Below are 144,179 nucleotides of genomic sequence, written 5' to 3' on the forward strand. Positions count from 1 at the left end.
TTGGGGCACCATCTAGGGTCCCTATGGATACACAGACAGCTACATATTATAGTATCAACAGGAGAAGGATGAATAAATGTCAAGTATTTCATTTTCTTGACCATTTCCATTTAAGCCATATACTGTATACAGTACGTCATAACGAATAGGGAAAATTGTTTGGGGACTGCCCCTTAGGTCGAACTCCCGTTGGGTCGACTGAGGTCAGGGTTAGGTTTAGGCATAGTTTTACTGAGGTTATGGTTAGGGTTAAGATTAGGTTCAGGGTTAGGTTTAGGCATAGTTTTACTGCGGTTAGGGTTAAGCAGGGGTCCCCAAACCTTTTCCAGTGAGGGCCACATAACTTTTCCCTTCTCTGATGGGGGGCCAGGGTCAGTTTGTAACAGAAAAAGTGTGACGATCGCAGGGGTGCCTATCGCAGAGGTTCAACGCGTCTGGTGACTGTAGGCCTACTCGCCGACAGACTCACAGCATTAAAGACATCTTTCTTCTCGGGACACACCTCCTCCACAACAACATTCAAACATTTCTTGACAAACTCTCCCTCAGTGAAAGGTTTACAGCCGCTTGCGATCAGCTGAGCAACACAGAAAATGGCCCGAACTGACGATTGGTTCAGCTGAGTTTGGCGTACAAATGTAGTCCACTTTTTAGCTTTGAGAGTTTGTCTGCTCGCATTTGGCCTTGCAAGCTTTCATACTTGTCTTTGTGACGGGATTCATAATGTCGGCGCAGATTGTATTCTTTAGAAAAAATAATCGTGTCCACTGCGGGTTAAATACCCTGCATTCTGAATACATTTTTCTCTTAGTCTTACCCAACCTTTTTGCCATTATTCCGTTCTGGGGGGCTCACGTTCACGTTCTATGACTGGGGCAAAGTGAGGTTGTAGTAGCAACATTCTTTTTTTTTTTTTTGCGTCATTGTTCAGGGGGCCGGGTCAAATGTGGAGGCGGGCCGTGTCCGGCCCCCGGGCCTTAGTTTGGGGACCCCTGGGGTTAAGGTTAGGTTTTGGTGGCCGGAACAAAGGGAGTTCGACCTAATGACATGTTACCTGCATATACTGCATCTACCAAGCTCACAATGCAAGGTTATAGATCTGCCATTTTGGGGTCAGATCGATTACGTACCTGACCTGGCGGAGACCTGTGCTCCGAGGAGCACTTTTTCTAGTTTGTGATATTATACACAGTCTGTGTGGGAAGAGAGGCTTCTTTGAAACCTAAGGTCCTGGTTAGATGAACACACACACACACACACACACACACACACACACACACACACACACACACACACACACACACACACACACACACACACACACACACACACACACACACACACACACACACACACACACACACACAATTCCTTACCAATAAAATACAGCAGTCCATCTAGTGCAACTACAGCAGGAGCAGTGTCGGAATTGTAAATGTCTGCCTCAACAACAGACTCTGTGAGCTGCCAGGTTTTGGTTTTCGGGTCGTAACGATCCAGTGAGTGTGTCGTGCCCTCCATGCCACCTACTGCAAACACACAGCCATCCAGCATCACCAGGTCTATGGTCCATGCGGGGTTGTGCAGGAGGGGACAAAATCATTAGAAGAACCGATGAACTTGGACATTATGCACAAAGCAGCCTCTACTTGGGTAACCATGGCAACACCACTGTGCAGTTTAATTTAAACTCAACGTGAGTGACAAATTGTAACATAGCACCTATTTTATTATTAGGCATTCTCATGATCATTTTTTTTTTTTGAGCGGTGGTCACACCGTCTCCATAGCATGGCCGTGTGTGTAGGTATGTATGTTTGTATGTGGGTGGGTGGGTCTGTCTGTATGTAGCCTCAAGCCTGTGGTGTAGTACCTTTTATGACCACACATGTTAAGGGAGGGGCGCTGTTTTCAGGCCAGGCCAGGCACACACACACACACGCACGCACACACACACACAGGGGGGGGGGGGGGGGGGGAGATAAACCACCGCTCAGTTCACACGGGTGTGATTTTTTCTAAAATTTTTATCCCACAATTTTGTAACCCATTTTTTCACCCAGTGCCAATTGCCTATGTAATCCTGGGCTCTGCTCTCCCTCTGCCGTGCCTGGGGAGACAACGGACTGACCTCATGCTTCCTTCTATGCATGAGGAGTCCAAGTTGCTTCTTTTCACCTGACAGTGGAGATTTCCCTGGTTTGGACGTAGCGTGTGGAAGGAACACGTTATTCCAACCAGTTCCTTTCCCCTCCATCAGGCGCCCCGGCTGGCCATTATTGAGACTAGGATTACGTGCATGTTTTTGTGAGGGTATCAACCCTAGGAGACACGGGGAGAACATGCAAACTCCACACAGAAAGGCCCCATCTCCAACCCCACCTAGGGTGTGGGCGCTGATGACGCGGAGGGAGGAACACGCCACCAGTGCCCACAGCGTCCCCCGGCGGGAATCGAACCCAGGCCTTTCTAGCTGTGAGGCGAAGCGCTAACCACTGCGCCACCGTGCCCCCATGATCAATTATTTTAAGCAATATTACACGAGAGGGTGTGCTTTACCGTGATTATTGGCACGCCAGTGATGCGCTCAGGAACGAGGCAGAGCAGAGTTGCCCAAGCACCACTGAAACGAGCCGGTCTACAAGCTTACGTGCGACTTTGAGCCTGTAGATCAGCCTTTTTATTCTTACTCAATTAATCATTTACAATTTTTGTAGAGGATTTTGTTCTTATGTCATATGCACAATATAGGGACGCCATGGTTAATGTGATTAAATTGAATGCCATAGCTTGAAAAACTTACTGAAGTTGCAGCGTCCCTCATTCATTGGAGCCATCGTCACCCATCTGTTATTAGACAGGTCAAAGCTCCACATGTCGCTGTTGTATGTTTCCTCAAGGTCCCATGCATACATTCTCTGGAATTCAATTGGAATCTGCTGGTATCCTCCGGCCAAATACAGAGCAGATCCTATGGCAGAAGAGGAGCACAATTAAAACGAGTTATACCTTGTTTGTTAAAGAAAAAAAAATTCGTTCACTAATTAAAATCCTGGTGAAAATGGCCTTTTCATTTTATTTTTAAGTTTCAGTCTAAACGGTAGCCTGTTTAAGTTTAAAACGAGTAATGCACCATCTTGGCCGTCACCTTGAGTTAGATAAAGGACGTTGCAGCATATACCTAATGCGAGTGGAGGAACATCAGCTATGGGTTAATCAATCAGGTGAATTAAATCAACATTCATTTTTATATTCGTAAGAGTCAATCTACGTCATCTACGTATGCGTTTATAGGAAGCTGTACAAAAATTTACTTTTAAGACTTTTGATATACTACACTCACAAAAAAAGGGCATCTAATTATAAATGTCCTCCTATTCAGTCGGGCCCGATTATCTTGTAGTGTATTGCCAGCTTTAAGTGTGAAAAACACATAATAGTCTTTGCTTGCATCCCTCTTCTATTCTTTTATATGGAATCCATATAAAAGAATAGAAGTGGGATGTAACCTAAGTCAGCCTGACAACGGCCAAAATGATTATTTTATCATTATTTTACGCTTTGTGGTCATCTTTTAATTAAAAGAAACACATTTTTTTTATAAAATATTTTCGAAACATTTATTTTAGCATTCGTTTTTCTGGACTTTTACATAGGTGATGTCACCTGTGATATCACTTCCTGTACTGACTGAAGGACGGACGGACAAGCTGCGACATTTCTCATGGTATACTGCAACCTTTGGTTGCAATAATCTGTAGCTACTAGCTACGGTACAAAGCTACCGCGGTGACGAAAAACACTCCATTTCCCGAAATGCAGTGCGAGATCATGTGACCGGGAAGTCCTGTCTACCTCATTCACATCAGTGTAATGCTGCTGCACAAATGTACATTTTTCTCCTAATCGAACTTTTAAATCACCTTCATGTTTAAAACACGGCCTTCTCTACCGGCCGTTACAAAAGCACTGAGGACCGCACTCGTTAAAAAACCGTCCTGACTGAAAGAAAATACTATCGTGAAAATAAACAGGACATACTCGGATTGCATTTACTCAGATTACTTTTTTGCCAGCCCTTCAAAAGACACTAAAATGGCGGGTCGCCATGGGCACCTGCCGATTAAATGTTGAATAATCCTGAGCATCCTATGTGTTAACCTGCAAGCCGGAGTTGCTTATTTTTTACTCTGGATGGCGCTGGTCGCTAGCTTATGGGTCAGTCTTTGCTGTGTGTCATTCTCTGTCTCACTCTCCCCATTTCCTGTATTTTTTTCACTGTACTAAATAAGCCAGAAAAGCACCAAAAAAATAATGTTTCGTGCCATTTTGCTTTTTATTTGAAAAAAATGTTTTGCTACTACTCCAACCATCAAACATATAATTTTGCGAATGTCTGTCTGAGTGAGTGTCTGAGTGAGTGTCTGTCTGTCACAGCGTTTCTCCTGTGGCTGGAGCAATTGATCTGAAATCGCATCACCAATAGCATATGAACACACCTGACATAACTGTGAAGCCCGTTTGTCACTTTCACAAATCATATGCTGTATATTAGCATTTTTATGGTGTATCTATATCTATTTAGCCTACAGTACCTTTTGTGACCACACATGTTAAGGGAGGGGCACTGTTGTTCAGGCCATGCACAATCACACACAAACCCACACACACACACACACACACACACACACACGGGGGGGGGGGGGGGGGGGAGTGTGTGTGTGTGTGCAGGCGGGCGGGCGGGCGGGGGGGGGGGGTTCTGGCCCAGTTACAGATCCCATAACCCACACACTGCACATCATTTCGGAGCTCATATCTTTGAACGGGTAAGGGCTAGTTTTGTCAAAACCTAATGATTTCCTTTCAAAGTTTACTGGAGGGGCCTGTTTTGTATCAATTCAAAAGGCAAAACAGAATAGTATCCACTAATGAATGACTCTGATGTTATGCCTCACCTGACATCATCAAAGCATGGCCGTGTAGTTTCAAGGGCATACGTCCTATATTTGTCCATTGATTGGTCAGGGGATCAAAGATGTTCATCGTGCGAATGTCCTCTGCTCCCACTGTCAATATCACTTCAGCAAGTGCAGAAGAAGGAACAGGTGAGCCAGAGAGAATTTAAGAGTTCAAGGAAAAAACAAATGCATTAAAAAAAATAAAAAATAAAAGAAAATTAAACCTGCCTACCAACACCAATGTCACTGGTAGGCAGATTTCGCAACTGTCCACTGCAGGGTTTCCTGCAGGAAAAAAGCTTGGCCAGGGGGGACTTGGCCGAGCGCGCCAAAAAATGTTTTAGTTAATTAATTATGGCTAAAACTAAATGAAAATGTATTCAGAAGACCAAAACTAAATCGTGTTGTCAAAAGCAACACTGAGCAGCAAGCATGTAGTGTATGTGTGAAGCACTGAGGCAGGGTACCTGGGCGTCTGCGTGGCCGTGCTGGGTTACTGTAGGGCACAGGATCCTGGGCGCTGGCCTCAGAGATGAACCTTTTGCAGCCCTGGTATTCTTTCACCACATCCAGAGACTCAACCACAGTGTGTCGGTAGGAGGGGGTGATGAGGGGCAGACGGATATGCTCTAGAACCTTAAAGAACAATTTACAACTTAAATCTAAGTGCTTAACATTGTAGTTCGGCTTTATTTTTTAAGTAAGTGAGGTGTGGGAGGTGGATTATGGGGTGTGTGTGTGTGTGTGTGTGGGGGGGGGGGGGGGGGGTATTTTAGCTTCAAAATATACTTTTAGTACAGTATAAAAAAGTACTAAAATTTCCAGAAAATAGCAGATCTACAAACTCATAGCACGTCACATTGTAGATCGGCTGTACAGTATGTGATTACTGTGTGTTTTATATTAATACTAAAATCTGCAAAGTAACAATTAAATAAAGCTGTCAAATGCTGTTATTGTAGTGGAGTAGAAGTTACAAAAATGTAATGTAAAGTCAAGGTACCTCAAAACTGTACTGTGCATTGTAAGCACTTGTATAGTACTTGGGTAAATGTACTTTGTTACTTTGCAGCACCGGCTAGATATCACCAGGTGCAGTAATTGCTAGAGTGCAGAGGGACATGTGTTGATATTAATGTTCTCAACTCAAAATGGTGAGACTAAGAAATGACTGACCTTTTCAAAGACCTGCAGACGCGTGGGACACTTGTTCAACCACAACATGGCAGCCTCAAACACCATGTCCTCCTTGGGCACATTGAGATGGTCACTGCGAAGAATCTCTGTCAGTCTTTCCTCAGAGAGAGACAGGAACTCTTCCTATTGGTAGGAAATAAAGACAGTGGATACGTCTACACCAGGGGTCTTCAACAGGGGGTCCGGGACCCCTAGGGGGTCCTCAGAGTTACTACAGGGGTCCTCCAAATCTTTGAGTGATAGAAACCTTTTTTCTCCTTTTTTTTATATTAACCACTCGAACCCTAGCGTCCATATTCTGAGAACTTTAGCCAAAAATAGCAGATCTACAGCTCACAACGCCTCGTGCTGTGACTGCGAGGCGTTGTGAGCTTGTAGATCGGCTATTTTCGGCAAAGAGGTCTGGTGTAGAGGGGAAACAGGGCAGACTAAGTACGGAGTAAAAGGTCAAGTTTATTAAGTATTGGCGGTTCAAGTGGTTGAATATCTGAAAACACAAACTGACATGAATCCAAAATACACTGATAATTGTGCTGTCAAACAATGAAACTATATGGAATCTCGAAAAGGTTCTGGGGGTCCCTGCTTCATTTCTCTCTCAGCTAAGGGGTCCTTGGCCTGAAAACATTGAAGACCCCTGGTCTACAAGTCTACGGACAAGCAATACTGAGGTAACCTTTTCTCCTTTGAAGTGCTCATTGGTAGATTGTTGGCTTAGTGAAACGGATACGTGACTGTAGCACCCATTTAGGCCTAACCTATAGTTAGGCCCAAATCAGAAATTAGCCTACAAAAACAAATATGTTGATACATACTGTACATGTACTGTAAGCCCCTCCCACTAAAATGTGTACCCGGCCTGAATGGGTTAATAATATTGTATATCCAATCCAATCACTGACTGAGCAATGATGACTGATTGAAACTTTCTACCTACTGTATGTCTGGATCAGTGCTGGTGGGGACAGTTTGAGCAATAGTAATAAAACATAGTGTAGTTATAGGACAAAAAAAAGACAAAGACTAACAAACAAAATCAATCACTGACCTGCTGGTAGATGTCACTGAAGTGTTCCAGAATGTAATCCAGACTGTGTTTCTCCCACATTTGACACGAGTATGTCTGAGCAACGCAGTACATCCCTACACAGTTATTTATGTCTATGTTGCGCCCCATGTATTGACAACAGGCATCTCGAACATCTGTGACCGCAAACATGTGTGTTGCTGCCATCAGGGCCTAGACCAAATAAATAGCAACAATGTTATGTAGGGTTAACATAAGAGACAGTGAATGAGGTTTATTATGATGATAATACATACCTATGATGATGATAATACATTACCTGCACATTGTCCGTGGAGATGGACACCTTTGAAGTGTAGGCATAGCTCACCAACATGCCAAGTATCTGAGGTTCCACTCCACTGATGGTCACCCTTTCCTGTGTGGACTCCATCATGCCAGCTGTAAACATTGCCTGGGGCGTCAGAAAAGACAGTTTTAAACTTGCCACAGTGACAACTGATGAAGTGTTTAAAAAACTGAGCGCCCTACCTCAACACAAGGCCACTGGCCTTGATAAAATTCCAGCTAGATTTCTCAGAGATTCAGCCGCCACCATTGCACCGATCATTACCCACATAATTAACCTTTCCATCGAACAGGGTCATGTCCCACAGGACTTCAAACTAGCAAAAGTAACCCCCCTGCATAAAAAAGGTAGCAAACTAGACCCTGGAAACTACCGTCCCGTTTCCATTCTTAGCTCCATATCCAAAGTCATGGAGAAAATAGTCTACGAACAGATAGCAAGATATCTCGATGAGAATAATCTGATTTACGAGTTCCAATCTGGATTCAGAAAATCTCATTCCACTGACACATGCCTTCTGTATTTGACTGACCAAATCAAACGCGAAGCGGATGACGGCAAATATAGCGGCATGGTCATGATGGACCTCCAGAAGGCATTTGACACCGTAAATCATTCTATTCTGATTGAGAAACTAAAAGCCATCGGTCTTGACAGCGCAGCAGTGAGTTGGATGCAATCTTACCTGGTGGGGAGGGAACAGGTGGTGGAGATTAACGGTACCCTGTCCCCCCCCCTCCCAGTAAGCTGTGGTGTTCCTCAAGGTAGCATACTGGGACCTCTGTTGTTCCTAATATATGTGAACGACATGGCATCTGCTTGTGACTGCAACCTGTTCCTGTTCGCGGATGACTCGGCTCTCCTAGTCTCGGGCAAGGACCACTTGCAGGTTGAAAAGACACTTAACTCTGAACTAAGTAAGATCTGCACATGGCTTAATGACAACAAATTATCAATTCATCTGGGAAAAACTGAGTCCATCCTCTTTGGATCAAATCATAACCTCAAAAAAGTCGATAACTTCACAATCAAAGTGGGTGACAAGGTCATAACACGAAAAAACGAAATCTCTTACTTAGGATGTATCCTTGAAGCTAATCTTTCCAGTGAAAAGATGACTTCTAAAGTAATAAATAAAATCAACCAACGGACTCGTTTCCTACAGAGGATCGCCCCAATGGTCAATTTCAACACACTGAAGACCATAGCTGGTGCAATAATCCAGCCCCTCTTTGACTACGGAGTCCACGTATGGTATCGTGACGCCCCACAAGCCCTAAAAACTAAACTCCAAACAGCCCAAAATAAACTAATTAGGGTCCTACTTCACCTTCCCTATCAGACTCACCTCACCGCTACTCACCAGTTAAGAGTGGGGTGGCTCAGAGTAGATGACAGAGTACAGCAACTTGCAATGGGCCTGGTGTACAAGATACACTACACCACTATGATACCCAAGTACCTGTCAAAATACTTTATAAACATTAAGGATGTCCATAATTACAACACCAGAGGCAGCGCCACAGATCACTTTCAACCCAGAGTCAAAACCAACAAAGGGTCAAACTCCTTTTTCTGCTATACCACCAAAATGTGGAAAGCCTTACCGAAGGTCATAAAGGAGTGTGGATCACTAGAATCCTTTAAAATTGCCCTGAAGAATCACTTACAGGCAGCAGCCATTCGCAACTGGTAAAAAACTAACCTAGCCCAACCCTACCCTCCCCTGCCCCTTCTTTGTATATACTGTTTATTTAGACTTACTGTTTTCTTTTTTGTTTTTCTTTACATATCTACTGCATAGTACTGTGTTCTATTTGTCTGTCATTCAATGTTATATGAGATACTTCAATGGTTTCCAGTGGAAATAAGCTTAGTCTTTTCATGGATCTCCTTTTAGTAGACCTTGTACCAGTGAACTGTACCGTCATGAAACTGTACCTTTTCCTATGCAAACTTCTAATAAAGTCTTCAATCAAAAATCAATCAATCAAGCCTGTGCAGGTTGAAAAGGTAAATTGGTTGGCCTGGTCTGTTCATGGATTAGGCCTTTTGTTTGGTTCATGTGAAAGCCAATACATAACTGAAGGTTCCAACAGCAGGTCAATAAATGTGTGCTTTTACCTCAAAGTAAGGGCTGAAGGAGGCCAGTACATAACGATGGCAGGGGAACTCCTGTCCCCCACAGCACAGGATCACATCACACAAGGCACCGTTCTGACGCAGCCTGTTTAGGCCCTCTAAGACCTTGTTGGGATGGTTGGAATTCTCAAACATCTCAACCTCCAGTGAAGATAGAGGTAGACTGGTGGCGACGTCGTGAAGTGCAACGGCCATGTCTCCCTTTGCTAGACCAGCCTATACAACAGTGAGAGGGATGTAATAAATGTTCAGCAAAATAAAAAGGTTTGTACCTACTTCGGGGTGCGGGCGTGTGAAGCCTCTTAGCCCAGCACCCACCAGTCAAGGTGAATTTGTTAATGTAATAAATCCTCATAGACGCAGTAATGATTTTTTGCTAATTATCTTTAATGAACAGAAAACTCATGGAGAGAAATTATAGCGTGAGACAGGAATCATCACATGGATACAATCACTTTGTGAGACAGTATTAGCACTGCAGGTCAAATAACCATGTAGCTCGTCCAAGCAACAAGCTGAAAACGTCTTGTCAAACTCTAAATCTACATTACATTTCAAATTGTGATTTACAATCAGACAAACAACTATGCAAATGTGAATTTGCTGATCTGATGATGGCTTGAAAACTGTTCTTGTATACCTTGTGAAATGTCATCATAAAATAAATACATTTCCCTTGAAAGGCTGACAGACATCCACTGTGTATTCTGTACTGCTGGATGTGTCAACAGTCAACACACAATGCACTTTTTCAGGCCGTGACCCCCCTCCCAAAATAATCATATGTGAACTGGGGACCCCCCAGCCTGACAAGCACATGTAATTGTAGGCATTACATTTAGTTTGACTTTGTTCCAAATAAAATAGATAATTACATATTGTGAAAATAGCCAATAGATCGGCTATTACAAAAATTTTCGCCTTTTGCGCATTTCCGAACGCAAACGGAGCGATTTCAGGGCGACCTTCATTCCGGCGACTCTACTGGTATTCATTAGATTCTAATGGTCTTATTATTGGTTTATTTTATTCATATTATAGGTATAAAAGAGGTCTTAAAAGTCCTTAAATGTTAACTTTAGAAATGTGCAGATATAATACTCAGTATACACTTATACTGTATGTTTGTTTAATGTTGAGTGAGAAAACAATGTTGCACATTAAGCTAATCATTGGGGACCCCATTTTGGGAACCACTGCTGCATAGTACATCATTACAGGGTACACTGTAAATAGTACACATAAATAGTGAAGATCACTGGCACATCATACACATTCATTCACACAGTAAGACTTAAACTTACAGTGTCCAATCTCCTTCGCTTGGCAGCCGTTTGTGATTCATCACAGGCAGCAGCCTGGATGTTCTCAGCCATGGTGAGGTATGGCGGAGTGGGTCGTGTCTGGACACAGAGAGGACACAACATTTGATTCATCGATGAAATAACTATGTGCTTCTTAATCTAAGGCTAACACAACATTACTGTTACACATGGATAGCGGGTTACACAGTGAAATCCTCAGTGACAGCAGAGGGTGAGGCCACTCTATAAGGGGCTAAAGTGATGCTGTCGCTTCGTTTAACAGCACTTTACTAATATGTTAGATTAATGTTAATGTGTATTTTCAGGCAAAATAAATTAACTCTTAGGACCACCTAGGGGCCCGGACCTCCTGTTGAAGACCCATGCTCTAAGTAAACTCTAATTTCTGTGCATTGTTTGTGGCATTAAATAAAACATCAGCCACAAATCCCAGAATCTTCTCCCTCCTGGCTACAAACTCCACGTAGCTCAACACATTGCAATACGAGGCAGTGTGAGCCTGTAGATCACAATGTTGGCATGCCACTGGTGTAGTATAAACGCAAGTATAAAAGGGCCTACATTTTTTATTGATTTGTTGATATATCATGTATTTTAATATAAAAGAGGTGCTTTTGCATTATTCGAGAAAAAGAATATGTAATCGATAGAATAATCACAAAGAAAATAATCAATAGTTGCAGACATAAAATGAACTCAAGCAGACATTGAGTCTTTTCTAAACGTATGTCTACATTTGCCTTTGTCCCACCGTTCCTACCAGATCACCCATCACTCCATCCAGGCAAAACACAACTCGATTATTATCCTTTACTTCATAGTTGTCTCTTTAATAGGTCTGGTACAAAGCGTTAGAACTAACCTTACCTCCCTCTGGCTCTGACCCTTCAATATACTTTTATTTTTGCATCATGTTTTTTCCCCCCTCAGGACAGTTTTTTTCCCTGCATAGTACTTGTTCTATCTGTCTGTCATTCAATGTTATGGGACCGTACCCCAGGTCCCCCAGGTTCTATGTTCCCCACTTTCTTACCGCCTATTCATGGGTTGCATTTGTAGTCCTACACCAGCCATTTTGAGGACCAACACAGGTGTTTTGATTAACGTAGAACATTGGTTCTATGCCAATCAGACACATTGAACACCTGTGTTGTTGGTCCTCAATATGGCCGGTTTAGGACTACAAATGCAACCCATGAAAACCTACACCTAACCCTAACCCTAACCTCACTAAAACTTGCTGTGAGGTGGGGAACATAGAGAGGGGAACATAATTTAGAACCTGGGGAACATAGGGTGGACCCCTTGTAGCCTCCAACAAACGTAAATGTATGAAAAACAAACCTCGCTGACTGATTGCACACACAAATTAGGAAGGACAGGGAATGCGTCCAACCAATTGTCCACAACAGAAGGCCACACACAAACTACAATGAAATTAGAGCGTAAACAAATGCAAATAAAATAAACTTTTTTAAGACGTTTCAAGTTTTGACAAACAAACCTGCCGCTTCTCAACCTGAAGGAGACGGTGTATGTAACCACAAAGTGTGTCCGACTCGAGTCCTCTTTATAAACAGTTCCGGGCAAAGGCGTCCACGCGGTTCTAACAAAACAAATTAAATTTGATTTGACTACAATGATCAATGATAGGTCCACACTCCACTGTCTAAAAAGCATAAAACTCTTGACTTGATTTGACCTTCATGCAGTACCACTTTTCAACCAGTAGATGTCCTACCTGTCCACAGGATATAGTACAAACTTTGTACATTTCTGAAGATACACATTTTAAAAGAATAGACTACTACTACTACTACTACTACTACTACTACTACTACTACTACTACTGCTACTACTACTAATAATAATAATAATAATAAGTACTATAATGAAATAAATAAACATGGCAATGAAATATATGTATATATTATTGTATTGTGTTTATTTCTTTGTCATTTTTATGTGATTTTAATAATTTAATTGTGAGATGAATTATTTATCTATTTCAATATTAAAATAAAATCAATGGACAGCATCGTGCAGAAATAGGAAAAAGAAGAAAAATAAAATAAATAAACTTAAGACTTAACCATGATGCATTGCGGTTGACTGTCTCGGTCGGTTTCCGGTGTGACACACACGCTCGAGCGTTGCTCTCTTTATCATTTCATGTAGTTTGGTTTGTTTGTCTGACTGTTTTGCATTGAATATCTGGATTAATTGAGGTCCAGAGTTTATTTATTTTTGTTTCACTGACGGAGGAGAGAAACAAACCGCCGCCAAAATGCCGCGAATTATGATTAAAGGAGGCGTTTGGCGCAACACGGAGGTACGTGTTTACATGGTTAGCTACGAAGCTAACCAGCAACAACTAAAGTCAACGGGGTTTTAGCTAGCAATGTAGCCGCCACTACTCCCACAACAAACTAACTGTATTTAGCCTACTTGGCTAACAGCCTTTTGGCTGCTAAATGACGCATCACGTGTATTTTACGTTTATATGTTGTATTAACAATGCTTTAAATACAAATGCTATTATTGCAATTTGCAAAGTGCCATGGAAAACCAGTAACGCCAGAGTTGGCTACTGGAGCCTGTATGCATCTTGTACGCCAGCAGTACAATGAATGAATTCAAGCAGCTTTAACACTTGTATTAATCAACATGTGGTCCGGGGACCCCCAGGGATCCCCAGCTGAATGAATTACCTGTATAAGTAAATATATTGTTTTGTATTAGTTGATGTTGATGACATGTGTTAGTGTTACCAGTAAGACTCCCTAATCGGGAGATAAGCGACCGTAGGTCACTTATCTCCACAAATAGGGCAAAAATTTGTTTTTCCAAAATCTTCCTGAGCCATGTTGATGACATGAGTGTAGACATACTGTGTAGTGATTTTCGTGATTTTAGGGCAACATCTGTAGGAGCAGTGTCCAAAAATGTGTTTTTAAAAATCGGCCTGAAGGTGGCGCTATATGGGACAGATGCATGTTGATGGGATGAGTGTAGACATATTGTGTAGCAAGTTGCGTGATTTTAGGGCCAAAACTGTAGGAGTAGTGGGCAAAAATGTGTTGTAAAAATTGGCCTGAAGGTGGCGCTAGAAGAGGGCCATGTGAGAAATGAGGGGTCTCCGCGTTGCCTTGGCGGACGAATAGGTACCGGCCCCGGCTCTCCCGGACGCTCCTAGGCCGAGTTACGGCATTTTATGTGAGCTGCAGTGGAGGGGGTCCTCCACTGGGGGCGTCACCACTTTTGCATCCGTTCTGGAGCACCAGGAGTGGGTGGTCCCCAGGAATTCCCCGTGAGCAGCCCCGTTGGGGTGGTCATTTGGTAATTTTTGCACATGTGCTAATTTTTTACACTTGGGGGTCCCCGAGGGAGCTGGGGGTCCCTGGAGCTCCGGGGGTCCTTGGAGGTTGTAGTTTGGCAGGTGAGGAGTTAGCCATAAATTATAACTCCGGAGAGGATGCTAATATGCGGAGGTTATGTCTCTCCTGGAGTTATAAGCCAGAGTCATATGGCTCTCGCTGGTTGAGCCCCAACGTCCATACTACGCTCAAAACATGTACATATCAATAAGTTGCTCACCGATCCGTCGAAACAGCTTTATATCTACCGGATCGCACACTCGTTGGCATGTGTTAGTCCATATGTTTCTAATAAATTAATGTTTACTAAAACTTCACCGAGTCTCATCGCTTTCCTTGTTTTTGAACTGCTTGGGTAAAAATGGCCGAACATATCACGCGAGATGAGTAAAAGCCTGGCTACGCGAGGCTACATATCACGTGACGTTGATCGCCGTTGCGATTCGCTCATACTAGGACATGACGTTTTTGTATGCGGAAGTATTCCAACGTTCTGTAGTTCTGAAGCGTTCTGAAGGCGACGAGGAAACGTGAGTCTCGGAGAAGTTTTAGTAAACATTAATTTATTAGAAACATATGGACTAACACATGCCAACGAGTGTGCGATCCGGTAGATATAAAGCTGTTTCGACGGATCGGTGAGCAACTTATTGATATGTACATGTTTTGAGCGTAGTATGGACGTTGGAGCTCAACCAGCGAGAGCCATATGACTCTGGCTTATAACTCCAGGAGAGACATAACCTCCGCATATTAGCATCCTCTCCGGAGTTATAATTTATGGCTAGTGAGGAGTGTGTGTGCAAAATCTGGCATGGATCGGGGCAACGGTTGCGGAGATATGAGCAGGGCAAAAGTGTGACGTGTGAGGTGTGACACACTGACGGACAGACACCTGGTGGAGCTTTCTGTAGTAAATGCGACCTACGGTCGCAATTAGTGTTGGTGAATTGAATACATAGCCATAGGACCACAATGGAAATAACTTGAAGTCCCCATGATTGTTTTGTCCTTTTACCTTTACTAGCCCTTACCCGTTCAAGGATATGAGCTCCGAAATGATGTGCAGTGTGTGGGTTATGGGATGTGTGCACTGTGCACACAGTATATGAGGGATGGAAAGTAACTTTAACTGGTGCTTGCATGATAATATGTAGGAGCATCAATGTAAGAAATACCCGTTTCGTTTAATGGCTACAGAGATACTGTGTTTCTCCCCACACACACACACACACACACACACACACACACACACACACACACACACACACACACACACACACACACACACACACACACACACACACACACACACACACACACACACACAGAGAGAGCTGGTTAAACATGTTGCCTCATGCTAGATGCAGAATAGATATGCCTCATGCTAGATGCAGAATAGATAGTAGATACACCATAAAAATGCTAATATAAAGCATATGATTTGTGAAAGTGACAAACGGGCTTCACAGTTATGTCAGGTGTGTTCATATGCTAATGGTGATGCGATTTCAGATCAATTGCTCCAGCCACTGAGGAGAAACGCTGTTTCAGACAGACACTCAGACATTCGGAAAATTATATGTTAGTTGTTAGATGTCAGACTGTACCACGTGCTGCTTACATTTTTTGAACTAAGGATTCAATCAATCAATCAGTCAAATGTAACTAGAGAACTTTCAAGAACGTCTTTAGATTAAGTGTTTCACTGTTACTGCATCTCTATGCCTACAGCAGATAGATAGAGATAGATATCAACAGTAAAAAATGGCAGTTAATAGGTCGCGATTACATCTAAGTTGACAATTAATTGTCATAAATAAATGCCATTAACGATTTAATTTTGTTTTTGTTTTCGGTATTGGACATGGGGAACATGAATAAAAAGTACATTTATGTATTGCCTTTTATGATTCATAATCAAAAATGTCCAAAAGAATCTTAAATCTACAAAGAAATAACTTCTATATTTATATTTAATAATTTTATACTTGCATTTTTTAATGGCTGATCTACAAGCTTACATCTTATAAGCTTGGAGATCTGCCATTTCAGCTTTTTTATATATGAAATTGTATGAACATTTTTCAACAATGATTATGACCATTATGGCAAAATACTTGTGATTACTGACCAACGTGTGACTAATGATTGTCTTTTTCTCTGCTTAGCTACTTAGCTGATGGTTTGATTATCTACCTATTATTTTAACTACACATTTCTGTCTTATTTAACCAGGATGAGATCTTGAAGGCGGCTGTGATGAAATATGGCAAAAACCAATGGTCTCGTATTGCCTCTCTGCTTCACCGCAAGTCTGCCAAACAATGTAAAGCCAGATGGTAAGGTTCCACAAGAGTGTGTGTGTGTGTGTGTGTGTGTGTGTGTGTGTGTGTGTGTGTGTGTGTGTGTGTGTGTGTGTGTGTGTGTGTGTGTGTGTGTGTGTGTGTGTGTGTGTGTGTGTGTGTGTGTGTTGTTTTTTACCAGCCTTAACTTGGCGTATAGAGCTAACCAAGTACTGTGAGCTGAAGGTTGGTGTGGCGCTCCACTTCAGCAATTAATCCATCTCTCAGGGGTCTTCCACTGATGTAAAAAGTGCAGTGTAGTGAAAATACACATAGCTGTTTCTGAAAATCTTTTTAAAGTGAAAGTGGTTGACTGTGGGTTTGAAATATATTTAACCATTGAAAGTATTGACAAGACCTTGTGACTACATACAGTAACTACATTGTAACACAGGTTATTGGACATGGTTTCCACTTGACGGTAACAATATCTAAGGACCACCAATTTTCATCCCATTTATAATTGACCTCCCATCAGCTCTCAGTACTTAGCCGTGCCTCTCATGTGCCGAGTTGGCAGTGCCAACCCAGGACCTTGTGTTTGAAAGGCGACAGTGCCCCAGTTACAATACTGAGCTACCCGGACAATGAGTGCATCTCTCCACTCCGACATGTCTCCTTTCCGACATGTCTCCAGTCCATTCCGACACTAACCCTATCTCTAACCCTAACCCTAAACCTTAGGCCCATGGGAGTGTCGCCACTCCGACAATAAGAAGTCAATTTCGGAGTGGCGACATGTCGGAATGGAGAGAGCCTCCCCCGGACAATTATAATAGTTAAACATAAACACACATTTTCAGTCATGGATCTTACTTTGCTTTATTCCATATTCCAAGGGCTAAAAACAGCAGATCTACAAGCTCACAACGGCTCGCAGCCCGAGGCATTGTGAGCTTGTAGATCGGCTATTTTCGGCAAAAAGGTTTGGTGTAAAGGGGGAAAAGAGCACAATGGTGCAGAGTGAAAGGTCAAATGTATTAAGTATTGATGGTTCAACAATTAAACTATATGGAAACTATGAAAAAGGTAGTGGAGGTCCCTGCTTCATTTCTCTCTCAACTAAGGGGTCCGTGGCCTGAAAACGTTGACCCCTGCCATATTCCATATGTTTCTGATTCATGTTTGGTGTGTGTGTGTGTGTGTGTGTGTGTGTGTGTGTGTGTGTGTGTGTGTGTAGGTATGAATGGCTGGATCCCAGCATCAAGAAGACGGAGTGGTCCAGGGAGGAGGAGGAGAAGCTGCTCCACCTGGCCAAGCTGATGCCCACGCAGTGGAGGACCATCGCTCCCATCATAGGACGCACGGCCGCACAGTGCCTGGAGCACTACGAGTTCCTGCTGTACGCTTTCTGTCCTACTTATCCATTTACATAACACCACTAGGGATGTTAATCGACGCATTATTGGCAAATCGACGCGTCGCGGCCGAAAATCGACGCGTCGATCGACTTTTTTCACTTTTGTTTTTGCTAAGCAGCAGCTGAGAGGAGAGCACAACGGCGCATTACTTAAAGCAACACAACGTATGCAGCTGCACCCATCAGAACTTGCATCAAAGCCCTATATAATAGCATGGAGTCTGTTCTTTAGAGACTAGAAGCGGAGTTACAACGTCCATGGAACGTAGTGGGGGCGCTCAGGCTAGTGCACCCCAGGCTAGTGTATCAAATGTGGAGCAGTGTCTGACTCGCTCTCTCCCCGACCGAGTCAACGGGTGTGTCGCATTAACGTGTATTTTGCGATCATCGCACACGACGGCGACGCTGCCATTAACAAGCGAGCTTTCGTGTCAAGCATGCATGCAGAGGCAGGAGGTAAACAAAAGCATCCAGTCCATAGAGTTGATACAGTCAGGCAAGTCAGCGCGCACTGCTATGACGCGCACATCAGCCCGGTCCAGCAGTGTTTCTCAACCAGTAGTCCGCGGACCTGACTAGCGCCGCATGCATGCGAATGCACAACACATGCAGGCATGCACTCGTCTCCGACACAGACACACGCACACGCGCACACGCACACACGCACACACACACGGTCCTCTCACATATGGAAAACATTAACGCTTATAACGTTTTTGAACGATTAAAACCTTTTTTGGGGGAAAAACTTTTGAAAAATAAAAAAATATATATATTTTTCGACTCGTACTTTTTGAGTCGCGGTGAGCGTGCGTCGATCGACGCGTCGATTTCCGATTTTTTTTCACATCCCTAAACACCACATGTAGGGCTGTCACCATTGCCACATTTAAGTTTGACCATTACTTTGTCATACAAGAAATTTAGTTTTTTGGGGGGCATTGAACATTGTAACAACATATGACTAAAATGTAATTTCAGTTTGGCCTTTTGGGCTTCTTCATCACAAATGGCACAGGGAAGATATGTCAAATAACTTGAATGTAGAAAGAAATGTGCTGAAAAATAAACTTATATGCTTATAAAAAATTATAAATGTATATTTGGAAAATGTTTGAAAATGTATAACATTTTTCAACATGGAGACTATCATGATGATCGTGCAAAATAATAGCGATTATCTCAAATAATTGCGATTTGGCAATGTTGTAATAATTGTAACAAGCCTAGCCGCTTCTGTTTACATTTAAATCTTTTCTGTCTAGATTTTGTTATCTCGTTAGTTTTAGTTAACTGTAATAACCGTCCATTTATGTGTTTGCCATGGCATGCTGAATATTGTTTCTGGGTTGGTTTTGGGTGCATTGCATATAGTATGACATTTGTATTATGTCTGTATTATTTATGTGTGTGTGTGTGTGTGTGTGTGTGTGTGTCCAGAGACAAGGCTGCCCAGAAGGACAACGAGGAGGAAGCTGGAGATGACCCCAGGAAGTTAAAACCTGGAGAGATTGACCCCAACCCTGAAACCAAGCCCGCCAGACCCGACCCTGTTGACATGGACGAAGGTACTTGAACATAGGGCTGGGCCATGTGTTTTGAATCAATATCACAATCATTTTAAACCTTTAATAATTAGACAGTCACCCTTCATGGGTGAGGGTAACGCCAGAGGGGTACCTGTGTAAATTACTATAGCTATCAAAACAAGCCCCTGAATTGGTATTTTGAGTCAACGAACAGCACTGGTGCATTGGTGATTCAATGTTTGGGGGGTCGCTTATCTAGAGACGTCACGCGCACGTCGCTCAACACCTACTATACAGGTCTATTTATATGCGTACACGCACGTTTCTTTGTTAAAACACCCTGTTGTGCCACCAAAGCGTTGGCGAGGTGTGAACTTGGGGGGTTTTGGCATCAATACATGTCTGTTTGCGTGAGAGGCGTAACCCCTGCTCAGAAAAGACATGGGGCGGCGGGGGAGAAGGACCCCGGACTAATTCAACACTGACAAACAGTGTCCTATTTACTCCCACTTCCGAGGTGACATCTGGCCGAGTGGGAGGTCCTGCTCAATCGTCCCATGAAGTAGCACAAATTAAAGTTCATTTGTATTCCACAGAAGTCAGTCTTCTATGGAAGCATGTTGCGCATCAACATGCTATAGGCTACTTTCAGACATTGGAGCATTTGAAGTGGTCAAACTAGCAATATGTTCAGAAGCGTCTTCCATAATACCATAATAGTCTGGAATATTTCATGTGTGTGTGTGAACTACAGATGAGCTGGAGATGCTGTCGGAGGCCAGGGCCAGACTAGCCAACACTCAGGGCAAGAAGGCAAAGAGGAAGGCCAGGGAGAAACAGCTGGAGGAGGCCAGGTACTGTTGTCTGCACGCTTATTGTTTCTAGGATATCACTCACTCTCACAGACACACACACACACACACACACACACTAGGGCATTTACGAATAGTGATTTTTAGTATTCGAATTATTCGACCTCAAAGTATTCGAATAGTCGAATATTCGACAGCACTGGCCAAACTGTCAAATAATAAGTAAGAAAGAGGCGAACATTGTGAAAATAGCCGATCTACATGCTCACAACGCCTCGCAACGTTGTGAGTATGTAGATCTGCTATTTTCACAATATTTATCTGTGGAACCGAGTCACACTAAATGGAATACCTACAATTCCAAGTGCTTGTCAGGGTGGGGGTCCCCAGTTCAAATATGTTTTTTGGGGGGGTCACGGCCTAAAAAGGTTTGAGAACCCCTGGTATAGAGCATTAACAAATTCATCCACCAGGGACATTGACAACTCATTTTTATGACTTCCTATCTAGCCAAGCTTTATAAACTATCTTTTTTTAAAGATAAAACCATGAAAAAAATTTAAATAAGCAAATATTCGACTTCGGTGAACAACGTCGAATAGTGACTTTGATATTTGAATATTCTAATATTTGGTGAATGCCCTAACACACACACACACACACACACACACACACACACACACACACACACAGGTTTGTATCTTTGAAATGTTTTTTTTTTAATGATAAAACAACAATTTTTCGGCTGAGGACCAGGAGGAATATGGTCCTCAAAATGTCCATTTCTGAAATTCTTCTATACTTGTGGGATAATTTGGTCCTCCTAAGTATAGTAACGTACACAGACACACAGTCAATAAAGAGACACTCCTGAATCCTCCTTCCTCCCTTCCTCTCATGCCCTTTGTCTCTCTCTCTCTCTCTTGTCTCTCTCTACCTCTCTCTACCAGGCGGTTGGCAGCGCTGCAGAAGCGCAGGGAGTTGCGTGCGGCAGGAATAGACATCCAGAAGAAGAGGAAGAAGAAGCGAGGTGTGGATTACAACGCCGAAATCCCCTTTGAGAAGAAGCCGTCTCAGGTAACGGGCTGGTCCTACAGAGGCACATTGAGAGAGAGGGAGCAACAGTTAAATCATCAAACTAATCAAAAAATGGCCCTTGCCTTGGGTTAATCTACATTATAGATTAACCCAGTCATCAAACCTTTTCATGAACGCCCCAAAATTATATTATGTTTTGTGCCAGGGACCCCTCAGAAGAGAAGATTTGTGTTAAAAGAAAGTCAAAATGTTCCAGTCCTTTCAAGATAAAAAAAAGGTTAAAAAAATAGCAGATGTACAAGCTGTGAGCTTCTATTTTTGAATAGCAAACGTATAAAATGGTTAAACTTATTGTAATGCTATGTTAATTACTTTTACCACTTATAGAACCACTGATCTATATGCACCATTTATCTCTAATTGCTGCAGGGTTTCTATGACACCAGCATGGAGCAGTACAACCCTCTGGAGCCAAACTTCAAACGCCTCAGACAGCAGCACTTAGACGGAGAGCTGCGCAAGTGAGTAACACACACACACACACACACTGTCAATAACGTTAAGACATTTTACACTGTAGGTGCTCGTTTAGCGCAGTGGTGCTGCGGAGGTTGTGGGTTCCCTTCAGCGGGGAGTGTTGGGCGGCAGGAGTAGGACAAAGGCTGGTGAATCTGTAGAATACAACAGCGGTGATGCACAACTGTGTTGAATGTCAAAGAACCCCCGGTTTGATAAACACAAAGGCAATGGAACCCCATTTAATAAATATTTTACCGTGGCCATACACGACATGCGCAGAATAGGGACATCTGTAAAACTGTGATTGTCAAATCACAGTTTTATCGATGTAAAGCAGTGATCGCTGTAGAATGATCGACGTTCATTTACAAAAAAACACCAAAAGTTAAAATATGGAGATGGGCGGTTTCTGCCCAACAGCAGCGATATGCTAATGTGTGTGTGTGTGTGTGTGTGTGTGTGTGTGTGGGGCCCAGTGAGCGCGAGGAGAGGGACAGGAAGAAGGACAAGCAGAAGATCAAGAAGAAGAAGGAGAGTGACCTGCCGTCGGCCATCCTGCAGACCAGCGGCGTGGCCGAGTTCACCAAGAAACGCTCCAAGCTGGTGCTGCCCGCTCCTCAGGTCGGTGCCTCTTTAACCATGAAGACCTGATAAAACAGTTTCTGAAAAACTTATGTTTCTAATGTCAAGAACCCTAGAATTATATGTATTTGACCGTGGACATCTCAAAATATTTAGTTTTGGGTCTGGCTCCAAGCGCTTGGTGGGCGCTTTTTGCAGAAACCAAAAAGTGGAAAAGCCACTCTGCGTCTCTCAATCATGACCTTTTACAGATTAATGATTTTTAAAAGTGTGTGTTTTGGCATTATTTGAACATATCGTATTTAGGCTTTGCAACAAAAAAAAAAGCACAGGGCAGCCATGACAAATACCTTAAATATCGTCACTGTCGGGTTGAAATATGTTTGTATCGTATGTCCAAAATGGTTTTCAGGATTCAAATTCAAAAGTACCAAAAAGTAGTAGATCCGCAAACGACCGGCCTATTTACCGTGGTACGCTAGCGGGTGTTTTGACTCTTATAAAGTTTTAATGTATTTAAATTGTTTCTTCATAGATCACCGACGCAGAGCTGGAGGAAGTGGTGAAACTGGGCGTGGCCAGCGAGGTGGCCCGCCAGGCGGCCGAGGAGAACGACCTGACTGACTCCGCCTCCTCCGCGCTGCTGTCAGAGTACAGCGTCACCAACTCCATGGGAACGGGCCTGCGCACGCCCCGCACCCCCGCCGCCCAGGACAAGATACTGCAGGTATGACCCTACACCAAGCCCCTGGAACAAAATGGACATGGTGGCCGTTTGAGGTACTGCAGTTGGGGCTTCTATTCATGAACCTCATGAATGCGCATCTAGGCTTCTTTGTACTGATGCGCGTTCATACCGAAAGTGCTCGTTCATGAATTAGAGCCCCAGCGCGTCCATGAACACAAACTATGACTCAAAATGCGTCACAGAAGCCAAATAGAAGCCCCACTACGTCACCTTTCAGGGGCGTCTCAAACACGGAAGTACGCTTCATGCGCTGGGTGAGCAACTCAATGCAAGTGGACGGGCAGGGATATCCGGTGTCCTCTCTATTCTTATTATAACTCTATGCCCTACACACACACACACACTACTGTATAGCAAGGGTTCCCAAACATTTCAGTCCATGACTCCTCAATCAAAATGTTGTGGAAAATAGACGATCTACAAGCACACAACGCCTTGCACTGCGAGGCGTTGTGTGCTTGTAGATGTTTTTTTCTTAGGAAATATTTTTTGGGTTTTGAAATTAATTCATGTCGCACATACTACTACTACTTAAAAATGTGCCACTTCCATACAGTAAGTAGTCTTTTTCTATTGTAGCAAGTTTTTATGGCTGCTCCACGTCTATTGGTTGGACGCTCTGTGCACTAGCACTGAAGTTCAGATTTTCAGAAACGAGACGCCATCCCTTGCCATAGCCTTTTCCTTGTAACTCGATGGCCATTCAGAACTTACCTACTAGATATTGCTGCTGCTGTGAATTCAGGGTTATGAGGAGTTTAACCTAAGCCAGTGGTTCTCATTCTTCTCAGGCCATGAAAATACTCCTATTTAAACTGACCCACAGGTTGAGAGCCAACTGACCTAAGCTCTGTGTGTGTGTTTGCAGGAAGCTCAGAACCTGATGGCTCTGACCAACATAGACACCCCCCTGAAGGGTGGTCTCAACACCCCCCTGCACCAGAGCGACTTCAGTGGAGTCACACCTACACGGCAGCAGGTCCAGACGCCCAACACGGTCCTCACCACCCCCTTCAGGTGGGTGCCAACCAAAGGGTTCAAGGTCAACCCATTAAAAGGCTTGAGGCCGATTCTACAAAATGTCTTCCAAATCCTAATGGTTTTCTGGAAAACATATGTTTCTATATCAGTGGTGCTCAAACCTTTTAACTCTTACAGTGCCAATCCCGAAATAGTTCGGCTTTTGGGATCGGGGCCAGAGTGCCGATCCGGAACTAGTTCGTCTTTTTTTTTTTTTTTTTTTTAAAGCCATCATCTGTTTACACGGCCCGCGAGAGCGGCGCGCCCCCGATATTTACCATCCACTCCAATGCAATCCAGGATCTTTAGAGCTAATTTTCTCTGTTTTTTCTCCCATGCATGAGGTGTGCAAGGTTTAATCATGACTAAATTGCCGAAAATAGGGCTTCTAAAATGCTTGGTAGCCAATAGCTAACTTCAAGCTAACTTCATCCTCTTCCTGTACATGCACAAAGGAAAGTGTTCAGGCAAGTCATGGCTGCAGGGCTTGTGCATATACCAGCACTGTCTAAGTAGAATTCTCTGGTCATTGGGCGCCCTCTAGTGGTGAAAAGGTGGCACTCAAAGAGTTAATATCAAGGACCCCCTAGAATGATATGTATTTGTACTCTTACATGGATTATTAGATTATTATTGATGTTATTTAATGGACAAGCTCCAGTGAACTCATAATGCAGTAAGGGGTCTCTTTGCAGAGCGTGACACCATCACGCAAACAAGCATACAGTGTCTTAGTTCTTCTCTTCTTCACTAGTCCCTCTCTAACAAATTGTCCACATCTTTAGTCATAGTTTTAGTCATCATAGCTTAGTTTTTATTTTGTTTTGTTTAGTTTTCATCAATGAAAAAAGGTAGTCGATGAACATTTTTCGTCATAGTTTTAGCCGCAGAAATTAACTCATTTACTGCCACCATAAATCGACTTTGAGGGTTCCCTGCCACGATTTGCATCCATTTGCAGCATGCAGGCTTTATTTTTGCTACACTGCCTGTCTTTGGGCATTGCACATAGGAGTAAGCGACTTGTTATTGCGCTGAATTATTGTTATATAGTCCTGGAAATTGGCTTAAATATTCTGGAAAAGTTTTGGAAATTCATTGGTAAAAATGTTTGGGAACCCTGTATAATGTACATTGATATGTTGTCTTGACTCTCTATGATGTAATCTCATGCAGGACCCCCACGGCAGGGCAGGGGGCTGAGGGCATGACCCCCCAAGCCCCAGGAGGGGGGATGACCCCACGTGGCGCCGCCACCCCCGGCTTGACCCCGGTCCGCACGCCACTGCGGGACAAGCTGAATATCAACACAGAGGAGCAACTAACGGACCCGGCATACGCCAAACACCTGGTAACATGTCACACACATCTGTTGCCCTGCATTTAAACCCTTTATACTGGCAAACTGGACATGTAGTCAGGGAATATTAATAAAAACCTGGGAATAAATTCCTTACCAAACGATTTCTTCACCTATGTGTTCATAAAGATGTCTAGTAACATATCTAACAAAGATTGAAATTCAACATCCCTAGGAAAATCTTTGACAGCTAGGGTAATTCTGGGTCTGGGATTTTCCTAGGGAGGTTGAATTTCAATCTTTGTTAGATATGTTACTAGACACCTTTACGAACACATTGGTGAAGAAATTGTTTGGTAAGGAATTTATTCCCAGATTTGACAGGTATTCTGCAAATTTACCCTGACTAATGTGTTGTCTCTGTACTTGGAGTGCTCTATTTTCCCTCTACACTAAATGCAATGCCAATAACAAATAGCAGTTCTAATACTGGTAACATTACCCACACATCTGTTGCCCTGCATTTAAACCTCTATACTGGCAAACTGGACTTGTGTTGCCTCTGTACTTGGAGTGCTCTATTTTCCCTCCAATGGCAATAACAAATAGCATCTCTACAAGCTCACAATGCGTCACGTTGCGACTGGGTGTCGCTCTCCATTCCGACATGTCGCCACTCCGAAATTGACTTCTTATTGTCGGAGTGGCGACACTTCCATAGAGATTAAGTTTAGGGTAAGGGTTAGAGATAGGGTTAGTGTCGGAATGGAGACATGTCGGAAAGGAGACATGTCGGAGTGGCGGGGTGTAACCATTGCGACTCGTGAGCTTGTAGAGCTGCAATGTTTGGCGAATGTTCTCCCCCAGAATGGATTATTTTTATTGCATTTTGACTTTTGGTTTTCCATTTCAGTCAGTTTTGATTCGTTTTTAAGCAGGTTTTCTAGTTTATAGTAAATTTCTTTCAAAATGCCTTGGTTGAGGGCCCTTCACAGAGAGGATGTGTAGAGAATAAAAGGTCCTTAACCTTTTCTCTCTGGTCTGTCTGTCTGTCTGTCTGTCTGTCTGTCCCTGTCTGTCGGTCCCGCAGCAGAGAGAGAGCATGCTGCAGCTCAAGCAGGGCCTGCTGTCGCTGCCGCTCCCCAAGAACGACTTTGAGATCGTGCTTCCCGAAAACGCGGAAAGAGAGCTGGAGGAGACGGAGACGGAGTCTGGCTTCATAGAGGACGCCTCCGAAGTGGAATTACGCAAGCAGGTAGAGAAAGAGCGCACTAAGAAAAAGTCGCACAGGGCAGATATGACAAATAACCTAAATATACAAAGAAATGGCTTGTACTCTCAAAAAACATGAATAGTGGAAATAAATAGCAGATCTACATGGTTTTTAAATGTTTTTATGTATGTAATGTTTTTCAAAATGGAAATGATTGACGATGATAAAGAAATATTGTGATTATCCCGAATAAATTAGGTTAGACAATTGGTTAGTTATAATTGTGACAGATCTACCTGTCAGTATCAAAAGGAAGTGTGTGTGTGTGTGTGTGTGTGTGTGTGTGTGTGTGTGTGTGTGTGTGTGTGTGTGTGTGTGTGTGTGTGTGTGTGTGTGTGTGTGTGTGTGTGTGTGTGTGTGTGTGTGTGTGTGTGTGTGTGTGTCTAGCTATACTTACGGGGACTAAACGCATGTTCACAGACCTGCAGGGGACCTCTGACAGTGTGGGGGCAAAATAGTAGGTCCCCACAACGGTTAGGTTTAGGGATAGAGGTTAGGGTAAGGCCACAGGACTTGCATAAAAATGAATGGAAGTCTATGTAATGTCCTTACAAGTGATGTAAATATATAGTGTGTGTATGTGTTCTCAGGGTGTGCGTGATGCAGAGAAAGAGAAGGAACTGAAGCTGCGACACACTGCTGTTCAGAGGAACCTGCCCAGACCTACTGAGGTACTGTAGGTGACACACACACACACACACACACACACACACACACACTTACTTCAGCATTATGCCCCATTGTGCCAGCGACTTGTTAAAATAGGACATGGATATATACCTGACCTGCATAATGTATAAGCAGCTATTTTCAGAGCACGGCACCCACACACAACCAAGCATAAAATGACTTGTCTTTTAGTTCTACTGGATCTCTTCTCCACTAGTCCCCTCCATAAGATTTTAGTTTAGTTTCTATTTGTGTATGAAATTGTCAAATTTAGTCATAGTTTTAGTCATCATAGCTTAAGCTTTTTAGTTTCCGTCAGTCAAAAGAGGTCGACAATTATTATTTTTTGGACGATTGCATCTTTTTAAATAAAACATTGATTATATATATGACCTCATGCACACCGGCTCTGAATTTGCCATGTGACAAGTGGCTGCGGCAGTTTTGACTGCGTTTTCTTCTTGATCAAACCCAGTTCGATTTGTGCATCTTTTCGCATGCGGTAAAAACTCATTGGCAAATGGAAGAGAAAAAAAACGCAACGTGCCTGTGTGCAAAGGCCCGTGGATAGGGCTTCACACTTGCTCAGGCCATAAAAACACATGTATTAAAGGAGTAGTTCACCCACAAAAGATTTATTTTTCTATTGATTACTCACCTCCATGGAGACTTGAGTTCAATAATATTTTTTTGTATTTGTCGCATTCCTAAGACAAAAGAAAATATTATAGTAAATGTACCCCCATTGATTCTGTATAGGGACGCAAATGCATCTCCATCCGGGTCCCCATCCAGAATCAATGGGGGAAAATGTACTATAATCCATTTTTTGTCTTAGGAATGTGACAGGAATTTATTGAACTCAAGTCTCCATGAGGTGAGTAATCAATAGAAAAGAGTGCTAGTGTTTGGGGGGAGGAGGGGGGGGGGTCAAAATTAGAATTTTTACCCGATTCTATAAGTGTCTTTTGAATCCTTCTAAGGTTTTTTGAAAAACCTATGTTTCTATGTCTGGCTAGCCATTGTCAAAGAAAAGGTCCTTTTCACTTAACTGGAGCTCAGTTAGTCTGTTCTTGAGGGACTACTATGTCAGTGGTTCTCAAACTTTTTCACGTGAAGGACCCCCAAAATGATATGTATTCGTCCACGGACCCCCATCTCAAAATATTTAGTTCCAGGGACCACCCCCAGAAGCAAAATTTGAGTTACAAACATTCACTTTAAAAATACATATATTCAAAGATTTGCCACACATTTTCACGACTTTTTTCAAAAATAGCAGATCTACAAGCTCGCAGCGCGGCACTCGGTGCCGCGCTGTGAGCTTGTATATCTGCTATTTTTCAATAGCTAAAGCATTCAATAATTATTTAGCTTTAGTCCATGAAATGGTGTGTGTTCATCTCCAGGTGAATGAGTCCATCCTTCGTCCCGCCTCCTTGGAGCCCCTCTCTGACCTCCAGTTGGCCGAGGAGATGATCAAGCAGGAGATGATCACCATGCTGCACAACGACTGCCTGCATCACCCGTCACTCAACGCCGCCAGCCTATTGCAGCGCAGCAAGGCCAGAGGGCCCGCCTCCACGTCCAACAACGCCTCTCACATAGCCTACCTGGACTCTCACTCCTACCAGCCAGTCAGCACGGAGGAGATGGAACAGGTGACACACTTGGTGTTATTTATTATTATTATTATTATTATTAATGGCGGTCCCTGGTACAAAATCTTTTCAGGTGGGAGTCCGTGGCCAAATAAATAACTTTGGGGTTCCTTGACACTGATCTATTCAACAGAGTTAAAGTTTGTCTGTGCCCATATATGGACATGCTGGACATCACAGTGCTGCTGTGATGCTTAGAATAGCAGCCCTACAAGCTCGGACCATATTGCATCTGCAACGCGTCGTGACCTTGTAGGTCTGCTATTGCACCATTCAGAAGTATGCATCTAGGCGACAGTTTCTGTTGTGTGAGAGACATCAGACCAGGGCTTGATCAGAGAGAGAGGGGGGGAGGGAGAGTAAAGAAATCATCATGAAAACTGTCCATGGAACTTGAATTAACTTCATAATCATTCTTGTAAAATTCATATTCTTTAGTACATTTTTTAAATGGTGTATGTAGTCGGGATGGTGTTTTCTATGAGAAGCCCTTTAGGCCGATATTGCATAGTCAACTCGCACATACATGTATACTTCACTTGCACATACATACATAATGGTCTTTCACTTGCACATACATACATACTTCACTTGCACGTACATACATACTTCACTTGCACATACATACATATTGGTACTTCATTCGCACATACATACATACTTCACTTGCACATACATACATACTTCACTCGCACGTACATACATACTTCACTTGCACATACATACATACTTCACTTGCACATACATAAATACTTCATTCGCACATACATACATACTTCACTTGCACATACATACATACTTCACTTGCACATACATACATACTTAATTCGCACATACATACATACTTCACTTGCACATACATACATACTTCATTCACACATACATACATACTTCATTCACACATACATACATACTTCACTTGCACATACATACATACTTCACTTGCACATGCATACGTACTTTACTTGCGCATACATACAGTGTTGAAAATGTATATATGTGCATGTTGAGTTTGTTTAAATGTGCGCAAAAGTATGTATATATGTGTGTGCAAAAGTATGTATGTGTGTGTGCCTGAGTATGTATATAACAGGAAGGCACAATGATATATCCGGAAGGGACCCTACAGTTAGATTTCAAATTAAAAGCTTTTGGAAAATATATATAAATGTAATAGTAAATTTGAAATAGATGCTTGTTCGATGCTTACCCACCCTGGGGGTGAAATAGTATTAAAATGATACGATGCAGAGGTTAGTTGGGCTGACATATAATACCTTCTAAGATTAGGCAGTTAAAACAATAAAAAACGTACAAAAATCCTTTCCTAAAAAATACAATCTCAGTTTGGTTTGCAGCTCATAAACATATGAGAGATATGCCTATACTATCTCAATTTTCTATATGGGGTAATGAATAGTTTATTCCGGCCAGAAACGGACAGTGATGGACAAGCTACTTGGAAAATGTAGTAAGCTAAGCTACAAGCTACTCTTGATGAAATATAGCTTAAGCTACAACGAAGCTACCCACAGAAAATGTAGCAAAGCAAGCTACAATCTACACGGCAAAAGTAGCTTACTACAACAAAGCTACTTTTATTTTTATTTTTATCAACTTCATGATCAAGTACAACTTTCCACCAAACAAATAGGCAGGCAAAAAATGCTCAGTTCGATTGATTATTATAAAACTGGAAACAAGCCCTCATGTCTGGCTTTTTGTGTCATCCTTTCATTTACTTTTTAAATTAAATGTGTACCTTTTCAGGCTGTGACCCCCCCAAAAAATCATATTTGAACTGGGGACCCCACCCTGACAAGCAATTGGAATTAGGAGTTGAGGCATTATATTTAGTTTCACATTTCTGTTCCACCAATACATTTTGTGAAAATAGCAGATCTACAAGCTCACAAGGCCTCGGAACACAAGCTTGTAGATCTGCCATTTTCACAATTTGTGCCTCTTTTACTATTGTCAATTTGGCCAATGTTTGACCAGTTTTTTATAGTTGATAACTTTTGATGCAGTTTTGTTCTTTTATTTTATTTTTTTATTATTATTTTAGGTATTAAAAATGTCTAAAAGGTCCTTAAATTGCCACTTCACTGTCATTAGTTAGCTTTAAAGGTGAGAATATGTTGGCTGTCGAAACAGCTGATAAGCTGCAGCCAGCGGTGGACAGTAACTGAGTAAATGTACTTGAGTACTTTTACTTTTATTTGTACTTCAAGTAGCTTAAAAAAGCATTTACCGGTATGTACTCTTGAATACATACGTTTATTTAAAAGCAAGTACTTTTTTACTCTTACTTGTAACATTTTGACTGAGTGTACTATGGATTGGAGTAAATGTGACCAGGAGTACTCTGTACTCTTACTCAAGTAGGCTACTCGGGTCAAGTACTGTCCATCTCTGGCTGCAGCGCAGCGCCTCAAGCCTGATTTATGCTCCCCCCGTTGATCTACAAGCTCACAATGTTGGCATTAGCAACGCGATGTGAGCTTGTATGTCAGTTCTCACTCAGACACTCTCTGAACACTTCACCGTGTCGTTGCAGGGAGAGGTGGGACGTCCGCGAACGAATCGAATCTTTTGAACGGCTCTTTGAAGTGAACGATGGGATCCGGTTCGCGCAGTAGAGAGCGCGAAGTAGAGAGCGCATAGTGAGACAGATCCTTGGCTCGGTCTCACTTCAAAGAGCCATAAATCCCTTGCTTTAGTCTCTTCTCGCTACACAGAGGAGGACAGGAGGTTCGTTGAATTAAGTGAAAGCAAAGCTGCGCTGCGCAGAACAACACGTTTGGGGATCTGTTGGGAATTATTTTCCTCACAAACTTTATTTAGCAGTCAAATTTCGCCGGGATAGTAACGTGTAGCGTTTGTTGGACGCTATGGCACTAGGGGTCTAAAAATAGCTGCGCTATTTGCGAACAAATCAAAACAAAACAAATCAAATGGACTGTCTTCATTTTTGCATTCTGCTGCTGCTTTCATCAGTTGTGCACTCCGCTCAGCAGTAGGGCTGTTGCTTTTCCAAAAGCTTTTAATTTGAAATCTAACTGTAGGGTCCCTTCCGGATATATCATTGTGCCTTCCTGTTATATACATACTTTAGCACACACACATACATACTTTTGCACACACATATATACATACTTTTGCACACACACATACATACATACATTTGCGCACATTTAAACAAACTCAACATGCACATATATACATTTTCAACACTTTATGTATGCGCAAGTGAAGTATGTATGTATGTGCAAGTGAAGTATATATGTATGTGCAAGTGAAGTATGTATGTATGTGCAAGTGAAGTATGTATGTATGTGCAAGTGAAGTATGTATGTATGTGCGAGTGAAGTATGTGTGTATGTGCAAGTGAAGTATGTATGTATGTGCGAGTGAAGTATGTATGTATGTGCAAGTGAAGTATGTATGTACGTGCGAGTGAAGTATGTATGTATGTGCAAGTGAAGTATGTATGTATGTGCGAATGAAGTACCAATATGTATGTATGTGCAAGTGAAGTATGTATGTACGTGCAAGTGAAGTATGTATGTATGTGCAAGTGAAAGACCATTATGTATGTATGTGCAAGTGAAGTATACATGTATGTGCGAGTTGACTATGCTATATTGGCCTAAAGGGCTTCTCATAGTTTTCTGCTGTTGTTTCAGTCCGAGACTCCGAGTGTATCAAAGGGTGCGTTCGGAAATGCGCACCGGGTGTGTGCTCAGTGTAGTGAGTGCCTAAACCTAACCCTTATCCTAACCCTAACCTCAGTAAAACTATGCCTAACCCTAACCTTGCCTGGCTCCAGCCAATAGACCCACCCACTCTCTGAGTGGAGCGCAGAGTCTGAAATCAGGCTAACCCTAACTTTAACCTCAGTAAAACTATGCCTAAACCTAACCATAACCCAGCTAACCCTAACCACAACCGGTGTGTATTTACGAACGCACCCTTTGATACACTCGGACTGAATCACCAGCAGAAAACACTCTCCTGTATGTAGTCATGTAGATGAAGTCATGCTAATGGTGGCACGCTGCATGCACATTGAGTGACTTGTCTCCCATTGTGACGGAGCAGGCCTCAGCCCTGCTGACAGCAGAGATGGAGGTGGTCAAGGGTGGAATGGGACACGGTGACCTCAGCATGGAGGCCTACTGCCAGGTCTGGGAAGAATGCTACGGACAGGTAACCACCATGGATTCAACTTTTCAGTCCGTGGATTCCATAGAATGTATTCTATGGAATGCATGACATGCCCTAAAAATAGGCTAATAGGCTTACAACGTATTTGTGACGCCTTTGTAAGCCTATTTTCAGTTATTAGTTGCGACCGTTAGGTCGCAAGTTACTATGAAAAGTTCCACTGACTGTCAGTCAGTCACACGTCACACTTTTGCCCTACTCTTATCTCCGCCACCGTTGCCCCTATCCATGCCAAACTTTGCACACACGCTCCTTGGCTGCCAAACCACAACCTCCACCCCAACCTCCATCATTTTCTTGCAAAACACATTTTTGGACACTGCATAAAAGCAAGGGTTTAAAGCCTCAACCTGTGATTTATTACTGGTTGGCTGTATAGCTACAAAACATCATTTATCTTATGATTTTATATTTGTGCTAATGGTTTATGACACACAGCGTGTGTGTGTGTGTGTGTGTGTGTGTGTGTGTGTGTGTGTGTGTGTGTGTGTGTGTGTGTGTGTGTGTGTGTGTGTGTGTGTGTGTGTGTGTGTGTGTGTGTGTGTGTGTGTGTGTGTGTGTGTGTGTGTGTGTGTGTGTGTGTGTGGGCACTCTATTCACACTGTTTCAAACATTGCAGATTAGGATTCAAATTCAAAGAAAGAAATGGTAACTGTAGTGAATATGAAATGTAATGTCCGCTCTCGGCTTGTCTCAAGAGTGTTTCTCTTCTCCCTCCCCATGTCATGTGTAGGTGCTGTATCTTGCGGGTCAGGGCAGGTACACCAGAGCTAACTTGGCGTCAAAGAAAGACCGCATTGAAAGCCTGGAGAAGAAACTAGAGGTGAGAGTACACACATGGACACACCACATATCCTTGCTGTCAGACAGAAACCTCATCTCCATATTTTAACTTTAACTATTGAAAAATAGCAGATCTACAAGCTCACAGCGCGCTGCGAGCTTGTAGATCTATTTTTGAAACGTGAAGATTTGTGCAAATCTTTGAATGTATCATTTTCAAAGCAAACCTTTTTAAATCTTTGCTACGGTCACTGGAACAACATATTTTGATATGGGGGGTCCGCGGACAAATTTTGGGGGTTCTTGCCATAAAAAGGTTTGCGAACCACTGATTTAGAAGACATTGAATATATTAAAAGACTTGCACAAACTTGTCATTTGTCATGATGTTTCACTAGTTAAAGCATAAAACAATGGTTAAAGCGGTTAAAATCTTAATGCAACATAAATGCGCTCCAGGTCTAAACATGGTTAAAGTTTTTTATTTTTGGTAAATTAATGCCCTACTTGATCAACAAGCTCACAATGCCTCGCAAAGTGAGGTGTAAAGAATATTTATCTGTGGAACCGAGTCAAACTTTAATGCCTCAACTCCTACATTCCAAGTGCTTGTCAGGGTGGGGGTCCCCAGTTCAAATATGATTATTTTGTGGGGTCACGGCCTGAAAAGTTTGGGAATAAGCCTGCTATTTTTCAAAGTATTTTACTAATCAGACACATGGAATGTTAGGAAAGTGCCCCATCTTCTGACAAAGCATAGGTACTACATGTTCCTGTTTCAGCATTAAATGTTTGTGACACAGTTTTGATTGTTGTCGCAGTGTGTGTGTATTGCATTGTGGGACATTCTTCATACCAGCGTATAATATTTCCTGAACTTGATTATTATTATTATTTTGTCACTGTGGGGTGGAAGCACGTCACTTACACGCTTCACGTCGCGTTTCAAGCTTGTGGACCTGCAACTTTTGATATTTTACGGTGACGCACTTATAGAAAAAAGAAAAGGAAAAAGAAACAACGAATTGAAGCTTTCAGACATTAAAAAGTCTGGCATACTAATTTGTTAACACTTTTCATGCATAAAATGGAGATCTCCGTTTTAGCAATTTTATCCACTTTTGTGCCAGTGTTTTAGTGTTTTTACCGTATTTTTGGAGGACGATCGCGCGATTGCACACTGCCGTGCATGTGCTCCAATTCGTTGCTGAGCTAATTTCTGCACCCTTACTCAAATTCATACAGGCAGGGCCATGTCAGACTGTGGAAACCTAGAACCCGCGGAAAGCGCATTTCTTCTTCTGCATTTAAATGGGACCCGATGGGGAATCGATGTTTTGTTTCCGGGTTATTGCAACCGAGGCTCGATCGAACGGTAGACAACGGAAGTTTTATACCAAAATCATAAAGGTCCATGCTACGGAAAGTGTTAATATGGCTTTTCGCACACAGCCGTGTGTGAGTTGTGGAGTGTGATGGGACTGTCCTAAAACTGTGTGTGTGTGTGTGTGTGTGTGTGTGTGTGTGTGTGTGTGTGTGTGTGTGTGTGTGTGTGTAGGTGAACCGTGGTCACATGACGGCAGAGGCTCGTAGGGCAGCTAAGCTGGAGAAGAAACTCAAGGTCCTCCTGGGAGGTTTTCAGTCCAGAGCGCTGGGCCTTCTGAAGCAGCACAGCGAGCTGTGGGAGCAGGTGGGTACCACACTACTGTACCTGTACTAAAACACTCAAATGTGGCAGCAGCAGATGGGTACCACACTACTCTACCTGTACTAAAACACTCATTGTGGCAGCAGCAGATGGGTACCACACTACTCTACCTGTACTAAAACACTCATTGTGTGGCAGCAGCAGGTGGGTACCACACTACTCTACCTGTACTAAAACACTCATTGTGGCAGCAGCAGATGGGTACCACACTACTCTACCTGTACTAAAACACTCATTGTGTGGCAGCAGCAGATGGGTACCACACTACTCTACCTGTACTAAAACACTCATTGTGGCAGCAGCAGATGGGTACCACACTACTCTACCTGTACTAAAACACTCATTGTGTGGCAGCAGCAGGTGGGTACCACACTACTCTACCTGTACTAAAACACTCATTGTGTGGCAGCAGCAGGTGGGTACCACACTACTCTACCTGTACTAAAACACTCATTGTGGCAGCAGCAGATGGGTACCACACTACTCTACCTGTACTAAAACACTCATTGTGTGGCAGCAGCAGATGGGTACCACACTACTCTACCTGTACTAAAACACTCATTGTGGCAGCAGCAGATGGGTACCACACTACTCTACCTGTACTAAAACACTCATTGTGTGGCAGCAGCAGATGGGTACCACACTACTCTACCTGTACTAAAACACTCATTGTGGCAGCAGCAGATGGGTACCACACTACTCTACCTGTACTAAAACACTCATTGTGTGGCAGCAGCAGATGGGTACCACACTACTCTACCTGTACTAAAACACTCATTGTGGCAGCAGCAGATGGGTACCACACTACTCTACCTGTACTAAAACACTCATTGTGGCAGCAGCAGGTGGGTACCACACTACTCTACCTGTACTAAAACACTCATTGTGTGGCAGCAGCAGATGGGTACCACACTACTCTACCTGTACTAAAACACTCATTGTGGCAGCAGCAGATGGGTACCACACTACTCTACCTGTACTAAAACACTCATTGTGTGGCAGCAGCAGATGGGTACCACACTACTCTACCTGTACTAAAACACTCATTGTGGCAGCAGCAGATGGGTACCACACTACTCTACCTGTACTAAAACACTCATTGTGGCAGCAGCAGGTGGGTACCACACTACTCTACCTGTACTAAAACACTCATTGTGGCAGCAGCAGATGGGTACCACACTACTCTACCTGTACTAAAACACTCATTGTGGCAGCAGCAGGTGGGTACCACACTACTCTACCTGTACTAAAACACTCATTGTGTGGCAGCAGCAGATGGGTACCACACTACTCTACCTGTACTAAAACACTCATTGTGGCAGCAGCAGATGGGTACCACACTACTCTACCTGTACTAAAACACTCATTGTGGCAGCAGCAGGTGGGTACCACACTACTCTACCTGTACTAAAACACTCAAATGTGGCAGCAGGTGGGTACCACACTACTCTACCTGTACTAAAACACTCAAATGTGGCAGCAGGTGGGTACCACACTACTCTACCTGTACTAAAACACTCAAATGTGGCAGCAGGTGGGTACCACACTACTCTACCTGTACTAAAACACTCATTGTGGCAGCAGCAGATGGGTACCACACTACTCTACCTGTACTAAAACACTCATTGTGGCAGCAGCAGATGGGTACCACACTACTCTACCTGTACTAAAACACTCAAATGTGGCAGCAGGTGGGTACCACACTACTGTACCTGTACTAAAACACTCAAATGTGGCAGCAGGTGGGTACCACACTACTCTACCTGTACTAAAACACTCATTGTGGCAGCAGCAGGTGGGTACCACACTACTCTACCTGTACTAAAACACTCAAATGTGGCAGCAGGTGGGTACCACACTATTCTACCTGTACTAAAACACTCAAATGTGGCAGCAGGTGGGTACCACACTACTGTACCTGTACTAAAACACTCATTGTGGCAGCAGCAGATGGGTACCACACTACTCTACCTGTACTAAAACACTCATTGTGGCAGCAGCAGATGGGTACCACACTACTCTACCTGTACTAAAACACTCATTGTGGCAGCAGCAGATGGGTACCACACTACTCTACCTGTACTAAAACACTCATTGTGGCAGCAGCAGGTGGGTACCACACTACTCTACCTGTACTAAAACACTCAAATGTGGCAGCAGGTGGGTACCACACTACTCTACCTGTACTAAAACACTCAAATGTGGCAGCAGGTGGGTACCACACTACTCTACCTGTACTAAAACACTCAAATGTGGCAGCAGGTGGGTACCACACTACTCTACCTGTACTAAAACACTCAAATGTGGCAGCAGGTGGGTAACACACTACTCTACCTGTACTAAACCACTCATTGTGGCAGCAGCAGATGGGTACCACCCTACTACTGTACCTGTACTAAACCACTCATTGTGGCAGCAGCAGATGGGTACCACACTACTGTAGCCCGGAAGCCAGATGAATCTACCATTGCAAAAAAAAAAAAACGTGCCCTCGGCAGATTTGGTCTGCTCACAAGTCGTGAGGAACCAACCAGGGCCCCATTATGCAAATGTAAGGTGGGCTTTATTTAGGAACCAACCATCACCTTCTGTGCTACTCTGATTGGTTGTTAGGTCTGAACAATAAAGTCTATTTCAATCTTTTTGTAACTGCCCCGGGGAAAACAAATAACACTGAGAAGAACCAGACTAATAACCACACAGTGATATTGTCTTGCTACGTGAGGTTAACACTACTGTACCTGCACTAAACCACTGGTTCTCAAGGATGAGTTTAAAACACATCAGATACAATGCGAGCATTCCGATCAGAACTGTTTATAACATTGTTATAATGTAATATACCTGCTGTTAGACAGAAAATATACCTGCTGTTATACAGAAGATGGAAGCTTCTCTTTTTGTCTTATTAGGTTGAACAAGCAGCTACTGAACTCCAGACCTTCAGTCAGCTGAAGAAGCAAGAAGATACCGCTATACCCAGGAGAAAGGAGGTAGGACACCTATTATATACATTATTTTATACACAGGAGACAGGCGGTAGGACACATTATATACATTACTTTATACCAGAGCTTCTCAAAGTGGATGCTTTGGCACCCTAAGGTGCCTTGACGCAATTCCAGGGGTGCCTCGGAATACTTTGATAATATTGGAATTGTAATTTGTCTAAGTCACTTCAGTTTAACCACTTAGACCCTCTATACTTAGTAAACCAGACCTGAGTTAAACTGTACTTGGTGTGTTCTTTCTCAGCTTACAGTACACCAAGTCTCTTCACCAAAACTAGCAGATCTACAAGCTCACAACGCATCGCAATATGCTATTTTTGGTGAATGTTCCCCCCAGAATAGGAATGCTGAGGTTTGAGTGGTTAAAAGTTATTTCCAGTCTGTCCTAATGGAAACAAATATTCCCTCCAGTATTCCTCGTGAGATACAGTATCTTTGAGGGAAAGATTTACATATTTACGTACCGTTAATACGACAACAGGTACTATAAAGTCGGGTGGAAACCTCATATTTCCATCCAAAACTGTTAGTTTTTAGGATTCAAATTCAAAAAGTAGCAGATCTACAAGCTTAGCGCCGTGTTTCGAGCTTGCAGATCTGCAACTTTTGATAAGTTTGTGTAACGCGGTGGTATGATCAAATAGGACGTTGATTTATGGGGTAAAAAAAACACAAAGAAAATATTTTTCAGAAAACTTGTTTTATGACTAAATGGAACATACAGCACTTTACACCCACAAGACAAGGGGTTTGACAGGGTGTTTGTGTTTCTCTCTCAGGCCCTGCGTGAGGACGTGGAGAGACAGATGGAGCGCGAGAGAGAGCTACAGCAGAGATACGGAGAGCTTCTGTTGGAAAGAGAGACTCTTGCCGCCACCACCACTACATCAGAGAAACTCTGATGTACACATGGCAAACTACATCCACATTAACATGATGATGATGTACATACGTCAACCACATCCATATTAGTTTCGCACAGACAACTATTCCACAATCTCCGAATGCTTTTTATGGTCTGGAATTTCGAGAGAGGAAGCTGTCATCTGTTCGTCATTTCCGTTCATGAAAGATATACCTTAACACAATGGTTGCCATTTAAAAAATGGTGACTTACTGCTGAACTGCCACGATTTTGTTTTTAAACGTTTCGCAATCGCAATCATGTCTAGTAGATAGTAGGAAGTAAAAAAAAATCTAAAAGAATTTGCAACTCGGGAAACTCGGGCTGTGGCGGCCTCTAACAACGGGAATAACTCGGGATAGGTCAGTCTATGAGTTAAGATATCTTTCCATTTCATTTTTCAATTTCCATTTCTGCTAAGCAGCAAGCTATATGTGCTTAGATGATTTTGATTTATATTCGGAGAATTAGCGCAACTGTAAAGACGAAACTGAAGCGTGGAGTAGGCGTCACATCCGCTTTATCGCTTTCAGAGCGTTTTTTGATCGTTTTCCATTGCTCCAGTCCAGACTGTATGATGGAAGCATTTGAACATTGTGGGAGGCGACATTCTGGCCATGCGAGACTAACTACATCTACATAAACATAGCGCCACTGTCGGGTGGAAACCTATGTCCACAAATAACTTCCCTGAAAATGGAAGAAAAAGGTGATCCAATGTAGTTATTATTTACTCACAAGCTCTTTTCATTGTTCCAATAAATTACTTATAAGAACCCGCAGACAGAATTAATCACTAACCCCTAAAAACTGGGAAAGAATCTGTTGTCTTAGGTTTTTGTGTTGGCTATTCAGAAATGGCAGAAATACAAGCTCACAGCGAGTCACTTTGTGCTGCGCTGCGTGCTTGTACGGCTGCTATTTTTAACATTTTTGAAAACTTGGAATTCTGAGAATTACTGATATAGACGGCATTAAACTACGTTTCTAAGATGGCAAAAATAGTCACGATGTGACAGGTTGTGATTGGCTCTTATTTTTTTTTTTGTATATGTATGACAAAGTGGGCAATAGATTTACAAAAGTCTAAATATATCAGAGTATCAGCGAAAGTCCATTTTAGAAGCCTATGGCAGTGGTTCTTAAAGTGTGGTCCGGGGACATGAATGGGATCCAGGCGGCTCCTCAGTGAAACGATTGATGGTTAGGAACCAAATGGACACTTCCAGGTTTGTAACTCAGATTGTGCAAATGGAACGGGTCTGTTTGGTTCCATTTGCATACTCTTAGAGTTATGGGGTTACTCTGTGGCCTAATGCATACCAAATTGAGGCTCCTTGATGTTAAAAGTTTGAGAACCACTGGGATAAGGCTCTCACACATACAACTGATTGATTAACAAATACACGTTAGGATGTTAAAGCTTGTCAGACCATCCGGCTATTTGGACGTGCGTCAAGTTGCCCCCGCTCTCCAAGGTTGTATTCCTATTCCTTTGCGCTGCTAAAAAACAATCATCTTATATACAGTATATAAGATGCATGAAATCGTCACTGTTGGCTGGAAGATTTGTGTCCAAAAGCGTTACTTTACAGAAAGAAATGTTAAATATATTATGGTTTCCACTGATGCATTTTCAGATGATTTATTAATGACGCTCTTGGTTTGCAACGGCCTTTATTCTGAGTCTTATTCTTGCTTCATTCCCATGTCGAATTGCGCTCCAATGCCGTGCTCTTATATATTCTTTACCAAAGATCATACTGGCACATGACAAATTATGCTTTGTTTGTCCGCGTGTCATTTTGTTTAGAATGTATTAAAAACAGAGAGTGCATTTAAAAAAAAGTCCAACAAACCAACAAAAGAATGCATGCAAAGTCTAACATTACAAGGGAACAACATTGTAATGGTCTGACAAGGGGTGAGCTTTTTGAAGCTGTTCTTGCACTTAGTGCTGCCTCTCCCCGAGGGTGGTCGTCTCGCTCGGTACGACGATTAGGATCCTTTTAGGATTTTTATGATTCAGATTCCTTAATGGTTCCCTTTAACAATTCCCTACAGGGGGTTCCAAATTGACCCTTAAATGTCTTGCTTACCTTACAAATGGACCCATCATTTGTACACTCTCAGAGTTATGGTGGTCCTTGAAATATAAAGGTTTGAGAACTACCGGTATTGTAATAGTACAGTAGATGTGAAGTGCACATAACCAGCTGTGACGGTGTGACCCAAACCGGTTCCCGGAAACACTTCCAAATGTGATGGAACTGATTTCCACTTCCTTAATGCTGGAGGCCTCTGGAACTGGAAGAGTTCAAGCCAAGAACGGAGTTGGCTTTCCTCTGTTCTTGGCTTGGAACTATTATGAATTGTACTGCACAAATGAATAGGAATACAAGTTAGAACTCTTTTTAAAACCTTGGGGTGCCAACTTGACGCACATCTCTCCCTTCCCTCCCATCTCTTTCTCCTCTGTGTACTGATGATGCTATCGTAATGTCATTGGCTGAGTTGTGAGCATGCTCAGTGGAATCTCTTGTGTTTAATGTCTTTAGTGACCAATAAAGCTTTTTTGTTTGTTTTTTTAACAGTAGCCTGGCACTTAATCCTTATGGAGACTTGTGTCGTGTGGATACAAGTGTGTCGACTGACTCTTAAATGTAGTCATCACAGTTCGATATTTCTATGCAGTAGTCTTCAGCAGGGTAGGAAGGCCATCCCATTCGTCTCATATAAACTCTTAGAGACAAAAGGCAGACGACCTCTAAACCAGGGGTGGGCAACTTTGATGATGGCGAGGGCCACTATATTTCCACCTTCACTCCAGAGGGCCACATTGCATATTGCTACTTCCTACTTTGTCATTCTAGATCTACAAGCTCAAAACGCATCGCAGAGTATCTCATAGGCCTACAAAAGAAGCAAAAATAGCAGATCTACAAGCTCAAAGATCTACAAGCTCAAAATGCATTGCGCTGCGATGCGTTTTAAGCTTGTAGATCGGCTATTTTTGCTGCTTTTGAATTGGAATCCTGAATAATTTTTTGTTATTTTTTAATTGGAATCCTGAAATGTAACATTTTGATTTAATTTCAAACACATTTAGTTATATATTCATGTTAACTCTATGAACCTAAATACAAATACCTACTTTGCACATAAAAAAAGACATTTTAATACTACTATACTAGTCATTAAGCTACTAATATAGACTGACGGAATTAAAGCAGGTCATGTTTGGAATTCTAACCGCTGAAATCAATAATATATCAGTATTCCGGTATTAACCTGCGGGCCACATTAAGTGAGGTGGGGGCCGCATGTGGCCCCCGGGCCGCCAGTTGCCCATGTATGCTCTAAACCCACTTGGTGTATTTCCACTATTCTTGAATGTTGTGTCAGCTCTATGTGCAACATTCTAAACTGTGCTGACTGACAGGTTCTGATTGTATTATTGACTATGGTTCTGACTATTAATGATGCAGGGTATATGCACATTTCTAAAGTTACAATTGAATTTTAAGACCTTTTTAATTACTATGGCAAAAGTAACCAACAAACAACAACAAAAAGTCAAACATTGGCAGGTAAATCTTTGGAAAATGGCTGAGCTACATGCGGACATACTAAACGATGGCAAATAGAAACTAGTATGAACAGTGAACACATGAAACCAGTATAAACTTATTTATAGCACCCTTTAAAACAGTTACTTGCTTAAAAGAAAGAATCTAAGTAAATGTAAACCGTTTATAAGATGTGATACAAGCAGGAATCCGTGTTGTTGATGTATTTTCTAATACAAAGCTTAAGGTTATGAATGTTGTAGGCCTATGTGTTATTTTTTAAATTATATGCTTCATTTCAATGTATGAATGCATACATTTTCTCACTGGACTGTGGATAGATGGGCAGTGCAGGCACTATCATTTTGAGTAATAAACAAAAGTTGAAGGATAAATAGTCTGATAATGATGTGCATGTTCACATCAAGTATTAGCCTACTTTACATTACTTAAGACCATTTTTCCATTGTTTTATATTAATATTTTGGACAAAATTGCCAATTTTATATTGAGGTGTCCCTACTGCCCACCTATCCTGTATTCTTACACACCCCTTCTTCCCACTGTTTGTGCAATGTCCCTTTGTTAAATTAACCTTCTCTAGTATCAGCAGTGTATAATCGTTACCAAATCTTTCAACTTGTAGTATGGTTTCCAACTATCTGAAATTTAAAAAAAGGTACACAGAGTCACAAGCCACCCTTTACTTTATTTAAAAGAACAGTAAGGGTCCAGGGACATAACAATATACAATTTCAAACATTAAACCACTTGCATCCATATTCTGGAGAGGGAGGGCATTAGCCAAAAATAGTAGATCTACAATATGTTGTACATGTTGTGAGCATGTAGATCTACTCTTTGGCAAGAGATTTAGTGTGTAGACAAAAGTGGCACAAGTACAGAGAGAACATAGGTCCAGTTTACCAAGTCTAGAGGGTTTAAGTGCTTAACCTGTAGTAGGCTATATGTATGTTCTGTATATATGAGTTGTTTGAACCAAAAATAACAGTCTGAAATTCTGTACATCCATGTGTTTTTATAGATACTATGATATAAACAAGAAAACTATTGAACACAAACCAAAATCCTATTCAAGTGGACACAAAATCCCCCTTTTATCAAGGAATCACGACAAAAAGACAAAGACAGACAAAATGGCCATGTCCAGTATCCTGGGTCGATGGACCTGTCCCTGGAAGGGGTGGCTGTTGTGGTTTTGGCCCAGCCACTTAGTCTCCATTGATGGCCTTCGTCACAGCAGAGTCCTATTTGAGAAATGAAATATAAATCAATTAAAAGAACATCATTGACTTCAATCAGCCACACACACTGTATGATTTGACTGGCAGGCAAGAACCTTTCCTTTAGTGCAGTCCTGTGGAGTGTGTTTCATAAGGCTGGCCAACTGAATAACACCCAGAACTCCTTTCCAATCTGTAACATGGACTAAAGTAGTGCTGAATTTTATCCAGTACAGAAGCCAGGCTTACTCAGTTAGCCAGCTTTGTGGAACAGCCCTGATTGAAGAGGCCAAAACATAAACCAGATATTTGTAATGAAGTATTACATAGCATAAGCATGCATTCATTGTTAATGGTTCTGATTATAGGTGGCCACTGACCACTTCCGAAAACGTCCATTCCCGTTTGGCTAATATAAATGACACATATGAACACAATTTAAATGGATGGACATTACATTTAAATTGTTTTCCTTACTTTGTTTTTTACCCCTTTTTTCTCCCCAATTAAGTCGTTATGCCATTTCATTCCTCCCCTCATTTCTGTGTTCCTGCAGTTGTATCCTATGGACCCACCTGCCAGTGAGGAGACCCCACCAGGACGTCGTCTTCATCCTACACATCCCGCCCAACGCTCCCTGCTGAAAGCAGAACGCATGCAGGCTTTTTGTTTCCTCAGCTGGATTGTGTGTATACTGTGAAACTCCAAATTAATAGTAACAAATATTATCCTAACCTATATCTCCTATTCACTTCTTGCCGGAGCCCCGTGGTGGATGGTCATCTTAACTAGACCCTCATGTTTTCTACACTTAATCTATTCTGAATAGTGGATATGCATCACATTCCGCTGCTCCCCGCTGCTCTGTTGGAGAAGACGACGGCTGTTGACCTGAAATAAGTGCCATTTGGCAATGTCCTTGTGCACACAGGACATGCGTGCCTCCAAGTTGGCACATGCACAGTGCCACGTGTTGTCGGCCGTGTTGTAAGTCACCATAACCCTGCCGAGCCAACTACAATGTTCGCGTTCAGGCTTGTGGATTGACAGACAGATGCGATGTGAGGAGGATCGACCAGATTCGGTCAAAACAGAAAACGGAACCTCTGCTGTCAGTGCTTCTTGTTGCCTTTTTAGGTATGTTGCCTTTTTCTCCTCTCCAAAGAACTGCAGATCAACCATTGTGTCCAGGACCGATGATAGGAGAACTTCCTCTGTTGTGTCCTTGTGTCTGCGCTCGATGTGAAAGCGAAGATTCTTCCGGTGAAGAAATGTTGCGCAGTGCGGGCATTTGATTTTGGATCCTGCAGTGGAATGGGTGGAGGGCTCCGTGGGGCTGGGGGACTGGCCACTGCTGGGCACCTGAGGAACACACAGGAAAGGGGGAGAGAGTGAACATTTATCCTACCAACGGTATTATCTCTACATTTACAGACATTGATAGTTGTTGTTCCTTTTGTGGTCAAGACTTAGAAACAGCTCCCCCATTTATTTTTTTATGTGCAATATCTCCCGTAAGTTTTGGTCCGATTTAGAAGCCCACTTTATTAATCTGGCAAATTTGCTTTATTCGGCGATGACGCGACTCTCCACTAGAGGGGAAAATACAAGGGAAAACAGGATAAAATTGCTTTTTATTAAACAATCCGGGAGCGGCATGTAATTATCGTTGAACGGCATCATTTCTGAGTAAAAGGAGACTTGGGTATTTTTGAAATCTGACGTTTGAAGATCAAACCGTTGCGCTATGAAAACCTCACTGGTCGCGAGGTTGAGGGGGAAACATGACGGTCATGTATATGACTGTCATGTATTCAGGGCTAGGACCCCCACAACCTTTTCAGAGATTCCAAATATATCTCATCATTTGACAGCACAATCATCTGTATGTTTTGGATTCATGTCAATTTGTGTTTTTAGATATTTAACCACTCGAACCATCAATACTTAATAAACTTGACCTTTCACTATGTACTTAGTCTGCTCCTTTTCCCCTCAAACCTCTTGCCGAAAATAGCCGATCAACAAGCTCACAACGCCTCGCAACGCAAGGCACTGTGAGCAGCACAAGGCACTGTGAGCTGCTTGTAGATCTGCTATGTTTGCCTAAGGTACTCAGAATATGGACACTAGGGTTCAAGTAGTTAATATAAAAAAGAAGAAAAAAGTTTCTATCACTCAAGGATTTGGAGGACCCCCTGTAGTAACTCTGAGGACCCCCTAGGGGTCCCGGACCCCCTGTTGAAGAATGAAGACCCTTGCTTTACATTACTTGCGACCATTTTTCAAATATTATCTGTTAATCCATAGTGATAAACGTTTATTTTTTGTGTAACATGTTGGATCAGTGTAGTAGCAAGTAGTAATAGCTAATACGTTTACAATCCTAACTCTACAAGTTAGTACATCAAAACATCAATGTCGTATTGCTTACCATTGTGTCCAGGACTGATGATGGGAGAACTTCCTCTGTTGTGTCCTTGTGTCTGCGCTCGATGTGAACGCGAAGATTTTTCCGGTGAAGAACTGTTGCGCAGTGCCGGCATTTGATTTTTGGATGGGTGGAGGGCTCCGTGAGGCTGGGGGACTGGCCACTGCTGAGCACCTGAACAGGGATGGGGGACTGACCACTGCTATGCACCTGAACAGGGATGGGGGACTGACCACTGCTATGCACCTGAACAGGGATGGGGGACTGACCACTGCTATGCACCTGAACAGGGATGGGGGACTGACCACTGCTATGCACCTGAACAGGGATGGGGGACTGGCCACTGCTGTACACCTGAGCAGGGATGGGGGACTGACCACTGCTATGCACCTGAACAGGGATGGGGGACTGGCCACTGCTGTACACCTGAGAAGGGATGGAGGACTGACCACTGCTGGGCACCTGAGCAGGGATGGAGGACTGACCACTGCTGGGCACCTGAGCAGGGATGGGGGACTGGCCACTGCTGTACACCTGAGCAGGGATGGGGGACTGACCACTGCCGGACGGCTGAGAAGGGCTGGGTAGTTGAACACCGCTTGATGGCTGAGCAGGTCTGGGCAACTTATAGATTTTGGCCACTCTAGCCGAGCTGGGTAGTTGACCACTGCTGACCAGGATTATAGCAGGGGTGAGTAGTTGACCACTGCTGGACCGTATAGCAGGGCTGGGTTGTTGACCCCGGCTGACCAATATTATCTTATTGCTGGGTAGTTGACCACTGCTGGACAGTATAGCAGGGCTGGGTAGCCTACCACTACTGACCAGTGTAGCAGAGCTGGCGGACTGACCCCTTCTGGGTAGTTTAGCAGCGCTGGGTAGTTGACCACTACTGACCAGTACAGCAGTGCTGGGTAGCTGACCCCTGCTGGACGGCCCAGACTGGGTGCAGCGCTGCGTGGGACTCGAGCGCTTTTTGCAAATCATCAGGTGCGTTTTCATGCCGACATGCCTTGAGATGGTCTTCTCACACCAGGGACAGTGGTAATGTCCCGCCTTTCTGCAGTCCAGGTTGCATCTGATGATACGCAGACCTAGAGAGTCCAAACAGAAAAGACAATTTAAGTAAACCCGATCGCAACTAATATCTCGTGGAAGTGTTGGTTGTTTGTGAAGTACTTTGAATAAATGTACTTAAAAGGGGCACAAGGGCCGTTCACACACCAACGATACGCTATAAAAGAGACGCAAAACCTGCTACTCTGTCCAGCTGTGGGTGAGAATGGTGTCAGAGGAACACACAGGAAAGCGGGAACATTTATACTAACGGTATTATCTCTACATTTACAGACATCGATAGTTGTCTTTTTGTGGTCAAGACTTAGAAACGGCTCCCCCATTTATTTGTTTATGTGCAATATCTCCTGTAAATTTTGGTCCGATTTAGATGCCCACTTTATTAATATGGCAAATTTGCTTTATTCTTTTAATCTAAAGGACATACTATGTTATTACAAAAATCTGAATGATAGTGCACTTGAATTTATCCTCCATTTCATTGTTTTATATGCTAACCTTTTTTTTCACAAGCAAAGATTCGACAAAACCCTACCTATTTTCACCCACTTCAAATTGAAAATTTACAACAAAAAAAGACTAAGACACTGTTTTCCCGATCCTTCTGATTATGCTTTTCTTATTTATTTTGTTTTGTCTGTCATTTATGTCCTGTATATCCTTGTCTATTTGTGCTGACTGATTACTTAGTACAAAATAATCTGTCAATAAAAATAAAATAAAAAGAGTGTGAGAGAGACAGATATGTATCTCCATATTCAGTGGCGTAAAAACGACATGAATAGGACGGACACACACACACACACACACACACACACACACACACACACACACACACACACACACACACACACACACACACACACACACACACACACACACACACACACACACACACACACACACACACACACACACACACACACACACACCCCAGTTGCCCAACTCTTTAAACATAGCTCAAACATACCTTCAAAAGTGAGTGCGTGTTTAAGATGGGCATTTATATGCCTCTGCATTCTCGGCTTGAAGGCTAGCTTGAAGTTGGAACAGAATGAGCAGTGGTACAGTGTGCAGCAGCTCGTACATGTTTGAAGTGGTACAGACTGAGTGGCTTTCAAAATAGTATGGTGCATCTGTTTAAACAGAGGACAAAACACAAAACAATTACACTGAATGTTGCCAGTGTAGGTAAACAACTGACCAAGCCAGTTATCTTATTATTACTAGTAATATTTCTACAATTGCTAACCTGTATATCCAGTCATTTTGGGAAATTAACAAAAAGTTGAAAGATACATTTAAGTCATTATAAATGTACATATAGATGTGTCATTATAAATAATAAATGTGTCATAACATAAGTCATTATAAATGTACATATAGATAGATGTGTCATTATAAATAATAAATGTGTCATAAATGTGTTTTGCAAGAATCGGCCTCATGGTGGCGCTAGAAGAGGTTCATGTGAGAATTGATGGGTGGTGATTGTCGATTTATTCAAACACATTTTGCCCTAAAATCACGCTGCGACCTGACAGTCGCTTATCTCCCGATTAGGGAGTCTTACTGGTCTTAGATCAGTGGTTCTCAAACCTTTTTTGTGTCAAGGACCCCCAAATTGCTTCTAGGAGCAGTGTCCAAAAATGTGTTTTGCAAGAACCGGCCTCATGGTGGCGCTAGAAGAGGGTCATGTGAGAATTGTGACGGTGGTAAATGGATAGACATCCATTCACCACAATGCTAGTTCTGACAGACATCCATTCACCACAATGCTAATTCTGACAGACATCCATTTGCCACAATGTTAGTTCTGACAGAAATCCATGCACCACAATGCTAGTTCTTAAAGACATCCATTAGCCACAATGCTAGTTCTGTCAGACAACCATTCAAGTTCAACACAAAGCTAGTTCTTCACTTTCCAAAGTCAATGTTTGCATATGTTACTTAATGTATTGGGGTGTTTATTACATTCATAACATTTTTGTGTCTGTGTCTGTGTGTAAGCGTGGGTGTGTGTGTGTGCTACCTTGAGCTTTTCAGGTTGGGGCATTATAGTGAGCTGGTTTGCATCCACACTGGGGATCTCCCCCTGACAGTTTTTCGAGGCTACCTCACACAACTTCACGTTATGTCCTGCCTGTATGAGTGAGTATGAGTGTTCACACTCTGTAATTGCACACACACACAAACAATATGTTAGTGTCACATTGAGATTGCGTTTTGAGATGGCAGATCAACAAGTTCTCTGTGAGGTTCAAAAGATATTTGTAAATACACCCCTCCAAAATTGAGTGCCATTTTTTTAGAAGCATGTCACCAGACAGGCTTGTAAAATATTATTTATTTTATATCCTGTTAATATTTGACTGAAATTATTGTTGTAATTCTATATATTCATTGTTGTAATGGTTAGGTTTGTACGTACGTATATATGCATTTTATGCACCCTGAATTCTTGTTAATGGGAACCAACCACCAAATTTGGGCGTGAGTCAATTTGAGGATACTCCCTAAGGATTCCCCATTTGTAACATAGTCTGTAAATAATGCAAGCTGCTCTTAGATGCATCTCATACCCTGAAAAATAAATTCAAAACATTGTTAATTCATCAACAAAGACGTGTAATGGATCGTGGCTGGGAGTCTGTGCGTCCTCTTCTTCCTCATCTACTTCTCCTGTGGTCAGCAACTCCTCAGTGTAGGTATGCCTTTTTATATATCCAGTGGAGAACACATAAATATATTGTGGCAAAGGCGCACATACCTGACTCAGTGACCACCTCTGGGTCGACTCCTTTAGGTTGGTCCTCAACTTCATCAACCTCAGACAACATCGTCTTCGCTCTATCTGTGTTCTAAAACCAATGCAACACACACATTACATTGCCAATTAACGATTCTATTTGAAATATTATATAGCTAAAAGCACTATTTAACAATGCAGCACTGTTAAAAGTATATATAGATTATGTGCCCTAGTATCTGAGATTGAACATCTTAAAATGATGCTAAATGTTTTCACAATGGAAGGACACAGTTAGATGATAACAAAGAATAATAGTGTGGAAATACACATAGCTCTGACAGCACCTGGGGAAAAGGCAGTGCAGGCAGTGGTCGGCACATTTTCAAGTGCTTCTCTGCATCGATCCTTCTGATGACTGTATGAGTACAGTAAGGGCAATGGAAATGGCCAACACTTCTGTCCCTGCAGGCCTGATTGCATCTTGTAATGTAGAAATCTATACAGCAACAGAACGACAGAAGAACGAAACATTTGTGTTGATAAATCTCAGTTGCATTCACTCGGTGTTGCTTATTTTATAAACTCAGGCCTCAGGATGGCAAACCTAAAATAGTACAATTTCTCTTGCATTAACTTGTGTCGACATTGCTACAATAAGTATTACCAGTATTGTAAGACACAGTAAAAAAAAAAAGACAAAAGTTGACAGTCTCTTGGACTAAAATCGTGACTATAATTTGTACCAAGGACGTTTCATCAAAGAAGGGGAAATAACTTGTGAACCAGCAGCTGAAAAATTGGTATTGAAATGAAAACAGACCAACTTCGAATTTATTTTTTATTTATTAATATATAGGCCTATATATTTTTTTGTAACTTATTTGGTTTACAACAAAAGAAAGGTATTGTAACTAACCTTCAAATTGGACAGCATTTTTCTTATGCGTCTCCAAGTGACGTAATACCTCACCAACTGACGTTCGAGGCTTGTAGAGGGCTTCAGGGCAAAGGGGGCAGTGGAACAAATCACAGCATAGCGTGCATCGTATTACCTGCGGTGGGGTTGCTTTATAAAAAACACTGCTATGGACCTGCTGGAAGAATACAGGGAAAAAATATGTAATTGTAGGCTACCAAAAGTAGAAGGTATGCCTAATTGTGTAGAGTTAATTCTGGGGATGTCTGCCCCCAAGGAACGACCAAACAAAAATCCAACTCTCATGGATAAATCATATTGGTGTCCAAGAAGATTTAGCCAAACATACCTCTTCAGCCATGGTGCTCTGGGTGGCTCCAGTTCTGCTTGACTGTCTGTATGACCATAAAGAACATCAAGTTACTCAGCTGAATGTTTGCATTACAGTATGTTATTGTTAACACAAAGAACACCCATTTTAAAATTTAAAGGAGATGCCAAATCACTCAAAACTAAGGTTCGGCCTTGGTCAGAGATGGGAAAAGTACTCACATTCTGTACTTAAGAGGTTAAAAAAGAACGCACTTCCAACGTGTATGCATTGTTTAGGTCACATACATGTAGCCAAAGTCCAAAACAGTGTGGCAAATGGATGTCTGTCATAACTAGCATTGTGGTGCATGGATTTCTGTCAGAACTTGCATTGGTGCATGCATTTCTGTCAGAACTAGCATTGTGGCGAATGGATGTCTGTAGAACTAGCATTGTGGTGCATGGATTTATGGCAGGAATAGCATTGTGGCGAATGGAAATGGGACAGAGAAAACAGTGTGGCTAATGGATGTCTGACAGAACTAGCATTGTGGTGCATGGAAATGAGACAGAGAAAACAGTGTGTTGAATGGATTTCTGTCAGAACTAGCTTTGTGTTGAATGGTTGTCTGACAGAACTAGCATTGTGGCGAATGGAAGTCTGTCAGAAATAGCATTGTGGTGCATGGATTTCTGGCAGAAATAGCATTGTGACGAATGGATGTCTGTCAGAACTAGCATTGTGATGCATGGAAATGTGACAGAAAACAGGGTGGTGAATGGATGTCTGACAGAAGTAAAATTGTGGTGAATGGATACGTGACAGACATAACAAATAACAGTGTGGTGAATGGATGTCTGTCAGAAATAGCATTTTGGTGAATGGTAGTCTGTCAGATATAGCATAGTTAGTGGTGCATGGATTTCTGTCAGAAATAGCATTGACAGATCTGACAGAAATAGCACTGTGGTCAATGGATATGTGACAGAGATAGTAGTGTGGTGAATGGATGTCTGATCGAAATAGCATCGTGTTTAATGGATACTTGACAGAGAAAATGATGTGGTGAATGGATACGTGGCAGAGAAAATTATGTGGCGAATGGATGTCTGTCAGAACTAGCATTGTGTTGAAAGTAAGTCAGATAGAAATAGCATTGTGAGAAATGGATTTCTGACATGACAGAGATTATGTAGAAACATCAGAGCTGGTACATCTGACATTTACCCTACAATTAATAAGTCATGTCTTTGTCACTGTAATCTGGGGACCCCCACAATATCATGTTGGGACCCCCACGGGGGGTTCAGACCCACAAGTTGAAAACCACTGTGTGGAGCAGCTTATAAAAAACAATTAACCACAGATGGTGTCACATAACCTAGCTAAAATACAAAATGTGAGCTTGTAGATTGTCTATTTTGTGACAGTGAAATCACATTAAATGTTCAATCCATATGTTACAGTGAAGCAACACAAGGAAGTTTAATATATAATGTAATCATTTAACCTTGCCATCAATGGCATGAATGTCAATTAATAATAATAATAATAAAAATACTTAATTTAACATACTCGTTCATGAACCCTGTTAATTACTGCCAGTGATAAATCAATTTTAATTAAGCAGACTGGCTAAAGTGCTATGTTTGATTCATTCCCCCACACACAATACTTAGGCTGCCTTGAACCAAATAACATTTTCAAAGCAATAGATTTCAAATATATAGCAATAGATAAAAAAAAAAAAAAAAAAAAAAAAAAGGCCTAGCACTAGATTTCAAAGCAATATAATTCTTAATGTTAACATACATCACTATCATGTTCTCATTCGACTGCAATAGTACGGAGGATTGAGGTCAGATTTGAGGTGAATCGTTCACTTTTTCATAAAAGCATGAAATTTGGTACACTTGTACAGTTTGGGCCCCTGAACATTTTCAGATATGGAGCCATCGCAAAAACGCCCCCTGGTGGCCATGGTGGCCATTTTAATTTCCACCATTACCATTGAATGTATTTTTCATCATAACTCCTGAACCGAACAAGATAATACAGAATATGTGACGTCTACACCTATGTTTTGATGGTCAAGGATTCCATTGATATCATGTATAACATCATAACATGTTCAGGTGAATAGTTAATAGTCAATTCAATGATGTTGTGAGGTAGTCCCGTGGTTTTGTCCAATTCTTTTTCACTTTTTTATAAAATTATGAAACTTGGTACACTTGAACAGTTTGGGGCCCTGAACATTTTCAGATATGGAGCCATTGCAAAAACGCCCCCTGGTGGCCATGGCAGCCATTTTAATTTCCGCCATTGCTAATTAATGTATTTTGCATCATAACTCCTGAACCAAGCATGATAATACAGAATATGTGATGTCTACACCTATGTTTTGATGGTCAAGGATTCCATTGATATCATGTCCAGGTGAATAGTTAATTGCCAATTCAGTGATGTTTTAAGGTAGTCCGATATGGTTTTGTCCAATTTATTTTCACTTTTTCATAAAAGTATGAAATTTGGTACACTTGTACAGTTTGGGACACTGAACATTGGCAGATATGGAGCCATCGCAAAATCGCCCACTGGTGGCCATGGTGGCCATTCTAATATCCGCAATGGCGGCTATTTTAATATCCGCCATAACCAAATAATGGGGGCATGGTGGCACAGTCGGTTTGGCAAAAGGGCCTTTCTGTGTGCAGTTAGCATGTTCTCCCTGTCTCTCCTACGGTAGATACCCTCACAAAAACATGCAGTAATCCTGGTATCTATAATGCCTCCCCCTGACCAGCCTGATGGAGGGGAAAAGGAACTGGTTGGAATAACGTGTTCCTCCCATGCGCTACGTCCCCCCTGTCAGCTGAAAAGAAGCGGCCTGTTCACTCCTCATGCACTGAAGGAAGCATGAGCTCAGTTTGGGGCTCTCCCCAGGCGTGGCAGAGGCCAGAGGGAGAGCAGAGCCCAGGATTACAGCTTAGGCAATTGGCACAGGGTGAAAAGATGGGTTGCAAAAATTTTAAAATATAACTAAATAATGTATTTTGCGTCTAATTTCCTAAACCATACATGATAATACAGAATATGTGATGTCTACACCTATGTTGTGTTGGTCAAGTATTCCATTGATAACGTGTACAACATCATAAACTGTTCAGGTGAATGGTTATTTATTAGTCAATTCAGTGATATAGTGAGGATTGCAATGAAATAGATGAGAGAATTAAATTTCAAGCATAATTCATGTCATCCGACATCCTGATTTACTGTTACGATGGTGTCCAAATTAAGTATTTATTTTTGGTTGACTCATCTCAGTGCTTTTTTGTGAAGATCTGTCATCTGCTGAACCCCTTCATGAAGCAAGTACTTTCCTGCCAAACTGCACAAAAAATGCATGTTACCATGAGGGTGCACCTGGTACACACATAGCATAGCCTTTGCTGAGCTGGTTTACTATATTGAGAATGTCTGTGCAAAAGAAGAAATGAAGTCTGCCTTTAGTTTTAAATAAACTATTCTCCTGCTACCTAGATCAACTGAGCCAGGAACAGCAGGGATGTGCAGAGAATGTTAGAGAGGCAGGGGCTGAAATGGCCCTTTTGGTGGAAATATTGAAAATAGCCGACATACCGCTCGGCTATTTTCGGTGCTTGATACCACACTGAACTAATCAAGTCAATAGTGGTGTAACGGCATAGATTTCTACACAGAGAGGGAAATTCTTTCAACATTAAGATGCTGCATTCAAGTTCAGGAGAGTTTGGACAAGACAATCCTCTTGAATGCTGCCTTCAGGTATGGCATGGAAAGAGGGCATTTGCATTTCTCCATAGTAAAAACTGCATTCCTGGTCTGGAGAGGGCACTTTTTACAGACAAACAAAACGGCAGGGGCTCAAGCCCCCTTTGATGGCAGAACACATCTCCTAAGCTGCAACCAAAAGAACTCACCCCTGCCATCTCAGCTCTCCTTCCCCTATTCCCTGATGACTCAAAATCAGTGGCCATGATTCATCATGCAATGAATGGCATCAATCAAGCAGAGGGTACATCCAGGACAAGTACAGTACCTGTTGTGACTTTGGACCTCTGCGGAATTGGCCCCTTTCACATGGAGAAGGGGAAGATCATTTTGTGATTGTCTTAGGAGGACTGCATATTGAGATGGTGGCTCTCAAGATACTGGGGGACAGGCTAGAAGGTAGTGGTTGGATGGAAGCCATGGTCCAAGCGAAAATAGCGAGTTACAGAGTCCTTTCTGAAAGCTTCAACCAAAAGAAAGACTTATTGTGGACACTAATAAGTAACATAACAGTAAATTAGGCCCCAGCTAGCGGGATGGCATGAAATATGCTTGAAATTTCATTCCAAATAATCTCATCTATTTCATGCAATCCTCACTGAATTGACTATTAACTATTCAAATGAATAGTTTATGATGTTGTACACATTTTCAATGGAATCCTTGGCCATCAAAACATAGGTGTAGACATTACCTATTCTGTATTATCATGTTAGGTTCAGGAGTTATGATGCAAAATACATTAATTGGTAATGGTGGAAATTAAAATGGCCCAATTGGCCACCAGGGGGCGTTTTTGCGATGGCTCTATATCTGAAAATGTTCAGGGCCCCAAACTGTACAAGTGTACCAAATTTCACGCTTTTATGAAAAAGTGAAAAATGTTTGGAAAAAACCCCGGGACTACCTCACAACATCACTGAATTGACAATATAAGTATTCACCTGAACAGTTTATGACATTTTACATGATATCAATGAAATCCTTGACCATCAAAACATAGGTGTAGACATCACATATTCTGTATTATCATGCTTGGTTCAGGAGTTATGATGCAAAATACATTAATTAGCAATGGCGGAAATTAAAATGGCTGCCATGGCCACCAAGGGGGCGTTTTTGCAATGGCTCCATATCTGAAAATGTTCAGGGCCCCAAATTGTTCAAGTGTACCAAGTTTCATAATTTTATAAAAAAGTGAAAAAGAATTGGACAAAACCACGGGACTACCTCACATCATTGAATTGACTATTAACTATTCACCTGAACATGTTATGATGTTATACATGATATCAATGGAATCCTTGACCATCAAAACATAGGTGTAGACGTCACATATTCTGTATTATCTTGTTCGGTTCAGGAGTTATGATGAAAAATACATTCAATGGTAATGGTGGAAATTAAAATGGCCACCAGGGGGCGTTTTTGCGATGGCTCCATATCTGAAAATGTTCAGGGGCCCAAACTGTACAAGTGTACCAAATTTCATGCTTTTATGAAAAAGTGAACGATTCACCTCAAATCTGACCTCAATCCTCCGTACTACAAGAAATAATAATGTAATGTAGAATAAAGAATTCAATAAAAGACGCAGACACCGCACAAACACGTATGCGTGAGAGAGGAAGAAATATCCACTAACACTGCTCTCGTACAGAGCCAGCTCCACTGGAGGTAGGAGAGAGGGGGCTGCGGTCTGCAGCAATACCCGCCTCCTCTGTCCTCTCGTATACGTTAGCTAAGTTAAACACTCTACACGTTGAGTGTACAAGTCTACAAGTGCATCAAAACATCAATGTTGTATCGCTTACCTCGGTTATTTTGGTGCAGGCTAAACTGTAATATAAAGACCAAAGCTCACCGTGCTGTTCAGTTTCAAAACCTCCAGGGTGGACTTCCGGGAACTGAGGCTCGCATGTTTGATTTGACTCAAGTTGTTGCCACGACACCTGCTGGCTGAAACTAGCCAGGCCTCTTTAAACTGCACTTGTGGAAAAAAAATGATTTTGTTGTGTCAGCACAATGTTTTCACATTTGATTTGTTGTGGTTATTTTTATTATTATTGCAACAACGTCCAGATGATATCCTTGAGTACAGTATGTTCAAACACACCTGCTGGTATTAAAAAAAAAATGATTCCTGCAATGCAGGACTGGGTTTACTTCATCTGTATCTTGTGTGGAGAAACAATCTACACAAATTCACAATCACTCTCTTCCTTTGCTAAAGCACCTCAACTGAATTCCTTCCATAAAAATTAGAGAACGGTGAAACTTGTTGCCTTCATATTTCTGCTTCAAAGCCACATTTCAAAACCTCACTTTAACATGATTTTGGTATTTTCATATAGACTTATGAAAAGGTTAAGATTGTGTCTATAGCATGTTTTTTAGACAGATGTTAGGCTCATTGTTTGTCTGGTATCAAATTGCTTATATTTTCTCAGACAGATATTTTCTCCACTTGATAGTATCTTCGGTTATTGGAATGAAGAGCCTCCCACAGCTTATTACACACTAAAGGCATTGACCTCATTGAATATCTCAGATTAGACATCGTCATGACAATGACCCCCTGTGAACCTCCACTGATCCACCTCTTCTCCTGAGTGATTGAGTGAACTAAATGCTATAAATGTGCTATAATAAAAGCAGATTAATTGGATTGGGGTGTCACAAATAACCTAGCAGACTTCATGTAGCGATACAGGTCGAGTGGGCACCTCATGATTAAAACATTTGGGAAAATGTTTTGAAATAATTAGACCTATTTGTGGAAATTTGGGTTAAAGTCAGACTCACCTGAGGTGGCGTTTAACCTTGGATGTTGAATGGTTTTCCCCCGTACATGCCAAGCCTCAAGAAATTATTATTCCCTGAATCTGTGGAATACCTCAAGAAATCAGCTGAGGCAGGCAAGCAGAGTCAACATCTTTAAGGATCAGCTGGAAACCCACCTGTTCAACCTAATTAACCTAATTAATTTAATTAGCATCTTATGAGACTGTTTTATTGTATAGAACAATTACATCTTTGTTCCAATGTTAAAGACGCACTGTACTATACAGTTGTCAGTGAACAAATGCCAGAGTGAACCCTGAAATTAACTGCTACACACACACGGCCAGACACATGCACCACCGCTCACTTCAAACTTGGTTTGATTTTTCTTTGCAATGGCAGATTTGTCCGGCTACGCGAAGTTACAACACTACATGCAAACATAGCTTCCAAATGGGCACAAAGACTCCGTCTCATCTGAGTTGACTTGAATTTTAATAGGTTTGATTTGTACATCTGTAACAGTAAAGTGTGCAACAAACCATACAGTTAGCCCCAAAAAGGCCAACTCCAAAGATAGCTTTAGTTCTTTTTTCCATTCGCCGTATACATACATGAAATAAATTCACAATCTACACTTTGAAGTACATGAAGTAGTTTACAGTACAGTCATCATTTTCTCTAAACTGAGACGCAGTCTCAAATTAAGCCACTAGATTACATTATTCTTGTGTTTCCTGCCCAGTTGTGTTTATAATACACGCTTGCGTTCACCAGGAGGTGAACAGCATTTTGTTTTTTAGTATGCTTTACAAAAGGTTCATGCCATGAGTGGTTGAGGTCTTCCAAACAAAAAAACAAAAAAAAATAAAGACAAAAATAAAATTAACAATTCTAGCCGCAATATGGGCTCACCGGCTAACCTCACAAGGCAAGAAAGACGTGTGTAGGATGAGTAAAGCCCAATTTATGCTGCGTAACACGACAACCGAAAATAGCAGACTTACAAGTCCCACAAGAGGCTTGTAGGTCTGCTATTTTCGGCACGCAATGCGCCGTCCAAGGAAGTATGAATCAGGCTTAAAGTCAAGGGCACTGTTTCACAAGGGAAATACAATAGCTTCATGTGAAGCTTGTGCCACCCCCTCCAAGAACTGCACAAAGCTCCTGTTGCCTTCATGTCAAACTAGCACAGAACAGTGAGCGACACGCTTCACTGACACAATAATCTGCTCGACAACTTACAGATGTGAACAAAATGGTTATGTTTCTGGTAGTCCCCATAAATTCCCATGGAAGGTTTCCACCTTTGAATGTGAGCAAAATGTTGTGACCCTATTCAGAGCCTACACCGTTTTGCCATGAACCAAACGGACTGCAGTGCAGGACAACACTCCGAGTCGAATGATGCTCATTGAGCGCAGATGTCGTGCACTTTAAATAGACGATCACAATGCTTCACAGCATGGCCCGTTGAGAGCTTGTAGATCGGCTATTTTCTCCAGAGGACTCCGATCTTTTCAGAACGATTTTAGCGCAGACCAAATCTGACTCGACTGAGCCATCGTGAACTGCAGTTCCGGAGAACACATTGGCCGACATGTAGCCAAAATAAAAATCACCTTCAGATCACAGATTCTTTTTAAACATTGTACATTGCACTAGACAAAAGTAGGTAAAAGCAAATGTGAATAAAACCAATGAATTCACACTTAACATAATGTATTTAAAAGGAGCACTTTACCCATTTCCAATCTTATCTTCATATAATTGGCCCTCACTAATTCTTATTGTAAGACGGCACAATTTCCGTCTACTCACTCTGCGTCTCATTGGTGGGCCATGTCATCTAAGATCACAAACCAGACCACTTTCTTTAAAGAAATCCAGAAAACCTCTGATGTGGTCGTTCAGAAACCAGCCTACCAATGACATCATCGATGGGAATTCCAAGCAAATAGAAACTACGTCCTTTGTCTTCCTGGAAAGCTAGCATGCTGAAATAGAAGCAATTGTTCTTGCATTTAATAATAAATAAACAAACACAAAGTTTGAAATCTTGTTTGAAATGACCACATCTGCATACTGATGATGTCACTGGTGGGAAGGTTTCCGAACTGTCCACAGCCCACCTCTGAGACACAGATCAAATAGAGATGGTACCATTTTGTGATGAGCATTTGTGAGGTCCAATTATACGACAATAAGGCTGAAAATGGGTGGTCCTTTAAGTCCAAAAGGTCCCCATGAAGGCGAACTTTCCACCCTCAAGGTTAATGGCGCCTTCCCTGATCGAGATGAGATCACTGTGACTTAACAAGGAAAAGGGAATAAAACGTGTTCTGAAGAAAACTGAATTAGGTTCTTACACGACTCTTTATCCACCAACGGTCATAAATCATAATCCTTTACTCAATACTGCAGGGTTCTAAAATGATATAGGAAAAAAATGCAATCCCTTTTTTCTAGTATTATGCTCCTAAGAAATTGATTATTTCCAAGATAAATGAAACGGGACAAGTAATTTTTTTTTTCTCTTAAGAACGTATGTTTAAAAAAAAAAGTCCAGCCGTCAAAATCGTTCTTAGTGTCAGATGGCAGACAATTTGAGTTTAGGGTTATGAGCAAGAAGCTCGACAAAGTGGCTTCATACACGCCTTAATTTAACAACGTGTGACATTTCTAAACGCCAACCCCCAGTCACATAAAGTTGTGCAAAAGTCATAGTGAATCTTTCGGTTCAGTGGTTTTTCTTTTTTCCGTCTGTGGACAGCAGCACTTGATTTAAAAACACATTATTGGCGACGCAAGCCCCCGCCTTAAAAAGGCCATGCCCATGAGTGGTGACAGTTGATGGCATGGGGGACAAGGGTACACGATTGAAACACTTTTTTGAAAGCAAGATGTGGAGATATGCCTGACTCATTTCACAGGACAGGACAGTACAGCACATGAGCGTCCGGGAGAGGGGAGGGGGTCGGGTGCAATCAATCAGACCTCAAAACCAAACAAAAAAGAAGAAGAAAAAAACCCTAAATGACACATCGCACGATGGCGCCACATGCCGGAAATAGCCGACCCATAGGCTCACGACGCGAACGCATCCGCGCCGTGGCATGAGCTTGTAGGTCGGCCATTCGCGGGGCGCGGCTGCCGGCGTGTGACAAGAGCATAAATTAGGTGTTAGCGTCCCCTTTTATTTCTTGCTGCGCAGGCGTTTCGACTGCCGCGGGAGGTCTGAACTCTTCCTGGTGCGTTTTAGCGAAAAGCCGCCTTCACCGATGGGCTCTCTGGCTAGAGACGGCGGCGCGGACACAGCCGCCGCCTGCGTCGTGCCGGAAGAAGAAGACGCCAAGCTGGCGGTGGTGGGCGCGGACGTAGAGGGAGGAGCCGGGCCGGGGCGCAAAGGCGGCGGCCCTCCCACGGCGCTGCTGTCCATCAGCTCGCGGAGCTTGTGCTCCAGCTCGGCGAGGCGCGCGTTCTGCTCGCCAATGACCTGCGTCTGCTCCAGCAGCTTCTGCTCCTGGTCCTGCAGCTGCTTCTGCTGCTCCAGCTGCTTGACGCGCACCTCCTGCATCTCCCGCCGCAGCGCCGTCATGGACGCGCCGTTGGCCTTCACCTGCTGCTGCACCTTGGTCATCTCCGAGCGCGACGGCGTGTTCTTGGCCAGCAGGGACATGGTGGTGAGGGAGGTAGACGGACCTGCGACTGAGGGGGTTGGGGGAGGGGGAGGGGGAGGAGGGCGGGAGTGATTCAGATGACCACAAGGAAGAACGAAGTTAAGCCACGGTTGGAATTGTGTCTTTCAGCAATTGAAAGCCTTTTTTTTTTTTACTTTTAACCACTAAATGGGCTCTATGCACGGCAGCCATATTGGGCAAGAAATTGGTATCATCACAACAACTTTGAAGGAATTAAAGAAGCAGCCCAATTTGCCAGTCTGTTCAGCCCCTGGGAAACCCCAATCAACAAAATATATGGGGTGTTACTGTTAAGTGGTTAAACTACTATTACGTTTCTGTCTATAATGACGAGCCCAAAATAAGTACATCAGGGTTAATGTGCTTAACATAAAACCTCCAGTAGGCCTAGAAAGACACTTCACCATTATAGTTATGGCTTTTGTTTTGGTTTAATGTGGATTGATAATTAACTTTAGAATTTCCATAACAAAACCTCTGAAGTCCTGTGGACAACCAAAGACTTGCTTTAACCACTTAACCCTCTAAGGCCCGCATTAAGAAATACTTGAAATAAAAAATTGAAAAAAATCAGATGGTGTTGTAGGAGTCCTATTAAGAGGAAAATGTAATGTTTTTTTCAAAAAAATGTTTTTGTAAGATTTTATAGCCATAAATCAAAAATCATAAATCATGCTCTAATTTACATATGGGGGATATTTTTCAAAATAATAACATATGTACATGTTCTAGACATTCTAATGATCACCAAAAAGAATAGTACAGGCATTTTACTTATGTTTTTTTTAGGTATAGCTTCCATGAAAAAGTGAGATGTTGTTCGTCAAAACTCTGGAATTTCAGCGGGTGTGGCGGGTGTGAATGTCAGCCCCTGTGGGGGGTATTTATATGCAAATATTGTGGCCAATGGCATTGTAATACTAAACAATAGAATCCAATGGTGGTGTTTAGGTGGTAGGGGGAGCTAAAATAAAATGATTTAAACCTTTTTTTGGATAAAATACAAACGTTGTAATATTACAACCGTGGGCCTTAGAGGGTTAAACCCTCTAGCCCACTGTTTCCCAAACAGTGGGTCAGGACCCATTTGTGGGTCACGGATAGACACAGTTAAAAATATACATCTATAATATTTCAAAAGATTAAAAAAAATGTTTAAACAAAGTAATCTCGACATTTCATCAATTAAAGACAGTTCCAAAAATGTTCATTAAAACTAATTTTTAATTGTTTAAGAAGTAGTGAAAATAGCAGATCTACAACCTTGTAGATCTGCTATTTTCACTAGTTCGGGTACCGGGTCAAACCGTCTAATTTCTCTTTTGGGTCTTGAGCTAAAAAGGTTTGGGAACCCCCAGCTCTAGACAAAACTAGCTGATCTGTAAAGAATATAGACGCTTATGCTGGTGTTCAAGAGGTTACAAGGATCCTCCTACCTTTGCCCCTTCTAACCCGGGCCAGTTCGTGTCCATTACCTGGGGCGGATCCGATGAGGCGTCCGGACAGGTCGGCCCCAGGCAGCCTCTTCTTCAGGATGGGCACGATCTTCTCGTCAAAGTACTCCATGGCCATGGACGAGATGTCCCGCAGCTCCTGCAGGACCTCGTGGGCCCGCTGGGGCGCGCGTGTGGAGTTGACGTAGCGCAACACGCGGTAGATCTCGTCGATTACCTTTTGGGACACAGAAGCGGGGTCTAGAATTAATAAATAACAACAGCAGCTTATCACCAGTACAGAGGCTTTTTTTTACCTTGAAAACGCAAGTTCTACACAGGGATTCCAGACTAATATCTACGCAATGGTATTTGTCTGGTCATGCTACATGCCAAGCTAGTTCATAGAAGCATGTCAAAAAATGCTTTTCCAGCAAATCTTTTACAAAATATCAAGATAGATTTGTTGCCAATGGGGACATGTTAAAAGATGTTGTGATAAAGATCACAACGTCATGCAGCGGCTGTTCCACACTGACAGATGTAGCAAGCGAGAAAAACAGACTGAGATGGAGACTGACTGAAAGAGACAGAGACACTGAAAGAGAGACAAAGAGATGAAGAGAGAGACAGAGAGATAAACAAACAGATTTACATAGAGAAAGATGTCGTGGGACCCCAAATACAAACAATTGGCCCATGTTCGGGGGAAGGGTAGCCGGGCCGGGAGGGTGATATGTGTTAGCCTAGCTCAGCTAGAACATCCCAGCCATGTTAAAACAAGGAGGGAATATACGCAGTTACTAGTTAGCTGCATTGTATATAGGCTGGTCCCAGGCTAGATATGTGTCATTGCATGTACTACAGGCTGGGGTGGGGGTCCTTGCTGGCAGGTAAGCTAGCAGGATACAACAGCGGTGACGACACACAGAAGTGTGTGGGGAAGAATTGTCATAAAAGACTTTGGGGAGAAAAGGGGATAGAAAATAAATTGGCTAGTACTCTAAATCAGTGGTTCTCAAAGTGGATCCCGGGGACCCCCAGGGGTCCTTGGGAGGGTTCCAGGGGGTCCCCAGGAAAATGAGTTAATACAGCATCACAATCATTTTAACTACTTTATCCATTTATATGTTGGCTATTCAAAAATAGCAGACCTCACAGCTCACAGCACGACACTTCTTGCCGCGCTGTGAGCTTGTACATCTGCTATTTTGGAAGATTACGATTTTGAATAACCTTTGCATTTCTAACACAATCTTCTCCTCTGGGGGTCCCGGAAACAAACTCCTTTCAGATGGGGGGGAGGGTCTGTGGCCAAATACATATCAATTTAGGGGGTCCTTTGGTTTTGAGAAGCACTGCTCTAAATTGAGATGAATAAATAAAAGTGTTTCTGGCTGACCTTTCCAGGGATGAAGCAGCAGAGGTTGGTGTCCACGTATTTCATGAAGGTCATGTTGAGCAGGGAAAGGCGTGTCTCCACGGCCGCCAGGATGTCCGCATGGCGGGCCAACGAGTGGTTCCTCCGCTCAGACTCTCGCCTAGCAACAGGTGGTGGTTGACAACATTAAGAGGGGGAGGGGATAGGCACATTCATATTGACATGGTCTCTTTACCAGTGTTCATTTGGTCGACTAAAGTTATGACGAAAAATGTTCGTCAAATACCTTTATTTCACTGACGAAAACTAAAGAAATAATAATAAAGAAAATATATATTGAGTATTGAATCAAAGTTTGTCAACCAATTAAACTTTAAATACACTTTATTAGTTATGGGGGTCCTTTCAGAACCACTACTACTAGTACTGTCGCAGTAAATCTGTGTCATACATATTCTGAAGAAAACTTGGAGACTCGACATTTAGTAATTAAATATTATGATCAAAATGAGAACATTATAATGGTAAATGGTGTGTAGAGAATGGAAAATTGAGTTTGCCACAGAGAAGGCCAAGCCTTTGCCACGCACACAGTTGTCCGTGTACAGACATATTGATGACCCCTGGATGTTGGTAGAATCAAAGGAGTCTGACCTGGGCAGCTGTGCTTTGACCTGCCTCTGGCACAGGCTGTGGTATCTCTCCACGCGCAGGAAGCCCTGGTTGAGGATGCGCTGGCAGATAATGTCCATGCGCTTGCACACCTGCAGAACAACACACACACACGCTCAGTCAATGACATGGAGCACTCTGTAACTAGGGCAGTGGTGGAAAAAAAGTCAATACCGCAATGTAGATATACTCTGTTGCAAGTACAAGTCCGGAATTTAAAATGTACTTGAGTACCAAAAGTAGAAAGTACTCATTATGCAGAATGTCCCATTTCAAGTTTTCAAATGTATAACAATCTTTTGAAAATAGCCGATCTTGTAGATCGGCTATTTTTAAATGGCCAAAATGTAGGGCTGAAGTGGTCAATGTATGTTTCGTAATAAAGATCCAAATTTACAAAGTAACTAGAAACTAAAGTTGTCCAATAAATACCTCAACTAATTTGGAGTACAGTACTTGTAAACGTACGTAGTAGTTAGTTACTTCCACCCCTGGGGGTCCTTCTTTTGAGAACCACCGACTAAAGACACGTATTGCAGTATTGTATTGGTGCAAAAAGAATTTGCTAAGAGACTAATGAATAATCATAATATATCATCCATCAATACAGCTAAACCCAACAACAATGTATGTTTACATTATCAGGCCTACAGCACAATACAAGAGCAATACCATAATCTGATGGCATTTACAGTGTTGGTGTTGCTACACGGTCAATTCCTCGAGTCGCAGGTGTAATGTTTAACAGTACAGTAATAAACAACCGATCCTCGTCAGGAGAGGAGGACATTCAAACATGACGGAGCGTAGCTTTTTAAAGCTGTGGTTCCCAAACTAGAGATGTTACCGATCAATCGGCAATGGATCGGATCGGGCCGATCAAAGCGTGATCGGCGATAATCGGTGGTTTAGATCAAAAGGTAAATTCACCGATCCGATCGGATCGGTGCATCCGATCAACCAGCCCCACTTGAGGCCATTTTGGGGTATTGATTTCCACAGTGCTGAAGGAATAATTAGTTACTGCTATGATAATAAATACATAGTAATGCTGGTAAATAACTATAAGGCAAATATATAAATGAATTCATGAGTGAATGAATGAATTAAAGTTAAAACATTAACATTTAGAAAATATAAATAATAACTTGATCGGATCGGTGATTGATCGGTATCGGGTGATCAAACTTTTGTGATCGGTGCTCGCTGATCGGTTCCAAAAAACCTGATCGGACCATCCCTATCCCGAACCTTTTAGCCCGTGACCCAAAAGAGAAATTAGACGTTTGCTTGGGACCCAAACTAATGAAAATTGCAGATCTTCAAGCTCACATCACGCTGTGTTGTGAGCTGGTAGATCGGCTATTTTCACTACTTCTTAAACATTTGTTCTCTAATTTATGTAATGTCTTAGATTTTTCTTTTAATTATTCATGAACTTACTTAGAAAAAAGCACAGCATTCTTTTTTTTTTTTATCGTGAAAATTTGTATTTTTAGCTTGAAATAATAATAATTAAAAATACAATTTAGGAAACAAGAAATTAAGGGACCCATAAAAATGTGTCCACGACCCACACATGGGTCCCGATCCAGTGTTTGGGAAAGTGTTTTAAAGCAGTGTGTTTGCAGGGGGGGGGGGGTATGCGTCCAGGCTAGCAGACTTTGGGGCCCTTGGTAGGGCTGCAGCCAGACAGAAAGACAGGCAGCCAAGCAGCTGGAAGAACTGCTTGCTGACACCCAGACTGAACCGAGCTGGTGTAAATCAGTGGGTCTGGGGACCACCAGTGGTCCTTGAGGGGGTTCCAGGCGGTCCTCAGCTAAATGATGGACAGTTGGTACTTGCTAAGCAAATGGACCCTTCAGGGGATTGCACACGGTACGCGGTCACCGCCTGCTAGTAATTCATTTTCAATGAGAGGCGGGCGGCTATTTCGTCCGCGCAGCGAAGTTTAGAGGCGGCGAGGCGAGCGGGCGCAGTCCCGTGAAAATCCCCGCGAGCGTGCTCGTTTGTGCATGCGTACGCGGGCGGTGAGAGATGGATTGTGTTCATCTTTGTGAAATACCGCGCAGCGTTTACTCAAAGAGCGAGTGTGTTTGTGTATCACCGCGGCGTGTTCCTCGCAGATCCAAGCGGGAGCCCCGGCGGCAACCGCTGTCCGTCTGTAGAGCGCCTTATTATAGATCTTTAACTCTTGAGAGCGTAAAATTAAACTAAATGGACCCATAATTGTACACTCTCAAGAGTAAAATTATTAGACAATGTAGAACATTTTTTGGAACTGAGAGGCTAAATCTCATCAAATGCCAAATGAATAATGGGCCTTGACTGATATGAAAAAGGTTGAAAACCACTGGTGTAAATCACACATACACAGTGGAATTCCATCCACAACCAACAGCCACAGTATCACCACAACACGAAGTGTGTGCATGGTTTTGAAACAGCGTTAGCTACGTTAGCATCGCGTTGTAACTGTGTGTGTGTGTGTGTGTGTGTGTGTGTGTGTGTGTGTGTGTGTGCGCGTGCGTGCGTGCGTGCGGGGTTTGTTTTTGTTCCCTCACACGCACACACCGTGGGAGCAATGCTTGCCGCTTTACGCATATCCGGTCCAGAGCGGATACGGTCTATTGGTGCGTTTTCAGCATAGTCTCGCGTAGCCAGACAACTATTCCACAATCTCTGAATGCTATATAGAGTCTGGAACAGCAGCTCCCGAACGGCGAGTATCGAAAACGGGCATTAACGTTCAAAAGAATATATTTTAAAATGTCATTTCTGCTAAGCAGCAAGCTAAACATGCTTATATGATTTTTATTTATATAATGATAAATATGTGTGATGTGAGACTGAAACGGAAGTGACGTGGGGGCTTCACTTCCGCTTCATCTCGCACTCACCGTTTCTATTTCCGTCTGCCAGACTGTATGCTGGGAGCATTTGACCAAATCGCGGAGGCAACAGTCTGACCACGCGAGACTATTTTCAGCACGTTCCCAGGTAAGACACGTTATAATATAATAATATTAATATCATTATTATGTCTTATTACTGTTTAACGGCCTATTTAGAAACATTGCAGCTTAACTGAAGTAAAAAGCATTCCAACATTGCGAACTAGAGAAACAGACCACAATCAACAGTCTCCCACGTTTGTAACGCGTTGTGTATGTATAATGCGTATGTAGAAGTTACCGGATACAGTCAGTACAATAGGCGGGCTCTAGACCGGATATGAGCACCAAGCAGAGTAAATAGGAACCACCAGGCTATTTTGGCTGCGGTGAAAATAAAGCCCTCGGCTCATAGCATTCATTACCTCGCCGCACGCAAGACGATGTCGCGCGCCGAAAATAGCAGCTGTACACAAGCTTGTATGTTTTGCCGTCTTGCGGACGGAGCTGCAGCCTGAACGCAAGCTTTTTGTGTTTGTGGGGGGTTGTGTGTTTGTGTTGTCCTTTCTCCAGTGTTGCCAGATTTCGAGGGAGACATAAGCGACGAGCTCTATGAAAACAAAGCTCAAAAGAAGCGACTATATACAGGCTACATGGTACCTTTAACCGATATGTAAGCTCACAACCCGTCGCATTTTATAGATCTGCTTAGCTAGCTTCAAAAAAATAATCTTTAAGAAAATGTGGAATGTTTTTGGGGCTCCATAGCATAACATGTTTACAGATGGGGTGGTCTGCACTGCAGACAAATACATATTCATTTGGAGGAAAACAAGGCCCCAACATAAGCAACTACACTTCAGAAACAAGACCCAAAATTAGCACTTTAGAATCAAGGCCCCAACATAAGCAGCTACACTTAGTTTAGAAACAATCCCAAAAATAAGCAACAGTTCAACCCCATATTTACAGGCTCAAATAAGCAACTAATTCTTGTAAATGAGTGAGTCACACTTGCAAATTAATTCCGTTTTATACCATTTGAATTCTTAAAGTGGAAAATGAATTCACTAGGCCCTATATGCCGTCACCAACTTTATGGAGGAACTTTTAGCCAATGAGGAAGCAGCAGAAACTTTATGGGTTAACTTCTAGCCAATGACGAGGCAGCATTCTCAGTGACGTCACCTTTGTGCAGCTAAAAGTTACTCCATAAAGTTGGAACAGAACAATAATGTGTTGCCCTAATTATCATATGCTCCAAAAACTTACTTTTATTATAGGCAACTGGCTGCAACGTTTCGACTTTACGTCTTCATCAGGCAAAAGTTTTTGTCAACTTTTGCCTGATGAAGACGTAAAGTCGAAACGTTGCAGCCAGTTGCCTATAATAAAAGTAAGTTTTTGGAGCATATGAATAGTGTGCGGGCGTTTTTCTCCTTCCATTATCTGATACCTTGATGTCCAGCACCTGGCCTGAATATAGGCTTGAGATGTGCACACAATCTTGTCTATGACTTGCCCTAATTATCAACCACACTAAATACTGCACTTTGAAACAAGAAATTGCACTTTGAAACAAGACCAAAACAAGAAACTACACTTTGAAACAAGGCCAAAACAAGAAATTACACTTTGAAACAATACCAAAACAAGAAACTACACTTTGAAACAAGCCCAAAACAAGAGAACTACACTTTGAAACAATACCAAAACAAGAAACAAGACCAAAACAAGAAACTACACTTTGAAACAAGCCCAAAACAAGAAACTACACTTTGAAACAAGCCCAAAACAAGAAACTACACTTTGAAACAAGACCAAAGCAAGAAACTACACACTTTAAAACAAGCCCCCACAAAACCGCAACCACCAAAATATTTACCGGCGACTCCACAGAAAAACACTAAGCACACGAAGCCTGGGGCTTATAACAAGCGGACGTGGCAACCCGGTGTCTCACCAGGCGCAGCAGGCTGATCTCGTCGTAGGACAGGAAGTTGAGGATGGTCTCCACGGCCACTATGGGCAGCCCCAGCAGCGGGTTGTTCTGGTTCTGCTGAGGTGCGCCGTCCGGCGACGACGCCGAATCGCCGCCGCAGTCCATCAGAGAGCCGCCGGGAGCAGCAGCAACACCACCGGAGGAGGAGACACCTCCGCCAGCTCCGTCCGCTCGCTCTACGACGGCCGCCATCTTGCTTTGCCTTTTTTTTTTTTTTCGTCCAAGGAAGGAGTAGTCGCTAGAGGAAGTGACGTTGAATGGGGGAGGAGGACTTGCAGAAGGTGTGGGGTCAGAGCTAGTGGTGGAAGAAAATGTTCCCTGATTTGATTTGATTTATTTTACTTTTTTAATTGTGCCAATCCCCCCCCCCCCTTTTTTAATGAATTGAGTATAAAAGGACCCCAATGTAAACAAAATATTAGTCTTTCTCGTGATCTAAATCACTGGTTCCCAAACACTGAGTCGGGACCCATTTGTGGGTCGCCGACACACAGAATACAGTATGTCTTGAGATTACCTTTGTAGTACTTACCTACACCTCTCTCTCGCTCTCTCTGTGATGAATACACCATAGATACTTGATGAATTTGAATTGTGTTTTAAAATGCTGATAAAGCAACACACATTAGATTTGAGGGGTCACAAGCTTTCCCCAACCTTATCGTATTAGCCGAAAACCTGAAGTACCGAGGCTACAGTGAAACAATGGTCATAGGATCTTTTATCATTCTATAATGACAAAATATTAGTTATTTTGATGCTGCTAATATGTAGTATAGTCTGTTATTTTGACCCAAATGTAAAAAAATAAACACCCAGAATGTAATAAGTGAATACCTTGCCCAAGATGACATTAATTAAATGTTAGGCCATTATTACATCTTGGGCTTCTTGCGTAAACGTAAAATCTTTACATTGATTAACTAGTTTAATTTACAGTTTTCAGTGTAATACTCTATGAATTCCTTCCACAAATTCTGCTGTATATACACTCACTCCACTCAAATGCAATCAACTAAGTAATAAAAGTAAAAAGCTACCATATTGTTATCACGGTATTGTAACAATTATAATCCAAGAGCAAATACAGACATTTGATGTCCTAGATTTGTTTCAGCCGTTTTATTTTACCCATTCATTGTCCTACACCGGTATCATTTAGCAGATAGTCAGGCTCAACACGCCACGTTTCGAGCTTGCCGATCTGCTACTTTTGTGTGACGTTGTAGTATTATCAAGTAGGGCATTCATTTGCAAATAAAACAAAAAAAAAACAGTAAAGAATATGGAGATAAAGAGGTTTCTGCCCGACAGAAACCAGTTGTTCTTCTTTCCCCTGATGTTTTCCAGTAGAAGTTTTAGCAGAGGTTAAGGTGCAGCCACACAGCAACTGGAAAAGTCGGTGGCTGTAGAGCCGGAACGTGTCCATAATGTTATGACAATTTCTAGGAAATTCTGATTAAATTCAAGACAATGAACTCTTTGTTTATAGGCTAAGAAATACTGAATTCTTAAAAATAAAAAATAAAACATATCTGCTAATACCTAATAATACCTAAGGTAAATATACAGAGGCACACAAGTTACAAAATCAAAGTACTGTACAGTACAAGTAAGCCACACTAACAAAATGTGCTGCAAAGAAGCCAGCTTATGAGAAACAGTGGCTACAGTATAGGCTCGTTTCAACAGAGCCTTTCCACTCAAAATATTTGAGTGCCAGCCAAGCGCACATTTTGTAAGTCAATGTCTGTTTACTTGTGGTGAGTGTAAGTGTTTTATTTGGTCCACATTTATTCCATGTCTGTAGCGTCCAGTTCATTCAGAAACCTCTGACACTTGGTCATGAGGACCTTTATGGCTTCTGTGACGAGGACATCAGGTGGTAGTATGCCGGTAGACTCCACAGTAACTAGAAAGAGAAGGAAATGTTAAACATTAACCCAAAAAACTGGGAAATTGTGAGCTGGGAAATATTCAAGACATTCCTAAACATCTTCCCTCCCTCAAGACCCAAATACAAAATTCAGTCCTCCTGTGTGAAGTTTATTCAAAAGATTGCTAATTTGTGCCTGTGTGATTTTAGAATAGTACAAAGCATGAAACAAGTACAAATGATGCATGATGAATTGAGGACCCCAGGACCAAGTACCGTACCTGGTGGCGATAAGGCTTATGCTAACCCAACCCTGTGGAATGCACTCCCCAATACTCTCAGAGAAGCCTGCACCCTCCAAACCTAAACCCACCTTTTCAATATGGTTTTCCCCAGCTACCTACAGTCTCACATTCCACTGTTTTTATCGAATATCCTTAGCCAACCAGTGTTTTGCTCCCCTAATAATGGACATACAAGGTTTCCACCCGACAACGACGATATACATTTTGATTATTATTATATATTATTATTATTTTGAAAGACGTACAGATGAAGTGGTCTCGCACTCTAGCGAGCTTCACCAGGTTCTTCAGGTCATCGTGGCGGAGCACTTCCCTGCTGCACGTGTCCAGACGGCTGTTGGCCACCTTGGCCACCTGTCGCCCTGGAGACAAACAAACAAACAAACAATGTTTCCGCGTCAGTGTATCGCTTTAGCCACCTGTCGCCCTGGAGATAGAGAAACAAACAAACAATGTTCCACGTCCAGGGGTGTCGCACCAAATTCTGGACCCTGCGTACAAGGATTGACTGCGTTATTTTGTGCTTTAACTATTGAAAAATAGCAGATATACAAGGTCACAGCGCAGCTTGTAGATCTGCTATTTTTGAAAGATCGTGAAAATGTCTGCACGTCTTTGAAGGTTTTTTGAAAAACCCATGTTTCTATGTCAGTGGTGCTCAAACCTTTTCATGTGAAGGACCCCCAAAATGAAATGAAATATTTAGTTCCAGGGACCCCCCAGAAGCAAAATTTGAATTACAAATGTTCGCTTAAAAGATACATATATTCAAAGATTTGCACACATTTTTACGACTTTTCAAAAATAGTAGATCTACAAGCTCCCTAGTAACTCAGTCCCACTCTCTCCCCCCCCTTGTCACGCCGCTGTCCACGTCAATGTACCAAACAGGGTTGGCTTACCCAGAAAACCCTGAGGCCTGTTTCTATGTCGGTGGTTCTTTACGTTTTTCATGTCAAGGACCCCCACAAAATGATATGCATTAGTGCCAGTGATCAAACATGGGATGATTTTTCACGTTTAGAGACAGTTCAGTTTACCTTCAATGTCTTCCAGCTCTATGACCCCTCGAGAGAAGCAGCGTTTCAGTCTCTCCGCCTTTTCTCCGTCCACCATCTCAAGCAGCGTGATCTCTGGGAGCAGTCTGTAGCTGGCTGTGGCCACGGGAGAGAACTTAGCATGGTCTTTACCTGGAAACAGAACAGAAGAAGTGGGGAGGGTCTTCAACGTTTTTTAGCTGAGAGAGAAGAGATGAAGCAGGGACCACCTACTGCGTATCCTATATAAATATTGGCTCACCCAAAAATCCTTTTATCTATCAATTATACACCCCATGAAGGCTTGAATTCATGGAGATTTTTTTTGTTTTTGTTAAACCAATAAATGAATGACCGAGTCAATCGGTCAACAGGAGACTCAGTTGGAGGCTCTTTGAGTCTACTACTTACGTTCTGTGACGTTGGTTATCTCCATACATGGAGTTCTGTATTCATATGTACACTCATACATAGGGACCTACACACAAAGCCATACGTAGGAGCAGTTGGCACCGCTCAACAATTGCAGTCACAGTCCCACGGGAACACAGGATCATCGCAACATGAGCGCATCACTCGCTCCGTTTATTATTTGTTTTCACAGAAATCTCCGCTTGGAAGTTTGCGCTACATGTCTGTGCGTAACTAGACAACCGGTGGTCGTAATCACTCGCAAAAAAAAAAAACAGAACATGACTGGCAGAATGTCTTTTTTAAAATGTAATTCGTCTGGCAGTAGATGAACAAATACACCGCAAAGATGCAAATTTACATTCGCAGAGCCCACAAAAAAAACTAAAACATAAAACCAAATGCAGGCGGACAACAGAGTACATCACATTACACAGGGAAAACAGAGCACAACACAGCACAGAATCTGTCCTATGCAGGAAGGATGTGTCCACTCACCGACGCCCTTCACGCAGTGCATGACCAGGTCCAGCTCCTGCCCCGGGCGGAGCTTTGCCAGCAGGATGTCCCCGTGCACCGGGCCGATGTTGGCGTCCGCAAACACGTCTGCCTGGTTCCCGATGGGCACCCACTTCATGTCCTTAGAATACACTGACACACGCACAGGCATGAACACCATTACATCACCCATTAAGACCTGAGGGCCCATTTTTACGAATGCCTTCTAAATTAGTGGTTCTTAAACTTTTTTGTAATTCAAAGTTATTAAAGATTTCTCAAAAAAAAAAGAAAAAAAATATATATATACAGTATATAGCAGATTTTTGAAAAATAGCAGATAAAGTACAAGCTCACAGCACGGCATGAAGTGACACGCTGTGAGCTTGTAGGTCTGCCATCTTTTGACAGCTCTGTGGTAACAGAGCTTACTCATTTTATTATCTTATTTAGCTACTTCCCCCTATTGATTCAGGATACTCCATGCCACATTTCATACTTGTATCACTATTTATGCAATTGTAGCAACTTCATATTGGCATGTACAGAATTATTAGTGTGGTTCAAGCGGTTAAAATACCTACCCATGTGATTTAGGTATAATTCCTGTGGGTCTGAGGAGTCTTTTGAGGCTCTAGGGTTCCTCGTGCACTTAACCTTTAGTTCAAGTTTAATCGTGTCAATTTCAGAACCTTCCTCCCCTTCAGTTTCTTCTTCACCTGGGGGAAAAAAACAGAATAGTACCTCTCATGACCATGAAACATTCAACACAGTGGTTCTCAACCTTTTCAGGCCAAAACCCCCAAAATAAATGACATTTGAACTGGGGGACCCCCCCACCCTGACCAGCACTTGTAATGTAGGAAGGAGTTGAGGCATTACATCTTGTTTGACTCAATATTGTGAAAATAGACAATCTAAAAGCTCACAACGCCTCGCAACCGAGCTTGTAGATATTTTCAAAATGTCTGCCTCTTTCTCATATTATTTGACAATTTGGCCAATGTTTGACCAGTTCTTATACGAGAACCATTGATTTAACAGACACTCTTACCCAAAGTGACCAGTGGTCAATGTATGCTTGGTGTCGACCTCCAACATCGCACTGTGTTCCGAGTTTTGAGCATTCTAACTGTGTGCGACTGGGTGACAGCATCGTCACAAGATGTTAAAAAAGGAAGCGAATGTAGTCTTGTGCATCTCTGTGGTAAGAGAGCTTACTAGATCGAAAGATCAGTCATTTTATTATATCTGAATAAAACCCCAATGATCTCAGACACAACATAAAAGCAAAGTTTAAATCCTCAATTTGCAATTTCTTCAACTGGTTGACTTGTATGTAGAACAGCAAGAACATAGGCTTACAGAACGGTAACTAAACATTGTAAGTCTACTCTATATGTTGTGCTAAATGTTTAGGAAACGGAGACACTAGTGTGTGGAGGCTCCTTCCATGCTGTTTGGGTTAGGGTCACAAAAATGACAGATTATTTTTTGCTTCATTCCGTGCTTACCAGCATTTCTATATTCAAACAGCCGAGGGTCAGCTTTGATGGGGACCAGGCCCAGTCTGTGAGCCAGGATCTCATCCTGGACGATGGACGTGTTGTTGTAGATGAACACCTTCTCTACAGCCATGGTGGGGACCTGTTCAGTCATAGCACAAAGAGGCCTTCAGCTCAGTGCTCAAAACATGTTTCATTTCAAGGGCCCCTAGTTTGGTATATATGATTTGACCACAGACCCCCATTAACATTCAGGACGCCACCATTCACTTGCGCTTTATTTTGAAGAGCCCCGGAAGCTCCGTGCGTGTGCACGTGGGTGTACACTGACGATCCAGGAAGGAGATCTGTTTGTTTACAAACGGTCGCGAAAACTAAAATCCTAACCGGGGCCGACCATCACGGCATAGTGTCGCCGTGAAGACAAGCTGATCTCGGCCTCCTCGGCGTTATTTGCACCTTATTTCGAGATAAAGCCGTTTTTATGTTTCAGTATAGAATAGGAGTCAATGGATAATGGCCACTCTCGGTTGCTTCTGGCTGCGTTGCGTCATGACGTATGCAGTTTTTTCTTTCACCAGCACCCGTAGCAAGCGTCTGAGATGCGGGTTACCATGGAAACCTTATCTCGTCTGTGAACGTGTTTGGCTACCAAGAGCAGCCAAACTGTTAACATGTTTTTATCTCTCAGACCCCAATCCACACTGAACAATCTGCAGTGTTCATTTCACTCGGAGTGTACAACTAGAACCAAATGGACCCGTGAGGGACCCGTGAGGGTCCATTAGTACACCATCAGAGTTACAGTCAGTAGGTAAATGGCGTGATTATTGTTGAGATTAACTAATTAAAACCAGGAAAGCATCCCTGTCGTTTTAGATTTTTGCTATTAGGGATGGGACGATAAGCGATATTATCGTTTATTATGATGAAAAACACTCACGATAATCGTATCGTGGAGATTTAATTTATCGTGATATCGTCATGCACTGGGATCAATTCAACTTTTATTTGCCGAGCTGCATATCCGTTACCACTTAAACCCTCTACAATTGGTAAAAGGTACTTTTAATATACATACTTGATACAGTCTTTTTTTCACTCTATCAAATGTCTTTGCCTTTTTGGTAAATGTTCCGCCCCAGGATAATAGATTTTGATTATCACGATAATATCGTAAATCGTGATTTCTTTTGTCACAATAATCGTGATATAACATTTTCATATCATCCCATCCCTATTTGCTAGTATAGCAGTATAGCCTATATAGCAACATACGATTTTCAGAAAGCTCGTAGGATTTGGAACAGTGGTTTAGAACAGATATACAAACTCAGCATGGCACGAGCTTGTACATCTGCTATTTATGGAAAAAATTAAGTTTTCTTCTGGCACAAAACATTTTCAGAAGGGTGATGAGGGTGATGGGGGGGAAGCACGTTTGCGCCCAAAATACATATCATTTTGGGGGTCCTTGGCAAAAAAGGTAAAACAAAAAAAGTACATCAAATCATACCTCCGCTAGCAGTATCCTTCGAAAGGCATTGGCTATAGCAGCATCGATCCCAACCATGTCAAACTCCATGGTGTTTTCATCCATGTCCACCATGTCGATTCTGAAATTCTGCAAGGAAGGCCGAAAATATCAGTTAAGATTCAATCGAATATTGAATATTGAAGAGTCAAACCCGGTCATTTTGTGTGCTGATTAATTGATTATGTACAGCAAGAAAATAGGCTTAGTCAGAAATGCAAACAGCGCAGTGATTCAGTTAAAGGATAACACAAAAACGTCCTGGGAGTGGGGACTTGTTTCCATTGTGGTCCTATGTATTCAATTCATCACCAGAGCATTATAAAATATTACACATTAATACATAAACAGTATAAACAATTATAAACAGTTATATACAAAGGAGAAAAAGGAAAACAGCTGTATTGTAAGACACCTCCTTTCGAAGGGAAAAACATCTGGATCCGCATCGGACCAAAAGATTCGGCATCAGTCAGGCTCCAAGGAAGTATTAGTAGTAGTAGCCCACCTGTTGAAATTTCTGCAAAGTCCAAGTGTCATCGTAGCCCGGGTAGTTGCCAGGATAATCAGTAGTATGAACCTGCAAAGGCAAAAATCCAGTGTTCATTTATCAATTTCTAACTCCATTCGGTCCCATTTATACACTCTCAGAGGAAAACAATTAACACTCAAGATTATACAGTGTGAACGCAAAGAAAAAAATATTTATAAGTGACAATGGTTCTTCCATACCAATGGTTCCCAAACTGGGGGTCAGGACTCATGACCCCCACGGTCACGGTGGGGTCCCCCAAATTATTATTATCATTATTTATTTATTATTAGTACTTTTTTCCCCAGATGATTAGCTTAATGTCGCAGTGCGACACAGTGTGAGCTTGTAGATATGCTATTTTCAAACATTTTGAACATTTAATTTTGTTATTTCATTACATTTTGATGCGAACACTTTCATACTTTAACTCAAGTACATTTTGAATTCCAGACTTTTACTTGTAAGAGAGTGTTTCTACATTGCAGTATTGATCATTTTACTTTACAAAAAAATGTAGTACTTTTTCTACCACTGCTCAAATGAAAATATAACAATCGCACAAGTAGGTTAGATGGACAGAGTTAGCGACTCGCGAGCATGCTGATCATTTCATAGCTTGATGGTATCAAAAGTTCAATTAATAAGTGGCAGAAGCTACAGATAACCCCTCATGAGGACGGATAGGATGACATTTTGTTAATAAAGATATAACGTAATTAAACAACGTACATTCTTAACCCCATATTCTTGTAATATCACTCGATTCCGAATCTCATCCACGATGCTCATGGACGCCGCCATTTTGCTTGTGTTTTCATTGACGTCAGAGGATTCTTCTTCTCTCATTATTCGAGCAGCCTATGGACGCCAAAGGCGTGATACTGCCCCCCACTGGCCAATAGAAAACTGAAAGTCAATCCTGTTAGAAAAGAGTTACCATTGTCCTAGTGGTGTCCTGAAGATCCCTGTATAACGCAGAGCATATATCTGGGTTGTTGTAAGGCCAAATATCCTGACTCGACTGGAGTGCTGGAGCTGGAGTGTCTCCAGGTGAGAGCTGGTCTTCTTGGAGATATTGGAGTCAGTGGAGTGACTGCTTGCATCTAAAGGCTGGCAGCCACCCTTTAGGCCTACTAGTCTAGTGCATAGCTTCAAGACATCTCACTGTGATGTCACAATGAGTCAGACTTATCCATATGTGGAGTTTTAGATCAACCATCCCAAATATGGGGTTTGTGATGTCAGACTTTGAGTTTATGTCAATTAACCTCGCCTACCAGGCTTTCTGGGGAAATATTATATGTCTAATACTTGTCCATGTTAAATTGGAGCTCCAATTTTGTCTTCCCAATGTCACTTTTCATTGGGGAAAGCTCTCGCAGAAAATATGAGGTGTATGTGTAATGGAGGTGATCCGAATCTCCCCGCCCGGCTTCGAACCCGGGTCTCCCATGCAAAAGGCCAATATCTTAACCACTAGACCAAGACATCTTTTTGGTCAGGGGGAGATACTAGAATTTTGAGGCTTCAAGGCTGGGGCTGCGACTCTCTCCGTCACACTCACCCCCCTTTGACCTCCTCCTATGGGGAAGCCCGAATCCGGGTCACAGCACCAATGTAACGGAGGTGATCCGAACCTCCCCACCCGGCTTCGTACCTGTGTATGTATGTAACTTGATCTACAAGCTTTGTGAGCTTATAGATCAGCTATTTTTGAGCGGTGCTAACCGCTCCTATAGACCGCTTTTTTACCAAAACCATGATGTCACAAATGATGACATGAGTCCGCTAGACCAATGAAACACTTCGATTCTGTTGATCTGTCCATGATGTCATAGTCACATAGGCACCCGATTGGTTAACTCTGATTTAGAACGCGTTTAGGCCGCCTAAATACGTCATAAAAAATGATTGAGCGGTGCTAACCTTGAATTTCAAAATTGTATTAGATCAGGACAGGACAGGAGTCAGGTCAGGACGTTCTTTGAATTTCTCAATTGTATGAGTCATGTATTATCTATAATACATGAAAACAAACCACACTTTTAGACAGAGCGCTTTAATCACAGGGCCCTGTCTAAAAGTGTGGTTTGTTTTCATGTATTATAGAGATATCCAGCTCAAGACAATTTTGAAATTCAAAGAATATAAATAAACAGCTTATGATTATCATGTAGATCGAAGTACGAGCTTTACCACGCCTAACCAACCCCATATCCTGGACACTTCATGGGAGCGAAAATACAGTAGAACCTCCTTCTCCTCTTTGGATCTGCAACTACTGTTGAATTTTGTACAATCGGTCTCTCATCTTGCCGGCCTTCTGGCTAAACTGGGACAGTGATCATGAAGGTGATACCTATAATAATGTCATGTTTGGCAGATCCTTGCGGATGTCAGCACTGAGTGACAGAGAATGTTTGCAAGATGTCTAGAATGTCTAGAACCACTCCACAGCAGATGTGGGGAAAGTCTCGACCAAACAAGTCCAGTATTTGTCTGCAACTCTACAGATCCTTTTGTCATTGTCAAGTAAAGAAATAGAAACTGTGCATGACATTCCAGCTGCTCTTCATGCTCTTTGGTCTTGGGCTTCTCAGCCATCACTTTGCAAGAAGACATCAAATATCGTCCCAACAGAAATAACACTCTGCCACATGCCAGACTTGTCTTTTCGAATGACTTTGTCTTCAAAGTATCTGAACATGACCTTTCAGGGTCATTAGAATGCACTATCCTCATGTATTCTAATCTTTAGGTATGTAGACATGGCAAAGTCCAGCTTATGGTCCTTATGGTCCATGCGGCGGATCTCAGACATGTTCCTCATTTGCTGCTGGACCAGCAAGGCCTCAAACACCACCAGCATGAAGAGTGTGAACACACTGTAGTACCAGTACTCATCCAGACACCACAGCCCCACACAGAACACCTGGAACACAAAGAAGGGGGCGGTGGCTCTCTCCCTGAAGAGCTCCAGGAAATCAGGCACCATCATCTCAGCGCGGTTGGTGCCGTATCGCTTCTCTGCCGCTCTCAGGTTTGTCTCCTCCTGGTAGCCACGCCACACCTGGAAGTGGCTCATTGGGTGGCTGATGGGGAACGCCACCGGGAGGAAACATTTCTTCTCCTCTCGGTCAAAGACCGTCCCTGGTCCCTGGTCCCTCTGGAGAGCCACGAGCTCAGCAGAACCGTTATTTGGCGTATGTACCAACTTTGCCAGGGTGGCCTTTTGTGGGTCAGGTTCCTTGGAGCAGGTGAGCCAGCAGTGCACGTGCACGGACCAATAGCCCCCCCTCAAAAGCTCCTAGTTAGATCTCGGGAACTAGCTGACAGTCCTCCGCCAGGCAGGCCACGCACCGTCTATCCCATCCCCTGCCTTCTGGTCTCTTTCTGGCAGAGACTTTGCCCGAGGCTCCTCTTGCTGGCTAACTGGCTGTTAGCAGTGCACTAAATTTCAAACCGATACTGGTTTAAAGATGAAGTGCCATGATTTCACTCCCCCTAAAATACGATCATCAGGTATTATACTAGTACAAAACTATGGCACCACCTCTTTAACAACACTGTCTTCTGACCCTAACCCTAACCTTAACCCTATTATGGAGACTTCCTAATTGTTGGAAGTCTGATCATGTTTCCTATCATCTATTGTGATGTAGAAATGACATCATGTATTGAATGGAATGACATCATGATTGAATGGAATTGGTTTATATTGATGATGTATATTGTGAATATTAATTATTAACCTAGTGATTGTGAATGCTAGCTTGACGATGCTGATAAATGCTGACTTGGCGATTGTGAATACTAAACTGCTCATGTTGAATTCGGCTAATTCATGGTTAGAACAGCTATTGATTGATCACGGCCATTTGATTGAAGACACACAAAGCATATATGATTGCCAGACCCATGAAATGGGTAGGCCTACATAAGCAAATGTCTGTCGGTCCGGGTTTTCTATATAAAGGGTATATATGATGATGACATGATGATGACATGCCTACAAAAGGCATGATGTCATAAATGATGATGACAGACAGGGGGTCTGGCACAACCAGGTTGACCTGGTCTAGTTATTTAAAGAAAAACAAGGCTTGAAAATTGTCCACAATGTATCTCCCTAAATATATTTGCACCGCTCACTTCGCACGGGTGCGATTTTTAAATAGTTGAGCTATAAAATAGGGCATAATGTATGTTTTGTAGGCTAATAATAATAATATAAACCAAATAAACAGACAAGTGTAACTAACGAGTGTTTATGAACGTACTATATATAGTTATATTTAAAGCTGACACATCAGGATATGAATGTAGGAATGCAGATTGCAGAAGTAGTGTACACACAGTGAGTTGTGTGACATAGAGAGCAGCATATTATTATTATTAAAGTGACTTCATCTCCTCAGCATCACAAGCATGGCCAGACATGCACTGTTGTCTGCAGGTACCAAGGCGTGGGGTTCTCTGTGCTGTGCCAGGTCAGAACTAAGACTGGACCTGACTCTGGGCTGCGGACAGACCTTCCGTTGGAGGGAGACAGCAGACGGCCACTGGACCGGGGTGATGGGGGGACGGGTGTGGACCCTGACCCAGACGGAGGACACCCTGTGGTACCACACCTATCAGAACCAACACACACAGGAAGAGGAAGAGGAGGGGGCTGGCAGGAAGAGGAGGGCCACAGAGTCACGCCGGGAGCCAATCAAGTCCGAGAAGACGTTAAGAAGAGTGAAGGAGGAGGATGGAGAGGCAGCAGATGTCCCCGTCCTGGAGGAAGAAGCCATGCTGAGAGATTACTTCCAGCTGGACGTGAATCTGGAGGATCTGTACAGGGAGTGGGGAGCGGCAGACCCCCACTTCAAGCGTATAGCAGACATTTTCACTGGTGTGCGAATGCTGCGCCAGGAGCCCACAGAGTGCCTCTTTTCCTTCATCTGCACGTCCAACAACCACATCTCTCGTATCCAGGGCATGGTGGAGAGGCTGTGCCAGGCCCTGGGCGCTCCACTGGCCACGCTGGACCAAAGCAGCTACTACCGCTTCCCCTCCCTGGAGGCACTGTCAGACAGCAGTGTGGAGGCGTGTCTGAGGGATCTGGGCTTTGGCTACAGGGCTCGCTTCCTGCAGCAGAGCGCTCAGAAGATCCTGGAGCTCCACGGAGCTCAGTGGCTCCAGAACCTACGTGAGGTCCCGTATCTGCAGGCCCGTGATGCTCTACGCACCCTACCTGGTGTGGGCATCAAGGTGGCAGACTGTGTGTGTCTGATGTCCTTAGACAAGGCGGACGCCGTGCCCGTGGACACGCACGTCTGGCAGATCGCCAGGCGAGACTACAGCTGTGCTGCTGGCAGCGGACAGAAGAGTCTCACCGACAGAGTTCACAGAGAGATCGGCGATTTCTTCAGACAGCTATGGGGTCCTTACGCTGGTTGGGCGCACTCGGTGTTGTTCTGCGCAGACCTCAAAAAGTTCCAGAAGATGAAAGAAACGGCGTCTGTGAAGCAGGAGGAGGAAGCAGGGAAGAAGAACATTAAGAAAGACCAGAACAGAAGTGTGAAGCGTCCTGGAAGCTCATTAACACGTCACAGATGGATTGCTGACCGTCATTGTGGGGAAATAACGGAATTTATGTTATTTCCCCACGATACAGGGAAACAGAAAACACCCTAGTATAGAGCCCAGAGGGACTCTTTCTTCTCCATTTTCTCTTCCACAACAGAATCAGACACTGCCCCGGAAGGAGGCCCTACCAGCCGGGGCTGTTACTGTGTCACCTGCGGGTATGGAGGCTAACTCGATTCCCTTGAATTGCCGCCGAGGACAGCCAGGAGGTAAGCGGCCACGTACCACAACTTTGCGACACACCAAACATGTTGGTGCTCGACGTTGCACGCCAAATTCCTTCCTGTTCATTTTTTGACGCCGTCCGACACCGGCACAATGTCGGCAGTGGAGCACCCTTCATCTAACTCTAAATTAGGGAAACCTATGTCCGTCTGTCTGTCTGTCTGTGAGTCCTCGCTTACGTCATCCAATGGGAAAACCCTTGAAAAAAACACGGGGTGAAGTCATCCAATGGGAAACACCCTTGATGGGCATAAACAGGCATGCATGTGTATGATAAGCTTGAGGATTGATGGATTGATGCGCTTCACATGACACTTTATGATTTGTCAGGTTTCACATCACTATGAAAGAGGCGCAGGCCTCTAGTTAATTAAGAAAAGGGAACGTTCCCGGAGGGGGGGGGGGGGGGGGGTAATGTGTCCTTAGCCCTTAGGATGTCGCTTAGTTGGCTTTATAGCACCACCTCCTGTAGGTTGGAAGATTCCTGCAACAGTAGTGTGTTAGAAGCTCCTCAACCTAGAAATGAAAAGTGATATTGTTTTTGTTTCTGTGTGTCGGATTGCACCGTCTGGTTTAAGAGTTAGTCCCGTGCATTAACATCACGGTTAGTTTTGTGTGACGTTGTGATCGGCTGAGAGGCATTGTCAATGTCTCCAAATATAGAAATATAAAATTCAGAGCCTTAGGCCTATTTACGTCACCTGTATGACATCAAAACGCGTCACTTCACGCCACTTCGAGCTTGTGGATCTGCTACTTTTGTGTGATGCTGACTGTGGTATGATCAAGCAGGGCATTCATTTCCAAAAAAACAGATAAGACAGCGATATAGCCTACTAGTGCAGTTTCCCCATTGTCTGCGCCACAGCGTGGTGCCTCACTTGTCATTCAAACATGTATTTCAAGCATTCGTGGCCTTCAGTGATTCCCAGGTATGCACCCAGAGACACTAACAAAGTGGAGGACAAATATGCCCCTCCACCAATTAATCCTTTAGCGATTAATCCCAGACTGGTTAAATATGTCACTTTACACCAAGACCTTCTTTTTTCCTCTTTAATCCTTTCCTCCTCTTCTTTCTTCCGTCTAACGTCCTCCTCCTCCCTCCTCGTCCTCTCATCCTGAAGCTTCTGCTGCGCTTCCCGGTACATGTCATTGGTGTAGTGCCTTCCTCCGTTGTACTCCACCATTCCCTCTATCTTCTCCAGCAAGTCCTCGACTTGGCTGTGGGGCGCGGCCGCCAGGCCGTTGACGAGCGAATGGTACCTCCCCCCGCACGAGTGGATCAGTCTCCTCAGCTCTTCGCTCTCCCTCAGGTAGTCCTCCAGCGACTTGTGCCGCAGCAGGTCCGCGTGCGTGAACAGAACCACGGTGTACATGGAGGCGTCGGCGCCAAAGTTGTCCTGGATCCACCTGACGGTATTCCTCTCCTCCTCGGTGAATCTCGCCTTCAGGCTGATCACCAGCAGGAAGGCGTGGGGTCCCGGCACGGAGAGCGCGACGCACTCCTCGATCCTTCTCTTTAGCTCCTCTTGGGTCATGTTGGTGTCATAGAGGCCCGGCGTGTCGACGACCTCGATCGTCCTTCCGCCCGCCGTTACCTCCTCTTCCTTCTGGCAACGCGCCGTCACCGACTCTGGTGAAACGTCCTCTTTGAATACGTTCCTCCCCAGGATGGTGTTTCCAGAGGCACTCTTTCCCACTCCGGTCTTTCCTATCAGAATGAGTATGAGCTCTTTGGGGTGTGTAGAATCTCTGCCTTGTGTCTGGACTTCAGCAGTGAAGATGTGACTACATAACGTGGCCAGCACGAGCAGCCTAAAGAGTGAGAGCCAACCGTTCCTGTGTTGCGTGTGACAGTCGGTGCTCTGCCACCGCGACTGGCTGAGAGTGAGAAACATTGTCAATGTCTTGAAATATAGAAATACAAAATGAAGAGCACACCTTATTTACTTGCACCTGTCTCCCAGCAGCGACGTCATGTCAGTCATTTCCATTTGTGGGCATAAAAAAACGAGATTGACGGAATGTATACATACAGTATAGTGCCAGTGGTGTATAACTTTTTTCATTTAGTGCCAGTGGTGTATAACATTTTTCATTTATTTTTATTGTATTACATTTCTTCCATTTTCCCCCCAAAATATTAAAAATAATAAAAAAAAAGGTTATCGGAAAAAACACGGCCAGCTCACGTAATAGGAGGACAGTATGAGTCATCCGAAAAAAGACAAGTGTTTTTGATGAATCTATCATGGTTCAAATGGAGTTTGAAGTTACAATGGGTTTGTATAGGAAGGGGCCCCATGGGCGGGAGTGTCTGATAAAACGAATATCAAATATCTATCTAATATTGAATCAAGCAAATTAAAATCTGTCTGGGATGTTCACAAAAGCCTGATTAGACGAAAAATGACCAAAAGCTTTTTTTGAAAGGGAAATATCCCTTTACCCTGAAATGGGTCATAATATTGAGGCATTTTTGACTGCAAGCTGCCTTTAATTCTGGGTTTGGTCATCAACTTGATTCAATGATTCAGCTAAATTCACAGTTGGATGAATTCCTACTGTCAGATGTGCAAATCGGTGTTATTAATAATTATGTCAATGGTTTGTGTTGTGTGATGTCAGACCAGAGCTCTGATCGACCTGAATAAGATGTGACGCTGTTTTTAAACGTCACATTTAGTTTGGCTACGACCAAGAGAAATTCTTTGCTTGCATACACTGTGTACTGTGAGTCAGAGAGACAGCGATATATAGAGACACAGAGGGGGAGAAATAGATTGACAGAGTATATATTAGTCTTTCCACCCTGCAAGAGACAAAGAAACCCTTCCAATTTACCGGTACTGTCCAAGTGGCAGCAGCAACGGTGTCCATAAACCAGTCTTCCAACACACAGGTCTCCTGTTCCATACGTGTCCATACGCCGTCACGTCTCGCGCCACCCTCCATGAAAACATGAAGAGGAGCCACAACAACCTCTACTGTCAAATGATGAGCAATGGACAGCTGACCTCATCTTCCTGTCAGACAATCACCAGCTGTGTAACCAGCCAGCAACAAGGAGAGACAGACCAACCAAGATCTTGCAAGGACTTCAACTCAGCCAGGAGAAGTAAAAAAAAATGTGATGGCTTACAAACGAAAGAACACCTCATATGTGATAAGAGTTTCATTCATGTATCGACACAGCATGTCCACACTGGAGAAAAACCTTTCAAGTGTAAACAGTGTGACAAGAATTTCAGTGCGCTATTTACCCTGAAGACACACCAGCGTATCCACACTGGAGAAAAGCCCTTTGTGTGTAAACAGTGTGACAGGAGTTTCAGTCAGCTAGGTACCTTGAAGAAACACCAGCGTATCCACACTGGAGAAAAACCCTTTGTGTGTAAACAGTGTGACAAGGGTTTCAGTCAGCTAGATAACCTGAAGACACACCAGCGTGTCCACAATGGAGAAAAACCCTATGTGTGTAAACAGTGTGACAAGGGTTTCAGTCAGATAGGGAATCTGAAGAATCACCAGCGTATCCACACTGGAGAAAAACCCTTTGTGTGTAAACAGTGTGACAAGGGTTTCAGTGAGTTAGGGACTCTGAAGAAGCACCAGCGTATTCACACTGGAGAAAAACCCTATGTGTGTAAACAGTGTGACAAGGGTTTCAGTCAGATAGGGGCTCTGAAGACACACCAGCGTGTCCACACTGGAGAACAACCCTTTGTGTGTAAACAGTGTGACAAGAATTTCAGTGACTTACAGACTCTGAAGAATCACCAGCGTATCCACACTGGAGAACAACCCTTCATCTGTAAACATTGTGACAAGAGTTTCAGTAAGCTAGCTAACCTGAAGACACACCAGCGTGACAAGAGTTTCAGTGTGTTGAGTAACCTGAAGACACACCAGCGGCGTATCCATACTGGGGAAAAACCCTTTGTGTGCAGTGCTACAAGTCTTTCAGTGAGTTAGGGACTCAGAAGAAACATAAGCGTATCCACATGAGAAAAACCCTTCGTCTATAACAAAAAATAAAAAAACATTGCATGGATGCACCTGGGACGTATCCTCAGTGATGTAGCTAGCCCAAGCTCATCAGGGTTTCGGGTCTCACAACATCATACCCCTCACTTGGGTGACCCAGCTGGGGTTGATCAAGTCCCGACTTACATCCCAGTAGCTACCCACGATAAGTCCCATTAGGGAAAGACGGGACCATTCACACCACCGCTCCGGAACTACTCTGCAGTAGATCTGATATTTTTTTTAAATCTTGACAATTTGTCTTGGAATATATTGACCCGATTAGCATATATTGAATTATGTTTGTTGGAGCTTATCTGACTCTTTACAAGGTGAATTGCTCGCCAGTGACAGCTAGGTCAAGCTGCTCCAAGCCTGAGCAGAACAGACAGGAAATGAAGGGAATACACTGAGACCTGAGGTGAGAGCACACGAAACGCACACCGCAACCTCTAACATGGGAGCTGCTGTCTACAGGGTTTCCTGCCAGAAAAAGGCTTGGCCAGTATAGTTTGTTTTGCATGTTTAGGAGGAATTTTGCATAATTTTCACCACTCATGGCCGGGTGCTACAGATTTTAGGCCGGGTGGCCCGCCTGGCCAATAAAGCGCTGCAGGAAACCCTGGTCTACACCGGAGGGGCTGTTCCTCAACTCCGGACACCAAAGTGAGATTTGGTGCTGTGTCGCCCAAACTAGTGAAAATATAGCAGATCTGCTGTTTTCACAAAAAAAAAAAAAATGTTATCTACTAAATAAAAAATCGCACCCGTGCGAAGTGAGCGGTGCAAATATATTTAGGGAGATACATTGTGGACAATTTTCAAGCCTTGTTTTTCTTTAAATAATCTATAATAATAATAATAATGCTTTGTGTGTCTTCAATCAAATGGCCGTGATCGATCAATAACTGTTCTAACCATGAAATAGCCCGAATTCAACATGAGCAGTTTAGTATTCACAATCTGAAATCTGAACCTGAAATCGCACCCGTGCGAAGTGAGCGGTGCAGAAATATTTAGGGAGTACCAGTAAGACTCCCTAATCGGGAGATGGTCGCTTATCTCCACAAATAGGGCAAAAATGGGTTTTTCCAAAATCTTCCTGATCCATGTTGATGTAGACATGCTGTGTAGTGATTTCCGTGATTTTAGGGCAAAATCTGTAGGAGCAGTGTCCAAAAATGTGTTTTTTAAAAATCGGCCTGAAGGTGGCGCTATATGGGACAGATTCATGTTGATGGGATGAGTGTAGACATACTGTGTAGCGATTTGCGTGATTTTAGGGCAAAAACTGTAGGAGCAGTGTCCAAAAATGTGTTTTAAAAATCGGCCTGCAGGTGGCGCTAGAAGGGGGCCATGTGAGAAATGAGGGGTGGGGTCTCCGCGTTGCCTTGGCGGACGAATAGGTACCGGCCCCGGCTCTCCCGGACGCTCCTAGCCCGAGTTACGGCATTTTATGTGAGCTGCAGTGGAGGGGGTCCTCCACTGGGGGCGCCACCACTTTTGCATCCGTTCTGGAGCACCAGGAGTGGGTGGTCCCCAGGAATTCCCTGTGAGCAGCCCCGTTGGGGTGGTCATTTGGTCATTTTTGCACATGTGGTCATTTTTTACACCTGGGGGTCCCCCAGGGACCTGGAGGTCCCTGGAGCTCCAGGGGTCCTTGGAGGTTGTAGTTTGCCAGGTAAGGAGTGTGTGCAAAATGTGGCATGGATGGGGGCAACGGTTGTGGAGATATGAGCAGGGCAAAAGTGTGACGTGTGACGTGTCACTCACGGAGGGACATTTCTTTACACCTGGGGGTCCCCCAGGGACCTGGGGGTCCCTGGAGCTCTGGGGGTCCTTGGAGGTTGTAGTTTGGCAGGTAAGGAGTGTGTGTGCAACATTTGGCATGGATGGGGGCAACGGTTGTGGAGATATGAGCAGGGCAAAAGTGTGACTCACTCACTGACTCACTGACTCACAGACGGACAGCCGGTGGAGGTTTTGGTAGTAAATGCGACCTACGGTCGCAATGATATACTGTGAACTTTGATTTCAAGCCTTTTCTTCGCAATGTACCTACATAGCTTACTTACAGTCACAATGTGATGTGTTCATGTAGCATACGGAAATGTGTAGCCTACATGTAGGCTACAGTACATCTAATTTGCCGAAATCAAGGCTTCAAAACTGAACTCCACAAAGCAATGGATGACGTCATGGGTAGATCTGTCAGCGTAACGGATATAAAAGCAGCAGTCAAACCAACACAGGTAATTTCTCCAAAAGCGGATCATAATTGTCTGGTATCGCACGAGCAGCGAGCACCACATAAAGGCTGAAATGGCCGCCACCATGATTGACACGGAAGGAGCCCCAGCGCCAAAGGTCGTCCCACCAAAGGTCATCCCCTTCTTCCCGACATTTCAAAGTTATTTGGCAATGGGAGATCAGTTGTACCAAAAGGGGCACTATATCAAAGCTATAGAAAGCTATTCCATGGGATTAATGCTCAAGGTGGAAGACAAGGACTGCCTCGCTGAGCGATCTAAATGTTTCCTGAAGATGGGGGATCCAGAAAATGCTTTAAGGGACACTGAGGCATCTCTTAAACATGACAAGACATTTTACAAGGGATTGTACTGTAAGGCAGAGGCACTGTGCACCATGGGGGATTTTGAATCTGCACTGGCTGTTTACCATAGGGGACGGAAGCTGCGTCCAAATGTGGCCGACTTCAGACTCGGCATCCAGAAGGCAGAGGAAACTTTGGAAAGGACTGTGCGGGGGAAACCTACCGGTGTTATTCATCACCTGAAGAAAGACAAAGAATACCTGGAGAAGTGGGACCTAAGGACCTAAGGAGAGACCCACCTGAGGAAGAGGACCTAAGGAGAGACCCACCTGTACAGAGGACCTAAGGAGAGACCCAACTGTTGATGGTGCCTGATTTCCTTGAGCTCTTCAGGGAGAGAGCCACCGCCCCCTTCTTTGTGTTCCAGGTGTTCTGTGTGGGGCTGTGTCTGGATGAGTACTGGTACTATAAGGACCATAAGCTGGACTTTGCCATGTCTACATACCGGTACCTAAATATTAGAATACATGAGGATAGTGCATTCTAATGACCCTGAAAGGTCATGTTAAGATACTTTGAAGACAAAGTCATTCAAAAAGACAAGTCTGGCATGTGGCAGAGTGTTATTTCTGTTGGGACGATATTTGATGTCTTCTTGCAAATGATGGCTGAGAAGCCCAAGACCAAAGAGCATGAAGAGCAGCTGGAATGTCATGCACAGTTTCTATTGCTTTACTTTAACCACAATGACAAAAGGATCTGTAGAGTTGCAGACAAATACTGGACTTGTTTGGTCGAGACTTTCCCACATCTGCTGTGGAGTGGTTCTAGACATTCTAGACATCTTGCAAACATTCTCTCTGTCACTCAGTGCTGACATCCGCAAGGATCTGCCAAACATGACATTATTATAGGTATCACCTTCATGATCACTGTCCCAGTTTAGCCAGAAGGCCGGCAAGATGAGAGACCGATTGTACAAAATTCAACAGTAGTTGCAGATCCAAAGAGGAGAAGGAGGTTCTACTGTATTTTCACTCCCATGAAGTGTCCAGGATATGGGGTTGGTTAGGCGTGGTAAAGCTCGTACTTCGATCTACATGATAATCATAAGCTGTTTATTTATATTCTTTGAATTTCAAAATTGTCTTGAGCTGGATATCTCTATAATACATGAAAACAAACCACACTTTTAGACAGGGCCCTGTGATTAAAGCGCTCTGTCTAAAAGTGTGGTTTGTTTTCATGTATTATAGATAATAATACATGACTCATACAATTGAGAAATTCAAATGAACTATTTTGAAATTCAAGGTTAGCACCGCTCAATATTTTTTTATTACGTAATTTAGGCGGCCTAAACGCGTTCTAAATCAGAGTTAACCAATCGGGTGCCTATGTGACTATGACGTCATGGACAGATCAACAGAATCGAAGTGTTTCATTGGTCTAGTGGACTCATGTCATCATCATTTGTGATAAGCTGTTTATTTATATTCTTTGAATTTCAAAATTGTCTTGAGCTGGATATCTCTATAATACATGAAAACAAACCACACTTTTAGACAGGGCCCTGTGATTAAAGCGCTCTGTCTAAAAGTGTGGTTTGTTTTCATGTATTATAGATAATACATGACTCATACAATTGAGAAATTCAAATGAACTATTTTGAAATTCAATGTTAGCACCGCTCAATAATTTTTTATGACGTAATTTAGGCGGCCTAAACGCGTTCTAAATCAGAGTTAACCAATCGGGTGCCTATGTGACTATGACATCATGGACAGATCAACAGAATCGAAGTGTTTCATTGGTCTAGCGGACTCATGTCATCATCATTTGTGACATCATTTGTGACATCATTTTTTCTAAGCGGTCTATAGGAGCGGTTAGCACCGCTCAAAAACTAGACCAGGTCAACCTGGTTGTGCCAGACCCCCTGTCTGTCATCATCATTTATGACATCATGCCTTTTGTAGGCATGTCATCATCATGTCATCATCATATATACCCTTTATATAGAAAACCCGGACAGACCGACATTTGCTTATGTAGGCCTACCCATTTCATGGGTCTGGCAATTAAACCTCGCTTCGAAGTGAAGCGGTGAATTTTTATTCTATGTGTTCTAGAGCTATGAAATCTGTGTTCTAGATCTATTTTTATGAATTCTTGAATGAATGAATGATTTTGTCTGGAGGGCCAAATTGGCATGTGAAGCTTGACCAATCCTCAATTGGTCAAGCATGCACGGGACATGTACGGAACAGACAAAATTGAGGAATCAGATGGGGGGGACATGTACGGGACAGACAAAGCCACACCTTGGAAGCGGCTTTCACCGCTTCAAAAAATAAAATTAGGAAACCAAAAAAAGGGATATTGACCTGTGACCCATAAAAATGGGTCCGTGACCCAAACATGTGTCCCGACCCACTGTTTGTGAACCACTGGTCTACAGACTCTACACCAGGGACTTTGTCAGCTCGAGACCCAAAACCCTGTCTGTCTGTGTCCCTTTTACACCTTGTCTTATAAATAGGCGATCTCTAGACGTTAGATTGGATGGGTAAGGATCCCTTAGGGACGGTCAAGGAGACGGGTAGGATCTATAGCGAGATTGATGTCTGGCCGTGCTCCAACACCACGGGCCGGAACGAGTTCGGATTGGACTTTTAAAAAATAAAATAAATGCTGAAGAGGCATCACACATGGTGGAGGAATGGAAGATTGAACAGAATAGCAGAACAGAATAGCAGAACACTTTCATACTCGGCACACCTCGTGAACCCATGAAATTTGTCCTTTTTATTTTTCCAAATGGTTGTTTCAGAAGCTAGCCTATACCTTCCTAGAAAAATGTATCTGATCTGCATGAAGAATCACCAGCGTTCCACACTGGAGAAAAACCCTTTGTGTGTAAACAGTGCGACAAGGGTTTCAGTGAGTTAGGGACTCTGAAGACACACCAGTGTATTCACACTGGAGAAAAACCCTATGTGTGTAAACAGTGTGACAAGGGTTTCAGTCAGATAGGGGCTCTGAAGACACACCAGCGTGTCCACACTGGAGAACAACCCTTTGTGTGTAAACAGTGTGACAAGGATTTCAGTGAGTTAGGGACTCTGAAGAATCACCAGCGTATCCACACTGGAGAACAACCCTTCATCTGTAAACAGTGTGACAAGAGTTTCAGTAAGCTAGATAACCTGAAGAGACACGAGCGTATCCACACTGGGGAAGAGCCCTTTGTCTGTAAACAGTGTGACAAGAGTTTCAGTGTGTTGAGTAACCTGAAGACACACCGGCGTATCCATACTGGGGAAAAACCCTTTGTGTGCATACAAGTCTTTCAGTGAGTTAGGGACTCGGAAAGAAACATCAGAGTATCCACATGAGAAAAACCCTTCGTCTATCCACGGCTTTCCAACGCCCCATAGTGCATTGCGCAGACGTTGTACCGAGCTTCCGGCGCCGGCTCCAACATCACACATGGTGGAGGAACGGAAGATTGAACAGAATAGTAGAACAGAATAGCAGAACACTTTCATACTCAGCACACCTCGTGAACCCATGAAATGTGTCCTTTTTATTTGTCCAAATCGTTGTTTCAGAAGCTAGCCTATACCTTCCTAGAGAAATGAATCTGATCTGCATTAGGACGTGCCTACCATGCAACATGCCCCTGCTTTCGGGAAAGTTCAGGGTTCTTGGGCCTTTGGCCCCTGTCTTTGGCCTTGTAGCGTGTTTTCACCAATACTGAATCCCAGCCTGAGTGTTCCTCTTGAGTTACTGTGTCGCCCCTCCTTCCGTCTTTTTCCAGGTCTTCTTCCAGGAGCCGCAGGACGTCCAGGTGGGCAGTCAGGTCATCTACTGGCGGGTGCTGCTTTGGAGCTGCGCCTCTCCTCCTGGTTGGCGTGGTGGACACAACATCCTCCTGACTCTGGAGCATAGCAGTAAGCAAGGTCTTGTAGTGTAGCCTGCTGGTGGCCTTCTGCAAGAGCTGCTCAGTGTCTGCCCCCTGCCTCAGCCTATGCACCAGGTAGTGGACCAGTGTTCCCTTGTACAACCTGCTCAACAGCAGAAAATGAAAGGTTAGACACATTAAGAGCATCATCATAGCATTAACTCAGACATATCAGATCGGCTTGGAAATCGTCCAATTCTGCAGCCTTAACTACGCCCAATTCCATTTATTTTATAATATCCAGTCCAACAGAATACTACTACTTCTACTGCTACTAATAATATATAAATTAATTATACTATTTTTATGTACTCAAGGGAAGTACAGACCCCTTGGGGACCCCTCCTTTCTACTTGATACTTTAAATGACAATATCGCCATCCCCAGTGTTCTTGTAATTCAGAGAGTGTAAACATTGACCCGTAAAGGTGCCTTACCATGCGATTTGAGGTTCTGGTAGAGGAAAACACAGTAGCTGGTTGAGGTGAATGCTGTCCTTTAAGCAGACCTGCCATTGATTGTATGCATGAGCTACACCCAAATCCAGTTTGTGACTGTGGTTCTTTATGTGGTGCTTCAAGCCTACAACAAAAACACACACATTTACAGCCACATATAGCCTACAGTACACACGATTGATGTCACTATTCTTATTTTTATTTATTTATTGTCAAGTAAGTTTGACTGCTTGGAAAGGAGATGTAAACATTCAAACATTTATATTATTACTTTTCTATGAATGATATCCTAAGTAAAATAGTAACTTTCTATGAGACCCAGTTAACAAAAGATGGGTTGGGGGTAGGGTGACCAGATCCAAACTGGTTATTCGAGGGACAGAAGTATTGTTTGTGTGGGACAATGTGGGACGGGCACTCGGGCAGGCGAGGGGTTTAATAGCAACTTAGGCTACTTAAGTTGCTTGCTATTAAATGCTTTGAGGTCATTTGATACTGCCTATCGTTTTGTTAGTAACCTGCTGTAGCCTAGGGGATATTTTTCTCATGATATTTTAACAGGCTTAAAAACATCTTGCAGGGAAAGAGACAATGAGAGAGATTTACAATGGAAAGCCAATTATTAGGAGGATACCCAACCCTATAATTTATTCACGTGAGAGAGCAATGCTGTACGTGTCTAGCTTGCTCACCCATCAACACCTGCGCATTGATTAATACTGGAGCCTGCGTGCCGGTCTCGATGTGGGACAAAGTCTCAATTTGTGGGACGCCTGAAAAGTCATGGAAATGTGGGACTGTCCCACGCAAAGGGGGACATCTGGTCACCCTAGTTGGGGGCTTCAAATAAGTTATTCAATAAAACGCTAAATATTCACATAATTACGCTGAATATTAATTATTAATTTGTCATGGAAATTGTTCTCCAGGCCTATCATAGAATAGTTACTGTGTGTGTGTGTGTGTGTGTGTGTGTGTGTGTGTGTGTGTGTGTGTGTGTGTGTGTGTGTGTGTGTGTGTGTGTGTGTGTGTGTGTGTGTGTGTTTGTTTAGTATTTAGCTCATAGTCGAAGACTACAGTATCCTGTATGCATGCACATTTCTTCTTTGGTTGTCCTACCTTGTCTGTTCATTTCTCCAGCCACCATTCCAATCAGCAGAGCCTGGATGACCTTCTTGTCAGGGGGAGGACTGCTGTGCTGCAACCAGTAACAAGTGACAGCCACTGGCAGGCGCAGGTTTTCTGGCACTCTCTTCAAAGAGCTGTGGCTCACCCCAAGTGTCTCCAAAAATACCCGTTCAAGAACGGACTGCTCTGCCTGTTAAACAACAAATACACAACACACAATTAAAGGACAACTTTGTTTTTTCACAACAAGGGTTCATATTTTAGATTGTAATTATGAAAAAGAAAAAGTGAGTGTTAAAATGTTTTCATTTGCTTCGTTCTATTGTTTTATCGCATTTACCGTGCTAAAATGTGGGGCATGCGTACGCATGGGGGCATGCGTACAAGTGGTCTTTTTAGACACAATAAGCCAGCAGTTTCTTTATTGCTATTTACGGTAACACTTCTAGCCCCCATAAGTCACATCCAACCATGGAAGGTTGCGTTGTATCTTGGGAATGGGCTTATTCTGTGTAAAATGACATATTTAGCCACTTGTACGCATGCCCCCAACCACTGAAATAAGAATCTCTAAAACAGTAGAAAGAAGTACATTAAATAATTTTAACACTCATCTTTTATATTATTTAATCACAATCTAAAATATGAATCCTTGTTGTAAGAAACTAAAGTTGTCCTTTAAACAAATACACAACACACAATTAAGTAACAGAAGCATCATTTGTAGCCTAAGTTATGTGTCTTTCTTTTTACAGCATAAGGCAACCTTGCTCCACATTTAACTATGCCTTCAGATCTGTAGCTATGTAAAACAAACAAAATATGCTATCTTACCTGATGCAGTAAGTCTAGTTTTAGTCTCTGCGCAACACCACGGACGATTGGTCCGACCGTGATCTCTGACAGCTGTGTGCCCTCTCTGTCCCATTCCTTCACGCTGGTTCCTGTCTTACTACCCAACAGCAGCCCGTACATCACCTGTCGGATGGGCCGAGAAGTAATATTGGCGCTTGGCAGGTGGGCAAGGTCCACCTGCCAAGGCTGGACCACTGATCCGTTCAGCAGCACGTTCAGAATGTCGGCGGTCAACCGGCCCTGAGTCAAAGGAAGGCGAGCCCAGTCGGGGACTATGCCCACCGCCTCTGGTTCGAGATCCGGCGCTGTTCCATCGTTGAAGAACCGGACAAGGCAGCTTGAAGGGAACTGGTACGCCTTCATTCCCAGAGTCAAAGCCTGCAGGACCTCAGCCTCTCTTTGTGTGCTCAAGAAGACCCAGCACCGCCCTAGCACCGCCGTCAAAGCATCATCGGGACTCTGAAAGTTCTTCAGCCAACGCACTATCCCATCAAAGCGGCTCCCCTCTCTGCTGTATTCATCCCAGCGCAATGACAGGCCCATGTCATGCAGCTTGACATAGTTGTTGCCGCCCAGTGCAGCCATGAGAGGCAGGAGTTGGATTTTAATATTGAAATAGACGCAGAAGCTGGATGTGATGTAATATTTGCAGGGAATATATCTCCGGCTCCCGCTCTGTGACACTGCGTCCCACTTGAAGTGCGAGATGGGCAGAAAACCCCCGGGGAGGTCAAAGACATAGAAGTCACTGTCGTTGCTCAATACCGGGCACCTCCACTCTCTAGCCAAGGAGGCGATTTGGCTGTCAGCCTCTCCAAAGCACTGAGCGAATGGCACCTTCAGGTTGGTCAGTGTCTGTTTGAACACCAAATTAACCAGGATAGGCAGGATGTTCTCCTTACCACCCATAGCTGCAATATGGGCTTTTCTGAACCTTTCTTCATGAACATATTCTATATTGCAGCAGACTGGCCCACCGCAGCAGACTGACCCCCCATCCAGTACTACGTAAGGTTCAATCCCACAGTTTCTCAGAGCTTTGACAAACTTTGTAATAAGGTCATCAAATGCATCATACTCTCCACCATAGTTCTGTTCCAAGCCAGTGTTAAAATAGAGCAAATGATACAAGTTGCAGCCGTCAATAATAAGCTTACTGTTTTTGAAACGAATATCTCTAAATATCTGACAGTTGTTCTTGATAAAGGTAGACAAGCCCCAGACCCCCATTGTGAGTTCAGAATCAGATTCTGTGCCTTCAGCCCTTCACTGCCTTGTTGACCAGTCAGTGGAAACAGGCATATTTATAGCAAATTTTCTCTTCCTCAAGTTTCATTTCCTTACCTCAGTCACTGATGTCATGTGGTGAATGGGGGGAGATAAGGGTATATGTTGTTGATGATAGCGCCATAAAAACTGTCCGGCCGGGCAAGTAAACTGAGGCGTGGCCTACCGGTACATCTGGCCAAGATATGGCCTACATCTTGGCACGAACGGCTCAAAGTTTGTTGTACGCCCAGGGTCCAATTGACCAAGCTTCGCAGGACGCTTGATGAAATTAACTCATAAATAGCACTGCTCACCTCACACTACTTTTTAATTACATTTCAAGAGGTAGGCATGGCCTAACCGTTTCCTAGCATTATATGACATGCTCAGAAGGATGTGTGTGTCCATTTCAAGTCTGCTGAGGCTATGATAAACTGAACCAGAACAGGAGATGGGTAGGCTATGTATGCCACCTTCTGGACAAACCCAGGATTACCATTATGCACAAGAGCCTATTCAAAGATCTGATGATGGTTGACCACCTGCCTGACTCAATTTGTTTACTTTCTGCAAGGCCATGGTTCAGACACCTTTCTGTCCTATAGGCCAGTCAAATATAAGTGAAGCGGTGAACTTTTATTCTATGTGTTCTAGAGTTATGAATGATCAATACATTCTTTATGAATGAACTATTTTATCTGGAGGGCCGAATTGTCATGTGAAGCTTGACCAATCCTCAAAGTATCCAATCATCAGACACTACACACATATTCTGGACGTACGGGACAGATAACACCTGTTCATTCTGGACTGAAATGACCATATATGGACATGGGGGACACACATTTACGGACAGATAAAACCTGAAACAGTGAACTGAAACCAGAAATTAGGAACTAAAATTTCAACCTTGTGTTACATACATAAAACACAATCAATTTGCTGTCATCTTTATATCTTGAGTAGGCCAATGTTAAATTGTTATTGTAGAAACAAAATAAAAATAAAGTTTTAGTTTTAGTAGCGTTAGTAGCCTACTTGCCATGCAGGCTATCAAATCTACCATATTATTGTAACCTGTCTATTACCGGTATGTTCACTGGTTCTCAAAGTGGGGGGCATGTTCGGCAAAACTGCAATTGCGGCTCTACACATGAACAAATGCGAAATATAGCACACCGCAGAAGTTCTGCAAGATGTATGCGACTTCTGCGGAAGCCTTGTTTAATGAATTAGTCCGTATTTTTTTATAAAATGAGTTTTTACTAAGTGTGTGTCGATTCCAAATCGAGCATCACTGGTTTGGTTAAACATGGCTGCACTTATCACGTGACGTTCATCCATTCCCCCATTCGCTCATACAAGGACATGACGTATGTGTATACGAAAGAATGCACAATAATGCTTCCCAGCCACCAACGGGCGCTGTCGCAGCTAACGAGGAAAAGCAGTACACTTGGTTAAAACAAATTTTATTTAAAAATACGGACTAATACATTAAAAAAGGCTTCCGCAGAAGTCGCATACATCTTGCAGAACTTCTGCGGTGTGCTATATTTCGCATTTGTACTTGTGTAGAGCTGCAATTGCAGTTTTGCCGACCATGCTCCGACCTGTCTGACAAGTCGGTAAGACGCGTCTGCCGTTGCCCTAACGTCACAATGCGAAAGTCTCAGCAGAATGCTTCTTAATGTAAGGCTAGTTGCACTCGCCACTCTTTGGGGTCACTTTTTTTCACTGTATTTTTTGCGAATAGGTGATATTTGTCCTTTGCATTTACCCACCCTATAATCACTAGAAGCAGTGAGCAGCCATTCTAGGAGCAATTAGGGGTTAAGTAGTCTTGTGTTGCCAGACTGTTTGTTTATTTTTTCTTTTCTTTTTTCTTTTTATGTTGACTCCCGCAACTTTCAAATGCTTCCGATTCCCCTGACATCACAGTGACATCAGAGCATGATGTCAGAGCGACAAACCCATAGCACCACAGTGTCATGCAGGCGTGACAGACAGACAGAGATACACACATACGGACACGCTGTGGTGACCATTTACATACTAATCTGCGACCTATGGTCACAATAAATAAAATGTTTACAATATTGGTATTATTTGGTGAAAGACATCATGATATTTGATTGATATTGATATTCTTATATCAAAGCAGCTTATAGCTATAGAAATACAGTGACTTTTGGATGTCTTGGTAATCTACAAATGGATAAAGGAGCAGGAGTCTGTAATTTATTATACATACTAAGAGGTCATATAGGCGTGTACTGAAGCAAATAAACAAGGTAGTAGTCAGGAAAATGAGTGTGTAACATGATAAACAAATACCTAATATAATTCTGCATAAAATGGTCACTCACATCAGACGAATGCTTGTGTGTGTGTGTGTGGGGGGGGGGGGGGGTCTCTATTTTCTTATTTTATTTTAAACATGCACTTCAACTCCTGTTGAAGATTTTAAAAAGAAAATAAATGCTGAAGAGCCATCACGCATGGTGGAGGAATGGAAGTACTTGTAAAGATTGAACAGAATAGCAGAACACTTACAGTACACCTCGTGAACCCATGAAATGTGTCCTTTTTATTTGTCCAAATGGTTGTTTCAGAAGATAGCCTACCTTCCTAGAAAAAAAGAAGAATCTGATCTGCGTTAGGAAGTGCCTACCATGCAACATGCCCCTGCTTTCGGGAAAGTTCAGGGTTCTTGGGCCTTTGGCCCCTGTCTTTGGCCTTGTAGCGTGTTTTCACCAATACTGAATCCCAGCCTGAGTGTTCCTCTTGAGTTACTGTGTCGCCCGTCCTTCCATCTTTTTCCAGGTCTTCTTCCAGGTGCCGCAGGACACCCAGGTGGGCGGTCAGGTCATCTCCTGGCGGGTGCTGCTTTGGAGCTGCGCCTCTCCTCCTGGTTGGCGTGGTGGTGGACACAACATCCTCCTGACTCTGGAGCATAGCAGTAAGCAAGGTCTTGTAGTGTAGCCTGCTGGTGGCCTTCTGCAAGAGCTGCTCAGTGTCTGCCCCCTGCCTCAGCCTATGCACCAGGTAGTGGACCAGTGTTCCCTTGTACAACCTGCTCAACAACAGAAAATTAAAGGTTAGACACATTAAGATCATCATCATAGCATTAACTGAGACCTATCAGATCGGCTTGGAAATAGTCCAAATCTGCAGCCTTAACTACACCCAATTCCATTTATTTTATTATATCCATTCCAACAGAATACTACTACTGCTACTGCTACTAATAATATATAATTAATTATACTATTTTTATGTACTCAAGGGAAGTACAGACCCCTTGGCCTTGGGGACCCCTCCATTCTACTTGATACTTTAAATGACAATATCACCATCCCCAGTGTTCTTGTAATTCGGAGAGTGTAAACATTGACCCGTAAAGGTGCCTTACCATGAGATTTGAGGCTCTGGTAGAGGAAAACACAGTAGCTGGTTGAGGTGAATGCTGTCCTTTAAGCAGACCTGCCATTGATTGTATGCATGAGCTACACACAAATCCATTTTGTGTCTGTGGTTCTTTATGTGGCGCTTCAAGCCTACAACAAACACACACATTTACGATTGATGTCACTATTCTTATATATTTATTGTCAAGTAAAGCCTCTATCAGAAGAGCTATCCACTGCAAATTTTAGGTGGAAAGCTTTCCACCTCAAGTCAGAAAATAAGTGGAGGCCATCATAGTTAGTCACGGTGAAGTCCTATTCACCGTGACTGACTGGTCCAGGTCGACCAATCAGTGAACGGGGTGAAGAGCCTATCTGTCTGAAAGTAAAAACAGAGAGATGTGTCGGGACTCGCGGTGGAAAGCTCTTCACCGCGAGGAATGACGTAACGTTGTAGTTTTATGACTCAAAAAGACTACACCGCGGTGGATAGCTCTTCACCGCAGTACTGACTCTGATAGGGGTTTACGTTTGACTGCTTGGAAAGGATATCCAAAATATTTTGGAGATGTAACCATTCAAACATTTATATTATTACTTTTCTATGAATTATATCCTCAGTAAAATAGTAACTTTCTATGAGGCCCAATTAACAAAAGATGGGTTGGGGGCTTCAAATAAGTTATTCAATAAAACGCTAAATATTCACATAATTACGCTGAATATTAATGACGGTTTGTCATGGAAATTGTAATCCAGGCCTATCATAGAATAGTTACTCTGTGTGTGTGTGTGTGTGTGTGTGTGTGTGTGTGTGTGTGTGTGTGTGTGTTTAGTATTTAGCTCATAGTCGAAGACTACAGTATCCTGTATGCATGCACATTTCTTCTTTGGTTGTCCTACCTTGTCTGTTCATTTCTCCAGCCACCATTCCAAGCAGCAGAGCCTGGATGACCTTCTTGTCAGGGGGAGGACTGCTGTGCTGCAACCAGTAACAAGTGACAGCCACTGGCAGGCGCAGGTTTTCTGGCACTCTCTTCAAAGAGCTGTGGCTCACCCCAAGTGTCTCCAAAAATACCCGTTCAAGAACGGACTGCTCAGCCTGTTAAACAACAAATACACAACACACAATTAAACAAATACACAACACACAATTAAGTAACAGAAGCATCAATCATTTGTAGCCTAAGTTTAGGCACGAACATTCACGTCAAGAAGATTTAACCATTTATTGCATAAACTGAATACAGGTAAAGCAGATTTAACCATTTATTGCATAAATGGAATACAGTTAATTTTGGCGTTTGAAGGGCTCCGTGTTCGGAGATGCTCCCTGAATTTTGTGCAGGCTTTTCTGAGTCTGCTAAGCAAAATCAGGGAACGCATAGCAATACCCCCCATAGGGATAGAATAGCAAGACATGTAACAAGACATGTAACATAATCAGATCATAGTATGTAACATAATCAGATCACAGTATTGAGCTTAACAACATTGACATGAACTTAGTCAAAATCACAGTATTGAGTTTAACAACATTGACATGAAACTCAAGATCACAGTACTTTACATTGACATGTAACTTAATCAGACAATCACAAGTATTTAGCCAGACTGATCGTGCAAAGGTGGAGGCTGGGGTGGTGGAGGTAAGCAGCAAATGATCCCGAAGCTCCGGAACCAAGCATTGGTAGAGAAGCAAGCTCTATTTAAAGGAGCCTCCCCTACTGATGAGAGCTTTGATTGGAGTATGGCAGTCATGTGACATAATGACCAGCAGATATGTTAATGAGGTATGAGAACAGAGCTGACTGACAACTGACTACAGCCGAGCAGCACTTGACTCCCATGTCCTGCATAAACTAACGCTGACGCTTCATTTTAGGCACGAACATTCACGTCAAGAAGATTTAACCATTTATTGCATAAACTGAATACAGGTAAAGCAGATTTAACCATTTATTGCATAAATGGAATACAGTTAATTTTGGCGTTTGAAGGGCTCCGTGTTCGGAGATGCTCCCTGAATTTTGTGCAGGCTTTTCTGAGTCTGCTAAGCAAAATCAGGGAACGCATAGCAATACCCCCCAAAACGAATTAAGCTTGCTCTCTGTTCTGGCCGAGCTCGGCCATCCCAGAGAGCGCGTAAAACCCCCCAAAACACGGAACCCACGCCACATAAAACCTGGTCAGTCAGACTCTGGTTATGTGATAGCTTTTACTTTATCAAGAAGCAGATGTTCTTGCAAAGACCATATGAGCGGGGGCAGCCACCCCGCTGGCCTTGGATTAATTTATTTTAAAGTTTAAATATAACAGTTATTTTACATAACTTTACTTTATCAAGAAGCAGATGTTCTTGCAAAGACCATATGAGCGGGGGCAGCCACCCCGCTGGCCTTGGATTAATTTATTTTAAAGTTTAAATATAACAGTTATTTTACATAACTTTACTTTATCAAGAAGCAGATGTTCTTGCAAAGACCATATGAGCGGGGGCAGCCACCCCGCTGGCCTTGGATTAATTTATTTTAAAGTTTAAATAAAACAGTTATTTTACATAACTTTTACTTTATCAAGAAGCAGATGTTCTTGCAAAGACCATATGAGCGGGGGCAGCCACCCCGCTGGCCTTGGATACATTTATTTTAAAGTTTAAATATAACAGTTATGTACTTTATCAAGAAGCAGATGTTCTTGCAAAGACCATATGAGCGGGGGCAGCCACCCCGCTGGCCTTGGATTGATTTAATTGCATTATTTGATAATTATTTATATATTTTACTTAAGCAGATGATTTTTTAAGAATCATACAAATAAGTACACAATGGATCAGCTACGCTTGCCGAGCTGTACCCCCAGTGAGCCGTTTAAGGTTACCCATGTTATTGGACGTAACCATGCGATTGAATAATCCCTAACAGCTGCGATGCCTGTGCCAACCACCTTGATGCCTCGGATAGAACCGTCTCCTCTGCCCATGCTTTTTGGGTCGCCAGAATGTCCTCCTTCCTGGCAAATGCAACGTCATAACTGCTGAGGACCAGTGTCCATAGCTTCAGTGATGGAGCCAGCCCAGTTGAATGCATAGAGAGATGTACAGGTGTGGAGCCATCCACGTTGCTGCAGGAAGCATCTCTGGTAGCCATCCTTCCAAGGTCAGATACAGCTTGCCTCGCCAGAGGCCACACAGATACCATGAAATGGAGGATAAAAAGAAGTATTAGTTGAGAACGTAGACTGGATTGCCTTGTTGCACTACCCGGCTGAATATTAATTAACTCCTACCATCATAAGGTGCTGCAGAGACTTTAATATACTTAGAATCATCTTGAGCCTTGTTGCAACGATCATCATTACTATAATTATAATTATTATCATCCATCACCATGCAATCTATATAATACATCTGACTTATCAGCCATATAATTATGCCTTTAGATGAAGATGCAGTTTGATTAACGAATGACCTGCCTTTCATGGCTTCGGGAGGAGGTCCAGGTGAGCATCCTCGATCCAGAATCCTCGATCATCCCATTCCCGACACATGGATGTCGCTCATGAAACAGGCAGGCAGCCACTCCCGTCTGCCGAATCTGTAGCGCGCAAGCAGGCGGGCCAGCAGGGGGCGGGCGTGCAGCAGGCAGGCGGGCGGGCGGGCGTGCAGCAGGCGGGCAGGCAGCGTGCAGCAGGCGGGCAGGCAGCGTGCAGCAGGCAGGCAGGCAGCGTGCAGGCAGGCAGGCAGGCTCATGGTTGCAGCAGTAGTAGCGTTAGCTGAAGCTGTAGTAGCAATGCCCTCTGCAGTGCCGACCGGCTCCTGACTGGCCTCATGGTATTATACACTAGTGGATGAAACTATAAATATAAACATGTTAGCAGAAAGCACGCAGCAGCTGCAGCACAACGCTGCAATGAAATGTTGCAGCAGCTCCAGCATGAAGCTGAAAAATTAAACATGATGTTAGCAGCAGACATGTAGCAGCCTCAGCAAGAAGCTATAAAGAAAAACACAATTTAGCAGAACATGTAGCAGCTTTAGCTTGAAGCTGCAATGATAAGACCTGATGCCTGTAAAGTTAAACATGATGTCAGCATTAACTAGCAGTAGCATTAGCTGTAATTATTAGCAGTTATGCTAGCAGGCAGCAGCAGTTTGAGTGGAGCTAGCAATAGCTGAAATTATAGGACACATGATAGTATCCGACTGAAGCAGCAGCAACAAGCCATTAGCACAATTATGTGATCATTGTAGCATCCGAGATAGCAGCACAACTGATAAAGAAAGAAGCCTGGAAATGAAATGTGTTGTTAGCAACAGACATGTAGCAGCTTTAGCATGAGCATAAGTTGAGCATACTGAGAAATGGTAGAGTCAAGCAACAGCCAGCCTGCAGTAAATAGTTTACACCGAAGAGCCTTTCAGTGAGCAAAATTACAGAACAAGTGTTTAACGCTGTTCCGAACAACGTTCAGCATGTACTGGCTGTGCATAGATACAGTAATCAACTCAGTTTATCCATTTCACATGGCCACTTAAGTGTTATCATGCTAGCGTTTGTAGCACAAGACATATGACATCCTGAGAGTTACTAGCGTTAGCCGCTAACATAAGCATTTAGCAGTGAACAAGCTTTTCACATGTCTATCCCAGTGCTGCCATGCTAGCGTTGTAGCATGAGACAATGACAACCCCTGAGTTACTAGCATTAGCCTCTAACATTAGCATTTAGCAGTGAACAAGCCTCTCCCCATGCTGGAATGTATCCTCTTACTCTATACAACTCAAGGTTCCAAATGCGCTAACAATAGCATTTAGCAGTGAACAAGCCTCTCACCATGCTGGAATATCCCTCTCACTCAAACCTCTCTCTCAAAGGTTCCTGAGTAAATAGGGAGAGCTTCCTAGGATCTCCTTTTAGAAGACCTGTACCATCACGCAACTGTACTTTTCCCATGCAACCTTCTAACAAGTCTTCAACTCTCCCCACACACTACACACACAGTAGCTGCTTGACCTCATGTGGCTCAAAAAGGGAATTAACCCACTCTGCACACAGACTAGGCTGATTCTAACAGGAAGCATGTTGGAAGGATGTTGAAAGCAAGCCAAATAAGCAACTTCACTTCAGAACAAGCCCGAACAAAACAACCCACAACTAGAAGTTATGGGGAAACAAGACCAAGTTGCTTATAATGGGCAGACCTGGCAACACTGCTAGACTGATAACAGTGTGAATGTGTATGGTACATAGACTACACTACCCATGATGCATTGCCCATTTAACTTCCTTGTTATGAGTAACCTCCCTTATCAACTTTCCACCACATAGGACATTTACTATGGTGTTTATAAAGCCAAAATAATCACCTGTGCAAGAACCTTCATTTCCATACTTAAACAAGTGTGAGAGTGAGCGTGTTTGATCCTCGCTTGAATGCCGTAATCTCACCTACTTTACTCCAAGTAGTGGCAGTTAGTTGAATATGGACTAATTCAACTGTAGCACATGACAATCTCTCTCATGGTAACAAGTTCTTACACCCCTGAAAGGGCATATGTTAACCATTAAACATTTTAACCCCCTCAATAAAACTTCTAACATCTTGAAATGCTGTACCACTGAATTATCTAAGCATCAATATTTGATTCAAGACTTCTTACCGAATACTAGCTGAACCATTCCTCCAGGACAGGTCCCCAACAAACACTCAGACTCAGGCTTCTGCATGGCCAAACAGGCCCAGACACAGCCACCTCCCCTTATGCTCTGCCCTTAAAGGGGCAGTGCTACTCCTGTAAACACTTGACATTATTCCTGAATGAGCAAAGCATTAATCTTAATACACAAATATACTCAGTAGTTCCAACCTGCCTGCAGAGTAAAAGTAGCATTAGTATATGATTAGCAGCAATGTTGGGAAAGGAGGCATAAGCTCTATTAGAAGTGAGCAATAGCATCAGAATATCATCCATGCATGATATCAAATAATAGCATAGGCTACACCTGTTTAAAGCAGGATGGGAATCCCTGCCTGGAGCCATGCATCTGAAGGGAGTATAGCCACACCGGCCAACATGTTGGATTAGCTGCCGAACTAGCTGGTGTTTGCAGAGTGTAGCCCTGTGATTAAAGGTTTAAGAAAACCAGTGTGGCATCTGCTGGAGACAAACAGCACTGGAAGCTGGGCAGGAACAACAGTTCACATACTGTTCTAGGCACAGTGTTGCCAGACGTACGATAATTATCGTATTTGTACGATAATTTGACCCTCTGTACGATGTACGATCAATAATTCCAAAAATGTCCAAATGTACGATAATTTCGGCATATCATCAAAAAGAGCGTGAATTCACTATTTTCCCTGGCTGCTGATCTGGGATCTGGTTTGGCTTCTCAAAATAAGCCAGGAAATCAGTCAATCTGACCCTAGATCTGTACTTGGAGGCATTAAAAACACTGGTTGCATCTTTCCAGACCAGTTTCAGGCTTTTATTTGTGTAAGCTCCAAGAAGTTGCCTGCCTCCACACAGCAAATCTGATGCGTTTTTGTCACGCAGGAGTCTAAAACGAGGTCGTTTCTTACACTAAAGACGCATTTTTTGGTGAAATTATGTTTTTACGCGAGTGATTTCTCTTTTTTGGCCGTGTACGATAGTTTCATGTCAAATACGATAATTCTGAGCCTCCGGTACGATAATTCAACATTTCCCATCTGGTAACACTGTCTAGGCAGCACAAATCACAGCCAATGCCATCATGGTTCGGGGTGCACTGTTTTGATTGATTGATTGAAGACTTTATTAGAAGTTTGCATAGGAAAAGGTACAGTTTCATGACGGTACAGTTCACTGGTACAAGGTCTACTAAAAGGAGATCCATGAAAAGACTAAGCTTATTTCCACTGGAAACCATTGAAGTATCTCATATAACATTGAATGACAGACAAATAGAACACAGTACTATGCAGTAGATATGTAAAGAAAAACAAAAAAGAAAACAGTAAGTCTAAATAAACAGTATATACAAAGAAGGGGCAGGGGAGGGTAGGGTTGGGCTAGGTTAGTTTTTTACCAGTTGCGAATGGCTGCTGCCTGTAAGTGATTCTTCAGGGCAATTTTAAAGGATGCTAGTGATCCACACTCCTTTATGACCTTCGGTAAGGCTTTCCACATTTTGGTGGTATAGCAGAAAAAGGAGTTTGACCCTTTGTTGGTTTTGACTCTGGGTTGAAAGTGATCTGTGGCGCTGCCTCTGGTGTTGTAATTATGGACATCCTTAATGTTTATAAAGTATTTTGACAGGTACTTGGGTATCATAGTGGTGTAGTGTATCTTGTACACCAGGGGCCAGTTGCACCACCAGAACGTAAGTTCTGCCCTAAGTTAGGGAGTAAAGTCCTTACTAGAGGCTTAGTAACTACTAGTTAGTTTGTAACTAAGTGAGTTACTAACAGGTGTTGCACCACGACTGCTTAAGGCATAACGTAACTAGTAATGCGTAGACTGTTCCTAAAGTAATGTATAGTCGCATAAAATGACGTCATAGCTCCCGAATCCAATGAAAACGAACTGTTTCTAGTAAAGCTTGTATCGTCTTTTGTCAACAGAGAGCTCTGTCTCTCCACTCGCAAGTACACAAAGTCACTGTTATGCGTGCACAGTGCGAGCGCATCCCTGCGCAGCGCACTGCCCTGCAAACGGATTGTATCACAAATTATATTGGCCTCATACATCTTTCCCCGTTGTGAAGTAATATAAGCATATTTGGAGACACAGGGAAAGAGAGCGCACCGTTCAATTCGCTGTTGTGCTGTATGTGCAGTGGTTGAAAAGTACTCAAATGAATTAAAAAAGTATCAATCCTGCAATATAAAAATATTAATAGCACACACATCGTGAGCTTGTAGATCGGCTATTTTCAAATGGCCGAAATGTATATTGGGCTTAATGTATGTTTTAAACAGATGGGTCGTTTCATTGTTGAATTAATTAAATAGCCGATATAATGCCGTCTGCCACGTTAGTAGTGTAGTTGCTCTACTCCCAGTCTCCCATAGAGATAGGTTACTTAGTAAAGACTTAGTGCTACCCAAGGGGAGGTGTAAATATTTAGTTGTTACTTAGAGATACGTAAGAACAAATTTGTGTGGTGCAACACCTGACATTTTAGTAATGCGTAAGTCTTGACTTAGAAGCCATTTACGTTACAACTAGGGTACGTTATAACTTAGTAACAGCTGGTGCAACCCCGCCCAGGCCCATTGCAAGTTGCTGTACTCTGTCATCTACTCTGAGCCACCCCACTCTTAACTGGTGAGTAGCGGTGAGGTGAGTCTGATAGGGAAGGTGAAGTAGGACCCTAATTAGTTTATTTTGGGCTGTTTGGAGTTTAGTTTTTAGGGCTTGTGGGGCGTCACGATACCATACGTGGACTCCGTAGTCAAAGAGGGGCTGGATTATTGCACCAGCTATGGTCTTCAGTGTGTTGAAATTGACCATTGGGGCGATCCTCTGTAGGAAACGAGTCCGTTGGTTGATTTTATTTATTACTTTAGAAGTCATCTTTTCACTGGAAAGATTAGCTTCAAGGATACATCCTAAGTAAGAGATTTCGTTTTTTCGTGTTAGAGCAAAGCATGCTGTTAGCTTATGTTGCTACAAACAATTTGAAGCTTCCACTACTACCACTGTTAGCATATGCTATACTGTTGAAATGAGAAGCAAGCATGCTAGTAATACATTTTAGATGAGACCTTGTTCAAGTTATGAGTAGTAGTGAACACGTAAATGAGAACTAATGAAGTAGTGCATCATGATAGCTGTAGTTAACATTAGGCATAATACTGTTAGCAGTAGCATAGTGATAGCAACAGATATAAAAGCAGGCTAGCATTGCTATTGAAGCAGCACAGTAGTAAGCAGTATCTAAAGCAGAACCATATGGTATCACCAAGCTTTCGAGCAGAACCAGAGAGTAAAGCAGCCGCAGCAGCAAGCAGCAAATGATCCCGAAGCTCCGGAACCAAGCATTGGTAGAGAAGCAAGCTCTATTTAAAGGAGCCTCCCCTACTGATGAGAGCTTTGATTGGAGTATGGCAGTCATGTGACATAATGACCAGCAGATATGTTAATGAGGTATGAGAACAGAGCTGACTGACAACTGACTACAGCCGAGCAGCACTTGACTCCCATGTCCTGCATAAACTAACGCTGACGCTTCATTTATGTGTCTTTCTTTACAGCAGGGGTGTTCAACGTTTTCAAGCCAAGGACCCCTTAGTTGAGAGAGAGATGAAGCACGGACCCCCACAGCCTTTTCATAGATTCCATATAGTTTCATTGTTTGACAGCACAATCATCAGTGTATTTTGGATTCATGTCAATTTGTGTTTTCAGATATTTAACCACTTGAACCGTCAATACTTAATAAACTTGACCTTTCACTCTGTACTTAGTCTGCTCTTTTTCCCCCTTACACCAAAGCTCTTTGCCGAAAATAGCCGATCTACAAGCTCACAACGCCTCGCGCTGCGAGGCGTTGTGAGCTTGTAGATCTGCTATTTTTGGCAAAAGTTCTCAGAATATGGACGCTAAGGTTCAAGTGGTTAATATAAAAAAGGAGGAAAAAAAAGCTTCTATCACACAAAGATTTGGAGGACCCCCTGTAATAACTCTGAGGACCCCCTAGGGGTCCCGGACCCCCTGTTGAAGACCTCTGCTTTACAGCATAAGGCAACCTTGCTCCACATTTAACCATGCCTTCAGATCTGTAGCTTTGTAAAACAAACAAAACATGATATCTTACCTGATGCAGTGAGTCTAGTTTTAGTCTTTGCGCAACACCACGGACGATTGGTCCGACCGTGATCTCTGACAGCTGTGTGCCCTCTCTGTCCCATTCCTCCACGCTGGTTCCTGTCTTACTACCTAACAGCAGCCCGTACATCACCTGTCGGATGGGCCGAGAAGTAATATTGGCGCTTGGCAGGTGGGCAAGGTCCACCTGGCAAGGCAGGACCACTGTTTCGTTCAGCAGCACGCCCAGAATGTCGGCGGTCAACCGGCCCTGAGTCAAAGGAAGGCGAGCCCAGTCGGGGACTATGCCCACCTCCTCTGGTTCGAGATCTGGCGCTGTTCCGTCGTCGAAGAACCGGACAAGGCAGGTTGAAGGGAACTGGTACTCCTTCATTCCCCGAGTCAAAGCCTGCAGGACCTCAGCCTCTCTTTGTGTGCTCAAGCCACCCATTAGCCCCAGCACCGCCGTCAAAGCATCATCGGGACTCTGAAAGTCCTTCAGCCACTGCACTATCCCGTCAAAGCGGCTCCCCTCTCTGCTGTATTCAGCCCAGCGCAATGACAGGCCCATGTCATGCAGCTTGACATAGTCGTTGCCGCCCAGCGCAGCCATGAGAGGCAGGAGTTGGATTTTAATATTGAAATAGACGCAGAAGCTGGATGTGATGTAGTGTTTGCAGGGAATATATCTCTGGCTCCCGTTCTGTGGCACTGCGTCCCACTTGAAGTGCGAGATGGGCAGAAAACCCCCGGGGAGGTCAAAGACATAGAAGTCACTGTCGTTGCTCAGTACCGGGCACCTCCACTCTCTAGCCAAGGAGGCGATTTGGCTGTCAGCTTCTCCAAAGCACTGAGCGAATGGCACCTTCAGGTTGGTCAGTGTCTGTTTGAACACCAACTTAACCAGGATTGGCAGGATGTTCTCCTTACCACCCATAGCTGCAATATGGGCTTTTCTGAACCTTTCTTCATGATCATATTCTATATCGCAGCAGACTGGCCCATCATCGCAGACTGGCCCATCCAGTACTACGTAAGGTTCAATCCCACAGTCTCTCAGAGCTTTGACAAACTTTGTAATAAGGTCGTCAAATGCATCATACTCTCCACCGTGGTTCTGTTCCAAGCCAGTGTTAAAATAGAGCAAATGATACAAGTTGCAGCCGTCAATAATAAGCTTACTGTTTTCGAAACGAATATCTCTAAATATCTGACAGTTGTTTTCGATAAAGGTAGACAAGCCCCAGACCCCCATTGTGAGTTCAGATTCTGTCCCTTCAGGCTTCAGCCCTTCACTGCCTTGTTGACCAGTGGAACAGAGTGTTGTCAGTGAACAGGCCTATTTATAGCAAGTGGAGTTTTCTCTTCCTCAAGTTTCATTTTCCTTACCTCAGTCACTGATGTCATGTGGTGAATGGGGGAGATAAGGGTATATGTAAATATCAAATGGCTCAGAATTTGACCCAAAAATCCCTCAATGGTGGAGCCATAAGATAGGCTTCTTTCCCCACCTTGAATGGACATGATGTATATAATTTAACCTTTTGTATTCATATTTTTGAGTGGTGCTCCTGGAAGGAGCTAAGCTCCAACATCTGTCCGCGGTTACCAAAAACTGTCTGAGCCCTAAAGTAAGCTGAGGCGTGGCCTATCGGTACATCTGGCCCAGATATGGCCTATATCTTGGCACAAACGGCTCAAAGTGTGTTGTACGCCCAGGGTCCAATTGGCCAAGCTTCGCAGGACGATTGATGAAATTAACTCATAAATAGCACTGCTCCACTCACCTCACACTACTTTTGAAGCGGTGAAAGCCGCTTCCAAGGAGTGGCTTTGTGTGTCCCGTTCATGTCCATATATGGTCATTTCAGTCCAGAATGAACAGGGTTTATCTGTCCCGTACATGTGTGTCCCGTTCATGTCCATGGTCATTCCAGTCCAGAATGAACAGGTTTTTTCTGGAGTGGCTATGTGTGTCCCGTTCATGTCCATATATGGTCATTCCAGTCCAGAATGAACAGGTTTTATCTGTCCCGTACATCCAAAATATGTGTGTAATGTCCGTCCCGGTCTGATGATTGGATGATTAAAAATGTCCAATGAGACCAGAATTGAGGATTGGTCAAGCTTCATATGACAATTCGGCCCTCCAGATAAAATCATTAATTCATTCAGAATTGGAAGAATGTATAGATCACAGAGTTCATAGCTCTAGAACACATAGAATAAAAGTTTACTGCCTCACTTCGAACCGAGGTTTGATTTTTTAATTACATTTCCAGAGGTAGACTACAGTATCATTTTTTGGCAGGCTTAGAAGGATGTGTATGTCCATTTCAAATCTGCTGCTGAGGCTTAGATAAACTGAACCAGGAGATGGGTAGGCTATTTATGCCACCTTCTGGACAAACCCTGCATTACTGTTATGCACAAATGCACCTATTCAAAGATCCAATGATGGTTGACCACCTGCCTGACTCAAGTTGTTTACTTTCTGCAAGGCCATGGTTCAGACACCTTTCTTTCCTATAGGCCAGTCAATCTAAGCCAAAGTACATTTAATAGTTATGTAATATAGTTTTTATTGGTCCTAATGTAAATTGTTCCTTATAGACATGATGATTAAAATATATAAGAAGTCAAATGTATACAAATGTGAAACTGTAACAGGCTCAATAGTCTGACAAATAGTAGTCAGGGGATCCATGTCTGGCTGCGCCCTTAGACTGGTCCGGAGCAGGCTTAGGGCGCAGCGGCATTTCTTGCCGTTCCTTTAAACTTTGACACTTGAGCGACTAATGGCAGTGCCAGAGAAATTTGGTTCCATTTGTACACTCTCAGAGTCCATGCGGTTTTATCTGGGGACCCACCTGGAACCCCATTAAATACCCTTGGGGGTCCCTGGACCCCACTTTGAGAACCACTGCCGTATATCAACTTCCGTGATTTGCGGATTGTCTGAACTTTGCGTGGCGTCTGTGCACCCCTTCCATTATGTTTACAGTGCCATGTTCAACAGTCTACTTTTGATAGTCATTTTACATCGTTTACTTTGTATGCTTTGAGTGTCCTGTTGACCTTTATGTGTTCCGCTGCTGCTACAAGAACCAGAGTTGTTGTAGTCCTTTGGAGCAGCGATGGAGACATGGGTGGAGCTGGACAGCGGTGCCCGGATGCCCATGGTGGGTCTGGGGACGTGGCTGTCTCCCCCTGGCAAAGTGGCGGAGGCGGTGAAGGCAGCCATCTCCGCAGGCTACAGGCACATCGACGGGGCTTTCGTCTACCAGAACGAGGCGGAGGTGGGCCAGGGCGTCCGGGCCGCGATCGCGGACGGCCTGGTCAAGAGAGAGGAGCTTTTCATGGTCAGCAAGCTGTGGTGCACCTCCCACCAAAAGTCTCTGGTGAGGGGAGCGTGCGAGAAGACTCTCGGTGACCTCAAGCTGGACTACCTCGACCTCTACCTGATCCACTGGCCAGGGGGACTCAGGGCTGGCGATGAGCTGTTTCCCGTGGACAGCGAAGGAGAAACCATCACCGATGATACCCACTTCGTGGACACGTGGGAGGGCATGGAGGAGCTGCTGGACGCGGGTCTGGTCAAGGCCATTGGTGTGTCCAACTTCAACAAGGAGCAGATTGAGGCCATCCTCAACAAGCCAGACCTCAGGTACAAGCCTGTCAACAACCAGATAGAGTGTCACCCCTATCTGACCCAGGAGAAGCTGATCGACTTCTGCCGCTCTCAGGGCATCTCGGTGACGGCCTACAGCCCCCTGGGCTCCCCGGGCAGACCCTGGGCCAAGGCAGGCGACCCTTCCCTCCTGGACCATCCCCACATCAAGGCCATTGGCGAGAGGCACCAGAAGACGCCGGCCCAGGTCCTGATCCGCTTCCAGGTCCAAAGGAGGGTGGTCGTCGTTCCCAAGTCGGTCACGCCGCAGCGCATACGGGAGAACCTCCAGGTGTTTGACTTTGAGCTGTCCGAGGAGGAAATGACAACCATGTTAGGGTTCAACAGGAACTGGAGAGCGTGTCAAATGGAGTGGAGCACAAAACACAAAGACTATCCTTTCAACGCTGAATTCTGATTGTTTTTTGTCACCTTGATGCTGTAGTGTGTGTGTGTGTGTGTGTGTGTGTGTGTGTGTGTGTGTGTGTGTGTGTGTGTGAGTAAGGATGTCTCATCCATTATAGTTAACGGAAACTAATTAAACTAGACTGCACTCTGTCAAGGTGCACCTTGTGAACTTGTGGCCATGTATGGCCTAGTTGTGCACCAGCAGAGCGCGCAAGTACTACGGTGCTGTTCGGTGCTGTATGTATGTACCGGTACGTGGGTGGGGGTTCGGTTCACCCCAAAAAATTACTCATTTTACACACCCCATGAAGCATTGAATTGTTTTTGTTGCACTTCTGAGCCAATAATTGGATGACCGGTGGAGTCTGGCAGTAGGAGACTGATCGAGTCACAGACTCCTATAATTGACCATCCACCTGGTGATCAAATTATTGGCTTGAGAATGCAACAGAAACAGAAAGAAAATCTCCATGAATTCAAGGCTTCATGGGGTGTGTAATTGATGGAAAATAAGTACCGTAATTGCTGGACTATAAGCCGCACCTGAATATAAGCCGCACCAGCTAAAGTTAGAACAAAAAACAAATGTTTACATAATATAAGCCGCATCTGGCTATAAGCCGCAGGTGTGCTTCCTGCTTCCTGCTAGAGTGCCCCTGGTGGCCGTTAGCTGTAAAAATCTATTTATAAATCCTTGTTAAAGACCATTGTAAAACTAACTAACTACTATATAAGCCGCACCGTTGTATAAGCCGCAGGGTTCAAAACATGGGAAAAAAGCCGCGGCTTATAGTCCGGCAATTACGGGTAATCTTTTGGTTGAACTACTCCTTTAAGTTTAAGATGCATTTGGTCTCCACCAAATGAGACGTGTCTCTTCGAGGAAACTAAATAAATGTTAAACTTTGGAGTGTGCGGTTTTTAAGCTCCAACATCTGGCTTTGTCCGGGCTCTGAAGCGTGGCCTACATCTGGCCTACATCTTCTTGGCACAAAGCACTCAAAGTTTGTTGTACGCCTGCAGGGTCACATTGACCAAGCTTTGTGGGACGCTTAATGAAATAAATAGCACCGCTCACTTCACACAAGGTGTGATTTTACATTTCCCCATATTTTGACCAGTAGGTGTCGCAACATGATTCTGCCTGAAGACAAAATGTGAGTCATCATATTATTGCCATATTGCCCACTCTTAAAAATGAGCATGCCCATGTATGCGCCTAGATGTGAGCTCGCTTCAGCGAGAACACAATTGTTGGCCCCAATCTAAATGTGACTCACGTCAGGGCAACCACACTCGCAATTTCCAAAATTGCATCTTTATCCACAACTTTCCAAACTACTACGAGAGGAGCAGCAGGGAGCCGATCTCCACCGGCTCCCGGAACACAATGTCGTCGACGGCCAGCAGCTTGGGGCGGCTGCCTCCGTAGATGCAGGCGTTGGCCCAGGCCAGCTCGTAGGCCTTCCTCATCAGGAAGCCCCCGGAGATCTTGTTGTAGATGTTCCTCTCCTCGGGATAGCAGATCTCCAGCCCTTTGAGTTTGGCACATCCCATCGTGCACTGCGCAAAAGGCACCCACATTTCTATAATGGTCCTTAAAATTGTCTCCCAAATACTAAAGCCACAGTATACACTTTATTTGTATATTATATACAGCGTTGGAATTTTTGGAATACGAATGTTGCACCAAGAATAGAAATGCATGTACACACACGCGCGCACACACACGCAATGTATCAGATTATCCTGAAGCCCAAGGTATTCTCCGTGTCAGTCTAGGTCCCTACTCCCTGGCTCAGTGCTCCAGGGTCTGATTGAAGTGCCTCCTCCCATCCAGATAGAGCATAAACTCCCCGTAGGTCTTGGGCATGACGGCGGGGAGCTCGCCCTCCGAGGCGAAGGTGAAGTGGAACACGTTGGTGGTGCTGTGTTGCCGCGTGAGCGGGTCCAGCACCTCTGTGTGAACCCTGACCTGGATGTGCCTCCCTTCCGTGTAGCACACCTGCGACGAGAGGAGCAGCAGGGAGCCGATCTCCACTGGCTCCCGGAACACGATGTCGTCGACGGCCAGCAGCTTGGGGCGGCTGCCTCCGTAGATGCAGGCGTTGGCCCAGGCCAGCTCGTAGGCCTTCCTCATCAGGAAGCCCCCGAAGATCTTGTTGTAGATGTTCCTCTCCTCGGGATAGCAGATCTCCAGCCCTTTGAGTTTGGCATCTTCCATCCACATGGAGTTGGGAGGCAAGACCTGGCTCCGAAAGCTCACCCTCTTGGAGTCCAGGGTGTTGAGGAACAGGCCGTGCACCGCCTTCACCTCGTCGTCCGCGGGAGCCACCCTCAGCAGCGACGCGGTTCTCAGCTTCACACGGCGGCTCTTGTTCTTCTCTCCCTCCTGGAACAGTTTCTCCTCCTCCGGCCCCTCTGGCTTCAGGGGATTCACGAAAGCGGCCCTCTTGTTCTCGGGGTCCCTGGCCACCATGACAAACGTGGCGTCCAGAACCGGACAGAAGGCCTCGCCGTGGCGCTGAGACATTTGCATCTTGACCTCGATGGAGGTCTTCCCCACCCACGTCACGTGACCGGTGAACTTGATGTCGCAGTCGGGAGAGAGGGCGTGCTTCCTCTTGTCTATCTTGTCCACCTGGGCGGTGACGATGGACAGCGGAGACCTCGGCAGCGCTTCGTTGCGGGCGTGAGAGTAGCTGATGAGCACCGCCAGGCTGTCCAGGTCCTCCAGGATTCGTCCGAAGCGGACGGTGCTGTGGAGAGTGAGGTACTTCTCTCTGAGCAGCGGCTGAGAGCCCAGGGGCAGGCGGGCCTCCACGTAGCTGTCCTTCATCCGCCGGACCGGCAGCTCGCTCTGAGAGCGGGCCAGCTGCGACGACAAGGCCACGCGCTCCGCCAAGGCCTGCTTGTGGTCTCTCCAGTTAGTGGACGCTCCCACAATGTCCCTCAGTCTGCTGCGCACCTCCGTCATGTCCGGAGGAGGAGCCACGCCCTGCTGAGACACGCCCCGCGCACAGAACGCCCTGGACACAGCGGAGCGCAGTGACAGGAACCTCGGTGGCAGCATCTCTGCAACACTGTTGTTGCTGTTGCTGTCTCTGTGTCGTCCTTTCAAGGCTCCTTGTGAGACAAGGTCAAAGTGTAAAGACACTCTCTCTCTCTCACTTGCCTGGAGAGAATATATATTGCATATACAGCCGGCGTGCTGATGTCACATGACGAGGACCATTCTGATTGGTCAATCGAGGAGGTCTGACACTGCAAGTGCTTCAGCGGAGATACAAGATTGTCGAATTTAGTATTGCAAGAGCAAACGACAGGAGGCTGCAATTCATTGTATAAGGCAGATACATTTGTCATGTAGCCTACTCCAGTAAATGCTTTGACACTGTACTGTACATTGCAAAATGATTGACATTGACATGTTGATGCTGTTTGGCTATACAGTCCCAGCAAGCACGGTCAGGACCTGGACCAATCAGTGATGTCTCGATTGGGGCCAGATCACAGCCCATATGGGGATGATCTTGATGTCATTACCAGGATGTCATATGGACTTTTTTGTTTGACAGGATTTATGTTGGTTGAAATCAGGTGATATTCTTGGCCAGATAAATATCATAACTAGTTACTAGATATGTCCAAGAATATAACCTTATATGCTCATATTTCAACTAACATTACAAACAATAACAATAATCCTGTCAAACTAAAAAGTCCATTTGACATCCTGGTAATGACGTCAAGATCATCCCCATATGGGCTGTGATCTGGCCCCAATCGAGACGTCACTGATTGGTCCAGGTCCTGACATGCTTGCTGGGGTATGTCCTGCAAAATAGGTAAATAAATCATATAGACATATGCTCATGCTTGTGTCTAGAAAACCTCAGAAACCTGTTAACCCAACATGATAAAACCATTCAAACCCAATTTCTTTCGCTTGCGCGCGTGTGCATGAGGACCCAGCCAGTCTTGCACCCCCTGCTAGGAGAGGCTAGAATCGCCTATGACAGACAACCACCAAATGTACCTTAGCAAACACCTTACCCTAGGCTAGAAACTGCCTAGGGGTTTCAACTGATGAATGAACCAGGGACCACCACCCTGATAAAAAAAAACGAATCTTTATTTTTAATTATTTTTTTATACCATGTCTATATAAGGCGAGAAGCCATTATAAACATACTTATAATGCATTGTCATCTGCTTAAACACTGTATATTGTAATTATAGTTAGGCTATACACAATTATAAATATAATGCTTTCTCAACACTGGACTGGCTTAACTTCAGATGGTCCATGGGAAAGCGTTTTTAAAATTAATGAATTCACAATTGTATCTTTGTCAAATGTATTAAACTGAATTTAATTTGAATAAGTATTTGCTTTTGATTCGTTTGTGACCACAAAGAACTCCAGGGACACTTTGCCATTGTATTTTATCCCTCTAATGCTGACCCTAAAAAATTACCTGTTGGAACAGAACAGCCACTGATCAGAGCTGAAGTTGACCAGAAATAGAATCGAGTCCTCTTTCAATTGAACTGACAATGTGAACCGATGTGGTCCAGGTGCCAATTCTTGGTCCACTTGGAAAGTTTTTTATAAAAAGTTTAAAAAGACACCTTTCTGTAGCTTTTAATCTACATTGAAAAAACATATCAGCAGGAATCACAACATTGTAAATGTATTTTCTAATAAATATTCCTAAACGTTTGTATTTTTAAATATGCTTCATTTCAACTTTGGAATTACAATATAAATCAAGTGTGAGATCATTCCAGCAATGCCTGAAATGAGCTGCTCACAGACACACATGCACATGTAATAACAGGGATTGAAACATATCTTCCTCCTGGCCGTTCCAGCCTTGCGGAATCTAACCTGGATCTTACTGTATAGGCTCTTAATGGACCATTTTAAAACAAGTTAAAACAGAAATATCACCAAAAATAAACAACAAAAGTACCTAAAATAATATAAGCTATATACTTAAAGATGGGGTGCCGTGATGTTTCTCCCCCTAAAAATCCTCATCAGGTATTATGATTATACTCGGAGGAAGATCCAAAAAGTGTACAGAAAGTGTTCAAATTATGTTTTTATGTGGCCACAACCACCTGTTCATTAACTACACCTGGTTTTCACCTATAGCACCACCCACCTGAACCAGTCCCTCCGCCTCCTCCTACAAGGCCACACAAATACACACAATGTGTGTTTGACCACAGCTGGGATGATTGGAGGGGGTGATTTTATGATGTCATAAAAGCGGTGAATTTCAATTTTTGCAGGTGACTAGTTATGTGATAGACTTGAAATGAACTAGTTGGAAATTCTCTTCTGTGTCTTGGTCTCCTGCCTCTTCCCTCCTGGCTTCAGCACTGGTACCAGGGAGGCTATAGTAATCCATTTCAATGTTCTCAACTCTTGCTTTCTGCCCTGTGGTGGCCTGGAGAAACACAGCAGCATCCAACTTTAACTTACAGGATCAGATTTCAATTAACAGTCTCAAACTCATTTACAATCCAGTCTTGTATTGAATAAGGACATATACGTCACCTTCCACAGGCGATAGTGGACGACGATGACAATGATGAACAGCATCAACAGTAGCAGCACTATGACTGTAGTTCTGATGATATCAGATGTCAGATGACTATTTACTTGTTCCCTTTCTTGTAGCATTCTTTCTGTGGGGAGTTTTTTTTAGATTAAAAACAAACATCATCATGTGACGGTTCGGTTAAAAATAACTGGATTGTTTATCTGAATTCATGACTCGCATGTGACGTGTCTGTTTAATTGAGTTTCATGATCTTACATAGTTAATTTCCTTCAAGGTCCCATGTGACAGTGATCTTTTTGCTATCAGGTGCTGTACATTTATTATTTTATTAAAATAGAGACAAGAATATTTACTGTGCTCCTATACACACAGTGAAAGAAAAATAATGAACACTAAATATGTAAATTGTGGTCATGGTTTGTTACCTGAACAGATCACCTCCAGTCTTTTAGTGGATGTAGAAGACCTAGGTGTTTCGCATTCCCTCAGTGAAGATTCAGACCCAACACAGGGAGATGTAATCATCCATACATTTTCATATGTAGAACCATATCCCCTCGTTATTGAAACAGCAGAGCCACATTTCAGCTGTCTACACACTACAGCTAACGTCTGGTTCCAGACAGACTCACAATCCACTGGTCTCCACTCTCCTTGATGTTTCATCTCCAGTATACCAGTACAGTGACTGATTCCTCCCACCAACCTGACATCTGTATAGAGACAAGACAGTACTCAGTGAAGAAGCAAAAACAGCTTCATTATAAAATAATAATCTAAAAGGGTAGTTTGTATTTTACCTGAGCACTTGAGGCCAACAGTCTTGTCAGGTGAGCAGGTGTTTCTAGTTGAACCTGAGGTTCCACAGTCCAGGAGAACAGACTCATTGCCTTCACACTGGAACTCTTTGGCCCACATTGGAGCCTTCACTTCTCCATAGAGCGCCCCCTGGAGGACTATGGGAGCCCCACAGCCAAGCTCCCTACAGACCACCTCTGCATCCTGCTGGTCAAAGTCACCTTCACACACCGAGACCCACGACAGATTAGACTTCACCTCCACTCTGCCTGAACACAAACTAGTCCCATTCACCAACCTCACAGACTCTGGAGAGAGAGAGAGAGAGAGAGAGAGAGAGAGAGAGAGAGAGAGAGAGAGAGAGAGAGAGAGAGAGATTAAAATAGCTCCTTATTAAACCACAACAAAGGATAGATCAATCCATTATCCACTTAAGCCCCAATATTACTTGCAAGATGGTGTCAAACTAAAATAGTGAAAATAGCAGATAAAGAAGCTGACAACACATTGTATCTGCAAGTTTCACTATTTATATTTTGTTTTTAAATTCATGAAGATGTATGGACATTTTGGAAAAGTTTTTAATATGTCGTTAGTTGACAAGCCCAAAATATAGGGACGCCAAGTTGAAAGGGGTTGAGAATGGATAATGAATCAGAATCAAAATACATTTTACTGTGACTCCATATGCTCAGAGAGAAAGACAAATAATGTAACTTTAAACCAACTCTAAAATATTTAAATATATAAGAAATAACAACCTAAAAACAAAACAAATAAATTATGAATAAAAATGTAAATAAATAGATCAAACATTTGTAATCATTATCACCAGTCCACCCCCATGTAATACTGAAACTCTTCAGAAGTCTCTGTACTGCACTGTAAGACCAGACAGGCAGGCAGGCAGGCAGGCAGGCAGGCAGGCAGGCAGACAGACAGACAGACAGACAGACAGACAGACAGACAGATAAACAGACAGACAGACAGTGTAAATCCTGAACAGATCATTCGTGATTCAGTGGATGACTGACTAACTGACTGATTGACTGACAGATAGTTCATGAAATGCTAGGATTCAAGTGGTAAAGACTATTGTTATAGTTAAAGTAATTGTTACCTGAACAGTTCACTCTCAGTTTAGAGTAAGTATGAGACCGTGTAAGAGTTCCACACTCCCTCAGTGAAGTTTCAGACCCTACACAGGGAGATGTAATCTTCCATACATCTTGACGTGTATAACCATATATATATATCCTTTTCGCTGAAACAAGAGAACCACAGTTCAGCTGTCTACACACTACAGCTGATGACTTCTGGTTCCAGTCAGATGAAACATCCACTGGTTTCCACGTTCCCCAGTCTTTCATCTCCAGCATACCAGTACAGTGACTGGTTCCTCCCATCAACTTGACATAATCAGGCTCTGTAAAGTGTCAAGAAAGTAACCAATAATGAAGAAATACTATTATCATTATAAAATAATTATACAAAAGTATAGTTGTCTTTTACCTAAGCAGATGAGGCCAACAGCTTTGTCCGCTGAGCAGGTGTTTCTAGTTGAACCTGAGGTTCCACAGTCCAGGAGAACAGCCTCGTTGCCTTCACACTGGAACTCTTTGGTCCACATTGGAGCCTTCCCTTCTCCATAGAGCGCCCCCTGGAGGACTGAGGGAGCCCCACAGCTTAGCTCCCTACAGACCACCTCTGCGTCCTGCTGGTCAAAGTCACCTTCACACATTGAGACCCACGACTGATTAGACTTCACCTCCACTCTGCCTGAACACAAACTAGTCCCATTCACCAACCTCACAGACTCTGGGGAGAGAGAGAGAGAGAGAGAGAGAAAGAGAGAGAGAGAGAGAGAGAGAGAGAGAGAGAGAGAGAGAGAGAGAGAGAGAGAGAACGTTAACATTACATTTACTAAATATCAAAATAAATAAGAAAATGAATGACCAGAAATCAAAGCAATTATTCATAAAGTCAAGACAAAATACAAATCAAACTATATCATCATCATAATCCTCATCAGTTCACCCCATATAACAAAAAGCCTCCAGGAGTTTCTACATATTGTACTTGAAGACAAGGCAGACATACGGACAGAGGGAGGGACAGACAGACGGACGGACGGACAGACATACAGACAGACAGACAGACAGACAGACAGACAGACAGACAGACAGAGAGAGATATAATGGTAAGTCATTTGTATTATTCTTGAATTCATTGTTACCTGTACAGTTTCCCTCGAGTGTGGCAGTGGATGTTGAAGACTCGGGTGTTCCACACTCCCTCAATGAAAAGTCAGAACCAACACAGGTAGACGTAAGCTTCCATACAAGAACTGTAGACCCCTCATTTGCTCTTACTGAAACAGCAGAGCCACAGTTCAGTTGTCTACACACATTAGATAATGACTTCTGGTTCCAGACAGAGTAACCATCCACTGGTCTCCACAGTCCCTGGTATTTCATTTCCAGTCTACCAGTACAGTGACTGATTCCTCCCACCAACCTGACATCTGTATAGAGACAAGACAGTAATCAGCTAAAGAAAATGTGCTAAAAAAATGCTAAAAGTGTAGCTTTTAGCTTTTTAGCTAAAAGTGTAGCTTTTAGCAACACTTTTGTGTCTTTTACCTGAGCAGATGAGACCAACAGTCTTGTCAGGTGAGCAGGTGTTTCTAGTTGAACCTGAGGTTCCACAGTCCTGGAGAACAGACTCGTTGCCTTTACACTGGAACTCTTTGGTCCACATTGGAGCCTTTACATCTCCAAAGCGCGCTCCCTGGAGATATGAAGGAGCCCCACAATCAAGCTCCCTACAGACCACCTCTGCATCCTGCTGGTCAAAGTCACCTTCACACACTGAGACCCACGATTGATTAGACTTCACCTCCACTCTGCCTGAACACAAACTAGTCCCATTCACCAACCTTACAGACTCTAGAGAGAGAGCGAGAGAGAGAGAGAGAGAGAGAGAGAGAGAGAGAGAGAGAGGGGCTCTATAAAACCAAATGCATCGAACTCTAAACACATCACTGTGCCTCTAATATACACAAAGAGAAAAACTAATAATGTAATATTATTATTTAATTAATAATAAAATAAATTGGACATCAAAGCTATCATTCACAACTTAAAGGAAGAAAACAAATCATCGTCCTTATCAGTTCATTCCAAAGCTTCTAAGAGTTTCTACACACTCCACTGTAAGGCGCGCCACAGACATATGCGTGAAAATCTTCTACTTATCGTCAGAGAATGGCCACTGGGGGCGCCGTACTAATGCATTGTCAATGGAAGGTTGTTTGGTGTTTTGTCGTTGCCGTGTCTCTTGGCCAAAAGACAGGCTGCGGTTGAGCTAGACAAAAAACCAAACAACCTTGCATTGACAATGCATTAGTACGGCGCCCCCAGTGGCCGTTCTCAGACGATAAGATTCGATGCGTGACGCACATGTGTGAGTCCGGCCTCAGACGAGGTAAGACACACTCCACTGTAAGGCACGGCACGGCACAGCATGGCACAGCTGACTGACAGACAGGTCATGAAATGTTAGGGTTCAAGTGGTAAAGGCTATTGTCATTGTTAAAGTAATTGTTTGTTACCTGAACAGTTCACCTTCAGTATGTCAGTGGAAGTATGAGAACCTGGTGTTCCACACTTCCTAAGTGAAGATTCAGACCCTACACAGGGAGATGCAATTGACCATACATGATGATATCCAGAATCATATCTCCTTTCTGTTGAAACAACAGGGCCACAGTTCAGCTGTCTACACACTACAGCTGATGAGGACTGGATCCAGTCAGTCCAAACTGGTCTCCACTCTCCGTGGTGTTTCATCTCCAGTCTACCCCGGCAGTGGCTGGTTACTCCCACCAACCTGACATGAGACACTGTATAGATATAAGACATTAACCAGTGAAAAATACCAGTGTCATAATATCTTCATTATAATCCATCAAGTGTCTTGAAGATGATTAAGGCTTAATTTACACTGTGTGAGCCAAGCCATACGGCTCATGAATCAGATACTATCTGAGCTATGTGCTCACAAGCTCACAAATTAAAATATTTGGCTGTAATAGCAGGAAACCATTGGATTGTCCACTCTGTGTGCGGAATGAGACCTTGGCCCAAGTGAGGGACTATCTCAGGGTCTTGTTCCAGAAATGTAGTTTGTCTTTTACCTGAGCAGGTGAGTCCAACAGTCTTGTCAGGTGAACGGGTTGTTCTACTTGAACCTGAGGTTCCACAGTCCAGGAGAACAGACTCATTGCCTTTACACTGAAACTCTTTGGTCCACATTGGAGCCTTCCCTTCTTTAAATAGCACCCCCTGGAGGACTGAAGGTGCCCCACAGTCAAGCTCCCTACAGACCACCTCTGCATCCTGCTGGTCAAAGTCAACTTCACACACTGAGACCCACGACTGATTAGACTTCACCTCCACTCTGCCTGAACACAAACTAGTCCCATTCACCAACCTCACAAACTCTGAAGAGAGAGAGAGAGAGAGAGAGAGAGAGAGAGAGAGAGAGAGAGAGAGAGAGAGAGAGAGAGAGAGAGAGAGAGAGAGATCGAAATATACAACAATCAGAAATTCAATTAAACATGTGTAAATTTAAGACAAAAAACAAATCAAACTATTGTAAATCATAGATAGATCGATAGATTGATAGATCGATACATAGATAGAGTTTAACAAATGACTGTTAAGATTATTGTCATTATTGTTTGTTACCTGAACAGATCACTTCCATTCTCTGAGTGGATATCCAAGATGTATGTGCTCCACACTCATTCAGTGAAGATTCAGACCCAACACATGGAAGGGTAATCTTCCATACATGTTGATATGTAGAACCATAAATCCTTTTCATTGAAACAGCAGACCCACATTCTAGCTGTCTACACACTACAGCTGATGAGTTCTGGTTCCAGTCTCCACCCACTGGTCTCCACTCTTCCTGGTGTTTCATCTCCAGTATACCAGTACAGTGACTGGTTCCTCCCACCAACCTGACATCACCAGACTCTGTACATAAACAAGATAGTAAGTAGTAAACAGTGAAAAATTCATAATAATTTCATCATATAATAATAATACAAAAGTGCAGTTTGTTTTTTTACCTGAGCATATGAGTTCAACTATCTTTTCTGGTGAGTACGTGTGTCTAGTTGAAGCTGAGGTTCCACATTCCAGCAGAACAGACTCATTGCCTTCACACTGGAACTCTTTGGTCCACATTGGAGCCTTCACCTCTCCATAGAGCGCCCCCTGGAGGACTGAGGGAGCCCCACAGCCAAGCTCCCTACAGACCACCTTTGCATCCTGCTGGTCAAAGTCACCTTCACACACTGAGACCCACGACTGATTAGACTTCACCTCCACTCTGCCTGAACACAAACTAGTCCCATTCACCAACCTCACTGACTCTGGAGAGAGAGAGAGAGAGAGAGAGAGAGAGAGAGAGAGAGAGAGAGAGAGAGAGAGAGAGAGAGAGAGAGAGAGAGAGAGAGAGAGAGAGTTCCTCTCATTTACCACTACAAAGAATACATTAATCAAGCCCTATGTTTTACTTATTCGTATGGTGTCACAAAACATCTGAAGGAAGCAGATCAACAAACTCTCAAGGAAACATATCATTGATTTGCTATTTGCACTGTTTTTAAACTTGTTTGAAGTGGTTGAGCATATATAATGAACTCTAAACAAATCAGAGACAAGTACATTTACCATGACCCTATACAGAGAGATATAGGCATATAATGTATCATTAAATTAACTCTAAAATAACGGATGGACGGACAGGTGGATGAACGTGAAGATTAGTGTGACTAATCCTTTAACTTTTAAGGCTCAAAAGGTTATTGTACGCCAATATCTTGTTGAGCTCCTGTCTCCTTATAACTGGCTGTGAATCACCCTCTCTATGTTGTATTGTTCCCCTTTTCTCCAGCTTATCATATTGCATTTTGTATAGCCGCTCTTTTATTAGCTTTATTGTCACATTACAGGTTTACAGAAGTGAAAAAAGTGGGTGAAATTCATTTTCGTGCAAGTTCTATTGTTTTATCTATTGAACTCTTTCTGTAGAATATTGTATTAGCTCCTTTAAGCTGTCATCCTTGTATTAATCTTTTAATTGTGTGTTTCCTTCTTTGCTAGTTTAATGTGTGATTTTCTATACAGCATGTTGTAACTCCGGTTCAGAAAGGTGTATATGAATAACATTATTATTATTGTTATTATTGTTAATGTTATTATTACCTGAACATGTCACCTCCAGTCTCTCAGTGGATCTAAAAGACTCATGTGTTCCACACTTCCTCAGTGAAGATTCAGACCCAATACATTGAGACGTAATCTTCCATACATATTGATCTATAGGATCATAACTTCTTTTCATTGAAACAGCAGAACCACAGTTCAGTTGTCTACACACTACAGTTGATGACTTCTGGTTCCAGTCAGACCGACCATCCACTGGTCTCCACTCTCCTCTGTGTTTCATCTCCACTCTACCAGTACAGTGACTGGTTCCCCCCACCAACCTGACAACAGACTCTACACAGAGACAAGACAGTATAGTAGCCTGTGAAGAAGTAATTAGGGGTGCAGGAAAAAATCGATTCGAATTCGAATCGCATTTCTAACATGGTAAGATTCAGAATCGATTCTCATTTTCCGAAAATCAATTTTTATTAGATATTATTTATTCGATATTTAGATTTTTATGATTTTTATTTAATTTTATGATTTTTTTTAATGATTTTTTTAATTAGATATTACGTTGTGTTTGTACAAGTTAAAATAATGTGTGCAAGCATGAATAAATCAGACATGTTGTCTTGGATTTACCTTTGTGTGTTTACATTATTGCAATAAGTTGATAAAACCTTTACAATTATAAAAGCTACGTAAATGTACTGCTTTCATGCCAGCAGACTGGAGTAGATCCTGATATCCTATGAATTGAATAGAGAATCGTTTTGAATAGAGAATCGTTTTTAAATCAGAAATCGTTTGGATTTGAAAGAATCGAAAAGAAATTGTGAATCGTGACTGCAAGAATCGATTCTGAACCCAATCGTGGGATACCCAAATATTCGCAGCCCTAGAAGTAATACTATTTTTCGCTATAAAATAATAAAAGTGTAGTTAGTTTTTTACCTAAGCAAGTGAGTCCAACATTCTTGTCTGGTGAGCAGGTGTTTCTAGTTGAACCTGAGGTTCCACAGTCCAGGAGGACAATCTCGTTGCCTTCACACTTGAACCCATTGGTCCACATTGGAGCCTTCACTTCTCCATAGAGAGCCCCCTGGAGGACTGAAGGAGCCCCACAGCCAAGCTCTCTACAGACCACCTCTGCAACCTCTTGGTCAAGGTCACCTTCACACACTGAGACCCATGACTGATTAGACTTCACCTCCACTCTGCCCGAACACAAACTAGTCCCATTCACCAACCTTACAGATTCTGAAGAGAGAGGGAGAGGGTTACATTTTTAACCAAAATGTTATTGTTTTAACCTTTCACAAAAAACAGACCATCTTTTGTTGTTTATTACCTGAACAGATCACTTCCAGTCTCTGAGTGGATATTGAATACTTATGTGTTCCACACTCAATCAGTGAATATTCAGACCCAACACAGCTGGGAAGGGTAATCTTCTGCACAAGTTGATATGCAGAACCATAACTCCTTTCTATTGAAACAGCAGAGCCACAGTTAAGCTGTCTACACACCAGAGCTGAGGAGTTTTGGTTCCAATCAGACTGACCATCCACTGGTCTCCACTCTCCCTGGTGTTTCATCTCCAGTCTACCATTACAGTGACTGGTTCCTCCCACCAACCTGACATTAGACTCTGTACCGAGACAATACAGTAACCAGTCAGAAGTAATCATCAGTATTATAAAATAGAGGATTAAAGCCTAATTGACACTGTGTGAACCAAACATGGCACCTACTACTATTGGAGCTATGTTATGAAGAGCTCATACTGTATAAATTAGGCTATAAATGAGTTAGCAGGAAATTACTAATAGCATTAGAAGAAGAACCTTGATCATAATGTATAATAGTTGTTTCATCTTTGTTTACCTGTTGAGTCTGGTGTTGGGTTATCCTGCAGAGCTGAGGACAAAAATCAAACCAAGTTTGAAGTGAGCGGTCGATGTGAGCAGTTCATTGTGTTAATAAGAGCTATACCCTGTGTGTGTGTGTGTGTGTGTGTGTGTGTGTGTGTGTGTGTGTGTGTGTGTGTGTGTGTGTGTGTGTGTGCGACTGTGCGTGCGCGCGCGTGTGCGTGCGCTTGTGCGTGTGTGTGTGTGAGAGAGATAGAATGAGTGAGTGAGTGTGCCTGGCCGCATGATTTCTTTTCGTAGCTACATTCGGGCTACATTTTTTAGTTTACATCTCTCCTTTTTAACCCTCGTAGGGTCTTCGGGTCACTTTGACCCGGTTTTCAATTTTCAACATCAAGAAAAAGTATGTTAAAATATGATTTTTTCCATGAAACTTCTTCTGCTTGGCTTATTTACTGTACTAAACATGTGATATGAAAATGGTACATGTCATGCATTTGCAACATCCCCCTGTATCAATATATAACACCCAGGGTCTTCGGGTCACTTTGACCCGGCCATTGAAAGTGTATGCTAAATGGCTAATATTTAGACCATTTCTTTCTGAAAAAACATTGGACATATGGATTTTGGAGTACATAATTTGCTCACCATTACAAACTACATTGATAACAATTCAATCAATATTTCCGCCAGGCCGGGATGGCCAAAAGTGAGGGATTATGTCTGTGAACAGCTAATCTCAGTCACCGCTGGACCAGTCAGCATGAAACTTTACATGTACTCCCCCGGGAGGCCTAGGAAGATATTCAACCCCAAATCGTCCTGTTATAGCGCCACCATGAGGCAGAATTGAGCAAAACAAGTTTTGGGGGATATTTACGATACCGATTTTCTCTTGTCATTTGATCAATGTCATGACCTACAGTATGTGTCACATTTTCTATTCAGATTGGATGCATCTTACGGTTTTTGCGGGAGTGGCACATTTTGCTAGCCTCGCAAGCCATCCCGAGCTACGTCATCACCAATGTGCTTCCTTTCTCGGTCTGGTGTCCCTCCCATTGAGCCTCTTTATTAGCAATTATTTTCTAATTTCCAATCAAAAGGCTGCATTTCAAGCGAACCCGCCTCACACCGCTCCTGATTGGTCGAGCGGCTGCTACAGCTCTCGCATTTTGACAACAAACATGGCGGACCCCATGTCCGATGCGAGTTCACAAAACGCAAATAAAAGCTGCATTAAGCGAAGTTTTATCTGAAATCAACGGCATCTCATAACTTAAAAACGAACAACAGTTTGCACCTTTGGAATTTCTGTCTGGAAAAGACGTATTTGATGTTCTCCCGACGATGTTTTGATGCGCTGATGACTACTGACTGGACCTGTCAGTCAAAGTGAGTAACTACGTCATTGCGTAATGCATTGTCTACGGAGGACTCCCAGACTCTCCCCTGGGAGAGTCTGGCTGTTGCGAGGCTAACATTTTGCTACCAAATGGGAACTTCATCCCTATGCCACTTTGCAAATTCCAAGTTCCACAGCATTCCGACGTGATTTGTAGCAATTATTTTATTTTATTTTGAGTAGCCAATTATAGTTTACCCTCTTTTTCTCCCCAATCCAGTCCTTATGCCAATTGATTCCTCCCCTATGTTGTCACTGCTGTTGTATCCTACCGAATCACTTGACAGTGAGGAGCCCCCACCGAGAGGACGTAGGGCCTTCGCCCTTCGTCCTACTCCTCCCTCCCAAAACCAGCTGCCGCCCAGCCTGGCTGTAGGAATACATGTAGTGACAATTATCACCCTCTCCGCCCAGCTTCCCTTCCCTCGAACAACAATTGTGTTTGCATAGATGCCCCACGATTGATTCAAATCCACAACCTCTGTGGTGGTGGCAGGGACACTGTGCCACCCGAGCACCTGTAGCACTTTGTGCAAATCAGAGTGGGACAAGAAATATTTGACTTAATAGTTCTTGATCAAATGACAATAGGGATAACATGTACCAATTGGTGTGAGGTTTGGACAAAGTCTATATGGTAATACCAACAAGATATTTTACAAAGATCAGTCTCATGGTAGTCAGTGCTATAAAAGACAGATGGAAAAGATTTCTAGTGGAGTTTCTTTCTAGGCATCCTGGGCGTATGTGTGCCAAGTTTGATGCTGAAGTGGTGCCTGAGATTAGCTGTTCACACAACGGCCTGATGGTGGCGCTATAATAGGCCAATGTGAAGAATTTGGGGAGGAGGTTCTTCCTAGGCCTCCCGGGAGTGTGTGTGTGTAGTTTCACACTAATTGGTCCAACTTGCCTGAGATCAGCTGTCCACAGACAGAGGAGTGAAAACATAATCCCTCACCTTTGGCCATCCCGGCCTGGCGGGGATAATAAAAAAAATTGATTGAATTGTTAGTAAAGTAGTTAGTAATGACAATCAAATTGTGTTTAATATGATTTTGGGGGATTTCGAACTACTTTAGAATGGTTTAATATGAGCCGGGTCAAAGTGACCCGAAGGCCCTGGGTGTGACTAAAACACGAGGATCCTATGGATGAGATATCTCCACAGAGTTTTGTCTCTGTGGAGCTGGCGTAAAAAGGCGAACGGCCGCTTTATTTCTTCAGTTGTGGGTGCGGCAGACCGCACGCTACAGTTTAATATAAAACCTTTATCAACCTGTCAATCTCGTCGATTGCACTCTGTGATTTCAAAGAGGTTGACGAGGCGCCTCGTCGTCGGCACCCGGTGAGTTAAGCCAGTCAGACCAAAGTATGGCTGCCAGCTGATAAACTCTTTTTGTGCTCAGCCAAAACTATTTTTTTGCAGCCAGCGGATTCTCCCAATAACCAGTGACACACCTGTCTCTCACTTTCAGGAACTACTTAACTAAACTAAAAAGAAAAACAAGAAAGGGTGACGCAGCAAGACGCACATGAGCACCCTCCCTGGAAGGTGACCTCTAGGGACCTTCCAGGGAGGGTGCTCATGTGCGTCTTGCTGCGTCACCCTTTCTTGTTTTTCTTTTTTTAGTTTTCTTGCACTGACCTTTGGAAACTCTGCACTATTAGGTTGTGTTAGTAGTATTGAGTATTTTGCTTGTGTTTGACATGGCGGTGAGATACTTGTAGCACTAACTAGCATTGACTAATGTCATGGACACTTTTGTTTGGGCACTGTTTAGTACTGATTTTATTTTTTATTTTGTTCTGAACTGGCTGTTTCACATTGAGCATTGACTGTTTCTGACAGCTCGGGGGAGAGCATTCCAAAGATAGAGATGCCGACACTCACAGCCATTTTTAAATCTAGGCTGAACACTTTGTATATGTACCGGTATATATTCTTTGTTCCCTTTCTTTGATGTACCTTGCTCTACCTTACTCTGTTCTTTTTTTTATTATTATTATTCATACTTCTCTGTAACTTTGTAAATATCCTTATACTGCTGTGCTGCCTCTGGGCGACTGATTTTCCCCCATGGGATAATAAAGATATCTATCTATCTATCTAGGACCCAACCCGTGTGAGTGCCATTTGTATGCAACAGTTTTATTCATAGTCTTTTGAATAAAATGTAATTTAGTTTTAGTCATATCTTAGTCATCAGAAAACTTTTAGTTTTAGTCTAGTTTTAGTCGACGAAATGTACAGTTCATTTTGTAGACAAAATTGTATTTTGGCGTCAAAATGGCAGATTTTACACTTGGTTGCATGATGAAAATAGCTGATCTAGCTGATTTGGTGCTAGTAGATAGATTCTTCTTTAGTTTTTCACTTCTGTTATTATTCTTCAGTAGGCCTACTGTAGTACCACCTGGTATGGATGCTTGTCTGCAGCCCTAAAGTCAGTACTGCTAAAACAACTGAACATTTGTTCAAACATAGTTGGACAACCACTTCAGAGGCTATATACATCTACGTATGATAACTGCATTCTAAGGTTAGCAAGAAATATTACCTCTAACAATAGCCATGTGTTGCATAGAGAATATAGGCTGCTGCCTTCAGGAAGGAGATACGGTGTCCCAGCATAATAAGGTCAGACTAAAAAGGTCCTTTGTCCATCAGTCGACTTTAAGGCTTAATCAGGGGTTTGGCCAGAGGTAGGCTAGGCGGTGGACATAGCTCTAGTTTGTATTATCCTTATGTATGTAATCCTGTTTCATTCATTTGTTGTTTATGTCAAATGTTTATACGTTGTATGTATGTTTTCGCATGCATGGCTGCTGTGTCGCAAGACAGATTTCAGTGTGAACTGACAATAAAGTACCATATCGTATCATATCATATCATATCATATCATATCATATCATATCATATCATATCAGGAGGTTGTAGAGCTGCTATTTTCAGAGCACAACACCCCAGCGCAACCAAACATAAAATTACCTTTTCGTTCTACTAGATCTCTTCTCCACTAGTCTCTCCTCTCTATTTTATTTGTATTTGTTGACAAAATTCTCAATATCTTTAGTCTTAGTTTTATTCATCATATATTAGTTTTCATTTCTATTTTTTATTTCGTTTTCATCAGTGAAAAAAGGCGTCATTAGCGTCAGTAAAACAAAGTCCTACAGTAGCCTACCTGAGCTCCAGACCAGAATAAAAACCAGCATCGCTATTCCATCCATAGTGTTTGTAGCTGTCAGGACACACTTGTAGAGCTGTGATTCGGACTGTAGTCTTCACTGAACAAGTCTTCCTCTCTTATAACCTTCTATTTTGAAACGTTATCTTTCCTCTCCATCAGTATATGATCTTTAGGTGCATGTGGTTTTTCAGCAACATCAACAACACAGCAACATTATTAACCACATCTTCCTGTGTAGCTTTCTGGTGGCTCTAAAACGAAACATCTTACAACCCTATATCTAATTAGTTTTATGTTAATCTGCTTATTTTGAGGGATTCCAGAGGCCAGCAAAATGTGATTATATAGGCCTAATAATGACATTAATATACAAGATAAACATTTTAACCGCCTCAGATTAAGATCTGAGGCCGATTCTACGAATGCCTTCTAAATCAGTAGTTCTCACACTTTCAAAATTAAAAAAGGTAAAAAAAAAGAAAAGGAAGCAGATGTACAAGCTTGTATATAAACTATTTTTTACAGCTAACGTAAAACTCTAAAATTACTCGGTTTTAATGGGTTAACCCCAACCCTGATTTATGCTTTGGCCACACGCACGCACGCACGCACGCACAACGTATCTATACTAGTAAGACGCCTCAGGGCGACATGCGAGGTCGCGCCAATTCTTGGCCATCTGGCCAGTGATGTATATTGGACCAGTTACCCATATGTGGCGGAGAGAGTCGCAGCCCCAGCCTTGAAGCCTCAAAAGTCTAGTCTCCCTGGACCAAAAAGATGTCTCTTTGGTCTAGCTAAATTGAACTTTGACGCGGGAGGCCGGGTGGGGAGATTAGCATCACCTCCGTTACACATATATGGAGACCCCTCAAAACATTACCAAATTTGGGCATTCCCAGATAAGTCCTTAATATTGATGACATTGGGACAGGGATCTCCATATATATTAGCATAAAATGTATGTTAATTAGTAAAGCCAAGCAGGGCCTGGGTTTGATCCCTGGGAATCTCCATATATGGGCATCAGGGCATCATCTGGGAATACTCATACTGTATATGGACATTTTATTTATTTTATCCTTTATTAATATATATCCATATATTATGGACTTAATATTAACGGTTTCGGGGAAGGTAGGGTGTAAATCAGACCAGTTAGGGCCTGGGATCAGAAATCTCCATATATGGGCATGAAAGGGATGCCCATTCCCAGAAACAATTGGGGACCGCGAGGACGACCCTGAGGAGTTGGACAGCTGGAGCGATGAGGCTGACTCGGCACAAGACATGCAGTAGATTGGATGCAGGCCGGCACTGTTCGCACAGAGTTCCTCCACACTGCGGGACAGGAGAGTGGGCCGGCCTCCAAACCCTGAGAATTCTGGGAGGAGCTGCGTCAGGGATCTTCATATATGGGCATAAAAGGGATTCTGGTGAATACCCATATATGGACTTTTACATAGGTGATGTCACCTGTGATATCACCTGTGATGTCACAGTGATGTGTCAAGGGAACCAACCCATAGACTGTAAAAATGTGTACACCCACACACACACACAGACATTTCTCATGGTAAGGGATATTATCGTTTATCGTGATAAGAAACACTCACGATAATCGTATCGTGGAGATTTAATTTATCGTGATATCGTCCTCCGTCATGCACTGGGATCAATTCACCTTTTATTTGCCGAGCTGCATATCCGGTACTATTTAAACCCTCTATTGGTAAAAGGCACTTATAATATACATACTTGATACAGTCTTTTTTTCAATCTCTATCAAATGTTTTTGCCAAAAAATATCCAATCTACAAGCTCACAACGTGTCGCAACGTGACACGTTGTAGATCTATGTAGCTTGTAGATCAGATCTGCTATATTTTGGCAAATGTTCCGCCCCAGGATAATGGATTTTGATTGTCGCGATAATATCGTAAATCACGATTTCTTTTGTCACAATATTCATATTGTTCCATCCATAGTCGCAATCATTATGCAGAGTGTTGCAGGGCTGGATCCCGAGTCTGTGGGCCCCTGGACTTGAGACTGCACCTCAGGTCAGGGGTGTCACAAGGGGTAGGAAAGTGGGACTGAGTTACTGGGGCCCAAGGTGGAGGGGCCCTAGTAACTTTAGCTATTGAAAAATAGCAGATATACAAGCTCACAGCGCGGCACCGAGTGCCGCGCTGCGAGCTTGTAGATCTTCTATTTTTGAGAAGTCGTGAAAATGTGTGCAGATCTTTGAATATGTGTATTTTTTAAGCGAACATTTGTAACTCAAAGTTTGCTTCTGTGGGGTCCCTGGAACGAAATATTTTGAGATGGGGGTCCGTGGCCAAATATACATATCATTTTGGGGGTCCTTCACATGAAAAGGTTTGAGCTCCACTGACATCGAAACATAGATTTTTCAAAAAACCTTAGAAGGATTTGAAATATTCAAAGATTTTCATGATTTTTCAAAAATAGCAGATCTACAAGCTCGCAGCGCGGCACTCGGTGCCGCGCTGTGAGCTTGTATATCTGCTATTTTTCAACAGTTAAAGCACAGGGGCCCCACAGTGAATCCTTGTACCCAGGGCCCAGAATTTGTTGCGACACCCCTGCCTCAGGTCACAATTCTGGCACTACTGCCAGAGCCAAAACCTAAGCGTACCATCGAATGTGTTGCACGACTGCAGGAGATTTTGAATTGTTTTTAAAAACGATGTCATATTATGAAATTGGATTAGCTTAATACTTAACTAAAAAGTAAGTAAATACAATGGTGGGAAAAGTATAAAAAATGTACTTATGTAAAAGTATCAATACTGCAATCTAGAAATACTCTAGGGCACGGTCACACCACACTTTTATTCTACCTATGAGGGTGGATTCTGCCAATGGATTTAAATAGGAATTGAGTGTTTTTTTCTTTTCTTTTCTTTTGGTAGAATAAAAGTGCATGTGACCGTGCCCTTACAAGTATTTCTGGAATTCATTTTTTTTTTTACATTGTATAAGTACAAAAGTATTGGTATAAAAATGTATTTAAAATACCAAAAGTAGAAAGTAGCCTACTTATTATGTAGAATGTCCCATTTCAAACGTTTTCAAATGCATAACAATTTTTTTTAAATAGTAGATCTGCTCACAATGTGTCCATCGTGACACATTCTGAGCTTGTTGATCTGCTATACTGTTGATGGCAGATCTTGTTGATTTGCTATTTTCAAGTGGAAGAAAATTTTATATAGAGCTAAAAAAAAGTAACAAATAACTTTGGGTGCCCGCTGACCTACTGGTCCAGGCGCATAACACTTAGGCATTGCCACATAGGCATGGATGCCTGCCGGCGACGCCGGTTCAATTCCTGATCCGGATGACCTTTGCCTTGTGTCACTCCCCATCTATCCCCCCATTTCACATCAGTCTACTGTCCTATCAATAAAAGCCCCAAAACATATATATATATATGTCACGGTTTGTTAGAGAAACAGGACGGTCGAGAAACGGAGCACTCGTGGTGCCGCACGGGGCGGAGCAAGCGCTCGCCACAACGTCGTCCTCCAGGCGGAGCCGCTCGATTGTCCACGACATTGCAAGCGGCGCGAAGGCCAGCGGACCTTGGTCCTGCTCTTCGCCCCCGAGCGCCGCAGGCGCGAGTGGCCGCTAGAAGTTACGAAGCCGTGGTGAATGCAATCGTTATATTTACGGCCTGGGCAAGCCCACGATAAACGCCCTGTCCAAGTGACTACAATGGAGCTAATGGCTAAGCTAGGCTAGGCTAGGCTAGGTTAGGCTAGGCTAGGCTAGGCTAGTAAATAAAGAAAGAGAGTCGCAAACGAGTGACGTCAGCGCCTTCACTAGTGAATGGCAGAGCAGTGGCTGTCGTCGCCATCTGGTGGAAAACAAGCGCTCTTACAATGAACGTCCTGAGTTACCCAAACATACTGTAACATATATATGTTACAGTCATTTTGGGTAACTCAGTGAGACTGTGGTAAGAGCGCTCGTTTTGTCGTTCACCACACACTAATCACCACCAGATGGCGACGCAGCCATTCAATAGTGAAGGCGCTGACGTCACTCGTTTGCGACTCTCTTTCTTTATTTACTAGCCTAGCCTAGCCTAGCCTAGCCTAGCCTAGCCTAGCTTAGCCATTAGCTCCATTGTAGTCACTTGGACAGGGCGTTTATCGTGGGCTTGCCCAGGCCTTACGGCCTGGGCATAAATATAACGATTGCATTCACCACGGCTTCGTAACTCGCGCGGCGCTCCGCCGGCCGCGCGGCCCTGGCCCGCTCTTCGCGGCCACTCGCGCCTGCGGCGCTCGGGGGCGAAGAGCAGGACCAAGGTCCGCTGGCCTTCGCGCCGCTTGCAATGTCGTGGACAATCGAGTGGCTCCGCCTGGAGGAAGTTGTTGTGGCGACCGCTTGTTCCGCCCCGTGCGGCACGGCAAGCGCTCCGTTTCTCTAATTCTCTGAGACGCAAAAAAAACGTGACATATATATATATATATATATATATATATATATATAAAGGAAGAAGTAACTGTGGAGTAAAAATCCAATATCTGCCTCTGAGATGTTGTAGGGTATAAAGTAAAAGTATCTCAAAACGATACTTAAGTAGGCCTACAGTACTTGAGTAAATGTACTTAATTACTTTACACCACTCCAAGTAAATAAATAAATAACTATTCTGGGTTAGGCTCTTGAACAGTACTCTGCCCGATTTTACTGAAGGCCCCCTGACCGCTGGGCCCCCGGGCCTGGACCCTGTATATGTATAGATGCATGTGTATGAGTGTACTATGTGAAAGTAGAAGTGCAGGTGTGAATGTGTGCATATGACCTATTTAAAGATTTGTGCATGAGTGTTTCTTTGGAAATGTTGATAGTGAACTACTAACTACTACAGACGTGCTAGTGGTTTGCAAAGAGGACAGGAACCATGACTCTTTCTGCGGGGGATGTGTGATACACGCACACACGTGCGCATACACGCACGCGCGCACATGCACACATGCACGCATGCACGCACGCACGCACGCACGCACGCACGCACGCACGCACGCACGCACGCACGCACGCACACACACACACACACACACACACACACACACACAAGCACTCGCAACCATCATTATCATCGTTGTCATCAACCTAGTGTGAAGGTATGTGGAAAAACATTTCAACCCAACAGGAAGCTCGAACCCAAATTCTAATACAACACCTGGCCTGCACTTTCCAGTCAACAAGTAAACAAAACCAGCTGGCAAACATGCAAGAGCAAACTTTGTGAAAAAGGTTTATATAGATATAGATATAGATATAGATATAGATATAGATATAGATAGATGTATAGATATATAGATATATAGATAGAGATATCTGCCGTATCTGTAGAATTTGAAGCTAACTTATACTCAGTGGTAGCCTAAATGACCAACTTCCGTTATCCAGGAGGATTAATGAAATGGTTTCCGGAAGAGGGCGGTTTACGAGGCTAACTCAGTGGTGCATTGGTGATTCAATGTTTGGGGGGTCACTTATCTAGAGACGGCACACGCACGTCGCTCAACACCTACTATACAGGTCTATTGATATGCATACAGGCTTGTTTCTTTGTTGAAACACCCTGTTGTGACACTAGACGACTAGAGTGTTGGCGAGGTGTGAACTTGGGCGTTTTGGAATCATTGCATGTTCGTTTGCGTGAGAGGCGAGACCCCTGCTCAGTAAAGATATGGGGCAGCGGGGGCGCGCACAACCCCGAACTAATTCAACACTGTGTATACTGTATGTAAAAAAAAAATCACACTCGTGTGAACTGAGCGGTGGTTGGCTGCGTGTGTGTGTGTGTGTGTGTGTGTGTGTGTGTGTGTGTGTGTGTGTGTGTGTGTGTGTGTGTGTGTGCACGCGTGCGTGTGTGTATGTGAGTGTGTGAATGTGAGTGTGAGTGTGCCTGGCCGGCTGGCCTGAACAACAGCTCCCCTCCCTTAACATGTGTGGTCAGAAAAGGTACTGCAGGCTACATACAGACAGACACGCACGCACGCACGCACGCACGCATACACACACGGCCACGTATAGGAGACGGTGTAACCACCGCTCAAAAATAATTTCATTGGATATTGTCCCTACTTTGAGCTGTCTGCCTGAACTAGCTCTGCAGGATTCACATAATTATTAATATTAACACTAGTTCTGTCATGGCAGTTCTCTCGGTTCTGACTGTTCTGTTTTTATGTTTATTAGGTTGGAGCTTCATTCCACCTGTGGGGAGGTGTGTCCTGGCAATCACCTGGCTGGCCTCAATCCGGCAATCACCTGGCTGGCTACAAATACCTGGCAGAAGCGGCACGCCAGTGCTCTGTGATAGACCTTTTTCTAGCCAGTGCATGCTTTGTACATACTAGATCAGTTATATCCTCCTATATTAGCCTGTTGCTTGTTTGGGATCCTTGTCTTTTCTGGACACTAATGTTTGGTCTCTTCCTTCAGCCAGCCAGACTGCCTCCCCACGCAGCTGCAACCTTTGTTTGAGGACCAGGCCTGAGGCCGCCGCCCCCCCCAAATATAACCTTGGTATTTTGTTCTGCTTGTGAAGCTTGAGCCTTGTTTATGTTTGGACTTTGATTATTCCTTAATGGCTCACTTGGCTTATTCGTTTTGAAAGCCTGTTTCTCAGTTTTGGATTTTTGGCTTAAAACCACTTTAAGTTTTGGATTATACGTTTCCTTTGTCTGATTCTTGTCTGCATTTGGGTTCTCTGACTGCCTTGACAAGTTCACTGTTTGTCAATGTCAGGCCTGCGGACCACTAGGGGCCTAAATGGGCTCTTAAGGGTCAGTAACTCTAGCGTACAAATGGAACCATGCATTTGTATGCGGAGTCAGAGTTAAATAAACACCGGGGATTTTACATTGTGGATTGGAGTTCCAGAGATCAACATTTTTAATATAGACAGACTAGGAGTCCGCTCCTCATCTTCCTCACTTGGCTGAGGCGAGGATGTTTTTGTCTGATCGGTCTTGCGTCTTCTCATAACTTCTGGAATTTCTAGATTCACACCTGATGGGGCACAGCCAGGCAGACACGGTGTTAACACAATGCCACTCTGTAATAACAAATAACAAAGTAATTCACAAACGTAGCAATAACGCATACTGGAACACGCTACATGCATCACAATCAATAACAACAAAAGAAATACAATTAATAACCATTATAGAAATATAGCTTTACTAAACAGTATGTTAGAGGTGCCAGCTAGGCTAGCCGATTTATTCTTATTTCTGTGCTCTTGGGTACTACAGTGCCTGGGTCACTGGGTGACCAGCTGCCACATCGATGTCTATAGGGTTGCGTTGACAACCATCCCTTCAAATATGAAAATTGTCCCTTATTTGAAAAATACGTGTCCCTTGAACGGAAGATGGACACATTGTTCCCTATTGGGAAATTAATGAATGACACATCTTACAAGTTCAAACAGCTCATATTATGCTATATAGAACAGGTTGTTAAAATAATATACAAAAACTGCACATAGGCCTATATACAGTGACATTTCTTTCTTTTTTTCCTGGATTAGGCTTATTGCCTCGTAAACCACCCTCTTCCGGAAAGCATTCTCTCGCGTTGCCAGACTGTTGACTCTGCGATTTCTGGGTCCGAATAGTGACACGCATCAGCTCCCGCTCACGCTCCAGCTCCTGCTCACGCGGTCTCCGAGTCCGCAGCTGGGTGCTATTGTGAATAGTTGTCTGCAGAGTTCGAGTTATACTCCGAGAGCTATGGGGTCCCTCTAGCGGCGCCAAAGGCGGCGCCGAAAAATAGGGCCCCCATAGTTATGGGGGTGGCCCCCATAGTTATGGGGGCCCTATTTTTCGGGTATAAAGTCGGCTAAAACGAGTATTTTCCTATATTAAATCATATTAAATCAGGTATTTTTCGGTATATAGTCTAGATTTCTTGGTACCAACAGTCAGACAACAAGTGCCAGTTTCATAAAATCATTCAGTTCCCAGAGCTTTTCAGTTAATCTACTTAGTTACTTTACACCACTGTCTACAACAGCAAGCAAACATTTTAGCCCGTGAACCTGTCTACAACAGCAAGTATGATGGTTCCCAAACTTTTTAGCCCGTGAACCAAGAGACATTACTACCTTGTACCAAACAAGTAGTGAAAATAGCAGATGTACAAGCTCACAACGAGTTGCTTCGCACTGTGTTCAGTGCGTTGTGACCCATACAACGTGTCCGCCACATCGGTCCAGACCCCAGTGTTAGGAAACAGCTAGCCTCGGAAACCCAGGCTTCATTGGCGATGGTTCTGGTACACCATAGCCATTAGCCACTAGCTAGCCCAAACGTTAGCCTAGCCAGGCAGCACAGCAGCATAACATAGCATTCATTCATCATTACAAGTCTATAGCCACGAGCCCACGACTCACCAGTGAGGACGCCAGGGCTAGCAGAGGGCGATGTTTAATGCCTTCATAGCCTAGGTTGTGTTGTCTTGGTGTTCTGTATATTCCTTTATGGCCGTATTGTTATAATCCACCGAGTCCATGACGCATCAGTTACGCACGGAGAGACAGACGTTCAGACAAGTTAAAAGGGAAGTCCTTTGAAAGCCATTTCCTCTCTGAACAGTGCCCAGAAGCACATTTCAAAACAAGAGCCTTTCTTTTTTTTTGTGTCTATACAATCGATCATTCAACACATGTTTATTTTGAAATTGTACTGGAAATAGAAGTAGCCAATAGCTCCTACTTCACGCCACTGATGTCAGAGCCTCTACTTGCCGATCGGCAATATTTTCCCCCCAACCCCCCTTTAGGGGGTGCGGTGGGACGTGGGGGAGGGGGTGCGGCCGCACCCCCAGCACCCCTACTTCCCTCGGGTATGGTCTTGCTAAGACAGCGTTGTTTTGTTTGGTTGTTTTGTTGCTCTCCGGCGTGTCCGCCTTCCTTTGCCGTCCGGGCCGTGGCTAGAAGTGCAAAGACTCGATGCAGTGGTTCCTAGCTTAGCCTATGCCCAGGCCATGGCGAGACCACGCAGCTGGGTAGGTCTGCATCCAGAAAGGTAGGAACCATTGCAGCGAGTGTGTTATAACCCGGACGGTAAAGGAAGACTCACACC

At 43.3% G+C, this 144,179-nt stretch overlaps 11 protein-coding genes across 11 annotated transcripts; 3 read left to right on the plus strand and 8 right to left on the minus strand.

Moving 5' to 3' along the window:
• The first annotated feature begins 13,137 nt into the window (after positions 1-13,137).
• cdc5l (CDC5 cell division cycle 5-like (S. pombe)) lies at positions 13,138-42,458 on the plus strand. The gene is made up of 19 exons (XM_080739696.1): positions 13,138-13,330; positions 16,614-16,717; positions 17,901-18,062; positions 19,521-19,648; positions 20,364-20,463; positions 21,372-21,498; positions 21,889-21,980; positions 22,455-22,599; positions 23,096-23,287; positions 24,177-24,325; positions 25,505-25,679; positions 26,719-26,883; positions 27,492-27,572; positions 28,980-29,231; positions 33,336-33,443; positions 34,195-34,284; positions 35,803-35,934; positions 38,865-38,945; positions 39,743-42,458. Exons 1-19 carry the CDS (start codon positions 13,286-13,288, stop codon positions 39,863-39,865), a joined length of 2,451 nt encoding a protein of 816 aa, XP_080595822.1. The 5' UTR covers positions 13,138-13,285; the 3' UTR covers positions 39,866-42,458.
• A 1,841-nt stretch (positions 42,459-44,299) lies between these two features.
• Positions 44,300-50,335, minus strand: LOC308297622 (uncharacterized protein). Its single transcript, XM_080741131.1, has 5 exons — positions 50,224-50,335; positions 49,159-49,324; positions 47,430-48,205; positions 45,256-46,042; positions 44,300-44,704 (listed from the first exon to the last, which is right to left on the minus strand). The coding sequence occupies exons 1-4, from the start codon at positions 50,245-50,247 to the stop codon at positions 45,497-45,499; spliced, it is 1,512 nt and encodes a 503-aa protein (XP_080597257.1). The 5' UTR covers positions 50,248-50,335; the 3' UTR covers positions 44,300-44,704; positions 45,256-45,496.
• Positions 50,336-59,307: 8,972 nt separating this feature from the next.
• fbxo28 (F-box protein 28) lies at positions 59,308-71,052 on the minus strand. The gene is made up of 5 exons (XM_080739977.1): positions 70,817-71,052; positions 65,942-66,051; positions 65,309-65,447; positions 63,949-64,144; positions 59,308-62,480 (listed from the first exon to the last, which is right to left on the minus strand). The coding sequence occupies exons 1-5, from the start codon at positions 71,045-71,047 to the stop codon at positions 61,969-61,971; spliced, it is 1,188 nt and encodes a 395-aa protein (XP_080596103.1). The 5' UTR covers positions 71,048-71,052; the 3' UTR covers positions 59,308-61,968.
• Positions 71,053-72,010: 958 nt separating this feature from the next.
• polr1c (RNA polymerase I and III subunit C) lies at positions 72,011-79,357 on the minus strand (the record flags this gene model as incomplete). Its single annotated transcript, XM_080740367.1, has 9 exons — positions 72,011-72,767; positions 73,282-73,398; positions 74,077-74,226; positions 74,983-75,135; positions 75,567-75,701; positions 76,497-76,629; positions 78,004-78,111; positions 78,530-78,601; positions 79,286-79,357. The coding sequence occupies 9 exons, from the start codon at positions 79,355-79,357 to the stop codon at positions 72,649-72,651; spliced, it is 1,059 nt and encodes a 352-aa protein (XP_080596493.1). The 3' UTR covers positions 72,011-72,648.
• A 3,627-nt stretch (positions 79,358-82,984) lies between these two features.
• Positions 82,985-84,361, plus strand: LOC308297366 (N-glycosylase/DNA lyase-like; the record flags this gene model as incomplete). The annotated part of the gene is made up of 2 exons (XM_080740778.1): positions 82,985-84,119; positions 84,288-84,361. 2 exons carry the CDS (start codon positions 82,985-82,987, stop codon positions 84,359-84,361), a joined length of 1,209 nt encoding a protein of 402 aa, XP_080596904.1.
• Positions 84,362-85,299: 938 nt separating this feature from the next.
• On the minus strand, positions 85,300-86,316 carry LOC308297367 (GTPase IMAP family member 9-like; the record flags this gene model as incomplete). The annotated part of the gene is made up of 1 exon (XM_080740779.1): positions 85,300-86,316. One exon carries the CDS (start codon positions 86,314-86,316, stop codon positions 85,300-85,302), a length of 1,017 nt encoding a protein of 338 aa, XP_080596905.1.
• An 8,349-nt stretch (positions 86,317-94,665) lies between these two features.
• Positions 94,666-98,636, minus strand: LOC308297368 (single-strand DNA endonuclease ASTE1-like; the record flags this gene model as incomplete). The annotated part of the gene is made up of 4 exons (XM_080740780.1): positions 94,666-95,068; positions 95,403-95,418; positions 96,543-96,741; positions 97,386-98,636. 4 exons carry the CDS (start codon positions 98,634-98,636, stop codon positions 94,666-94,668), a joined length of 1,869 nt encoding a protein of 622 aa, XP_080596906.1.
• Positions 98,637-100,584: 1,948 nt separating this feature from the next.
• Positions 100,585-105,544, minus strand: LOC308296443 (single-strand DNA endonuclease ASTE1-like). Its single transcript, XM_080739732.1, has 4 exons — positions 105,032-105,544; positions 102,989-103,187; positions 102,091-102,235; positions 100,585-101,751 (listed from the first exon to the last, which is right to left on the minus strand). The coding sequence occupies exons 1-4, from the start codon at positions 105,065-105,067 to the stop codon at positions 101,346-101,348; spliced, it is 786 nt and encodes a 261-aa protein (XP_080595858.1). The 5' UTR covers positions 105,068-105,544; the 3' UTR covers positions 100,585-101,345.
• A 4,621-nt stretch (positions 105,545-110,165) lies between these two features.
• On the minus strand, positions 110,166-113,136 carry LOC308297369 (single-strand DNA endonuclease ASTE1-like; the record flags this gene model as incomplete). Its single annotated transcript, XM_080740781.1, has 2 exons — positions 110,166-110,171; positions 111,949-113,136. The coding sequence occupies 2 exons, from the start codon at positions 113,134-113,136 to the stop codon at positions 110,166-110,168; spliced, it is 1,194 nt and encodes a 397-aa protein (XP_080596907.1).
• A 1,882-nt stretch (positions 113,137-115,018) lies between these two features.
• LOC308296430 (aldo-keto reductase family 1 member B1-like) lies at positions 115,019-115,969 on the plus strand (the record flags this gene model as incomplete). The annotated part of the gene is made up of 1 exon (XM_080739717.1): positions 115,019-115,969. The coding sequence occupies one exon, from the start codon at positions 115,019-115,021 to the stop codon at positions 115,967-115,969; it is 951 nt and encodes a 316-aa protein (XP_080595843.1).
• Positions 115,970-117,757: 1,788 nt separating this feature from the next.
• LOC308297370 (acyl-coenzyme A thioesterase 9, mitochondrial-like) lies at positions 117,758-119,032 on the minus strand (the record flags this gene model as incomplete). The annotated part of the gene is made up of 1 exon (XM_080740782.1): positions 117,758-119,032. One exon carries the CDS (start codon positions 119,030-119,032, stop codon positions 117,758-117,760), a length of 1,275 nt encoding a protein of 424 aa, XP_080596908.1.
• Positions 119,033-144,179: the final 25,147 nt, after the last annotated feature.

The sequence above is a fragment of the Nannobrachium achirus genome (assembly GCF_963921795.1).
Source record: "Nannobrachium achirus genome assembly, chromosome: 13".
In the NCBI taxonomy this organism is placed as follows: Eukaryota; Metazoa; Chordata; class Actinopteri; order Myctophiformes; family Myctophidae; genus Nannobrachium; species Nannobrachium achirus.

Bases quoted from the DNA above. Each gene is read 5' to 3' on its own strand.
- LOC308296443 (XM_080739732.1), bottom strand. From the start codon at position 105,067: ATGGGCAGAGGAGACGGTTCTATCCGAGGCATCAAG. The intron at 102,236-102,988 runs GTAGGACAACCA...TGTTTGTTGTAG, and splicing joins TGGAGAAATGAACAGACAAG to GCTTGAAGCGCCACATAAAG. The intron at 101,752-102,090 runs GTAAGGCACCTT...GTTGTTGAGCAG, and splicing joins CCAGAGCCTCAAATCTCATG to GTTGTACAAGGGAACACTGG.
- LOC308297622 (XM_080741131.1), bottom strand. From the start codon at position 50,247: ATGCCCCAACCTGAAAAGCTCAAG. The intron at 49,325-50,223 runs GTAGCACACACA...CTGTTTAAACAG, and splicing joins CCCAACCTGAAAAGCTCAAG to ATGCACCATACTATTTTGAA. The intron at 46,043-47,429 runs GTGCATAGCAGT...TGTGTTCCTCAG, and splicing joins AGTCCCCCATCCCTGTTCAG to GTGCCCAGCAGTGGCCAGTC.
- fbxo28 (XM_080739977.1), bottom strand. From the start codon at position 71,047: ATGGCGGCCGTCGTAGAGCGAGCGGACGGAGCTGGCGGAGGTGTCTCC. The intron at 64,145-65,308 runs GTCAGCCAGAAA...GTGTCCCAAAAG, and splicing joins GCTGCTTCATCCCTGGAAAG to GTAATCGACGAGATCTACCG. The intron at 62,481-63,948 runs GTAATGGACACG...CAACCCCCTCAG, and splicing joins CCTCATCGGATCCGCCCCAG to TCGCAGGTCCGTCTACCTCC.
- cdc5l (XM_080739696.1), top strand. From the start codon at position 13,286: ATGCCGCGAATTATGATTAAAGGAGGCGTTTGGCGCAACACGGAG. The intron at 21,499-21,888 runs GTAACGGGCTGG...TAATTGCTGCAG, and splicing joins TTGAGAAGAAGCCGTCTCAG to GGTTTCTATGACACCAGCAT. The intron at 27,573-28,979 runs GTACTGTAGGTG...GTTCATCTCCAG, and splicing joins ACCTGCCCAGACCTACTGAG to GTGAATGAGTCCATCCTTCG.